Here is a 143075-nt window from a genome sequence, read left to right as displayed (position 1 = left end):
TTATAATGCTCACCTCCTCTGGGTCAGCCAAGGGCTTTTCCAGTTCCTCCATTTCATGTTTGTGGGAAATAGGTGCATTGGTTGCTGTTCTGAATCCTGCTCTTTTCCACTGAGGCAGCTCCACATGCGCTGCTCCAAACGCATATGCCGAATCGGTGTAGATGTTCACTCTCCTGTTCTTGGCTAGTCTCAAAGCTCGAGCTAAGGCTATCACTTCAGCTCTCTGGGCCGACTGCTTTCCCTCAATCCTTCCTGACTCTCTGACCTGATAATCTCCTTCTACTCTGCAAACCACCGCATACCCTGCTTTCAGTCCTCCTTCGTCTCGGTGGCAACATCCATCGGTGAACCAGTCCTCAGCTCCCGGTATGGGTTCGGCCTTCAGGTCCTCTCTAATCTTTTCCTCAATCTGTGCTCTTTTGGCCTGTGGTTGTCCTGTGGTTCCCCTACACCCATTAAATCTGCCATGTTAATTCCTTCATGTGTAAATGTCAAATTTGGGGCCTCTAAGACTTTGCTCAGTCTCTTTTGTGCCCTAGTGACATACAAAATGCTTGTGAATTCACGTATGCCACTATGCTATGTGTAGTGAGTATTTTTAGTGGGTGTTCTCTCACTACATGTGCTGTTCTTTGGATAATTCTAGCGACCCCTGCTGCATGTTGTGTGCATGTAGGGTGCTTTGCTTCTGTTGGATGTAGTTTTACACTTACATACATGAGCACATCTCTACCCCCCCCTTTTTTCTGAAACAACACTCCATTTACAACTGAGTTTGTTTCAGAAACATCCAAATAGAATGGCTCATCATAATTGGGTGTGGCTAAATCTGAGGCCCTTGACAAATCCTGTTTCACCCTAATAAATGCGGCTTCAGCTTCAGGCGTCCAAGGCAACTCAGCCTTAAAGTTTCGAACGCCAACTTGCTTCATTAGGCCCCTTAAAGGGGCAGTTTTACCTGCATAATCCGGAATGAACTGCCTGCTGTAACCTGTTAAACCAAGAAAAGAAAGCATTTCTCTCACAGTTCGCGGTTTTGGGTGTGTCAAAATTTGGTCTCTGTGTGTGTTCATCAAACCCACTAATTTGTGTGCGATTACCCGGCCCAAAAAGGTCATTTCAGGGCGAACTAACTGCAGCTTGTCTTTACTTACTTTAAAGCCGCATTCCGCCAACCTATTCAACACAACGAACGACGCCGCTGTACAATCCGCTGCTGACGGGGCTGCAATGAGAAGATCATCAACATATTGTATTAATGTATAATCATCAGGCAAATTACATGACGACAGGGCTTCTTTAAGCACCTTATTGAAAATACCTGGAGAAAGTGCAAAGCCTTGTGGCAACCGTGTGTATCTGAGTTGTTGGCCTCTGTATGTGAATGAAAAAAATATCTCTGAATGACTCATGCAGAGGAAGACAAAAGAATGCATTTGCCAGGTCAATACACGTGAACCACTTTTGGTCACATGTGATAGCTGATAAACCTTTGTACGGATTTGGTACCGGTGCAGTAGTAGAGAGTAATATTTCATTAATGGCTCTCAAGTCATGTGTCATGCTGTATTTTCCTGTTCCATGTTTCTCCACTGGTAGAATTGGTGTGTTCCACAGTGAGTGAGAGGGCTCTAACACCCCGGCCCTTAGCAGGCCTTCTATTGTTTCTGTAATTCCTTCCTCTGCTTCAGGTTTGTGTTTATACTGTGGTCTATTGATTGGTGTGTTTGATTTCAGCTGGAACACGACAGGAGGACACTTAGCTAGGCCAACATCCGTGGGCCCTTTTGACCATAGACTGTCAGGCAGATTCGACAGTCCAGCAACTGCGTGAGGATGATCTACACACTCCTCACCATGTGTTTTTGAAATTTCTTTATGTTCCAAAATCACTGTACCCTCACAGGCACAAGTTATGCGATAGGTTTTACAATTTGGAGCATAAGATAAGTTAGGAATTTGGGTTCTTTGCCACCCTGTGTCGTCCAGTGCTCGCCTGACCATTGGACCTAGATCACCTGCACCATGACCTTGGTGGACCGCCAATGTAATGTGAGGGGTTGAATTTTCTTCCACATTGTACCAAGGCAGTTGTTCATCAGTTAATTTCACAGCCGCGGCTACACCTTCTGGTCCAATGTAGATGTCATGTGTTTGCACATTCCACGTCTGACCCTCAAGATCAGATTGAAATAATTCACGATAAGTGTCGTCATTCTCATAAAACAGGGTAACGTGGTAAGGGTCGCGCGGAGGGGAGTAAACTGCCAAGCTCATTATCCAGGGTCTCCACAGCTGAAATTGCCTCAGAACATCCTCTTTCACTAGTCTCCCCCAGTAGATATCGGCTTTTGCTCTTTCACAGTCTTGAAGCAGATATTGAGTCTTTGAATTTGTTCCCAGGCACGGAAAATGCTGGCCCCCTGGCAGAGTCACAGATAATCCATCTGCTGAACATGTGATTGTGGCGCCCAACTTCACGAGCAGGTCCCTGCCCATGAGATTTACTGGCGCTTGCGATGACACCACATAGTTGTGTTTCAAAGTCTGCTTGCCCAGCTTTGTCAAAGCTGGGTCAGTCACTGGCAGAGTTGTTGGGATCCCGGAAATACACACCACGTTCGCTGTGTGGCAGGACAACTTTGCACTGTCTGGTGCTGCTCTCAAGGTTGAATATGTTGCTCCAGTGTCTACTAAGAAGGGCAATTCTGTCCCTTCTACAGTCATTGACAGCATGGGATCTGCCATCCCCATGCTGTTTGGTCCCTCCGGGTCCCTTCAGTACTGGTCCTCCCTCCAGTCAGCCACTGGATACTGCGCGGCTGGTGCTGCACTCGGGTTTGGGGCCTGATATGCTCCCCTATAGCCATCTCTTGCTCTCGGAGCTCCACGTGCCTGGGATTGGTCGTTTCGTCTTTGATAGTTCTGACGACGTTCTGGGCAATTTCTGTTCCAATGACCCTCTGCTCCACACCTCTAACAGACATTCCAAGGCACACCGCTGAGATTCCCCGTGTCACGAGCTCTTAGTACTCCCTCCGCTGAGCCACCACGCCCTCTGTACGATCCACCGGTTCCCCAATTCCCTTTGGGTTGGTTCTGCCTTGGTGCATTGGCGGGCCATCCGTCATTAGTGCAGGGACCCGGGCCACTGTCTGGCCATTCAGGCCCAGGACCAGGCTGGGTTGCAACTATCATCATTTTTTCTGTTTTTTCTTTTTCCTCTTTTTTCTTTTCGCAGGCTTTGTTTCTGGCCTCCGCCAACTGTAGTTTGAGTAGAGACGCTTGTGCCTCCTCCAACTCTTTTTTCTGCTTGTTCGCCCTGTCCTGCTCCAGCTGTAAACGATGCGAGACATGTCTTTCCCACTGCACCGAATCTGCTACGGCAAAATCTGGGTTTTTCTGTAGATCTTCCATGACCTGGTTTGGCAGCCCTGCCAGCACCGCTGAGCGAAACCACGCCCGATGCTCACCTTCTCTACCCGGATGGGTACCTGTTTCTAACAACCACTGATCTCTGGCTTTTTCTAAAAACTCTCTAGGTGTGTTTTGGGGGTCCCAAATTATTTTAGGTATGGCTCCTGTGTTAGGGGTTGGGTACTTTTCACGGACTGCGTCAGACAAAGCACATTGCACTTCATGATAAGGCAAATCATTTGCATAGCGAGTTGTGCGAGCTATGGCCTCTACATCTGCTAGCCCACCACCGAGCATACACCGCGCAGAAATGGCGCGAAAATCACCAATCGCAAGCTCCTCTCCTTCTGTTAGTCTGCCTAATTCACGCAACCACCTTGCAACTTATAATGAGCATTTTGTTAAGGTTCAAAATATTGGGGATGGAGACAAGAGAAAAAACCACAATAACAACACTGGTCCGGCCGGGTTGAGTCAAACGATGATTTTAATGAACACACGCGTGGGAGATGGACACTGATGCAGACAGCCTCAAAATCTCAAAATGGTGGAGCATTGCTCAAACTTTTATAGCCTCTGGTGCCTCCACCTTATCATACAAAGCCTAAACATTCACATGCTTTCTCTCACACAGCGCCTAAGCTACGACCTTGGCTCCCTGTTTATCTGCTCCTGCTGAAATGGGGCAGAAAACTCCAGCACACTCTGTTCTCTTCTACTCAGACAAATTAGATTTCTTATAACTCAGCAGTATAATGCATCATAAAACAATATCATTCATTCACAACAAGTCAGCAGTTTAATGTAATGCAAATCAGTTTAACTAATGTAATAGTTATCAGCTTCTTCTAATTCAGGAGAATAATGCAAACTAAAACTACATAATAATTCACAATCTTTAATTAGGGGTATAACATGGCATAAAATAATATTATAATCTAACAATTCCCCCTGATGAGGTCATTAGAATAATGACCTCACAAACACCCTTCAATTCAGTGTGGCCGGGTTCATCTCTTCTCACTCCTGAGGTCCTTTGTCCCCCTGAGGGGCGAACCATATGTGGGATGACCTCTGTGTTTGCGCAATTCAGATGCAAGAAAAACTATGATTCCAACAGTAGCAGGTCCAGATGACACTCTCCTTGTCTCCCACTGCTTTCAGCCTTTATTCTATTGCTGCAGCTACCAGTGTCGTCCAGTTGGGTGATCCTCTGCTCTTCATTCTTCAACCTTAGGGGTTAGACAACCCTTCAGTCGTGACACAGATCAGGGGATTATTCTGCCCCGATTTCAAACAACGATCTGTGTATTCTCCAGAAAAGGAACAGGAAGGTGTCCCCTTTTTGCCCAAAAGCCTCTCGAACTTCGTTGGTCTGGTGTTCCCGGATTTCCGCCAACCCCTTCATGGTTATTGCTGTGTTTATGGGATCCATCCTTTTGTGGTGACTAGCTGGAGCCCAAACGCCATGACCCTTGGACCCAGTTGATGTCTCGGCAGTCACTGTGTCTGACTCTGCTACGGAGGATCCTCGCATCTCTGTGACCTCGTCTGGTGTCTGTTCCTTTCTCTGTAAGAGACAGAAAACCAAAACACCCCTCTTCCTAACCCTAATAATCTAATGTTGTTATCTACTGACCTTCTAGTGATTCAGAATTGGTCTAAAACATTCAGAATGTCCCAGGGACTTATTCTAATCATATCTTATGTGTGTGTAAGCGTGTTTGCATTTAGCCCTCTGCACTCAGCCCTCTGCACTCAAAGTCAATACCTACAATATATCAGTCCGGACAATCACGCCGAACGAAGCTTCTGACCTTCAAAAGACCAAGTGCCAACTCATTATAAGCACATTTGCAAGGTGTGTCTGAAAATTATTGAAACCCCTCTTTTTAACAAAAGACAAAGAAATTAACAAATCTTCTAAGCGCTATTCAGTTCATTTCAATGAGTAATGATTAAACATGAAAGTGATAGTTTATGCTTTTTCACTGATTCTCTAAAAGGTCCGTCTTCTCGGACCGCTATTAGCTTAAGCTTTACCATTCCTAAGGTATTAAAGACACAAATGAAGTTATAAAATGTTCAAATAATCCTGGTTTGATGTTAAAGCTCAACTTTCCCCCCTTTTTTGACACATTCCAATGTGTCAAATCAACGGAGCTAGAACATTCAAAAAAAGTTAGGCAGCTACAAAGTTTCCCAGACTCTTAAGGTGATCTGCGTGTAACGTTCTGACTCAGGTATTTAATATTTTAATAAATGTCATTTAATTAACTGCCACTATTTAAACTAACCTTAAAGACATAATTGAAGAAAAGATCACAAAGAATAACATGATATCAGTGTTTTGTAAGCGCGTGCGGCCTTCTATGCTCGAAGCCTTTCCCCTCAATAGATCAGTCAGACATTCGCGCTGACTGTAGCTTTTAACCCTTATTAACTTGAGCACAACTCCACAATGAGCAACAAGTTGCAATATGTATAAAATGATCATGGTTACACCTGCAATGAAAAATTATATCATTATCCTAACACCTGTAAATAGAAGATTCATCAGAGGTTATAACAATCACAGGAACACAGATGTTAGTATAAGGTCAAAAGCTTCAATAAATGATCATCGATGCAATGTTTGTTGCATGATTCTCATACAATAATAATGCTGACATTGAAAATAACAGTATAACACCCCCTTTTGTCCCGTTTCACTTGACACCTAAACGTTTATAAATGCCTCTTTTATTCTTGATTTTATTTCCCCCTTTTCTCCCCTTACTGACCACAGCAGGGGGATCTTAGTTTTGAATCAGCCATGAATCCAGCTCACCTGATTCATCAGTGAGCTCCACCATCACTGGCGTCTGACAGGGTGGTGCTGCATACTCTTCCTTTAATGTCACTATTTTCAACCTGTTAATTAGAGTGTTTAAACCTGAAGTCGACTACGTCCACAACAAGTCAATACAGCTGTAAATGTGGCCAATTATCAATCTATTACCAATCAATAACAACAGATAACTTCTATTTTATGCATGCTTTTAATCAACCACTCACCCAGAGGATCTCCAATCCCAGGAAATTCCTTCTCCTCCTTTAATGAGTCTGTCCTTCCATGCCCTGGTAACTGGTCCATCCAGAGCCATATGATCTCAAATATACATACAACAAGCCAAACCACACCTTGGTCACACCAACCCTCCTCCGCCCCGAAGATGTCCAATGCCATCCTAGTATGGACTGTCAAAAGTGGCTTTAACGCTGACTGTCCTGACAATCCATTTTATAACGTTTCCTGGTCAGATTTGCCAATCTCTGCACCAGGGTTTTAAACGTTTCGCCATTTTCATTAGGTTTTATTTTTTATTTAGTTTCGACTCCAGATTTTCAATTTTTTGCCAGTTGTAATTAGTTTTTACCAATTCTTTGCTAGTTTAGTCTAGTTTTTATTTTCTGAAAATCCTTAGTTTCAGTTTAATTTTATTTGTGTTTTACAAAAATTAAGTGTAACAAAATCCCAGTTCCATCATATCAATCATGCTCTTCTGGTTATCCTTGGGTATTGAGACTATTAACTCTTGCCGCACCGAGTGGTCCTAATTTTGGTTGAAGTGAATTGATAACCTTTTGAAGGCGATTGTTTCACACCTTTATTTAGATGTCCCAGTCCTGTTATCTCGGGATACATCACGCTGCCTTATCTGGGGTTAGCTGTTTTCTTGGGATGCGAGTTAAGTGGGGGAGCTCTTCAAGGAGGGGGAGTGTGCTCCCCCTGATGAGGTCTTCTAGGTAAGCTAGGTTAACCTTCTTGTGTGAGCTTTTCAAGTGCACTTTAAGGTTTGTGGGATTTTTCGTGTCATAAATGTCCCTCATGACCCCCTGATGACCCAGTAATTCATTTTTTGCGCACTGTAGTACACATTTAGTTTTTGCTTGTAGCTCTCCTACTCTACTTGCCACTCCTCTAAGTCCTGATGTTTCTTAGAGAGGACAACAGTACCTTTAAAATTATGTCACATGTGTGGGGGTGTGGCCTTGCCAATTGTTTTTCCCACCTTTTCAAAATGGCTGGCGTGCCCACAAGCACATTTTATGGAAGAGAGAAAGGTAAGCTTGATATTTACATTTAAAATGTTTTGTTAAACTCAGATTCTTATTTTATTCAAAAAATAAACATCTAGTAAATAATTTCAGGGGTCTTTAAGAATTAGGGTCATTTACTTTCACAGGGAACATGACTAATTTATTAATGTGTGCTCTACACATTGGGACTTTATATTTATATTTATTTCACTTTTTCCTAATACACAACTTTTGACAAAGGCGGAGAGAATTCTTAACAGAATTATTAAGGGAGATTCAAACATAGATTTTTCAAAATATGAGAGGGTCAGGATCCACTAAAAGCCACACAAAGATTATCGAGATGCAGTGGCAGATGTAATAGAGAAAGACACAGGGCCACCTGAAATCTGTCGTCCTATCTGGTGCAAAACCAACATGTAGTAGAATCTGGAATTTTGATTTTGAGTTAAAAATAAAATATGGGTAAAATGCAGAAATCTTTTCCAGTAAAGTAAAAAATAAGAGTCGCAATTATAGTTGAATCCATAACACCTAATTGTTTCTACAAGATCACGTCGTTGCTGAGAGTTATCAGTGATCTCAATGTGTGAAAGGAACTCACAGTATCTGGAGTTTATAATAATAATAATAATAATAATGAGTTTAAGCTCCTCTTGGCTGAGAAACCTGGGACAAACATGTGAACAAGACCTGAATAGTACCAGTAATGAAGACTTCTCTCCAAAGATCAATAAAAGGAAGCCCCAATCTGATGAGAGTCTAGCAAAATATGGTTCACTCCACTTGCCTGAAATGGTTAACAGTCCAAGGCATTTCAGTTGTAGAATGATTGGGTGCAACAATGAAACAGATGTGAGATGAGGGAAGTGCCAAATGTTCCTTTGTGTCTCCAAATAAAATCAGTACTTCCTCAGATATCCTAAATAAATTGACTTTTGTGAAATAGAAAGTTCAGTGCCATCACTTATTCCTAAACCAATAGTTTACAGCTAGTGAAGTGTCAGTGACTTCTGGGTTGGTCCCTGATCTTCATCTTATGAGATTGTTATTTTAATAACACTTGATTTATTTAAAAGAAAAAAGAAAAAAAAGAAAAAAAAAAAAAAAACGAAAATATTTTCTCCCTGTTTTTTTCTTATTCTCTGGGTCTCAGGAGGACATTATGTCCCTCTCCACTACAAGACTCTTGTTATGTCTACAAAACAGTCATATTAAAATCATCCTCAATTCTATTCTGTCGCTGTCTCCCGACTTTTCCTGACCTGATTCTGCGCGTGGACAGAGCAGCAACACAGACGACTCGACTAACGTACTACCTTAATTTCACTATAGCAGGGCACGCACACATCAATGCAACCAAACACATTTTGCTATAAATCTAGTTAATTTTAGTCAGTTTTGTGAACATTCAGTACAGTTTTAGTTAGTATTCCTTTTTGTTTTGATTTTATTACCGTTAACGCAAATTTTTTCCACTTCTAGTTTTCGTTATTTCATTTGTTGTCTTTAATAATAATAATCTTCTCTGCACCCTTGAATAAACATACTTAATATGATCAACATTTTGCTGCTTGTTATTTCACCATCTTATTGAATCAAATACTTCATCCTTATGTGGTTTACGACATTATATTTATCTAAATCTCCACTTTGTCTCTAAATGTTTGAAGAATTTTTCGAGTTCGGGGTCAAATTTTGAGAATTTGACCATAAGTGAAAGTTATGGCGTTATCACCCCCTTTGGGGATTACCTTTTTCCCGTTTTGATGATATTCCTCCCCGTTCTTTATTTTTTGCAAGTACCCCTCTTCGGTGGCGAGAAACTGTTGGTGTGATCAAGCGGGTGCTGTAAAAACAAAAGCTCAGGACAGAACAGTCACCAGTCATGTACTTCATTCAAAATTAACAAATATCAAGCTTCATATTGATCCTCTGAGTGTAATGGTACATTTTAATTTGCACTTCTCAAAACTAAAAACAATATTTTCTTTATTTTACTCTTGTTCTTGTGCAGCACCACCCCTCAGCACATGCCCCTGTTATTTTATCTTACTTTTAAATTGTTGACTACTTCAAGAGAGCGCCCAAAAGACGGGGACCAGTGTTTATCATTACATATCTCCATTTCGAGTGTGGCTGTCTATCATTCCCCTCTTATTCATAGACCTCGGTGGAGGGTTTTTTGTTTGTTTGTTTTTTTCTAAAATTAATTGACTCTCTATAGTGACCCACTATGGTTAATAATAACATGCTCAGTCATGAGTGGGATCAAACCTTTTCTTCACTTTAGCATTTAACATTCCCAACAATATAATGTGATACATTAATTAAAACACAGCTACTAAAACACAATTTTCTTAATGCAAACATCAGTAACTCAAAATTAGCAACCAAGGGGTTCAGCCTGCAGTTCACACTCCTGTGAAACTACAGCTCTTTAGTCTCTGTCATTCTTCTGTTCTTGCAGACAAAACAAAGCAAAACAAAACATCCACCCTTCTTTTACAGGTTGGGTGAATTGTTGTGGACATTTAATAATCCTAAAGTCGGCACCGTTTTTGTCTCAGTACCAAGTCAGTTAAAACTTTTAGTCGTCAGTCCGTCACAGTCCAGTCACATGCATACATTCACACACATTCGTACCAGAAGTTGCTGATAATGGAGTCTCACGCGCAGCCTATTCGAGGCTCCATCACCAGCAAGATGACGTCATCATTTTAAAGGAAACAGCTCCTTGTTTGTTTTTCCTTCTTTGGACTGGATTGACTCGCTGCAATCCTTTTAGGCTTCAGGATCAGTGTCCCATATAAGTGAATTTTCTCCCAAGCTCATTATAATCATGGAGAAAAAATACTTTGCGACTGTTTTCAATAAGAATATTTTATAGCGCTTTAAAGTTCAATCTCTCAGGCCTGGATTAAAGAGCTGATTTGTTAAATCAGGAACTCACAAAATACCAAAATATCACCACCGGTGGATCACACCTCTCTGATGTTCTTATCTCAGTGCACTGTAACAAAAGCAAAAACAAACGTAAACAATAAAACACTCATATAATAACACATACTGGGGCCCATTGCAAACATGTCCAACGTTCAAACCATCTTTCTCTCTCTTAGAGAAAGAGAACAATCCAAACCTCACTGATAGAATCAACCTAGTGTCAAGCAAAACCCAAAGATCAACCAAAACTTCACACACTGTATTGTGTAGGCCTACAGGCACCGTAACTCCTTTTTTTTTTTTTTTTTTTTTTTCACTGACAAAGACATATTGGATTGACTTGATTCAATAGTGGACACTGGTTACACACAAATGTTTTGCTTTGGCAGAAACTTAAACAACTCAGTCAAATCAACACAACCTTTTCATATTCTCTCCGAAAGAAAACTCACATCATTCACTCATCATTTTCGCTCTGTACCACTGCTCCTTATCAGGCTGTGTGAAGCACAGTACACAATTCAGTGGAGGCCTTAAGCCATAAACAGACATCACGCACAGACATTGTTTTCACAACCAAACTACTTTAAACCTTGTCCCCTAAATCTACACAGATGCCCTCTGTGTGGCATGAAATGCATTTAACCAAATAACAATCAATGGCTTCTTATTGTTGTACCCGACTCCATATTCGGATGTTTGTGTGCAGCATTTGTTAGTAAAGCATTCTTCGTTGCATCAGCGTGTGTGTGTGTCACTCTTTATTGCACAAGCTTGTAGATGTGTGTGTGTGTGGATCACTTCTCAGTGAATTGAATTAGCATTTCCTCGTTTGTTGGGGTCCGATCCGCTTCTCCAGTCTGGTCTGGCAGGCTCTCTCTTGATGCTTCGGCTTCTGGCCTGTCTCCTCTCTCATGTGAACAAGAAGGCGAAGGCAAGCCTTCCTCTGCGGCTGATGTTATCTCTTTCCCTTCCCCACTCAGGGACTGACATTTAACTGTCATAGGCCCTTCATTATGAAACACCAGTGGTGCTCTGGTGTATTCAACATCAGCTACTCCTCCTACAACCGCTGCCGTCTGTCCATCTGGGCCCTGAACTTGTCCTCCTCTGAGGGTCATTACAGGCATGACATGTTGTCGTCCTACGGCATTAGATGTTAATGTGGCCCAAGGAAGAATCTCTGCTGTGTGATACTTGTTAGCATCTCCTGGTTTTGGAATCCAGTTCTTCATTTGGTCTTCCAGCTTCTTATTTTGCTCTTTCAGTTGTTTCAAAGCCTCCATTATGCTTTCCATATCTTCTGTTTCAGCTGTGTCATCCTCCTCCATCCAGGAAGATGCTCCGTTCCACAAGAACATCCACTTGCAACACTTTGCATGAGTTTGCTGTAGTTTCTTGATTTGTTGGTTAATTCTCCAGTTAATTGAACGTTTCTCTGCCTCGGTTTGCAGTTGTTCCAATTGCTGCTCACATCTCTCTCTTTCTATTTTGAGCACAAGACTTAGGGCTATTTTGTCATCCAGCCCTCTCTGTTGGGAAGCAATAAGCTTGCTTAGCTCAGCTTCCATTGCTTTGCATTCCTTCTCAGCTAATTTTGATGATCCAGGAAAAGCCAGGCGAATGGCTCTTTTTAGCTGTTCCAGCTGGTCCTTCAGAGGCTTATAGCCTCTGTGCCCAGTAGGTGTCATGCTCGGGCCGTCAGCCATTGTCCTAGAACACAGGCTTACCTCCCTTTTTGTGACGTTATACGGCTCCTCCCCTTGGGTCAGCCCGCAGCGTCTGCCTGTTAAGTTTCACAATTACTTTCACTCCTCCAAGGGTCACTGTCTCCTTGTGATCTGCTTGGTAAGACACACAGCCAACGCAGTGTGTCTAGACTTAACCAAGCCTCTTTCAATATTCGCTTTTAATGACTACTTTTTACTCTGTAACATAAATGTTATAAACTCATACACACTACATATTGACCTCGGGGCACAAAACAATAACACAGCTCGAATTCATTCACACAGCCTTAAATTTTTTCACAGAAAATTGCCCCAAAGCAATATCATGTTTGCTCACAAAGTGACAAATTCACCGTGTTCTACCGTAGCATAGGCAAAATGAGCCGCGTCTGTAGGCACCCAATTTGGATCATTTTCATTCTCAGTTATCTCCTTTAAGCCTCGAAATAGGAGAAGACAACGTTGCACATAGGCATTTAATTCATGCATCTCAATCTCAGACCACACTGTCATCTCATAAGGTGCATCACCTTCATGTGCAACAACGTGACACTCACAACTGACCCCCAGCAAACCCTCCATTTCAGTAATTTTTATACAACAAGTGACAGAATGCAGCGCTGCCATGTTTGCTTATATTTTATATAAATAGGAAATTATCTGTGTTAAATGGGACTGTTTAATGCATGGGACACAATATAATCATTTATTGTTGAAGGGACAAATGTCAAAGGGGTTCTAACAGGTCCACTTTATTGCGTGCTCATAAATTTTGTTATCTGGGTCACTCACTCAATATGCTTTATTGTTTGAAGTTATTAATTATGTCACGCTTATTAGTGGCTCATATTTATTTACGGCCTATGTTTGAACTTGACTACAAAGGCAGAGCATCATTTCATCCTTTCAGGGTGAAACACTCCACTTTCTCTGTGTCATGGCAGCTCAGAAAACTTCATGAACTTTACTTGCTCGAAATATAGCTTTAAATCAGTATAAAATGTTTAGGATTTAATTAAATTATTTTCAACTGACTTACAGCAACTTACTCTGATCTAGGAACGCTCTCTTATCCTCCTCAAAAACTGAAGTTACTCAGTCTTAAATGCTTTTTACATTACATAACTCAACTGTGATTAACTAATAACCTTCTAGTGATTCACACTTGGTTTAAAACATTCAAAAGCCTTCTAGGGACCTATTCTGATCATAACCTATGTGTGTGTAAGCTTGTTTGCATTTAACCCTCTGCACTCAAGGCATTTACTACACTTTATCAGTCCGGACAGTCACGCCGAATGAAGCTTCTGACCTTCAAAGGCCGAGTGCCAACTCATTATAAGCACATTTGCAAGGTGTGTCTGAAAATTATTTAAACCACTCTTTTTAAATCAAAAACTATTTACATTGTTATAACATCAAAACCAGCAGCATATTTACAAACTTTCAGCAATAAAAAGCCTTCTGCTTATAAGGCTCACACACACTCTGGGCAGGAAGTGAAAAGCTCCGTTCCCCTCCCTTGCAAATGCAGCTCATTTGCATGTTCACACCGTCTAAAAATAGCTCGCAGCGCAGCAGCTGCGCGTCACACAGAGTCTCACACAAAGCTCAGACAAAACTCTATTTTATATTACAAAGACGTCTTATATTTACAACCACTGACAGGCCTGACAGATTCAGCACCTAACAAATTTCGACAAATTTAAAATAACGGGTCTCACCGAAGAAAGTCTCACTTTTTTGTAATCAATCAAACAGTATCTGTTACTTCTGGGAACAGTTTCTGACCTAACTTCTAAAATCCCTAACTCAATTTAACAGTATCCAAACAAGCACATGACACCGTTTTAAACGATGAGGAGACTCGGTAACTCCTAGCTTATTTCAGGATGCCCTGTACCCCACAGATAAGCCAAACTGAACTAACCCTGTTCGCCGACAGGTCAAGACCGCGCGTCCACGGCCAGGAGGGGGCGTAACCCCCGGGCTATGTGCTTCTTAGCAGACTTCTGGGCTGCCGTCCTATAATAATTTTCACCTAACCGATTTTGACAAATTTTACCATAACGGGTCTCACCGAAGAAAGATAACTTTTTTACGACCAATTAAACAGTCTCTGTTACTTCTGGGAACAGTTTCTGACCTAATTTGTAAAACTATTAACCAGTCTCTGTTACTTCTGGGAACAGTTTCTGTCCTAATTTCCCTACCAAACTACCTGAGCCTTCAGCTCAATATCCAGGGACTCAAACCCAACATTATTACTTTCATATTTCTTCAACTTCATTAAATACTCTTAAACAACTTTAACTGCATAACACACGGTGATTCTCATCAAAATCAAAACAGACACTCACCAGCAACGTCAGTGAGTAGGCTTTTAATTTAATGCAGCCCAATTTGGCACAATTTGGGAATCAACTCAACAGGCAGTGCCTTACCTTTTAGATGCACCCGGGAAGCTCACTCACATCAGATCCCTGGTCCGTGCCTGTCCGCTCGACAACCTCAGACCGTCCACACCTCACACTTCCACCCCAATACCACAGGACGAGCCCCCAAAATGTTAAGGTTCAAAATATTGGGGATGGACACCAGAGGAAAAAACCCACAATAACAACACTGGTCCGGTCGGGTTGAGTCAAACGATGATTTAATGATCACACACGTGGGAGATGGACACTGTATGCAGACAGTCTCAGATCTCATCTCAAAAAACACATCACCATAGTTTTATGAAATCAGGGTATTAGAACGCCCCCTCATGCGTAGTGACAGGTGTAATACAATCAATGTTGACAATTTTATTTAACACAAAGAATAACATTGTCTCCTTCCCGAGGGCAGACGCTGACTGCCCCCGTCTCCTGGAACCGTCTGTACCCTGCTAAGACACAACATGGCAGCTACAAGGACTCTTTCATTTGTTAAGACCATCAGTGTGTATTGCTCTAAATCAAGTCTATAATATTAAATGAATATTGCTGGATCAGCTACTTCTACTTAAAACATATTAAAACATGACTAAGCACAAAATCACCAAGAATAACATCTTATAAGTGCTGTGTAAGCGCGTGCGGCCTTCCAAGCTCAAAGCCTTTGCCCTCCATAGATCAGTCAGACTCGCGCTGGCTGTAGCTTTTAACCTTTAATTACCTTGAGCACAACTCTAGAAAAAGCAACAAACTGCAATGTGTATGGAATGATCAGGGTTACATCTGCAATGGAAAATCATGTTATTATTCTGGTACCTGCAAGGAAAGATCAAACTAAAGTTATCACCATCACTGTAATGCAAAGAATAATGTAAGGTCAAAAACTTCAATTTATGCTTAATGCAAAGCTGGTTATATACTTCTAATGAACTAATAATGCCATATTAAAATATTAAATGATAATGAGAAAAACATCCCCTCCTTATTCTACATAAGTCACACTTGTGTTTGAATCCTGCAGCTTATCACACATTTGATTTCCATGTGTGACAACTGCAAGTGTCCAGAGTGAGGACAGACTGAGGGACCCACTGCTGCACATCATCTGATGATCCACCAGGACAAACTCAGCAGTGTGTGAGGAAGAGGAGGAGGAAGAGCCAGCAGCAGCTGACAGATGGAGAGAATAGACAGACCGTTCCCTGTTTGTGAAGGACTGCTAGAAAAGTTTAAAATAACTAATTGTCTGTCCTGAATCAGTCTTATTAGGTAATGTTCAAATAATTTTATCATTCCAGTGTTTTCAGTGTGGGAGAAAGTACTCAGGGCCTTCAAGTTACACACTATGAAAGGCAGCAACAAGTTTAATATTCAGAAACCTAAAGTATGTATCAGCAGCAGAATGGACCTAAAAATAAATGTTTGTTCCAGTTCTATGAAGCTTTGAGTATTTTGGATCAGTAGCACTGCTGTGTTTGTTGCATCATATTGCTGTAATTGTTTATATGCTTTATATATTCTGAGGTAAGTTGATCTATAGTGTTACATCATATTCTATAAGGATGTTATGTGTTTGTAGACTTTCTGCCCAGTTTGACCCATTTAGTAGAAGCCAGCCTGTTTAAGGCTCTGATATCTATTCTGTATGACTGAAAGCAGTTATGACATGGTCTGATTTTCTCACCCAATAAAGGAATATTTCATATATCAGTCTACTCTTCATTTTATCAGAAACAGTTATCACAGCTTGTACATTTTCTTTTTATAAATATATGTAAGCAATGAGCCAAATTTAGTAATGCCAGCATACTGAAGGAACAACATTTGTCTCTTATATATGATACACCTATATATGCACTGTCAAAGATACTTGTCTTTGAGTGAAGATTTAAGGTGATAAGACATATAAATAACTGCAACTTGAATCTGTACTGAAGCTCAGTATTTGACACAGAGTTCATGTTCACTGCTGTAATAGCTAATAATGATTAATATAATAACTATAATATTGGCCATATTATATTTACATTACCAAAGTGATATGACTTTAGTCTCATGAACAACATTAGCTAATTCTTATTTACTAACTAATCTTAAATGACTGTTCAGTACAGAAATGAAGCCCAAAAATCATGTTTTACTGTCCTGTGGTCTCAGCCTCAGATACTTATCAAATCACACAAAGCTCTTGTAGAAACAAACAAACAAATGAACATAATATGTTCTCCTTCATTTCTGTCAAACCAAGTTGTATGACACGTTTCCAGCGGTTAGTATCATGGTTGCTAGGCAACTTGGGAAGGGCGACGGAGACTAGACCGTCCCATACAGACAAACTTGCCGTTTATTTTGCAAATCGAGCTCAACACTGCCCCTAGCGTCCGTTGTGTTTTGGAATTTGCATGTGTTTTCGAGTTTGCAAGTGTTTTGGAATTTGTACGTGTTTTGGAATTTGCATGTGTTTTTTAGTTTGCATGTGTTTTGGATTTTGCAAGTGTTTTGGAATTTGTACGTGTTTTGGAATTTGCATGTGTTTTTTAGTTTGCAAGTGTTTTGGGTTTTGTACGTGTTTTGCAGTTTGTACGTGTTTTGGAATTTGCATGTGTTTTTTAGTTTGCAAGTGTTTTGGAGTTTGCACGTGTTTTGGAGTTTGCATGTGTTCTTTAGTTTGCAAGTGTTTTGGAATTTGCATGTGTTTTGGAGTTTGTACGTGTTTTGGAGTTTGTACGTGCTTTGTCTCTAGGGGCCACCGTATAGAACTTCTTCATTCACCCCACTCAAATTTTTTGACCCACGAGTCTTCCAGGAACCGTAACGTTGAGGCATTTCAACATCTTAATTAACTCAACAACCCTTAACCCCTCCCCTGTGTTAATTATGTGCCGGCATCCCCGAGCAGCTTGAAAGATGTTGTCATGGACATTTTTTTTATTAGTGACTCCTGAAGGTTAATTACACTCAGTGCCATCATTTTATTATTTTTTCCACCAAAGCCTCATCATGAATGTGGAATAGAGCAGATAAAAGTTTCATATCATACTGGCTTTCTTCTCTTTCCAGCCATTGAACATCATAACTAATGCAGCACATGCAGCATATGCGACCTGGGTTTTTCTTTGCAGGGTTTACTTCACTGGACGTATCACTACGTGTGCATGTAAAACGTGAAACAGCAGCCACAGAATCACTGCGTTCAAAACGATTTATGAGATAGTTTTCCCACTGTGCGTTGATAAACTGTGTTTCTTTGACGCATGGTGTATACTTACTTTTTTATTGTTTTTGGATACCATGAGAACAATCTCCGACTTCTAAAAACATTAATTCTCTGTATAAAAATGTTATGGTGCTGCCAGACGCCTTGTCTTTTAGCCTTGTCTTTCTGTCTCTCTCCACTCTCACTGTCTCTCCCCCTTTCCTTACCTGCAGAGTGATGAACTGTGTGGATGCAGGCTGGGATGTTTTCCTGTAAGACAAAAGGCCCTTCCCTCACCCGCCTGCCCACTCGCCACTAAATGCTAGTGGTTTCCAGTTTGTAATATTACTGACCAGCTCTATCTTCAATTGCAACAACAAAGACATGTGTCATTAAAATCAACATACCTTCCAGTTCTGAATGAACAGTTATTTGTAAAGCTAACCGGCTAATCTGTCATTGTCTTCTCTTTTTTGCTCTTGCTCTCTCCGCCTTTCCCTTCCTTTATCTCCAGGGTGTAGGGAATACCAGAATTCTACCCAGAACTCATGGACATCACCAACTGCCGTGTTTCTGGCCTTGTCACCTTCTGCCAGGCCACTTTCAGTCGCTGCTTCTTTGCGGGTCTTGCTGCCCTCAGTTTTGTCTTCAGTAACTAAAAGGTAGGTTAAACCATGTTGAGATCAGGTGGTTGCCACCTGATCATTGCCTTGAGAAACTCTTGGGTTGCTTTGGGTCGCTGTTGCAACATTTGGTTGAATCTGAGCCGCTTATAGCAGAGTACACTTCAGACTTCATCCTGTTACTTCTATCAGCAATTGTGTCATCAATAAACACTAGTGACCGAGTTCCACTGGCAGCCATATGTGTCCAATGAAGCCCAGTGAACAATGGGCTGGGAGGTCAGTTCCTTGATCATTAACATGCAAATTGTCATGACCACTGATCAACAATCACTAATCAAAGCTCATTGATTCAGTGGGCTAGTTCCCGTCATTGTGCAAATGTAAGGCATTTCTTGATAGTAGACCTTGACAATGATATATTTCCACGCATAGTTAAATCACATAATAATTGTTCAGTTTAAAATTTAAGGTGGTGCGCATAAGGCAATCCCCAAAAACAACAGCAGATGTGTGCGTGCGTGTGTGTGTGTGTGCGTGTGTGTGTGTGTGTGTGTGTGTGTGTGTGTGTGCGTGCGTGCATGTGTGTGTGTATGTGTGTGTGTGTGTGTGTTCATCAGTCTGACTTTCAGAGAATTTCAGATGAAGTACTTTAACAGATGCGGTATCAGAGTATATTTTAGGAAGCTTCCTGTACTTGTATTCATTTACCTTTCAAGTTCATACCATGCCATAGATAGAAACTCGTGCAGGGAACGGAGCTATCATTTTACATTTCAATGTCAAAATTAAGGAATGTTTTACCATAATGTGTTTTCAGCTAGAAACCTGCACACTGAGCATTAATGTCTGCAGCCTTTTTTTCTATGACCTGACATCATTTGACAAGAAGAAATGTAATCAATGAGCACTCAAATATCATAATATTTCTATTTACAGGTCTAGAATGATCAAAATGATCCCTCCAAGTAACTAAAATTATAATTATTCAATGTCAGATGTAGATGCTCTTTTCTACATAGTGCATTATGATTCCTTTCATCCTCTGAAACTGAATGTGAAATATTTTTCCTCATACAGCAGACATTTCCCCCAAAACCAAACTCTAATTACAAGTGAGAAATCCTTAGAAGCCCTTATAGATGAATGTCTGTATATAATAATCTTTTCATTATGATATCTGAGCAGGAGCTTACAGACAACACAGCAATATTTTTTTAATTTCCTCAGAGAGGCACGCAGACTGGGCCGGGACTCGCACGCCAGTGCTGCAGGTTATAATGTGTCTGGTACTTCTAATAACATTTGTCACAATGTAAACAGCTCATCCACACCTCCCTGCCTCTGCAGCTCTATAAATTGTTCACTTGTTGAGACGAGCACTGGCACTTTTCAGTATCTGCTGAAGATCACGACTCTTCCCTTAGATCAATGACTCTGTCATTTTTCTTCAGAGGTGTTGTCCTGCGACGCTGGATGTGATGATCACAACTGTATAGTGTTTATGTTTGGCTCAGCTTGTGAGCGCAGGACTCTGAGCAGCTCTGCTCCTCCTCCTCTAAATAGCTGATGTCTCTCTGTGTCTGCAAGCGGCTGCAGCTCGCCCGGGGTCTCATCTGAGGAGCGCAGACGAAGGTTGCAGCGATTTTTTTTCCTCAAAACAGCAAGTGAAATCCAGACGCAATGCAGGTAGGATGAGCATTTATCACTTTGACTGTTACTTTCTGTCATTGCTGAATATGATTTACCCAGAATACAGACGATTAATCACAATAACGCTCCTGCAGTGTCTTACCTGCCCTAGCGCACATGCTCTGACCTTCTGGTTATTTATCAGCGCTAAAAAGTCTCACAACTGAACATTTGAAAGAAAGAGGACTGGACCATATGATTTTGTGATATTTTAACGATACAGAGATCCATCAATGCTCCTTTTACAGTACTCCAAAATCAATATTCCAACTTATGGAGTAACTAATACCTTGGTATTATCTGAAAACCACACATGAAGTATTAAAGGTGAAATAAGCCCTTTGAAACTGTAACCGACCATAACTTATAACACATCTGCATTATAAGACTATGCAGATGTAAATTTTTTCTTCAGTTATAGATGTTTTATGTTTCCTCAAACATGTTGCAGCTGATTATATGTTATTTTTTTGCTCCTTATTGTTTATTTATTAATCATTTTTATATCTAGAGATTTGGAGTACTCTGGTGGAGCAAAACCCGAAGTAGTTCACCTAGAATTGTAAATTTACTAGAAAAGAGTACCTTTCATTATTTAAGTACATTCTAAATGAGATTTGTTTCCTTCCACCAACTGGCTATTTAAAACTTAGAAGCTTACTATCCTGCCCTCAAGGAGAATGCTAACAGGAATACTCCTTTGTTGTTCATGACTGAGCTCAAACACAGGGCAAAAACATATGCATGCAGCAGAACTGCAAGGCAGTCTTGAAGATACCAAAAACACGACACAACACTATGTGTGAGCTCATGCCTGCATGCAGGTGTGTGTGCATGCAAAAAGGTAACATATGTGACGCTCAGTGGGGGTCGGGTGCCCAGAGAGTTCACGACGAGGTAGATCGCACGGAGCATCTCTCTTTTAATAATGCAGCTCCCCGCATGTGAAGACCCAAAATAACCTCCTTTTGGATCTGCTAGAGCAGCATGTGAGTTCTTTACACATCATTTTGTCTAATTTTGTTTTATTTACCCTTTAAAGGTAAATAAATGTATAAATTCCAATGACATCTATTTGATTGTTGAATTTATTTTGATTCGGGTGAAGTAAAATCAGATTTCAGGTCAGAGGAGACCGTTTTAGACGCGCCTGAAGGCTATACGCTGCATTTATGTATGAGACTGCTAAATGTGTAGTCATGCATTTTTAAATGTGAGCGTGTGACTGGCACAGATGCATACAACATGCCTGTGTGTATGTAGGCTATGTGTGTATTCTACTATCACTCCTTATATTCTTAGTCATCCTTCACCTCACCACGGCTGTCCACTCTGATCTTTTATTGATGAAGTTTTAAGCAGTGTGAATTATTGAGCAACAGCATTGATGCTAAGATGATTTAGCATCCTTCCATATTCAAATAGGGGACAGAGGAACTCCCCAGACAGTTGTTTCCTACAACACTCTTAATACTTTCATCTAAATATCCTCTAAACAATAAGATCTAATGGCTGCATTATTCATGCAGTGTGCAGAGAGTTAAAAGGAAAGGAGAAGAAACTTCTAAACATCACGTGGTACAGTAGCACTGATAGGTTGGGAGATTGTGCCCAAAGACCTCATTCAGAATAAAAAGCAACAAAAGAGACAAAGCCAAAAAAAAGCACTACTCTTATATTGTTTCACAGTACATCATTTGTGCTGCTTAAAATCAGAGATGTGAATTACATTGCTGATACAGAAACACTGAATATGTGAGTCGTGATGATATAATGTGGTGGTAACATGAGAGCTTTTGTGCTATTGTTCCCAGAAGCGCTCCTGTCACCGGAGACCTTTTTCATTTCTTTCAGAAAGCACATTTCTAAATCCATCATGTGAAAAAAAGTTAAGGTCACTTCTAAAAACATAGAAATTGTCTGCAGTTTGCTGGCCTGAAGCATTCAGGTGTGTTAATGTCAGTGCATCAGCTATGACCTTGGAGAAGCAACTGTCACTGCTCATCAATCTGGGAAGACTTATGGGGCCATTAACACAGAATTCCAACTTTATACAGTGAAAAAGATTATTCACAAGTGAAAAACATTCAAGATGACAGGTCAGACTGTGCAATGCTCAAAGAAACTGCAAAAAAGAATCAAATCTGGACATGACGCCCAGATTCTACAGGACTTAGCATGTGAAAAGTTCATGAGAGTGCAGATAACAGAGTTATTATAATGTTATAATTTCTATATAATTGTTCTTTTTTTATTTCTTTTTGACTTTTTGTTTTCAGTTCAGTTCAGTTTTTATTGGTTTCTGTGTTACATTTTAATTATTATTGTATGGCGGGCACATGTCAGAGGTCAGATTTAGGAAAAATCAGTGCAGGTATTAGAATAAAAACACTTTTAAAGACATCTCAATAACCAAAATCTCAATAACCACGTCCATTAAAGCCTCATCAGGCAAGTTATAATAACATTTTGGTCAAATTAGCAGGTACTAAAAGTGAGGGCATTTCCACTCTATTTTTATTTTAGTTGGTTTTCCAAGTTCACAAAATAGTTTTTTTTTCAAAGTCTAGTTTTTATTTTAGTTAACCAAAAGTTTTTTTTTTCACATTTAGTTTTAGTTTTGCTTACTATATTAACCTTGACAGTTTGGAAAAGACTGAACAAGTCTTGCTTGTTTGAGAGGGTTCCCAGGAGAAGTTGAAAACAAATCCCCAGACTTCTGAAACAAGTGGCGATGTTTGGCCATAATGCACATCAGCACAAACACCTCGTACCAGCTATAAGCACGATGGTGGAGGGATGATGATTCAGGCTTGCTTTGCACCCACAAGAATTTCGGCGCCTTGCAGACATTGAGTGGACCATTAACTCCTTTGTATACCAAAGCATTGTAGAGTCAAATGAGGTAATCTGTCTGATAGCTAAAGCTTGGCCGAAAATGGGTCACACAACAGGACAGATAAATAAAGAAATACTTTTTAATAGTCTTTTTAATTGATGACTAAAATGACTAAATGATCATCAATTACAAATTAAATCAATGTCTAAATGTTGCTTTGACTCATTTCACAATATAAATATGGATGCAGCTTGTGATTTCTACACCATTATTCTATTAAACATCCACATCAGTTCTACTCCTCGTTAACACTGTTCACTCTCTGCAGCGCAGTTCTTTGCTTATGTGTGCCAAAGTCTGTTCAGCCACGTGCCAGTCCCAGCTTGTTATTTCTCTAGGTTACAGCTTCTATATTAACCATTGTAGACAACATCCTAGACATCGAGACAATACACTCCAAAAGAGAAGAGCTCTGAGTATATTGGTGAGGTTTTTTAGGCTCTGGTGAAGTGGATAAAATCATTAAACCTGCTTTAAGCAACACATTAACATTCATTTGTGTCCACTTGATAAATGTGGGTCAGATATTGATTTTTGTTTAAAATCTTTGGTGTTCATCTCCACGGGGAAAATCTGGTTTGTTAGCTGGTAAATGTTCAGCTATTTCTCACTGGCTAATTGCTGACTGTGTTTGTATGGATTTAGTCATTTTCAGCTGTTAATGGCATTGAAGAGAACTAAATCAGCCTTACTGAGCTAAACCATGCAACATCAAAAAAAAAAAAAGATCTGCAGAACTGTAATTTTATTAACAATGAGAAATACCTTCTCTAAAATCTAATTTGTGACTAAAATACCAAAATATTAAAGAATTAATTCAGTGTAAAGAGACACGCCACAGTTAGCAGTGACTCTGTTTTACAGCCTGAAATAATTACACCTGGTATATTTACATCCACTTACAGAGAGGGGCTTTTGTTTTATTCCCCTGATTTAAAGCGTGGCTAGTTCTTTAAAATCAGGTGTGTCTGCTTCTCTTTTCTCTCTCAGAGGACAGTTTCTTTCTGTCTTCAGGCAGATGAGAAGGCGGTCGATGGCGGTCTGCTGCCGGATGCCAATGGGAAAGAGCCAAACCCGGGCGGTCAGACGGAGGGCTCAAAGTGGCAGAGACCACGGCTCTCGCGTAAATCTCTGATGAAGTGCTGCCTTGTGAAGTGGATAATTGCCAGCACCACACAGCAGGGCCCAGGTAGAAGCACAAAGAAGGCTGCAGCACCACGCTGATACCCTCAGTGGAAATTGTTGATTGTCTGTGACAGCAGGGTGGAGGAAGAGAAACGCAGGATTAATATAGGAAGAGTGCATGTCCGCTGTCATGTATTACACAATACATTGATTTTAAACATATTCATATGTGCAGTATAGATTTACCTTATAAGTATTACATTCTTTATTATGTAAACCTTTTTTCAGCTAAAAACCAGTCAATGAGTGCAGTGTGGAGGCTTTCACTCTTGAGTTTTTATATTTTTACCCTCCTTTGTCATTCGTTCTCTCTCAAACACACACAGACAGACTGTTGCCATTCTTTGTCTGACTCCCTGAGAAGTGAAAAGTGGCACGTTTTTAAAAATGAATGCCACAGAGTCTTCCAGCATCTGCCCTCTTTTCTTGGTTTATGTAAATTATTGACATATACCTTCAGTGCAGACATTTTTTTTCCCAATCCATCCGAACAATTTCACATTCTGTCTTGATTTTCTTTCCATTTCTCACATTTCACTTGTTTTAGAAGAAATATAGAATGAGGTTAATGGAAATTGTCCTCTGCGGTTTCTAGAAACGACCCGCTCCTGTCATCCAGACTCATTTTCTGCTGACTTGTCTCTCTGCCAGCAGACAGATGGCAATATGTCTTGGACAGGAAGACAAGAGGGCAAATACTTTTTGGCAAACACAATATTTTGCACTTATAAGAGTACCATTATTGTGTAAATATTGTTTTTATCTATAATAATGCTTTCCATCTCATGTTTAACACCAGAAAGGGAATGTGTGTGCTAATCTTAACTCATCCAGTATATTTCTGGTAGCACTATTTTGCACCTAAAGCAGAGAACAGCAAAAATTAGAATTAGATTATTTTTAGCTTTTTGAACGGTTATACAGAGAAATTTAAAGGTTTGTTAAAGCTCCTCCACAGTCTCTGCACTTTATTACAACACTATCACCATCTACTGGCGTGTGGAGATTACAGCACCTGAATTTCACACACACCACTCTCTGTCTACAGTAGCTGATGGGCTGCACTGACATTCATACTGTGCGGTTGTACAGTGAATGGAAGAGTCTATGAAAGAGGAGATTCATCTGCATCAAATGAAATGCATTAAAATGAACTAAAAAACAGATGCGATGTAGGTCTGTACTACACAGCCAATTCACCACCCAGGGAATCTTTCTGTAATCTGGACTCACTTACCTTAAGACTGACGATCAGGATAAGCAGTAACAGGACACTGGTTATCAGCCTATTCCAGGGTTTTCCCTGCATGCTTACATGAAAGGAGTGTCCCTGGCAGCATCCAATGAATCACAGTTAAGGATAAGTGAACTGGCAGCAGTGTGGTTGATTTCACAAAAGATAATAGAACTGAGCACCGGGAAAACATTATACAGACTGAAAGCAATACAGCTACTGCTGACAAAGCAGCATGTGTGAGAGGAAAAGCAGTGTGCACACTTCAACAACACTTTTAGTATAAAGTGTGTCCACTTTAAACATTTTCCTGTAAGACTGGAACAGAGCTGCTATATTAATGAAACTGAGCCTATTTGAAGACCGGAAAGAAAGCTGGAAAAAATGCAAACTGTGAGTTAACAGACTTATCGATATCATTCTGTCATTAAGTATTTCATTAAATTAATGTTTAATTAATGTTTGCATTATCTATAATTTGTCTGTTTGTCATATTGTGTAAAGTTAGGACCCAAACACGGGAGGCAAGCTGACTTACAAAAGGGGAGACACTTTCTTTAGGTTGATGATAAAACAAATAGTGAAACATCAACAGAAGGAAAAAAACAAAAACAAAATCTAAATGGATACAAGGAAAGAGGACAAGTACAGAGGATAGCAGACCTCTTAACAAAGGACACAGGGAAGACTGGACTGTTTTTGCACATATTAAAGGGCTGATTAGACAAAAGTTGGAATGAGACATCAGTGCAGACATTCAGGAAGTAAAACCCACCTCACGAAGCTAACTATAGGAATAAAACAGGGAATGTACTGAAAACAATGAAACACAAATTAGCTTACTCAAGGGAAAACAATGAAGGCGAGACAGACAAAGGAACAACTAGGAAAGCCTTTGGGAACTAAACACATTAGAAAGAAACTCACAATAGAAACTGAAGGTATATAAAAACCAGTAATTACTATATATGATAATCAACTCTAAACAGGACTCAAAATCTCAACAGTAATTAAAGACTTAACTCTTTAAAGCCTAAACGATGAAATAACAGCCAGAAAAAATGTCAAAATAAATCAAAAATGATACACTTAAGGGTTCAATGTGTTAGGATAACATTGGAAATGAAAAGAAAACTCAAAATAAGAATTCAAAAAAACTCCAAAGCAACTAAAAACCTGGAGATTGTGACTTTGTTTGTCTTGTTGTTGTTGTTGTGCTATAGTGGGAGCACTTCAAATGCAACACTGACTTGGAAGGTCTTCCACTTTGATGATGCTCAGGGTAAAATCTATATGAAATCATAACTTGTCACATTTAGACAAGGCTCAGTTTAGTGGCTCCATGGTATAAAGCTTTACACACCTGCCCCAACATGTGAAAGATCCTCAGTTCAATTCTGGGAGGAAATACAAACGACAGCCAAGCTAGTGTACGCCTAGTAGTGGTGTAAATCCCTGATAAATGGGAGGATTGTGTCAGGAAGCGGATCTGTGCCAAATCAAACACGTAGATCCACTTGCAGAATAAGGGAGTAGCTGAAAGTTCCTTTAGAAAAGACTCTACAGCAAGCTCACTGTTCCTGCTCTTGGCCAGCTTGTACATCACACCCATCCAGAGGGGACAAATCTGTTAGTCTAAAATAAAAAATGCCCTCAATTATATCTTGGAAATCATTACTTTATAATACAGATATTCTGTATCTGTATAGAGTTTTCTTTCCTTGTTGCTGTATTTGATGTTAATAAAGAAAATGAAAACACAAGATCTGAAGAAACTCTTAAAATACAGTTAAAATAGTTCACGTTGTTGCTGTTGCTGGCCCTGTTTCTGCTTAATAACTAAATTGGGCAACTAGCAAATTTCATTATAACTCGATAAATAGTGAACGCATTTATTCTTTTTCCAAATCATAGCATCTCTAAAAGGATGAGGTAAGGACATCTTAAAATACCCTACTATGGAAATACAGAACTAACAATGATAGCTTTATAGTTCATGTTTTCTTTGGTGATTCATAGCAGCGGTCTCCAACCTTTTTTGCACCACAGACCGGTTTATGTCCCACAATATTTTCACAGACTGGCCTTTAAGGTGTCATGGATAAATACAACAAAATAAAACCAGTACCGGTACCAGAAAAAGAAGATTCATTCATAACACGCTAGAAAAGACCCAGGGAAACCGAGTTAACGCTAAAAACGATTTAAAAAAATTAACGTTAACAACCGATTAAAACCCTGAAAACCATCAGTTTCACACCCAAGCCCCAACTCTCACGGCCCAGTACCAAACGACTCACGGACCGGTACCGGCCCATGGCCCGGGGGTTGGGAACCGCTGATTCATAGAAGTGACCTCTCAAGTTTCAAAAGCAACACAACTGTAACCTGAATGGAAAGCCCAAATGTACCATTTGAATGCGTAGATATTAAGACCTGTGCCTTAAACCAGACCTCCATGCCTGCATCAAGGAAAAATGTCCTAGCTAGCTAATTTAATTGTTTGACAAGAAGTTTTGATTGATGGCTTAGACTCCAGGCTGTAATGTAGCTTTCAGTGTAGTCATTAAAGCCTGATGATGGGACTGATGGCTGCACTGTCGGCATCTCTGCGAGCTTAAGCCACCTCACTCTTGTCTGTATTTAATAGAAGAACAGGAATACATCAGCACTTAAGGTGCATTAAACAATGTAATGATGCATTATTTTTATGGAAGGTTCCCTCATGAGCTCATGCATCTTGCATGTTTTATATAATGGCTGAGTCCATCTCACAAAAAAGACAGGTTGCAAAAAATCCACATAAAAGAAATAACAAGTTCCTGCATTTTGTTAGCTGGGCAGTACATCTGCTCTACGTTACAGTTTACAGTGCTGACTAAAAGCCCAAGTTGAGCTCACAATGTAGTAAATTTCATTGTTAAATGACAGGAAACTACAATCACTGAGATTTTACAGGATTAAACGGTCATTTTACATCTGTACTCTACAATAACAGTTTCTTACTGTGAAAAACAGTAACAGTAACTATAACAGTGCTATAATGTATAAAATATACACTTTTTAGTATACTGCAGAGTATTTTAAAGTACTATTTTTTTGTCAATGTCCAGAAATTTGTATCTTCTCAAATGTCAGGGTGTCACAACCATGAGACTTTTATTATGAAATAAAAAATAATAACAGCAAGGATCACACAGACCCCAATTGGCAATCAGAATTAAAGTTTTAATGAGCTGTTGTGCTAAACATAGATATTATTTTTGATGATAATAATGTAAACAAAAAAAGATGCAAAACCTAGCTAATAGTTTAAGCAGGCAACCATATGCTTCAAAGCTAAATGCAACAGCGCAGGTTTGACTCTGACCTGAGGCCCTTTGATGGGCATGTTTACCCACTTTCCTAGTTACTCTTCACTGCAAAAAGCCAAAAAATTATGGAAAAAATACAGGTCATGCTGGTGACCAATATAGGAATCATCATGTGTGAACTCAATTTGGAATCAGAGTTTGAACTCATAAAAGTTTGCCTTCATAGACCATCTTCTTGAGCTGCTACAATAATAGAAATGACTGCTGTTAATATTTTCTACATCAGCATTTGCAGTATATGGCTGTATTTACAAAAAGTGGTGTATTGCTGTACAAAATATATTGTATTTTTACAGCAATTTGTTTCAGTGTAGACACATATTATGAAGTAGGTCTAAATTTACTAAAATAAATGAATACAATGTATTTGATTATGCCATATATAATGTCCTAATCAAATAAACAGAAGCCTTTTTTTCAGAAAATGAGCTGATAGACACCTTTTTACAAAAAACCCATACATTTTCATAATGCACAACGACATCAGGTCTCAGTCTAAATTACATCCTCCAAATGTACATTTGAGGAGCTCGGCAGCTCTACTATTGATATTTCTTGTATTTTTGGCAGGGAACTATCCCCGTTCATTAGGTCCATTTAAACTCTCTAACTTACATAAACCCTCCCTGACCATCGAAATGCATATCTGGCATACATCCTCTGCCTGCTCACAGACCAATATTGTTCCTCTGCACAATTGATTTGCTTTCCACCCCTCTTTCCTACTTACATTGAGTCCATTATGTTGTGCAGACTCATCAGTTGTGAACTATCCCAATGATCTTTACAATAGAGCATAATCATAAAAAACTCAAAAAGTATATATAAATACTGTTACATACATTATTTATAAAATATATATATCTGTGTTGTCAGTTTAGCTTTGCAGGATAGCAATAGTTCATTTCAGCTTTTGTTTTGTTTTTTGCAATGTCATAAAAGACAGTTTTTACAATCACAGTGGTCTAACTGCTTTTGAGATCAGAGTGAATTCATCTGTATTATTGAGTGCGTGCATCGCTGAGCAGTCCTGTAGACACAGGCAGCACCACACAGGACACAATAGTTTTCTTTATGAGTGCTGTTAATATCCCAAACATCAGAAGATGTGAATCAATGCTTGGTATATCATTTTGCATCTTTATCATGACCGGGCATATTTAGACATTGCAGATTGCCAATCAGAAACTATTAGCAGAGGAATCCCTTCAGTAACAGTGATCCACCCATCCGCCCACAACCTCAAACACACAGCTCAAGACAGTGTAAGTGGAGGTGGAGCCCTGAGTTGATGGGACAGTTGGAAAGATCCAGCAGGATGCGAAACGCTGCTGAGCCGCAGCAGAACTGAATCATCTGCAACTGGGGATAACTTTGGATAATTTGGGGGAACTCAGATTCAGTGAATTTTTTATCTACCTGCAGGAGCAAAAATGGACTTTGAACCCGTTTCTTTAATGAAGAAGGCTCTGCAGTCACTTTTATTTCTTTCCCCCATTCACTGGCCATTTGCATATGAAAACTAACAACTAGCGGAGCTTGCACCATAGCAAGTGTTATATGTCAGTTGTTATTTTAAAGGGTTTTTTTTTAAAGGGCTTTTGCAGAAGCTATATCTAATGAATTGCAACGATGGCTTTGGAGGGCATGGAAATAATTGCTATCATTGTTGTTATTGGACTATGTATTGTTGTCCTCAAACAGTTTGGGATTTGCGACCCTTTGTCACTGGAAGGTAAGACAGAGAAAGAGAGAAATTAAACATTGATCTTTGTAGGATAGCCTTTAATATCTCACAGGGTTTTCTTTATATACGTAATAGAAATGGAAAAGTTAACAATAGTCATGCACATGCAGTAAGTTGAATTTTCCTGTACTGACAGTTAATTAATCCCCTTGTAACTCTTTTCATGACAAAACTTATTGTGTTTATTGGGACAAATTCATGGACTTTTGAACAAAACTCGAAGTCCATCCATGAAAAAAGAGTAACTTTGAAAGACACCATGAGGCCTCTTCATGAACAAATTCTTACAGTGTTGTTTTTACAGCGACCCTGAACCTACCTTTTAATTTTCTGTATCGGTAAAAATTTTGGTCTATCTAAATATTTTTTAACAGTCATATCAATTTCTCCTTCCCTGTTTCTCAACCTCTTCAACTTGCTATATCTGTGGCATTCTCATGAAGATGGTGAGTACCTACAATGGTATTCCTCTGCACATTATTACATGTGACTGTAATTGCATTCCAGCTGTTCTTGGAAATTCTTGGTTTTTGGTAATCGCAGTATGTACATTTTTTGGTCCTTAAGGCTGACGAAGCAAGCTTTTTTTCTCACAGTTGGCATTTAAGCTTGTCAAACACAGGTGTAACTGCATTAAATGCCAGTGGCTGTCTAAAAATGTGCAACTCCTTTTGCTTTTGCAACCCTAAAAATGTGCTTTAAATCACCCTTGTCTAATATCTTTTCATTTAAGCGTCAGGATGCCAACAGCGACCTTGAAAATGCCCCAAAAAAAAGCATGGCAGCATGTACTTTCTGCCTGGTTATTCTTCATAAACAAAATTATGAAGAAGAAAAAGCTTTTTCTATCAAGATTATTTCTGTTACGCCTTTAGCAAAAAATATTCCTTCATGCAATGTTCATAAAAATGTAGCACTGCACCAAATAGCTCAACTAGAACTGGAAGAGCTCGCTGTGTTACTTTAGCATAATACTTCAATGCTACAAGTTTCTCTCTTTCTCTCAAAACAACTCCCACGTCTTTCTTTCTGTTTCATCTTCTTATTTTTTTACTTGTACGATGTTGAACATTCTTCTTACGCCGTTGCTTCCACCCATTTATTTGTCGTCCCTCTCCCTCTTAAACCTCTCCATGTTTGTGCTGTTTCTGTGAAGATGGTGAGCATTTTGAGTTATAGGATGTAAATGTAAATGTTTTGCCTCTATGATTTCCTTTTTCTGTCTTCCTAGTCTTACTGCTGTTTCTTCCCCCTTTCCTTCCACCCTCTCGTTTCCCCTTTTTGTCTCTTTTCGTGTGACAGACAGCAGTGACAGTGACCTTGAACTCTCCATGGTGCGTCACCAACCTGAGGGTCTCGAACAGCTCCAAGCCCAGACGCAGTTCACCAGGAAGGAGCTGCAGTCGCTTTACAGAGGCTTTAAGAATGTAAGAAAACACTCAGCATACTTAGAAGCAATTCATCAGTTTTACTCTTTATTATTTGGCAGTATTTTAGCACAAAGGAGCATCTTTCCCTAACCACGTGTTTTGCTATTATCCTTTATGTATTTGTGACATTGCGAGTTGCAGTTTGATTGATTAATTATAGAGTAATTACTTAATTATAAAATATAAGCACACTTCATTACACATAAACTCAATGTACTTTGTATAAAAAGAAGCATCAGTGACACCATTTAACTTAATTTCCTGTGGAGCACTCTCTAACCATTCCTTCTATTAAAATGAATATAAATGCTACAAAAAAATATTCAATACAATGAAAAGTACAAGAAAAGTTCATGTAAACATATATAGACAACCAGGTTTTTATGTCTAAACTGTGTGTAATTATTAATCATCAAATGTCAACAACATGGACTTCCAGAAAGTTTTGAATCCTGGCTTCAAGGATTGGACCACAAGAGCACTCGAAACTGGCACAAAAATGACCGTTACAATATAAACCGGCATCTTTTAAACAGAGATATGACAATCACTAATAAACCAAATAAAACCATAAAACTTCACAGACTGACTGAATACTGAATCTATTTTTAACACGTTATGGGACTACTGCGTCATTTTAAGAAGTTGTGATTTAAGAAGTTCTCCTGTGTTGCTCAGGCCACTTTTCAGGTAGCCTACTGTAAACATATGATTGGAATTATAGTGTTTTATGTGCGCATTTGGTACTTTAAAAATCCCAGGCTTACAGGAAATTACTTTTATATTCTATCTAGGGCCGCCACAAACGATTATTTTGATAGTCGACTAGTCACCGATTATTTTTGCGATTAGTCGACTAATCAGATCATCATCCATTGGACGTAAAACTACAGCTTATTGCACCAGCAGCATCTGCTCTTATATAACTATCATTAGCTTACAGCTTTAAGTGTTTAAGGTCTGTGCTAACTAAAAATAAAGACAAGATGATAGTTTATTAAATTTTAATGAAATTTGCAGATTGTTTCGGTGAAGTTTAATAAACTCCTTGCTATCTAAAATATAACAGGACACTGGAGTATATTCTGGAGCATCTCACACTTCTGATAATCAGTTGTCTGCTTGACGTTTATTCAGCTGTGTAAAAACTATAACTTTAATCTCAGACAAACTGATTTACTCAGGAACAAATAAAATACTAAAAAAAAAAGCCAAACAATAACATTTTAAGTTATCTAAGTGACTCATATATATTTAACCTGAGTAGCGAAAGACGGCGGTGGGTTTGAAAACGATTTGCGGGGAGTCCGGTGTTCTCACGGCGCTAGTGACCTTGCCCCCGGCTCGCTAACGAGCTAGTGGGTAACAGACGTCTCCGAAAACGTCGGAGCGCTTTTGAAAATATGTGGTGTCCTGATAAACTGAGCCGATATTTGAGGTTTACACAGCTACATTCTCGCCTGAAAATATGTTAAACGTTTATTTTGTGACCCAGAAAGAATAATAAGAGTAACATTAAAACTAACTAGCTGCCACCATTGTTGACAACTGCGCTGGGCCGCGCTATGAATTCTGGGACACAGCTGCTTCTTCTTCTTCTTCTTCTTCGGGGTTTAGCGGTAGCTGACATCCTTGTACATGCAATGCTGCCATCTTCTGTTTCAGTCCGTTATTACACTCTTAAATCCTACTACTTATTCCTGCGTCTTTTGTGATCTTACAAAGCTTCAAACGACGCGTCGACTATTAAATCAGTCGTCGACGATTTTGATAGTCGACGTAATCGTGACTAGTCGACAAATCGTGGCAGCCCTAATTCTATCTATTTGTTGCATCTTATTGGGTTGTCTAAGCAGAGAAGCTCAGACTTCCCTCGCCCAGGCTCTTCACGGGGGAAACCCAGCCCAGTAACATAATCTCTCCAGTGATTCCTGGGTGTGCGTAGGGTTTCCTCTCTGCAGGACAGCTATAAAGCAACTCACCTATGAGGAATGCAGGAAGCATCCTAGTCAGATACTACCATTTTTCCCCTTTTTTCAAACAAAAAAATGTGTAATCATGTAAAATAGTTTCTCTCCAAATGTACAATTGAACAAGAAGATTATTGAAAATGAGTGTGTGTGTGTGTGTGTGTGTGTGTAAACAATAAGTGTGCATGCAAGTGCCTAAGGGCAGAAATCTTTATTTTGATGGCAAATTTCTTTCTTTTTATGAGCCGCTGCATGTATTGCTCAAATCGTATTGGTCAACCACGGCATGCACGCATAAACTTGGGAGTGACTTAACACATATTTTTACCCACTGCAGGACGGGGTAATAGATATCGACAGTAAGTGGTTGTAATAGGAAGCAAAGCTCCATTAAAGAGGGGAAGGAGAAGACCACAAGCTGATGTAAACAAAGAAGCTTTAAACTTAGAAAAAAAAGAAGCCTGAAAATGTTTTAAGAGTCTTCAGAGGCATTAATGATACATAAAGAGTTGCGCAGAGAAATGTCCAGCATAAACAAATCTTTAATGATGATATCAAGAAGATGATTTTAACTAACCAAGCAGATTTGTTTTCACAGCAGACGTTCTGACTTGTCATAGCAGGATAAGTACAGTAGTATTAAGTACAAGAGTATTAGTTGATACCCGGTGCTGTATTCCACTTTGCTTTGGAATTCCAGGTAACACTAAACGAGCAGAGCAATCACCAAAGTTAATCGTTCGATCTGAGTTTTTTAGTTGTTTTTGCAGCTTTATTACATTTCGCACTAAAACCGGTTTCCACACTTTTTTTGCCAAATGAAATCAAAGTTTTTGCTTCATTCCTGTGTAGTTTATTGCACTCTCTTTTCCCAGCACAAGCAAGGTATTCTCCACACATGTATCAGTGTTACTACAATTGTTGCGTTGTTTTATGACAAATCAATTCTTTGAGTAAACGATGATCTTATAAGGTCTCAAATAAGATTTCCTTAAGTTTTTTCCTTAAGACAATGCAACAGGGGACACAAAGCCGATGAGGAATGACATCATCATCTTAGAGAAGCAAGGGCCATGTTGTCTGTGAAGGTTTTTCTGTTATCCAGGTCATCATAGTCTAAGGAGCTTGGAAAAAAAGCGTCTGGACTTCTTTAAGTTGCTTAAAGATGTTTCACCAAGAAACTTCTTCAGTTCTAGAAGTGAAGAAGTTTCTTCAGTTCTTTCCAAGCTCCTTAGACCAAGGACCGTTTTGAAGGAAGGAAGGTTCAGGGCTGAAGCAATCAGCATCATGGGCTCATCCGGTTAGAATAAGAAAAAGCAGCCATCTAATTCAGAATTATTCTCAGGGTTCTCCTTTTATTCTCAAATAAATAAGGCAAAGAAGGAAGGAAACAAAGACACACATGGACTGCCACAGCTGAAAGAAAACAGGGAAACAGATTTAAGTTACTCATTCCCTTAAACAATACATAAAAATAAAACCCAAATAGAACCTCACCTCAGCTGCCGCCCCGTGTGGAAGTGAAGAAAGAGTGAGCCAAAAGTGAATGCAGTCCTTATATAATGTGTGACATATAATGTGTGACAGGTGATTGCAATCGAGGACAAGCACCACACCCAATCAAAGGTGAGAGAACTAAACAAGGTGCATCTGGTGAAGTGAGTGGGTGTGCTGGGATGTGCCAAAGGGTGGGTCTCTTGTCAGGTTTCAGTTAACGGACTCAGGCGCAGACCGGGACTCCTTACAGGATTTACAGATTTTATTTACACAACGACACCAGGTGATGCTATTTACAAAGTGCTGGAGGGAGGGGAGGGGGGTCCAGGGTTCCGGGGTATGTGAGGGAAAAGACGGGAATCTGACGTCCTCCAAAGGCTCTCTCTCTTCACTCCCCACACTGGGGAAACACCATCCACTCACTCGTCCACGGGATGACAGGCAGGCAGGGAAAGGTCCGGGATAGATCTGTACACAGAGATTATAGTTAGAGGCGAACAGACGGAACGAACTCACAGAACCTTATTTACAATCTACTGAGCGACTGACGCTGATAACTCAACGATCCAGCGACGAGTGACACAGTGCTGCTGTCTTAAATCGGCCTTGTGATTATCCCGATCGGCAGCAGGTGCGTGGGCCAGGGGCGGGAGCCCATAATGAGCATCGCCCCGGCAGGAGAGAGAGAGAGAGAGAAAACATGTTGCCTAATACAGAATCAGCTGGTGAGGCACAGGGACCATGACATCTCTACAACAGCCGCCCCCATATTTTCTAGAGAGAAATATGTTGATATGGTCAGGATCGATCTTCGTCAGGAAGCGGGGGCAGGGGGATCAGACAGGAGACAGGGCGGATATAGGTTTTATCCTGTACTAAGACCTCCACAGTTCTGATGCGGTCATCTGGGCTTTTCAGCAGGCGTGTCACTCTTCCTACAGGCCAAAGGGCACGTGGAAGGTGTGAATCCGTGATCATTACGACAGAGTTCAATGTGAGATCTGGGTTCTCCTTCTGCCATTTGTGTCTTCTTTGGAGGGATGGTAGATAGTCTTTTATGAAGTGCCGCCAGAAGTGATCTGCCAATATTTGTGCATGTCGCCATCGTCGTCGACCTAGGAGGTCAGAATCAGAATAGGATACTAAGGGAAGTGACGAATCATGTCGGCCCATAATGAGAAAGTTTGGGGTTATGGGATCAATATCCGCAATGTCTGAGGATACATAGCCTAGGGGTTTTGAGTTCAGAATGCCTTCAATCTCAATTAGGACTGTTCTTAAGACCTCTTCAGTGACCATCTGTGCACCAATGGTTCTCTTCAGAGCATTCTTCACAGAACGTATCTCCCTCTCCCAGGCTCCACCGAAATGGGGTGCATGCGGGGGATTGAATTTGAAATGGATTCTTTTAGTCATCAGGACCGGCTGTAGAGTCGGAGCAAGGTTGTTAAAAGCTGCCCGTAGTTCCTTATCTCCTCCTTTGAAGTTAGTTCCTTGATCACATATAATTTCCAGGGGTGTTCCTCGTCGAGAAATGAATCGTTGGAGGGCCATGAGGAAGGAGTCTGTATCCATACTGTTTAGGAGGTCAAGATGTATACACCGAGTGGTGAGACATTTGAATATTATTCCCCACCTTTTCTCCGATCTGCGGCCTGTCTTGACCTTGTATGGTCCAAAGCAGTCTATTCCTGTGGAGTAGAAAGGTGGTTTGAATAACCTAAGACGAGCAGCAGGCAAGTCTGACATTTTTGGAATGATGGGCTGTGCTCTCCATTTCTGACATGCGACGCAGCTATACTGATGCCTGCGTACGGCTTCCCTTCCTCTGAGAATCCAGAATTTCCGACGTAGTTCAGCAAAAAGTCTTTCTGAACCAGCATGATGCAGTTTGTCATCATAATTTTGTATGATCAGTTTGGTCACTGGATGAGCAGGATCAAGTACTATTGGGTGAATGACATTCAATTCCAAGTCTGGGCTTTGCCGTAGTCGGCCTCCTACATGGATAAGTCCAGAATTCCTGCACAACACTGGTGACAAACACAATAGACGGCTGTCGGATGAGAGGGGTTTGTCTGACTGTAAACGGGCTAAATCTTCACCGAAACTGTCCAGTTGTGCCTGACGAAGGATTTCTTGTTCTGCTGTTTGATAATCAGCTGCAGAAGGAATGTTACCCTTTTGGTTGGAGAGTGAATGAGCCGTGAAATCCAATAGCTCTTGATACGTTCTGAAGCTGGGTGTGTATGTATGGGAGGGTATACTGACAATACCAAAAAAGTAGGATTTCTTTAATTCAGTCTGATCATCATCAGGATGGAGATCTGTAACTGTGGGCCAGTTATTTGGAGGTTCATGCAGAAACGAGGGACCCTCAGTCCACCTGTTTGGGCTAAGGAACTCTTTCAGGGATTTACCTCTCGTAACATCATCAGCAGGATTTGTGGCTGAATTGATGTATCTCCAGTCTTGACTGTTTGTGAGGTTTTGAATTTCTGAGACTCTGGCTCCTACGAATACCTTGAAACGGCAGGAATCTGACTGAAGCCAGTGAAGTACAGTTGTCGAGTCAGACCAAAGGGTGGTAGTCCTGACTGGTAAGGTGAGTTCTGTTTGTATGAGCTCACAGAGGCGTGCGCCTAGTAGGGCTGCGCATAGCTCCAGTCTGGGTATTGTTAAATGCCGTTTAGGAGCAACACGTGAGCGAGCTAACAAGAAACTCAGTTCTACATGGCCTTCAAGATCATCTGATCTCAAATATGCGACAGCACCATATGCTCGCTCTGAAGCGTCACAGAAGATATGAATGTCTCGAACTGTGGTAGAAACATCCATTTCCTTAGAAGTATAGCAACGTGGGATGGCAATTTGTGGGAGATAACAAAGTTCTTCTTCCCAGGACTTCCATGCCTCTAAGAGGTCGTGTGGAAGGGAAGGGTCGTCCCAATCTCTCTCTTTTCTCCATAGCTCTTGCACCAAGGTTTTGGCGCGTGTTGTGAATGGGAGTAAGTAGCCTAATGGGTCATACAGACGAGCAAGTACTGCATAGATACGACGCATTGTGGTGGGGTGTGAGGCTAGAGTTCTGTATTTATAGGCAAACAAATCAGTCTCACAATTCCACAATAATCCTAATGTGCGTTCATGTGGGCCAGATGGCTTGTCTTCAGTCAGGCAAAGTTCATTACTTGCCGTTCTTACCTCAGATGGTAGATGGCTAATCACAACAGGATTATTGCTGGCCCACTGGCGAAGGTCGAAGCCTCCTTCTGATAGATGGTTTCTTAATTTGTCTAGGAGTGTTCGAGCTAACTCTGCTGATGGAAAACTCTGCAAGCAGTTATCAACATAGAAACACTGCATTACTGAAGACTGCACATCTTTGTCAGATTGATATTCCTTCACATGTTTCTGCAGTGCATAGATTGCACAACAAGGGCTGCAGGTCGTACCAAAGGGGAGTACCTGCCACTCATACACTGAAGGGGGAGCTGCTTTGTTCATGTCACGCCACAGGAATCGGAGGAGTGGTTTATCAGGAGGCAGAAGACGGACTTGGTAAAACATGCCTTTGATGTCGCCACTTATTGCCACTGAATGTTGCCTAAAACGCAACAAAACACCGAGAAGTGTTGGGCCTAGGATTGGTCCTGGCAATAGGTACTTATTGAGACACTGACCTTGAAATGTGAAAGAGCAGTCAAAGACTATGCGATCTTTATTGTTGTGACTTGTCATATGATGAGGAATATACCAGGTTTCTTTGCTATTGTGCATCTCCTCCGGGCTAAGTTTGACTACATAGCCTGCTTGCTCCAATTTCAAAATCTGATCCTTGTAAGACATGGCTTTGTCAGGATCTTTAGCTAACCGAGCCTCAGTGTTGCGGAGTCTAGACATGACTACAGTTGGAGGGACATTCAAAGGAGGAAAGTTTGCCATCCGAAGAAGAGGAGTGGCGTAGCGATTAACACCATTGATCTCAACCCTTTTTGTGGCCTGTTCAAGGAGTTCCAGTGCCAGTTGATCTTGCTTTGATCGGATCACAGATTTCTCACTGTATTCAGGTAAAGTGTCTAGTTGCCATAGCTTCTCAACATGATAACGCAGTACATCTGCAGATGAACTGAGAGATGTGAACAAACACTGCACATGCTCTGTACTGCTCTGGGGCTGAAAATCTGTGATCGGACCTTGAAGTGTCCATCCTAATTGGGTTTTAACTCCTGCAGGAGACCCATATGGTCCCTGTCTCAATGGAGCAGTAGGCGTGATGAGGTGAGTATGATCTGAGCCTATGAGCAGGAGTGGCGCTGCTTTATTAATAATGGGTAATGGGATACCTTGAAGATGCTTGTATCTCCGTTGGAGAGATGATACAGGGTAGGTGTGGTCTGAAAGTGCTAGGTGACTTGCAGTGAAGGCATTATTAATTGTGTAGGTTTTCTCTGGGTGTGCGATGGGTGAGATTTTGAAACTTACGGAAGAACCATGAATAGTTTCAACTTCTTGACGGACCGTTCTAAGTGATAATCTCTCTGCTTCCCCAGTTAGGTTGAGATGCTGTGCAGCTGATGTCAGAAGAATGGTACGCTGGGAGCCATCGTCAAGTACTGCATATGTTTCAAGGGTTCTTTTGCCGTTTCGCAGGAGCACTTTCACAACCTTTAAAAGGACACTAGGACAGTCACTAGGTCTATCAAAGTACAGTGTCCTCACTACAGGATTAGTTTCAGTTTTAGATCTCTTATTTACATCACATAGGATCTGTAGATGTAGTCCCATACAGGTGGCACATGCTTTCCTCAGGTCACACTTTGCGGCCTGATGAGTCCTAGCACAACGCCAACACCGTTTGTTTGCTTTTATCCAGTTTATTTTCTCATCCTTTGTCTTCTGAATGAACTCGGGACACTTACTAATGTGGTGTTCAGGTGAGCGGCAATATGCACATGTTGCCTTAGTTATGATGGGTTGTGCTGCCTGTACAGGATCATCAGATGTATTTGCCCCATGTAATATTGTTGTAAGTGGAGAGGTGTACTTACGGGAAGGTCGTGGCTGGTTGAAGGATGAAACAGGACTGGCCTTCCTTGGTTGACACTTGCATTCCATTTGCAACCAGGATGAGAACAAAGGCAAAGTATACGTCATTTCTCCCTGTTCCCTGTAAACATGCCGTTTGAAGCGACTGAAATGCTCTGCAGGCAACTTCGCTAACAAGCGATCGACATGGGAGCCACAATCTAGTTCTGCACGTCCTTGTTCTCCCATAGTGCTAAGCAACCCAACTAAAGCCTGTACACGAAGAGCAAAATTATCAAGACTCTGACCATCACCTGCTCTGATAGGAGGCAGTTCCAGTATATTCTTTAGCTCTTTCAATGCCAGCTGTCTTGGTTGCCCATAATGCTCATCAAGGGCTTTGATGGCTTGAGTGTATGGGTCAGGAGCGTAGGAAAAGGCAAGAGCTAATCGTTTAGCTTGGTCTACTTTGAGGTGATCAAGAAGGACGTGATATTTGAAGTGCTCTGTCTCATGAGGATCAAGAAGGTTTGTAAGGGCCATCCGTAACATCCTGTATTGCATTTCGTCTTCTCTACTAAGGTCTGGAAACAAAGGACCTTCAAGCTTATATACATGTGTTCTCGTGCTAGAGGAGTGACCCGAGCTAGCAGTACCAGGTATCAAAGGTTTCTGGTCATATGAGGCATTGGATGTAGCTGGTTGCTGCTCTAGAGGAGGGCAATGCTTGTGGTCAGATATGCGAATGAGAGGTTGAACAGGGTCTTCAGCTAAAGGAACAGCAGGTTGAACACATGAGATCTGGTCGGGATCCTGCCGTGATAAGGCCAGGAAATCAAAGGGAGTCTCATCTTCTGTAGCAAGGACTGGTCTAGGCAAACCAGTTGAAGGGATAGCAGCATCTAGTATTGTTGAATTAGGTAAAGGAGGGCTGGCAGCTGTAACTAAGCCAGACTGACGGCTAATCTGCGGGGGCTGGAAGGGTGATTGACAGGTTACTGTATCAATCACTGGGAGCTGCTCATGTTGTTGATGTGTTTGAGGACTGGCTCGTAAACTGCATACAGAAGCTTTGATTCCATCAGATGAGACTGTGCGAATTGAAGATCTGGAGCTACGAGAATGGGAAGGAGATGATTGAACCATAAATTGCCTAATCTCCCTCATTGTCGTCAGGAGTTCCCTCATGACCTCATCTTGGTTGGTGGGTAAAGGAGCAGGGGATGTCTCTGGTTGTCTCTCTGACTCTCCGACAGGATCCTGCGGCCCATGTGTGTCTTTGTCACTATGCTGGCATTCAGTTTGGCTCTCTGTCTCACATGTAGCTCTTCTAGCTCCAGGATACAGAACGTCATACTGCTGCAGGTAGGCAGGAGGTCGACTATCACGACTGGATCTTCTCAAACCTTCAGTCAATGGCTGCTTTGAATCCATGACGCTAACACTGCTCCGGCTCGGAGGACCATGTTTTGAAGGAAGGAAGGTTCAGGGCTGAAGCAATCAGCATCATGGGCTCATCCGGTTAGAATAAGAAAAAGCAGCCATCTAATTCAGAATTATTCTCAGGGTTCTCCTTTTATTCTCAAATAAATAAGGCAAAGAAGGAAGGAAACAAAGACACACATGGACTGCCACAGCTGAAAGAAAACAGGGAAACAGATTTAAGTTACTCATTCCCTTAAACAATACATAAAAATAAAACCCAAATAGAACCTCACCTCAGCTGCCGCCCCGTGTGGAAGTGAAGAAAGAGTGAGCCAAAAGTGAATGCAGTCCTTATATAATGTGTGACATATAATGTGTGACAGGTGATTGCAATCGAGGACAAGCACCACACCCAATCAAAGGTGAGAGAACTAAACAAGGTGCATCTGGTGAAGTGAGTGGGTGTGCTGGGATGTGCCAAAGGGTGGGTCTCTACAACAACCGTGTTGCTGCCCATCAATCTGTGAAGGCTTGTATCACTAATTACAGTCAATTTGAAGTCGATTATTCAGCTGTAAGAACTATTTTCTATAAGTGGGAAGTATTCAAGACAAGTCCCAATCTTTCCAGGATTGGATGTCCCAGCAATTTCCTGATTCACTTTTAGTGTCTCACCTTTAATGTTGTTAATATTCTGTACTTCTTAACTGGTATACACTAAGTCCATATGTGTTAATGACTCCTAACTGTTCATTAGCAGAGTTAAACACTCTTTTCTTTCACTGACTTGTTTTTCTATTGTTTACCTTTCAATAGGAGTGTCCCAGTGGGCTAGTGGATGAAGAAACATTCAAGAGCATTTACTCACAGTTCTTCCCTCAAGGAGGTACATTATGCAACTTGATAATAAAAATTATAATAAGCATGATACTTGATACTGGATATTTTAAAGGTGCAGTTTATATTTGCTAGATGCTGTTTCTTTGTAAAGTTGCCATAGCAACATTAAGTAATTAAGTAAATTTTTCTCACTCCCTCTAGATTAATTTTTTTAAAAAGACCACAGTTGATTACAGTTAATATTCCGTGCTAAACATGCATTGCAATTAACAATGGTCATTTCTTGCTTTTCATTATTTTCTCTCAGATGCAACTACATATGCACATTTCTTGTTTAATGCTTTTGACATGGACAGAAATGGCTCCATCCGGTTTGAGGTGAGTACAGCAGGGGCTGCAATTTTAAAGGTTTTCATTTATAAAAAGCTTAAAAGAAATTAAACAATGGATTGCATTTACAGGACTTTGTTCTAGGTCTGTCTGTGTTACTTCGAGGCTCAGTTACGGAGAAACTTCGCTGGGCATTTAATCTATATGACATCAACAAGGATGGCTACATTACAAAAGAGGTACAATGATAAAAAATAAATAAATAAAATCCAAATCTGTTGCACTTTTATGATGTCTGTCTTTTTTCCTGCAGGAAATGATGGCTATCATGACCTCCATTTATGACATGATGGGCAGGTATACTTTACCCAGCGTACGAGACGATTCCCCAGGTGAACATGTGGAGAAGTTCTTCCAGGTACTTAATCCAGAAACCCCCACACTCCCACCGCCACTGCTCACAGGAGGATGGGGGATCCATGCTCTCATGTTGTTTACTTCAGTCAATTTTCACCCTAGAGAAGAAATCAGGCCTCATCAGCCCATTCAGAGATGCTGTTCTGCATACCTTGGTTGTAATAAGTAGTTATTTCAGTTGCTGTTTCCTTGTATCTAACCACTCTCTTCTGACCTCTGAAAGCAACAAGTCCTTTTTTCCCAGAGAACTGCTGCTCACTGGATAGTTTCACTTTTTTCAACCATTATCTGTAAACCCTAAAAATCAGTGTGTGGGCAAAATCCCAGTTTGATCAGCCGTTTTTAAAATTTGGCACCGACAAAGTTGCCATGCTCAAAGTCACTTAATTATATTGAGTTTGTGACATTTAACTGGCTGATCAGATCCTTGTGTTAGTGTGCAGTTTAACAGAGGACCTAATAAAGTATGCGGTGAATGTACATTAGTACATCCAGATATTGTATTGAAGCACTGAGTGCTCAAGTAGAGTAGAAAAGTACTATAAGAACCAGTCCATTTACCAATTACTACCCAGTGCCACATTTTATTTGTTACTGTGACAGGCTACAGGGGTGTACACTTTTTTTCAGTTACTCATTCATGAAAGAAATGAATGATAAATAAACTGAAAGAAAGAAAGAACCTGTTATTTTACCTCATGTTATCCACTTTGTTTCTTTAATATGGATCAGAAAATGGACCGTAACAGAGATGGAGTGGTGACAATAGATGAATTCATAGAAACCTGCCAAAAGGTAAATCCTTATGTAAATCTAAAGATTTTGCCACATGATGATTGGCCAAATTTATACACTATATTACTTGTATAACTATTGTTTCCATAACAGGATGAAAATATAATGGCTTCTATGCAGCTGTTTGAGAACGTCATCTAGTTTCTGCAGAGAAAGGTGGACCAATAATGCTGTATAGAGCTTCCCACTACAAACGTCTGTCCCTGAACAATTTCATTTATCCTAAAAAGGAAAAACTGGGTGTTTTGACACTTTCTACTGCTAACTGATGGACACTATTGAGTTTCCAGTCAAGCTGTTTCATGCAGAGAAATGTACAGGATTCACCAAAATCACCTGAGAAAACAATGTTTCTTTGCATGATATTTCAACTTTCATTTCTGCACATGAAACAACGTGCTGTGATTACCAGATGAGCATGAGTGTTCGCCTGACATTAGAGAGCATGTACTGCAAACCACCTCAAACACAAATGATTCATTTTATTGTATTTTTTTGCCACAAACGTGCAAATGAGAATTCTCTGTTACTATATTCAACTGTGCAGAAATGAAACCCAGACATTGTTGTGCTTACCAGAATCCAGTTGAAATAAATATTTGCTCTCACATACTGATACTCCTGCTGAATCCCTTCTTTTTATAAAAAAAAAAAAAATGCAACAGGCAAAAGAAATTCCACATGTGCATTTTATCAGTTTCCATATGTTTAACAGTCCTTATAGAAAATAGAGTATAGAGTAAGTGATTGTATCAAATTTGTTGCACTGAATCTGGCATTTTGTAATAGTAAAGCTCTTAAAATGCTATAAAACAAGTCATTCACAGTCTTAAGTCACTGTATAAGGTCAGACAAACAATACTGCAGTTGTGCAAGATGAAGCCTCGGGGGGCTTCTTTAAATTCCTGATCCAAACCAGTGCTTCATGGTCATGGTCCCAAGAGGGATTATTCCTGATCTTTTAGCCTTTGGCAGACAGTCATCTCTCATGCTCTACATCCTCAGAGTTCTCTTTATCCTCTCCATTACTGGTTTGTTCTTTGTTCCATGCAAAAATAGTTTTATTCTCTAAGTCTGACAATGAAATTTCATTTTCGAGTTCTGACATTAAATTATAATCTTAAAAAAATAATACTAAAAAAGAAAAATGCATACACAATCAGTCACTGGCTCGACTGCCCCCTTATTCTGCAGGCCATGCTTCCATCCAAAGGGCCGGTGTTCTGAGAAACCATCCTACTCTGACAAAACGTCCTACCCGTATTATAATTTGACGGTGACTTGCGACTAAACCTAACCATAACCATAACCTTAAGAAATATTCCGGATGGGTGAGAGAAAAAGAAGTTAATTTAGCATTGGTGTTGTGCGCATGCGCCATGTCTGTGCACAAACATTGGCTGAACATTAGAATCGCCATGAAAGACGATTGGAGTTACTGAAAAAAGTATTTTGCACAGTTCTTATATTACTTAATGAATTCTGACTTTTTAAATTTTACTTTTTTGGGGCAGAAGTCTGAATTTAATTTAGATTTCTTATTCCACATACAAACATTCAGATTTTATTCTCAAAATTCTCATTTCCAAATTCTGACTTTTCAACTCAGAAGGTATGACTTCTTAAATTGAAATCTGACTCTTTTCTTACTTTTTGTTTTTGTTGGTGTTTTTTTTATTTGTTTTTTTCTGATTTTAATTACAATATTAATTACAAACTTTTTCCTAGAATTTGACTACAATTTTATTTCTGAACATTTTTTTTCTCAGGATTCTGAAAAATGTTATAAGCCCAGAACATTTTTTAGTGGTTAGACACTTTATGTAGACATAAACATAAATAAATACTAAATGAAATGTTAGTTGAGACAGTAATGTTTTGATTTGTTTGCACTCATGTCCATTTGCTGAGTAATGAGAGAAACTCACACTGCATGTGTGAAAATCCACTGTCAGCAAAAACATTGAACCTGTTCTGTATTATTGATGTAGAACCAATAGCAAAGCAGGATTTTTTTTTTTTTTTTTTGTGGGTGGGTGGGCATGTGTGTTGGGGTGGGGGGGGGGAGGGGTCTTGGTGCTGACTGTGTTGGTTGGGTTGATAGTCTGTAAATGAAGATGAAAACCACCTCGCAGCCCTGCTGTGTTGTGGTTTGATAAACAACCGCTCCAGGATCACAGCCTCTTTAAGTAACTCCTAAGAAAGGTAAATAAATTCCATTTTGTTTCCTTAAAAAATTTATTTTTTATAGATAATGTACACATTTAATCAGTTTTATTTAACAACTTTCTAACTTTTTTTTTAAAAGGCCCCTTACCAAATATTTTGCAATAATGTACATGTGGTTACTGTTCCAAATACATCACTGATATGTTTTTTAACAATTGATATGATATGCACTGTTTATGAGAGATAAAAGAAGCAAATGCCTAGTGAATGGAAGAACAAATGTGCCACATAATGCCCAGCTAATCCTCGTGTTTACAGAGCATATCGGTCATTCTAGATGTCTGTTGTGTCAGGGTTAGGGAGCACGTAGCTTTTGTTACTGAGCCGCAGGAAATCAAAAGCTTTATCGCCAGCTGAACTGACTGCTGACAGACTTTCAAAAAACTCCTCTGCACGTGTCCTAAATGACAATTAATGAAGCGCAGTATCATTTTAATAACATTTTTTTCTTTCTAAAGTTCAACTCAACCTAATCTGTTTTTGCAGCTCTGCTCTGATGGCGGGCCAGCAAAAGCTTCCCTCACTGTGGGTTTGGATGCTGCTTATTGCAGCTTTGTGCCCAGGTGCACAGTATGCATACAGCAAGCGAGCAGGCAGCTTCAGAGGTCGCGGTACTGGTAACAAAGCGCCTCCCTCTCAGAATCGAGGCCTCTCCAAGCAGGGTGTAAAGTGGGCAGGTGCAGCAGCAGCGGGGATGCTGGGAGGCACAGGCACCGGGTACGGGCTGGGGTTCCTTGGAAAGCCAAAGCATGGGTCCGGAAATAACTATGGCCACAAAGCAGTCGCCTCTGAGCAAGATCGACAGATTTACTACCAGCAAGACCAAAGATGCTGCAACCAGTCTCTCTGGAGAGCCTTCGTTAAAGGCGCTGCCCCTGCTCCTGCGACTCACCTCTTTCTCAGGCTGGGACATGTGGTGCCTTTTCTTACAGCAGCTTGGATAAGAGACGTGTGATCCACCATCTAATTAATGAAAAAGCTGTCATTTATCAAAGTAAATTAAAGCTTTTTTGAACAAATGATCTCTACTGTGTCATTTTATTGGAATTAAATGTCATCATGTCATCCTCATGGAGGATTTTTCTGAGAGTTTGGTTAAAAAAATACACAAGTTGTGCACTTGTGCATTTTTCTAATAACCCCTCTCTTGATATCCCTTGAAGAGATACAGCAACATTTTAGACATGAAGATGTCACAGGCCACAGAAAAGATTTCATGATTTATTTTATTTAACACATGAACATCCAAGACAAACTATATTACACCGTGTTAGTCATAACATCTGAGGAGTATCACGAAATGTTTGCAATTCTGAGTCAAAAACAAGCGATGTCTCTAATGGTAACATGACCTCAATTACAAAGTTACAGAATATCCACAACTGAGGAGAAATAAGTGCACTTTACAGATATTCCACATCCTTGATTTAGGTGGAATTTCCCATCAAATTAAGTCGTTTTGCCAGAATCAACCAAAAAAGCAAAACAGGAACAGTCGAATATAAAAGCTTATTAACAGGAGAGAATAAAAGAAATTTGAAAGCCTGGTCACAAAGAACAACATCAGTATGGGAAGGAGAATTCCATCACTTTGAGATTTTCACACCTAACTTACACAGCATTTTTCCAGAATCCTTTACAAAACTCAGGCATGGAGAAAAAATAAAACAGGATCATAAAAAGTACGGTAAAAAGAAAAGTGAAATGATCACATGAAACACCCACAAAAATAAAAATAATAACAACACCTACTCTTGAAGAAAAAAAAGGAGAACAGATTTTAGTAGTCATAATCGCAGAGACTGTACCATGACAACCGGCGCAAGAAAATAAACAGTAGTATTTACATATCTGAGAAAAACTGTCCTATGAGACTGTTTCCCCACGCTACAATAACATGTAGGAGATTAGAGGAAGACGCACGGAAACGATGACCAACTTCAGGGCAGACGACTGGAAAATAAGTGGCTATGGAAAGTTAAAATGTGCCTGGGGATATGGATGTAAAACCAAGGCTTTTATGGGAATAAATGTTCTAATGACTCACACACATAATGGCAGAGTTCAACGGGATAAAGGAATGCAGTTTGAGTGCTACCACACCCATTTTAACTAAGGACAGTTTACATACTACAAGGAAATATAGATAAAAGACCGCATCCGTTCAACAGACTGCACAGATTAAAGCAACAAGTGCTATTTGTGCAACTTCACTGCTCATTTATGAACCCATCATGATTACTGTCTACTCTCTGTGAAAAGCTATTACATGCAATAACATAAGTAGCAATTATTAAATATGAACCAGGGCGATTCTTTCTACTTTTATTTTTATTTCTGTCTCTGCTGTTCAGCAAACCTCGATGGCTTAAAGTTCATGTGGGAAGTTTGGCTGAATTATTTACAAGGAATCCTTTATCACCATCAAGCAATCTGTAAAAACTATTAGTGACCAGGGTTTGCTTCAGTCTGTGCATGTGCTCTGTGGAGTGAGACTGAGTGGAATCCAAAACACACACATAAAACTTAAATCCTCCAAAGAGATTTCTCCTAACATTACCCCAGATAATAAACAGGGGTTAAAGTGAGCTGGATTTATTATTACTGATCAGTATTATCGCTGAATGCCTTTATTTTTCATGTGCCACAATCCTGCTGCCAGTTATTACATTCAAATATTTGCCCGGTAATAAGCCAAAAAAAAATGACATCCCACAGCCCACTTATAACCTGAAGTGAACTTTTTCCTTCTCATCCCTGTGATGTGTTCATGGTGTAAAGGTAAATAATCCTGGTTACTGTACTTCAGCATCTAGAACATAACAGAGGAAGAGTGAGCATCAAGGCAGCAAAGTTTTTTTCTAAGTGGCGGTAATTTCAAATGCAACTTCTCGAGGACATTAAAATATCACCAAATACACAAACTGTGTCTGTGCAGTCTGTCAATCAACAGAAAACATCTGACAAATGTGTCTGCCAGCCGAAGGGAGAGGGGAAAAGAAGCATTGACGTGCAACACTATCAGAGATGTAGAAAAAGATGTATGAAAGACAGGAAACCAAAGAAGAAGATTATTTTCAAGGGTAAGGATGGCAACACGCAAGGTTTGATAAGCTGAAAATGTAAAACTTCCAATATCCTCGTTCGTTTTAGAGCTCTTAAATGGATCTACACGTGATGTGTTGCCAAATTATCCCAAAATAAATGGAAGCATATTAATTTTGCATTCTTCAAAGGTTGCATGAAAATACCAGGCAAGTTAGTGCAGGCTGCACTGGTTATGTTTGCAGTACTGTGGTGAAGTTCACAGTGATTCACTCTGCTGGAGGGGTATGGAGCAGGCTGTTCATGGTCAATGTTAGATTAGATCAAGAGTAGCAAATATTATTACATTCACTAAGCTAATTCTATCTTTTATACAATGCATCAGCCATGCAGCTTTGGATAGACCTGCTTATAACTTGTTGAATTCAGCGTGGTTAAATCCACAAAAAAGCAGTGAATACTGAATACAGGAGAAGCAGCACAGCTCAGCTGATCACAGCCTGTATGCACAAATCTGGCCTGCAAGTCATCATGTGACTTATTTCTACGTAATTCTTGTCCCCATGCTGCACCAATACAAACAAATCTCTGAGTTACCCCACTTGCCAAATCCCACTTGTACCCCATAAGCCATAATGTGGACTATGAGCTTTCATTATTTTTTCATTCTTATCCAAACTATGAAAGAAACTGCCCTGATAGTCTTCCTAAGAAAAAACTGCTAAAGTAATTGTCCTGTCCTGTTTTCTTTCTTTAATCATGAATCTCTGCATTCAGTGTCCAACAATCTGGAGATAAAAAGTGCAAAATATGGATCCAAAATAAATTAATATAAAGTATAGTGAACATCTAAGACAGATCTAACTGTAACACTTGAAACTGAGTGCCACACTTGAAATAGACATTTTTAGTCAGTATGTACATGTCAATATTTTTATATAATAGATATTAAAAGACTGTACTCTCTGGAAGTATGCAGCTGTGGTTTGCAATGTGGAGCTACTATAATATAAGCAGGAAATGAATGTGTGCATATGATGGAGGCAGTAGAAAGCCATTTGAAGTGAAGTGGAAGGTGTTTTCTCACTGGAGCAGGAGCATGCTGGACAATAGCATCACGGAGGAAGTGAGAAGATGAATGAGCCCTTGGCTCAGAGGGCTAGAGCGACTTAGCTGATATTGTTGTTCAGTTTTACGTTCCTTCAGAAATTGCTCAGAGTACTTCATGTACTTCTCTACACACTGCCGCGACTTCACTTGCTCAATCAGGGCTGGGTATCCAATCTCCTCAATGCTGACGGTGTCGTCATCTGCGTCCTCAGCTGCACTCTTGGATGTGGAAGAGCCTTGATCCTTAAACATATCAGTCGAATTCATGCAGCGACTCATGAAGCTTTCGTAGGTCTCAGCACGTGGAGGAGGGCTGTAGACGTAATCACGGCCATAGTCTTTTTGATCTGTTGACTGGGTGCCATAACGACGCTGCATGTAATTATTGTAGTAGTACTCTTCTTCAGGGTTACGGAAAGTGAAATGTGGTCGGGGGAAGCGTCCTAATCCATATCCAACTGCCATTCCAGCCAAAGCACCGACGCCTGCAGCCACCATGGCTTTTTTGGCAAAACTTGGTGACTTGGGCGCATACCCCATGTTCTGCACAGAACGAGAAAAAGGTGACCCTGCCATCCCATAGCCATAGCCTCCTCCACCAAAGCGGGGACTCAGAATCTTATTATTTGGGTTCCAGTTGGAGTAGCCACCAACTGCTCCACCAGGGTAACCTCCTGGATAACCTCCTGGATTTGAACCAGGCACATTCCAACCTGGTCGTGTGTTTCCAGTTTGGACGGGGTAACCACCTGGATACTGGTAAGGATACCTTCCTGGGTTTTGTGGATAACCACCCGCTGCTGGGAAACCCCCACCTGGATGCTGATTAGGATAATTCTGGTTTGGATAACCTCCAGCAGGGTACTGATTAGGATAACCTCCGGGGTTGCTACCAGCTCTGCCTGGATATTGGTTGGGGTAGCCTCCGGCAGCTGGATTTTGATTTGGATAATTTCCTCGAGCTGGGTTTTGATTAGGATACCCTCCTGCTGGGTATCCACCTGCAGGGTTCTGGTTCGGATAACCTGCAGGATTGCCTCTGCCAGGGTACTGATTTGGGTTGCTACCGGCACCTGGATAACTTGGCTGGTTCTGTTTGGGATAAGGGTAACTTCCACCAGGAGGATAAGGATTGGTGTTTCGATTAGGACTCTGTGGCTGACGTGGGTAGTTTCCTGGTTGAGAGTTGGATGTCTTTGAATTGGTCCAACCCTTGTTGCTGCTGGATGAAGATTTTCCCCTGCTGCTGCTGCTGCCACCTCTTTTAGCACATGCCAGCTCAGTGGTCAAAAGCGACATGATAAGAAGAGACACAAGAACCATCTCACACAACCTCCCCATCATGGCCCTAAAAGGAAAAGTCATGGTTGTAAACACCCGTATATATATACATATATATATATATATATAATAAACAAACATCTCTTCATTTTAAGTGTGTTGTATAGGCATAAGATTAAAAAGAGTCAGCTGCACTTTTTTTCGATAACGATCAATAAGAAACAATGTATCATTCTGGCTACATCTATTTATATATTTATATAACGCGTATAGCTAGAACACCCTCATTGAATCCTTGTCCTATTTAAAATTTAGAAATGGTGTCAATCGCATTATTATCTTATCATTTGATGATAACAATAATAATGATAATGATAATAATAATTAATGAACAAATTTAGGGTTCATAAACGTGAGGCTGTTATCACTGCATCATCCTTCCCCTTCCATTAGAAAAACATAACGGAGCCATATTATAACGGATGTGTGTGTCGTCTTTTTATCTCGCCGAACCAATCAGCAAAGCGTTTTATAATAGCATCACAATTAAATGAAATGTGATGAAGGCTAATATCTTACCAGGAATTGGTGTTTTGTGTGTAAGCGTCGATAATTCGAGTGCGTTTGTTGTTCTCTCTCCGTCTTCTCTCCGCTCCCTAAAGGGACCAGGGTGGTTTCTTCCAAATGCGGTGCGCTCGTTTTTATCATACGAAGCACCGGATTAAATGTTCCAACGATGCGAAACAACAGCATGTATACTAAAACTATTTTTAACTGCAAAACTGGTATTCTTACTTAGAATACCAGTTTTTAGTGTAAAACTAATGGCGACCATATCAGAAAGTGTCCTATAAGGGAGGCTAAACAGTATTAATTATATATCCGCACCGTCCGTTACGACTGTCAGCTACGTCCCGTTATTCACGACAAGCGCACATATGTACCCTACATAGAATGTATTTCCGGTCAGGCCTCTTTACCAACAGCCTGATAACAGTTTCAGTGGCGAGCCTAGGGTTTTTTGGTGAAACCGAACAAAAATGACAAGACCTCCTCCAACCACAGTTCAATGCAATTAAATAATAAAATAAATAAATGATACTATCAATTTAAGTGGATTTTTTAGGCGTATTTATCTGAAATGACAAAAAAGGAACACTGCAAATGCAAAAATATTTACAGCTTCAGTGAACCATTAATCCCTTTTAAATTTTAAAAGGGATGCATTTGCTTTGGGAGTTTTGATGATAGAGGTTGACATGATGAGTAACAGCTGAAATAGATAACTTTGAGGGCATGATATCCCATACTTATGTGTTGTACCGAGTGGATCGACTGAAAGGGAACAGTAATTAAATAAAAGCTCAAGGGAAGATGGCAGAAAGAAGCAGTGGTAAGAAGAAAGAACTGGCAGGTGGGTCTATAAAATTCAAAGAAAATTGACATAATGAGGAAAACGGGACAAAAGGATTAAATTACCATATCCAAATTATGCTTTGGTCATACAGGATTAAACAGTACCATTATTTAAATTGGGATAACATACTACAGGGAATTTCGGCTGTTTTCAAGAAGAGACATAGAACAAATTTGAAAACTCATCAGCAACCCAAGTCCCTTTAGCTTGAGCCAACTTCAGCTTATACACACATATAAATATACATTTGTTTTGCGACATCATATAGCATAGAATAGAATAGAATTCAACTTTATTGTCATTGCACATGCACAGGTACAGGGCAACGAAATGCAGTTTGCATCCATCCAGAAGTGCTTTAGTGATATAGATATATTACAATATATATTAGCAATAATATAGATATGTGAGTATATTACAGAAATGGGTCTATTATGGCATGTTATAACGTACACGGTATGAAGTATGTTGTGAATATTCTATAACTATAAGTATGTACAGGCTGTAGTGAGTACAAGCTATGTACAGGATATGAACAGGATATAAATTTGAAAAACTATACAGAATATGAAATAAATAACTTTACAGAAATCTGAGATATACAGCTATACAGAAATGGGAACTATGCAAGTTGTATATATATATATATATACTCACCCAGCACGCCCCTGCGGGCGGTTTATCCTTCAAGCTCGGGTCCTCTACCAGAGGCCTGGGAGCTTGAGGGTCCTGCGCAGTATCTTAGCTGTTCCCAGGACTGCGCTCTTCTGGACAGAGATCTCCGATGTTATTCCCGGGATCTGCTGGAGCCACTCGCCTAGCTTGGGAGTCACCGCACCTAGTGCTCCGATTACCACGGGGACCACCGTTACCTTCACCCTCCACATCCTCTCGAGCTCTTCTCTGAGCCCTTGGTATTTCTCCAGCTTCTCGTGTTCCTTCTTCCTGATATTGCTGTCATTCGGAATGGTTAGCCACCACCATTTTGTCCGTCTGTATCTGGAAGTCCCACAGGATCTATATATATATATATATATATATATATATATATATATATATATATATATATATATATATATATATATATATATATATATATATATATATATATATATGTTGCATATCCGTCCATGCATGAAAGCATGAAAGCATCAAATGCTTATACCCATGTTTTTCTTATTTTTATCCATCTGCAGAATGCTATTTGTTTGTTTATTTATTTTTGGCCATATTTAAGGCAACCTTTTAATTATTGAGATTTTAAATGGTTAACACCTTGTGGTAAACCCTCTGTATTCACTCTTATAACATGACCTTATTATGGTTGACTTGAAAAATGCTTTCAAGTCTATCATACACAATGCACTCTTCACTTGGCTCAGTATTGTCAAGGGGATTTTCATTACCATAGAAAGGGTCCTGCAATTATCTCCCCCCCCCCCCCCCCCCCTCCCCCACTGTTGTTTCTTGTACAACTCAAGTCTTTTCATGCTGCTCAGGTTTCCAGTGCACCCCCTTTTTTATTTTTTTTATTTTATTTTTATTTTTATTTTTATTTTTATTCCTATTTATTCTATTTATCCCCTTCGTATATTTTATTTATATTGTCTCTGTATTTATATATATGTGTGTGTGTATAACTCTGTAACTTCTGTCGGTGCTGTGCTTTTTTGGAAATCGAATTTCCCAGAGGAACCCACCCGAGGGATTAATAAAGTTCTATCTTATCTTATCTTATCTTATCTTATCTTATCTTATCTTATCTTCCTGCAGAATATACCAGAAGGTTATTTTGACCAGTCATATTTCTGCATTCTTTCTGGTAATTTTGTTTTGAATTTTGCAGCCTGGGGATGTAAATGCCACATTTAGAATTAACTCCAGGCATTTATTCGGTTAATTAGCTAACAAAAACAAAAACAATGAAATAGCCCACACATGTTGGAGAAACTTCAGAGGCAATTGTCCAAGTACTCAATTACGTTATAAACAAGAGGGATACATATTAGAGAGCTTACCAAACCCTTCTTTTAATTTTCTTGTCTTTACATTAGCACTTTGTAACACTGCAGTAGCTTATAGTGAAATTTCACATGCATTAAAAGTATAATTTGCATTTCCTTTATCTAAAATACTAAAAAAAAAATTCAATTACTTAAAAATTATTTACAGTATATTTGTTGGCCGTTTCATTTTAAAATACTTGAAGGTACTCATTTCTTAAAAATATTTATCCTACACTTTATAATACTTCTAAATCCCTATAAAACCTCCAAATTTCCCCTTTTAGTTTTAGGTTATCATGTATAGACCCCAAATTTTAAAGAAAATTAGAACATGTTAAATGTTCTAGGGCTGCATTATTGGGTGCAACCTACGTTAAGCCCATATTTATTACATAAGTTAGCTAAAAACAACAAAAGATGAATTTGGACACCCCCACGGTGAACCTGGTGGGCGGGGCCACGTTACGGCACGCGACGTCACAGTTGTAAACACCCGTATGTACTCACATCTTTGTGTCCCGTGGAAACATGTCGGGGAGGAGAGAGCCCAGTGGAGGAACTGCTTCGTCTATCAAATGCTCACCTGAGACATAAAGCGAAAGCGACAGAGTCAGAAAGGAAACGGCGGCGTGTTTGTTCGAGTTTGGAGCAACTGCAGCCTTCCGCTGTCACAGAAGCGAGCCGGTCGGGATCGGATGAACGACTAAAGACAGACAGCCGGGGCTTGATCTGAAGACTTAGCCTCGCAGGCAGGTGGTCGAGCCGGTTAGAGAGAAAGAGCGAGAGAGGGGGGACAGCGTGTACGGTCTCGGATCAGAACGGGGTTTCTCCTTGCTAGGGGATGTTATCCGTACTGTCTTATGGCAGACTGGTAGCCAGGGCTGTCCTGGGCGGACTCTCTCAGACGGACGGTCGGGACTACAGTCTGATCACCGCCAGTTATGGTTTCGGTAAAGACTTTCGCAAGGGGATCCTGAAGAAAGGGATGTGCTACGGTGATGATGCTTGCTTCATTGCACGGCACAAGACGGCTGATGTCTTGGGTAAGGATTCAGGGCTCTGCAAATGGCTTGCATGAAAGTTAGACGCCCTCTGTGCTCGGGTGACCTTCAGTGAGTTTAGCCAGCACGTGTGCCGACCCGTCGGATCAAAACACACCAGCCCCCCTCCCCGCTCACACATAAAAAAAAAGACAGCACTTTAACCCGGATAAAACAAGACTCCAACCCGGATAGACGCTTAAAGCATATCTGTACGCACATAGCACCTGCACTCACGTCATTACTTTAATAAATGACATTTATTTTACTGTTAGGGGGTAGTTTTGAGGTGAAACGCTAAATGACCTTTCACCTACATGTGTCCCCACTGTGGGATACACTGCGATGACGTAGGCTGTTGCAATCACAACATTAGAAGACGTAAATCGGCCTTATTTAATTCGGACGTGGCAAAAAATAGAGCTCATTAAAACGTATCAGACTTAACACTACAATGTCTTGCAAAGGTCAGAATGGTTGAGCATGGAGGCAGCCATGTTGCTAATAGCATCATTAGCCTATTAGCTTAGCTAGCAGGCTAAGCTTGCTTTGTCCTCGCCACCTTGCTACTGCCAAAGACTTAAACTACCACGTGGTTGGTTAGACACACACACACACAAGGTGTATTTCATAGTTTACAAGGTCTGTTTAGTGTTAAACGTTTAGGTTGGTTAGAGAAATAAAATTGACATCTCCGAGGAACACATGGCAACACGTGTATACACGGCAAGGAGAAGTGGAATCTGTGAGACTTCAAGTCAGAGTGTTGAAAACGTCCCTTGCTTTAATTCAGGCTGATGGAAATCGTAGTGAAGGGCGTAGCTGACAGTGATGATCAAGCAGTGCAGAAGAAAATGCGTGGGGTTTTCCAGCATGTATAATATTTTCACTTTCTTTTTAAAGGTTACTTTCACCTCTGTGAGAAAGGGAAAATAATTCCAAAGTCACAGCCTTATAAACTATGGAAGCAATATTCCCAGTAGTCTGTGTGCTGTAGAAAGAAATACTTTCAAAAAACTAAGAGGAAACCCATAGATTCTCTGGAAGTCAAATACTATGAGCATGGGGTGGGGAGAAAAGTTATACATCATTATTAGATTATTCTCATTGTTATGTACATATTTCTTTTACAACTGTCTTCTGACAAAAAAAATACTGGTGCAGATATTCCCTTGCCGTCCTCTTTGGCCATTGAACTAAACAGAACTTAAGTAAAATCATCTGGTCTTGGAAAAAAATTGCTTTGCATCAGCTTTCAAATGAATGTGCAAATGAAGGCATTTATGAGGTGATTGATGTGAAGCCACAATGTGTAAATATATTTAAACTGAATTTAGAAGTCATTTGGACGCAAGTAACCTTACCGGTATACCACAAAAATTATATGCATTTTGGAACTGCGTGCTTACAAGTACAAACTTGAATGATTCATGTAGCACCTAAATTACAGGATATTAGATTACGTTTGTTTGTGTGTATAAGCTGAAGGTGTCTAGAGCTAAAGAGACTTTGGTTGCTGATGAGGTTTTAAAGTCAATTTGTATCTTTGCTGTTCTGACTCATGGTGTGCAGCTAGAATGAATCAAAAGTAAAATAAAACAGGAAGCTAGTAGATTATGAGGTATCAGTGTATAAATATGAATTACACACAAGATGTTAAAAGAGTATACAATTATTTCTGTTCCATAGCTGCAAGTAACACATTTTCCGGGGTAAAATTCTTACACTTCAGGTAAACTAGATAAATTAGGCACACATGAAGCAGTACATGAGAAGTTACAATGGAAAGATAATAAACCAATGTGTTCCTGTTTAGCAGGGATACAGACACCAGAGAGAAAAACAGTTCAGTAATCAATAAAGCATCAGCACCTAGAAAAGAAAGATCAGAAGAGCAGTGTGGCTGTGCAAATATAGACATGATGCATTGACCTTGGAAGGAAAAGAAAGTCATGTCTGCTGTAAAAAATAAAGATAACTTAATAAAAATTCAACAACTAAAATCAGCCAAACTGCTACCAGCAGATGTTTGGTATTTACACTTTTGAAATGCCTGATCAATCCTCTGTCACGAATCTGGTGTTAATAAGGTATTGTATGGTAGTGGTTCAGTAGTAAAACAAATGTTTTTAATTCCTTTTTTTCCCCATCAGGCGTAGCAGATGGCGTAGGTGGTTGGCGGGACTATGGTGTCGACCCATCTCAGTTCTCTGCAACCTTAATGAAGACCTGTGAGCGACTGGTGAAGGAGGGTCGCTTCACACCCAGTAATCCAGTGGGCATCCTGACGTCTGGCTACTACGAGCTCTTGCAGAACAAAGTTCCCTTGCTAGGTGAGTACATAGAGATGATCCACCTGGTTACAAACACAGCAAGTGGTGGAGCGAGCTCAGCCGTGCTGAGAGAAATAAATAACATAGCTGCAGTATGAGTCACACTGTGAGTATTGGCCCTGCTCACCGAGCACAGAACACAAGCTCTGTCCTGAGTTATACTATCTGTTTAATATGGAATCTCTTCTTCTACCTTGGCAATTACTAATATACAGCCTTTAAGTGTGTGATCAGTTCATCAAGAGGGAACCAAATTTTGCTTCAACGATTGTGTTAGTTGGCGAGGTATATATATTATGTGACTTTTGTTTGACACAAACCTTTGTCCCACCGAGTGATTTAAAACCAGAGAGGTAACTATCTTTGATCGGGCAGTGATTTCTTATGCTAACACTTGGCAGTTGAAATTCAGTGATCTTGTGACTCCCCACAATTTACCCTATTACGCAGGCCAAACACTTTGCCCCCTGCCAGAGCTTCAAAAGGTCATGAGTCTGTCTGTAACTGATACTACAGGAGGGTCAGTGAGATTTTAAAAGTAGGTTAACACCAAGCACGTGATCAAGGTTTCATATCTTGGCTCAGTGTCCCTGGCCAAGAGTTAGTGCAGACGCAGGTTAGCTGTCGTTAAATTTAGTTGGCATACTTTTATTTTGGAAAGTCATGGCAAGGTCAGCTCTTGACCTTCTCTGCTCAAGGTTACCTGAATTGTTGCTAGTAGCTGTCACTGGGAATGCAATCTTTTTGGTTGTTTTTTTTTTCGTCTGTATTATATTTCTTCCACTCTCCATGGATATATTAGATTCACAATGAGGACACTCACAAAGACTACTTTGTACTGGTTGGGCAACATAACTCTTTTCTTTTGCCCTGATCAAATTATCTGTTTGTATACATAACCTTAGTGTTGTTTTACTCCGCTTTATTTTCAGGAAGCAGCACGGCCTGCATCGTAGTTCTGGATCGGCAGAGTCACAGGCTACATACGTGTAACCTTGGCGACTCTGGCTTTTTAGTGGTACGTGGTGGAGAGGTGGTTCATCGCTCGGACGAGCAACAGCACTATTTCAATACACCCTTCCAGCTGTCCATCGCTCCTCCGGGAGCCGAGGGAGTTGTGCTCAGTGACAGGTCAGTTGCTCAGTGTTAGATATATCTTTGTAAATAAATAAAACTCTATATTAGATAGATGCTGGGCTGGTAGTTGTACAGCACTGTACATGTCCTGCTTACAGCAGGCTCGGATAAAATGGTAAAGGCATATCATTCCATTCTGAGCATCCCTACTTGCAGTCATTGGGTTTGCGTGCCACTTTGTAATGCAAAGCAGGATTTAAAATAGAAGTGCAGGTCATGATCTCTGTCATTTTGACTGCCAAGCTAATTTGTGGACAGCTTAATTAGCCCAACTTATCAAAAACATGACTCATCTCTCATGTGGGAAGCAAATATCATAGCATAAAGGCCTTTATGTTGTTGTTTGCCATGTAAACAGAACCTGCTTTTCACCTCACACACTAAAGTGTGTGCAGGCCTTCACAGGTTTGCTGGCCAAACCAATTTACATCTGTTATGACTGGCATCAACTAATAAAGCTTTTGTAACATGATCTGTTTTTATGTCTGAATTGCCAGATGATGTCAGTGATTACCTGGATTTGGCTAGAGTTGGTAGCAACAACAAAAAGTGTCCTTCTTTAGAAGTTTTCCTTAGTGCTTTCAGCTCTCTGCAGACATCAGGAATGTTACTTTCAAATTGCCCGTTCCTCCATGGACACAGGCTTTCAGTACTAGCAAGCCATGGCAATGGCAACTGATAAACAAGAGGGAAACTCTGTAATCCATTTGGAGCAGTCTAGATGTTTTGTTTGACTTTTCTCACTGGTTTGGCAGGTTTAATGGGTTAACGTTCCCATTAAAGTACATTTATAGACCTGTTTAAATGTCATCATAAATTAAGACCAAGCAGAAATATAAGGCTCCCAGGTGATAAAACCTCAGTCTGAGACTTGTGTATGGTGGTAGGAAGTGACAGGCCATGCCGGCATTCGGCACGGACGGAGAAGTAAACGGAGAAGTCAGGTTTTACGTCAGCTGTCACATTAAACGCTCACACTCCATCTTCAAAATTTAGCAGAGTGGCTTCTGACCTGCTTAATTCCACACTTAAAACTGTTGCCAGCAGCTCAGGTGCTTCGCGCTCTAGTTTCACTTCATGATCTTCCCTTGCTTCCTTGTTTCCTGTAGTCCCGAAGCGGCTGACAGCTCCTCTTTCGACGTGCAGCTTGGTGACATCATCTTAACCGCAACAGACGGTCTCTTTGACAACATGCCAGACTACATGATTCTTCAGGAGCTCAAAAAACTCAAGGTATCACTTCAACATGTCAGCTTATGCTTATATGTGTTGGAAACAAATTCAAATTTTAATGCTTTTTTTATTATTGCATCTCGTTTCAGACTACCAACTATGACAGCATCCTGCAGACTGCACAGAGCATTGCAAAGCAAGCTCATGATCTTGCCTACGACCCTAATTATATGTCCCCTTTTGCACAGTTTGCCTGTGACAATGGCCTGAATGTAAGAGGTAAGGTTACTGTTAGCTCCCTTTAAAAGCACCATACACATAACTGCAGTATAATGTTTTTACAGCACGCCCCTTTTCCTGATTAATATTAATAATAAGTTTTGGTTGTACAAATTTTGGAGATGGCACTATTATTTATCATGTTTTGAATAATTAATTAATAAACATTGAAATAAACATAATTTGTGTGTTATTAGATGCATAATGAGGAGCATACAAACATACATACTCCAAAGTACTTTTGATGTCCTTAATAAAACTGTACACTGTTAATATTAGTAGTTGGCCACAAAAGACACAAGTTAAGGATGTCTCGCTGGGGCTTTATACTTCAGCAGTAAATCTACACTGTAACTATGTCGTAACCGCAAACCCATCTGAAACTCTACATCGCAACCTGATGTGAATCTCCATAGAAACCTAACTACACACGGCACAAAACTGTTGCCGGTTCACTACAGTCGATAACTCCTGTGCATTTCCAGCTGCGTTTTTGAATTTGTCAGTGAGAGAATAACACTCATCACCTCAATCTAAGAAATAACAATCATAACATGAATTGAAATTCTCACAAATGTCAGCAAATCTTTGGAGGGAGATTGCTGAAACTATCTGAAGGGATGTATGTCATAGGTTCTACAAAGATTGCTCACAGAAGTCCAAATCAGGCCTTAAACCACTCAGACTTTTAAATGTGATTCTCCTTGTGTTGACTAAAAGTTGCTTTACACAATAAGATTTCAGCAGTTATACTTTATATTTGAAGCCACATTACATGACACGTTTGTAATAAGCTTGGTTAAAGCATTTTTTCAATCAGTTTATCTAGACCTATTGAGGCTCTGACGTCTGCAGTTCCTCCGCTGTGTCCTTGGCGTGGTCATGATAACACACATGAGACGAAACTCCTGCTGGCACAACCAGTTTTTCTTCTCTGTAGGAATCCCAAGCATTTAGTTTTTGCAAGTTTAACCTTGATGATGGCTGACCACCGCTTTACAGCTAATACGAAACAAATCACTACAATTATTGTTATATGCGGCTTTAACACTATTATGAAATAGAAAAGTCTTCTCCTATATATTCAGGAGGTCTTATAATTAAAAAGTACTTTGCATGAACTAGTTCTTACATTTCCTCACTTTATCTTTGTTTTCTTGTCCTGCAGGAGGGAAGCCAGATGACATCACGGTGCTGCTCTCTATCGTGGCTGAATACACAGACTAAAATGTGTGTGTGCGTGCGTGTGTTTGAGTGCGCGTCTGGGGCTGTTCCTTCTTCGCCGCCTGCCTGAGTCTTCCACCTGCGGCCCTCCCGAAATGCACTGCATCCTGTGGAGCTGACAGGGGAGGCCCGCCAACACCACGGCACACACTCCTTACAGCACGGCCCGTGTTAACATTTAGTTTTCTTCCGCTGGTTTTGTTTTGGTGCTTGAGCGGCTGAGGGAAGGCAGGCAGCTAGAACATTTTGTTTTTTTCTTTCATGTTGATCGTGATGCAGGAGGAGCAGAGAGAGAGAGAGACGGGCGGGAAGATGCCTTTCATTCTTCAACGTCTCATCCTGTAGCATCAAAATCTTTTTCAATGATGTGACAGCCCAGGACAGATGGACGGCCTGTAGGCTTTAAAATCTAAAATAAAAATGTGATTAAGGAGTAAGCCATGGGTTTGGATTCTTTAGAGCGTAGTAACAGATTTAGCAGGCGAAACCTGGCTATTGGTCTCTGTTGTTAATCTGTTCCATGTGGTAAATGTGTTTGAACAAAGCATGTAGACTAGACTGAGGAAGCTGCTGCTGGGATGTTGTTTGAGTATGAAATGTACGAGTTGGGATTAAGTGTCTTTTCTCAGATCAAAACTCTGTAATGAGAAACTGTAACACTTATTAAAGCTTTCACATGAAGGTTAATCAGGTTTTGTCGCTTGGCCGAGGGAACCGCATCTCCTGATGAGTTGTAAATATTTTTGTTTTTTGAGAAACTTGTTCTGGCCTTTCTGTTGTCTTTGAATTGGTTGTTAAAGCGAAGAGCTGTTTCGTTACTTTATGGAAGATCTACACATGCTCTCGTATACTTTCTTGTACAGATACTAATCTCCAGGTGATTTTCATCAATACCACACTTCCGTTTGAAAGTTGAAAGTCGCTTCCTGAGATTGATCTCTGAAGCAGTCGTGTTGCCGAAAGGCCGCTAAAACATATGACTGGTTTGTGTGGCATATTTGAGAAGCTGTTGTATGTAATGTTTATATTTGTTATAAAGCTCAAGTTAGCATCTGGGAATGCTTACAATTGCAGTGATAGGTCAGGAACAAATTCAAAGGAGAAAGATGTATTTTTTAAACCTTATTTTGTTTTAAAAGCTACAGACTGAAGCATATGCAGATGTGACAAACGTCCCGTGGATGACTAAAAGATCCAGGTATCTTAAAAAAAAGAAGAAGAAATGTGCATTGTGTGAGTCTGCTTCAAATGTTTTGTTTCTCTGTCCCTCATTTTCCTGTTTCATTTGTTTGCTGCTGCTTTTGTTAGTCACGTATGACTTGATTTGCATAAACGCTGTGACCGTGATTGCGACGAGTGCGTAAACGTGCGCTCTGGATTTCACCAAACTACACGAATCAAAGACACTGATGATACCGTTCTGCTTATGAGGGTCTAACACTTCACCTAAGTGTTGTGGATAAACTCTTTACAATTTAAAAGCATGTGCACCAAAGACACATTTTCTTTGTGTATCTCATTATGCTCTTTTTTTTTTTTCGACACAAACATCATACAGCAATACTCTAATTTTCTTGTTCTATGTGTGTGTGATGGCCAGAGGTCTGTGTGGAAATGTTCAGAATTACATTAAAGTGTATTTTCTATTCCTAAAGTTGTATCATATTCCTGGTTTTAAGTTATATGTAACTGGTTATCTGTAAGTAACTATAAAGACAGGTTTTTAAAAGAAAAACCAAAGAAGGGAAGCCATAGTTCACAATTAGGGCACTGCTCTGGAAGCACCACTGTAATGGTAACAGTCACTGTGGTGCTTATCTAACAAACACGGTAGAAGTTGTACTGTTGCTGCCATACTTGAATCCACTGATCCACCATGCATTTTATTACTAGAGAGCAGTTCATATGTGCAATTTGGCAGCAGTTTGTGCTACAATGATTGCATTTCACATCAAATTGGGCAGGTTTTTCTTCCTCATAAACATAATGGGGGTAATGATTTGCATATCTGTCCTGCTGTCATCGTTGTTTTTGTTTTTTATGTAGTTTCTATTTTAGTTCCCCCCCCCCCCAAAATGTAATTTCTCACTGTTTTAGGCTCTTCTTGTCTTTGAGGGGTTTGTGTAAGAAAAAAAAAGGGGGGGAAATGTCTGTTTCTCAAATATAGACCTATATTTGACAGAGAGACGTAAACCTTATGCAGGAGGGGGTGTGAACTTGCAGTATGAGGGTGAGCACAGTTTCAGCCTTAACCAATAGCTTGACCTGTAATCAAGAGGCCTTTCCTGTCATTGCAAGCTTGTGTCGTCCCTGCCGTGTTGCCCGGTGTTTGATGTAAATGAAATGTGGACATGTCTTTTTCTCTTATAAAGCCGTTCTCAAAGGTGCTTCTGCAGTCTGTATGGTATGATTGTCCTGTTCCCAGCAAGCGTATGAAAGATAAACTTATGTCTACAGTGAAACAATGCAGGTCTAATTTATGTAAATATGTTTTAAAATATGTACAATATTTAAATAAAGAACCTAGTATTTATACTAAACTTGTTTAGGTGTCTTCTTTATGCATATCATGTTTGAAGTAGTAACTTAACTCAAGGGATGAACAGGATAAGTCAATTACAATAACCTACCTATGTCCCCAAGAGGGACAAAAACAGAATTTCCCAGAGGAACCCACCTGAGGGATAAATAAAGTTTCATCTAATCTAATATAACTTAACCTGAAACCCAAATACCTGATCGGCCAGTCACGTGGCAGCAAGTTAATGGAAGTAGACATGGTCAAGACGTTCATACTGAGCACCAGAATGGGAAGGAGATTTGATTTACTTTAAATGTAGCATAAATACACATAAAATACAGTTCTGCAAAAAAAAAAGATACTGCATGTCAACAAGTGTATTATGTATGAGAACACATATGAATGTATAACACATTGTGCAGGGGGGTATTTTAGTGACACACTTTGGGCTCCTTAGTACCAACTGAGCGTCATTTGAATGCCACAGCTTATCTGTTTGTGACTTATAGGTGTCCTTTGTGTGTTTTTCTAGCCAGGTATGATTTTACTGCATTGGTGGTGTGATTGATCCACTATGGTACAGCCTGGTGGATAAAAATCTGATGGTTATTAATTCCATCGATTCTGACTGACTGAAATTCAGTCCCAAACCTATAGACAGTCACCTCCCACATACACACTGACAGTGACCTGTTGCTACAGATTCAGTCCAGTTCTTGTGTAATATGGCATACCTTCCCCTTTCTCTGTTTCTCTTCTTAAGAATTGGCTTCTTGACAGTCATCCTTCCACTGAGACCATTTCCGAAGAGGCTTCAGTGAACAGCAGATGGCTCAACTAAGGGCTCAGATGCATTTCTCAGGTCCTATGTCAGGTCTTTGCTGGATTTCTTTCCTGTTTTTTAAGGATATTAATTTCATCTTTCATCTTCATCTTTTACTATTCATCTGCTGTAGATAGTTTTTAGGCCTGACGCATCTTTGTTTTTGCCCCTATTGTTTAAGAACACTTTAAGCACCATGCCATGTTTTCAACTAATATCGCTTCAGGAATCACCTTGTCGATCCCAAAATACTGTTTTATGCCTGTCACACTGTGTTATTTCTTTCATTTTTCATAAATTCATCTCTAGAAATTGGAACAAATTACATTTTCCTAATAACAAAGTAGATAAGTATACAATTTAAAAAAATTTTTATATTGTCTTATCCTGTTCATCCCTTGAGTTAAATTCCTTTCTATGTGCAAACATAAAATACACACCTAACTCTTTTATTCTTGAAATATTCATAGGTTACAGTAAAGTGGTTTGACAAACAAACAAACGTTTTCACTCTGGAATTGAATCAAAAAGGAGCCGCTATCTTTGGAAGACTTTCAGAAAGCCCAGAGAACTATTGCTCAAGTCTGACTCCTTGAAAGCAAAATATGAAGAAATGAGGGATGACTCATGACTTTTGCAGAAGTGAATGATTAAAGATGTGAATGCAGGGCGTTTTTGCATGTCGGCTATTTTACTCCGTATTCTGCATCAACTAAGATTTTGCTGCTTCAGTGCAATGCAGTTATTACAATACAAGTTCTGTCTGAACTATTTGAAAGACAATGTCACCTCACTTGTAATTAAGATCAGATATAACGATTTAATGGAGCACTCTTATGCTGGTTGCAGAAAAATAACTTCCTGTGGTAATTGTCAGTGAAGTGAAATTGCTAACCGTACCTGCATGTGTGATTTCCAGCATTAGGTGGCAACAGGGAGTCACAAGATTCCATGGATGTTTTGTTTACTACGCTCTTCGGGGCAAGACAGCTTTTCTCTTCCTTGTAGCCAGCAGCTAACTCACATTCCTGCTGACAGCATAGAAACTAGGTGTGTGTCAGCTGACAGTTGTGTGATGCTAGCACAGTAACTTTGGGCGATTAGCAAACAGATACTTTGCTGCTAATTAAGCGGTCATCGAGGTGCGATTTAGAGTGTGAGTGGAGCGTTAATTATGTGGAGGAGAGGGGGATGTACATAAAAAAAAAAACTCAAGTGGCTGTTGTAGCGTTAGCGAGCTAGCAGCTATCTCAGTAGCAACCGTAGCTAGCAGGCGGCTCCCATGGACGGCATTAAAGTGGCAGCTTTTCTTCTGAAGACCCTGTAGGCGGCTTACGCTAAGATAAATGTTGGCTCAATGGCCAGAACGGAGCTGAGCAATGGACTTAATTTGCGAGACAACCCAGAGAAGCTGACAGAAAATGGAACGGGCTCCTCGCACGGATTAGACCCAGAGGTAAACGGCAATGTCGTCCCCGGAGAGACCCAGGTGGACAAGTACGGATTCACAGGAGGAGCCCAGCAATACGCTGGAGACTCGTAAGTGTCGTTTAACATAACTGATATTTTATTTAGCCCTCGAAATCAATGGAGTAATTCATAAAGGTTTCCTTGTCCCTTTTCTTCTTTGACTGAGATGGATAAACGCGAATAAAACTCAGTCTTCTCTGCGGCTCAGATGGCTTCTTTCCCCCACTGACGCTGTAATATTTATCAATAATGAGTTTGTTTATAGTCAAAAGAAGAAAAGTTAAGGTTGGATGGCTTCAAACTGTACACGGTAAACACATTGCTTTACAGTTTAACCCAACCCCACCTGGTTTAATGGTTCACTGCTTTTTATTGTTACTGTTGTTTGCCTCAAAGTGAACCAGAGTGCGCTGATGATCCCTTGACCTTATGACTTGTGCATCAGGGTGAAAGTTTTTTAGTAAAAAAAAGTGTATTTAATTATTCGTTGCAAAAGGATATTATACCATTGTAATCTTTTGAGATGCACCGTGATAAGACTGGATTTGGTTTCAGTGCATTGTTACATGCTCTTCAGCATCAGCACAGCTGCTGTATCATCTCTATTTCACACCACGGCGTAGAAACAGCAGAAATAAAGCCCGTATGTGCAATAGTGTACACTGCCCTGAGTTTGACGTCACTGTTTTGTAATGCATCACTGTCAGGAAAAAAATGGCCGCATTGTTAAAAAGGAGGGTTACGATTCAGTGGATTGGTCAGTTTGTTTCTGATGGAACTGGCTCTCCATTCATCCATCCCATCCATCCATCCATCCATCCATCCATCTTCATCCGCTTTGTCCGGGGCCGGGTCGCGGGGGCAGCAGCCTAAGCAAAGAGGCCCAGACCTCCCTCTCCCCAGCCACCTCCTCCAGCTTATCCGGGGGAATACCAAGGCGTTCCCAGGCCAGCCGAGAGATATAATCTCTCCAGCGTGTCCTGGGTCTGCCCCGGGGCCTCCTCCCGGTGGGACATGCCTGGAACACCTCACCCAGGAGGCGCCCAGGGGGCATCCTTGTCAGATGCCCGAACCACCTCAGCTGGCTCCTTTCGATGTGGAGCAGCAGCTGCTCTACTCTGAGCCCCTCCCGGATGGCCGAACTTCTCACCCTATCTCTAAGGGAGAGGCCAGCCACCCTTCGGAGGAAGCTCATTTCTGCCGCTTGTATCCGCGATCTCGTTCTTTCGGTCACTACCCACAGCTCGTGGCCATAGGTGAGGGTAGGGACGTAGATCGACCGGTAAATTGAGAGCTTCGCTTTTACACTCAGCTCCCTCTTCACCATTACTGCAGCTGCAGCCCCAATCCGTCTGTCGATCTCCGGCTCCCTTCTCCCATCACTCGCGAACAAGACCCCGAGATACTTGAACTCCTCCACTTGGGGCAGGAACTCATCCCCGACCCGGAGTGGGCACTCCACCCTTTTCCGGCTGAGAACCATGGCCTCAGATTTGGAGGTGCTGATCCTCATTCCCGCTGCTTCACACTCGGCTGCGAACCGTTCCAGTGCGAGCTGGAGGCCCTCACCCGATGAAGCCAACAGAACCACATCATCTGCAAAAATCAGAGATGAGATTCTGAGGCCACCAAAGCGAAAGCCCTCCGCCACTTGGCTGCGCCTAGAAATCCTGTCCATAAAAATTATGAACAGAACCGGAGACAAAGGGCAGCCCTGGCGGAGCCCATCACCCACCGGGAACGAGTCCGACTTATTGCCAGCAATGCGAACCAAGCTCTTGCAACGGTTGTATAGGGATCGAATGGCCCGTAGCAATGGGCCAGACACCCCATATTCCCGCAACACCTCCCACAGGACACCCCGAGGGACATGGTCGAATGCCTTCTCCAAGTCCACAAAACACATGTAGACTGGTTGGGCAAACTCCCATGCACCCTCAAGTATCCTGGAGAGGATAAAGAGCTGGTCCAGTGTTCCGCGACCAGGACGAAAACCGCATTGTTCCTCCTGTATCCGAGGTTCGACTAACGGACGAACTCTCCTTTCCAGCACCCTGGCATAGACTTTCCCAGGGAGGCTGAGGAATGTGATCCCCCTGTAGTTGGAACACACCCTCCGGTCCCCTTTCTTAAAGATGGGGACCACCACCCCGGTCTGCCAGTCCACAGGTACTGCCCCTGATCTCCACGCAACATTGCAGAGGCGTGTCAACCAGGACAGCCCTACAACGTCCAGAGCCTTCAGGAACTCGGGGCGGACCTCATCAACACCAGGGGCTCTGCCACCAAGGAGTTGTTTAACTGCCTCAGTGACCTTGCCCCCGGAAATTGGCGGGTCATTCCCCTCATCCCCAGACTCTGCTTCCTCCTCGGAAGACATGTCAGTGGGATTAAGGAGGTCCTCGAAGTATTCCTTCCACCGCCTGACAATTTTCTCAGTCGACGTCAGCAGCGCTCCACCAGCACTATACACAGTGCAGGTAGAGCACCGCTTTCCCCTCCTGAGACGTCTGACGGTTTGCCAGAATCTCTTCGAGGCAGTCCGAAAGTCTTTTTCCATGGCCTCTCCGAACTCATCCCACACCCGAGTTTTTGCTTCAGCCACTGCCCGAGCCGCATTCCGCTTGGCCTGTCAATACCTGTCGGCTGCCTCCGGAGTCCCACAGGCTAACCAAGCCCGATAGGACTCCTTCTTCAGCCTAGTGGCTCCCTTCACCTCTGGTGTCCACCATTTGGTTCGGGGATTACCACCACGGCAGGCACCAACCACCTTGCGGCCGCAGCTCAATGCAGCAGCTTCGGCAATGGAGACGCTGAACATGGTCCATTCGGACTCAATGTCCCCAGTCTCCCTCGGAATGCTGTTGAAGCTCTGCCGGAGGTGTGCGTTGAAGATCTCGCGGACTGGGGCCTCTGCTCTCCATTAGGGCTGCCACAAACGATTATTTTGATAGTCGACTAGTCACCGATTATTTTTGCGATTAGTCGACTAATCAGATCATCATCCATTGGACGTAAAACTACAGCTTATTGCACCAGCAGCATCTGCTCTTATATAACTATCATTAGCTTACAGCTTTAAGTGTTTAAGGTCTGTGCTAACTAAAAATAAAGACAAGATGATAGTTTATTAAATTTTAATGAAATTTGCAGATTGTTTCGGTGAAGTTTAATAAACTCCTTGCTATCTAAAATATAACAGGACACTGGAGTATATTCTGGAGCATCTCACACTTCTGATAATCAGCTGTCTGCTTGACGTTTATTCAGCTGTGTAAAAACTATAACTTTAATCTCAGACAAACTGATTTACTCAGGAACAAATAAAATACTAAAAAAAAAGCCAAACAACAACATTTTAAGTTATCTAAGTGACTCATATATATTTAACCTGAGTAGCGAAAGACGGCGGTGGGTTTGAAAACGATTTGCGGGGAGTCCGGTGTTCTCACGGCGCTAGTGAGCCTAGCCCCCGGCTCGCTAACGAGCTAGTGGGTAACAGATGTCTCCGAAAACGTCGGAGCGCTTTTGAAAATATGTGGTGTCCTGATAAACTGAGCAGATATTTGAGGTTTACACAGCTACATTCTCGCCTGAAAATATGTTAAACGTTTATTTTGTGACCCAGAAAGAATAATAAGAGTAACATTAAAACTAACTAGCTGCCGCCATTGTTGGAAACTGCGCTGGGCCGCGCTATGAATTCTGGGACAGAGCTGCTTCTTCTTCGGGGTTTAACGGTAGCTGACATCCTTGTACATGCAATGCTGCCATCTTCTGTTTCAGTCCGTTATTACACTCTTAAATCCTACTACTTATTCCTGCGTCTTTTGTGATCTTACAAAGCTTCAAACGACGCGTCGACTATTAAATCAGTCGTCGACGATTTTGATAGTCGATGTAATCGTGACTAGTCGACAAATCGTGGCAGCCCTACTCTCCATTCATCCCAAGCTATTTGTGTTAGTCTGTATTCTGTGTTCCTACTTTTCTTGCTCAACAGCTCTCTGGCACCAAAATGAGAGAGACCGGATTCCTTCTTTGTTGTATTTTTCTCACTGGCATTAATATTCAGTAACTTGGCACTGTCACTTCACAGGAAGACATTTCTTGGTTCAAAGTTTCCATGTTCTGTCTGCAGCTGGGTGGGTTCACTCTACTCTGGCTTCCTCCCAGAGTCAAGACATGCCTGTTAGGTTAATTGGCCATAGGTGTATCACACATTTCATCCCATTATGGCTCTGGGAAATGACCCTGAATTAGATAAGGGTCATTTCATGTGAACGGACCAAGTTCCTTCAGCCTAACCACCTTTCCATGGGGGAGCAGCGGGATCTTGGGTAATGATATCTATACTTCTTAGTAGAAGAACTCCCAGATTACTGTTGTTTTTCAATAAGTAAACTAACATATTGTGATGAAGATGGGTTTCTGTGGAGCCATTTTTAAACGGGTATACCTAGGGAGCTGCTTAAATTATGTCAATCACATTTTTTAGGCCAAATATCTGCTACTATGATTTAATGAATGTGGAATTTCAAAAATGTAGCTGAAGTTCAACATCAAATTCTTGCATTTGCTTGAAAATCTGATAGTACAGCCTGCACTAGTGTTTTAGAAACCCTGTAGACAGAACAGTTTTAAAGAGGGGGTTGAAATTTGTTACACAGATTCCCATATATGAGGTGTGCTCTATACCATCAATTTACCCAAATGACATGAATGGTATTAAAAATATTAAGGCTTGAAAATGGGGAAACAAATGTATTCTAGTGAACAATATTTGAGATATTCCAAAAGAAATGACATCAGACAGGAATTTCAATTGTGAATTGTTTGGTAATAACAAGTGGGAGTGGGAGAAAAGTTTCTTCCACTGCTAAATTTGCTCTCTATACCTTCACCATCCATCCCTGTGGAGCCAAAGGAGCCACATTTCCATCATCCACAGTTCAAAATCATTATATTTCTCTTATACTGGGACTTGGTGCAGCCCCTCAATTCAACCTCAAAAGAAGTCATGGTAGCTCCTCTCTTTTTAAGGACACACAGTTCTTTTAAGACAAGTTTCTTCTGATTGGTTGACCCTTGTAAACAGAAGGTAGGAATAGGAGGTAGCTTTTTTGTTTTTTTCCCTTTGTCACACTCACCTTTGTGTGGTCATCATACAGACCTAAGAGTAAAAAAAGGGTCTGAAAAAGTGTGTTTGGTGCAATATAAATCCTGACATTTTGGATCACAAGGATTGCTTGCACATATGCTGACCTTGTTAGCTGACATACAAATATCTACCTTTGTTACTGTACATGTTTGTGTATAATGCTGTAAGTCCCCTTTAATAAAGCCCTCCTCAAAAGCTAGCTTTCACTTCTGGGTCTGCACACCATCCTGGTTTGTCTATCTTCCTTGCTCTTAAAGCTAGTCTTGGACTTTGCCTTGAACATAGGCAAAGTTTGGCAGAAAGTTTGTTTGTTTGCTTTAATTAATTCATTTAATTTAATTTTCCTTATAAACCAAGTAATATGACTCATTTTTCAAATAAATGAAGAAAAACAGATTCAGCCAAGCAGGCTGACCTGTCAACAACAAAATGTTTAGTGTTTTTTACTGTTTTGAAGACACAATGCAGTCTGTCCTTATCTTGTTCTTTGGGGTTATTAGATAACATTGGTGTAAGTGGCATTGTTTGAGCTTGCTTTAATAACGGCACTGCAGTAAGTTGTAAAGTTAATCATATAAATAAATAGACCAGGTTTCTTTGGTTGTTTTTGTGTGTGTCAAATGTGACAGCTCAGGTCTTCAGCAGCTCTGCAGTGAGGTGAGAGATTAGTAAATGTTTTGAGTAGGAGGGTGTAGTAAGCTGAACAAAGGGAAAGTTCTCCCACAGCTTCCTGTTTTCCATCCACTTCTTTGCTGATTGCCAGTGTTTAACTGCTTAGCCTGAGGTTAGGTTTCCTACACGTACAAGGAAGAGATTCCTGCCCTCTATGATGACAGGATTACTGGACATGGCACAGAAGAGTGAAACCATTGTCAGTCAGGGCTGAGAATAATTTGTTTGCCTCTATCAGTTTAATTGTTTCCTCCTCCACAGTGCTGAAGAGGTCCCAACTGAGGTGTTGAGACAGCGGGAGGCAAAATGGTTGGAGATGCTCAACAGCTGGGACAAGTGGATGGCCAAAAGACACAAGAAGGTCCGCTTTATAAGCTGTAAATGACATCAGATGTATTAATTATGTCCAGTTGTTATATACAGCTTCTTCTTGAACTGTCCATGTGTTGTATAACAGGTGAAAGAGCGCTGTCAGAAGGGGATCCCTCCATCCCTGAGAGGCCGAGCTTGGCTCTACCTTTCTGGAGGCAAAGTGAAAAGGGAGCTAAACCAGGGCAAGTTCCAGGTCAGTCATAGGAAGTTGTTTAAAAAGTGGACTTTTTTTTTTTTAAATTCTCAAATAAATAAAACATAATATGACAATATTAGATGACGTATTACAAAAAGACAATTACACATTAAACATAGGAAGAGACAAACAGAAATATTACAAAAAGAAGGTGATGAGATGTGTCGCACGTACCAATCATGGTAGGCAGTCTTAGCATGTGTTCAGAGTATATGCTAGGTATGATGAGAAGAACATAAGCTCTGTAACATAAGAATGGAGATGGGTTTTTCCACTTTGGATCAATTTTTCTTTAAATTCACCCTGAATTGTTTTCCTAGAGTAATTATATAGTTATCTATTTGGGGAAAAAAGTGCACTCTTTTCAGGCCTGGGACAAGATATATGATGCAAAATCATTTGTAAAATAAGTTAGGGAGTCTGTCTTCCTGTATTTGACAGAAAAAGTTTCAGCTGTACATTTTTTACCATATTTGTGACAATTTTAGATGTGAAACTGTCGTTAATGATCGACTAAATAAATCCTTAAAGCAAGAATGCAGTTAAAGGAAGAGTTTTAGTTTTAGCTCTGGCTAAAATATCTTTGGGTGGAACTGTGCAGGAAGAGTCCTGATACGTACACATCACTGACAGCATGCCAGGATATTGTCTATTGTTTCAGTTTTAACAATAGCACGCCAGTAAACATCCAAACACGGTACACACTTAAAGTTTTAGTTACAATATTTTTATCTGTGCTGTTGCACTTTGCATCGAAAAGCATTGTTAAGATCAGCAACCAAAACTACACTGCTATAGTTTAGCAAAGACTAAATTGCAAACAGATGTTGCTATTTGGAATAGAAGGCTTGTAGCTATACTTAGAATGTTTTACAAAACAACATAATGTTAAAAATGCCAACCAAATTGTGTTATTTAGAAACTGGACGAGGAGCAAGGAGATCCCAAATGGGTTGATATCATTGAGCGGGACCTTCATCGACAGTTCCCTTTCCATGAAATGTTTGCAGCGAGAGGAGGTCACGGGTATGCGTTTCCATTCCTCGCTTCCAGAATCCTTTTATGTGTCCCACTTTTCGCCTAATGAGGCCAAACGTTGTTTCTAAACCAGCTGTTTTGATGTATAGGCAGCAGGACCTGTTTCGTGTGCTGAAGGCTTACACTCTGTATCGGCCTGATGAGGGTTACTGCCAGGCTCAGGCTCCCGTCGCTGCTGTACTTCTGATGCATATGCCAGCTGAGGTGAATATTTAATACTTTTTCTAATCTAAAATACTGGATGCCATCTGTTCTAATCGAAAATGTTAATTTCTAAGTTTGTTTTTCAAATGTATATTTTTCTATCAACGGCATCATCGTTTTACTTTATGTAAAAAGTACTTTTTTTATTACTTTAATTTGTGATTCCTCTAATTCTCTCTCCCTCTTTCTTTGGTCCTAGGATGCTTTCTGGGTTCTTGTTCAGATTTGTGAAAAATACCTTCCTGGATACTACAGTGCAGGGCTGGTATGTTGCTGTCAGTGTCATTGTTCCGCCTGTTATTCATCTACCTGTAATCTGTACACTCACCAGCCACTAAATATCTAATCACACGCTGTTCCTGTCACCTAAGAACAGGAAATTTCTTAGGTGGATATTTTCTTGGCATAATTTGTCCCTTAGACAAACTGGGCATGTTTAAATGCCACAGCATGTCAGAACATTGTTGCTGACCTTGTCTATGTCTGTGTACCCATGTTTGGTGGCCGCTTCCAGCAGAAGAAAGTGCCATGTCATAAAGCCCATGTCATCTTACACTGGGGTTTTTGTGTTATTTGAGTTCACTGTACTCAAATAGCTTCCACACTCAGCAGATCACAATCTAATAAGCACCCTTGGAATGTGGCTGTACCGGAGGTTCACATCATGGATGTGAAGCCGACAAACCTGTAGAAACTGTGCAGTGGTGTCATTTTAATATACACCAAAATCTCTGAAGAATGTTTCCACCACCTTTTTGATTTTGTGATGAAAAGATTTAATATGGGCTGAGACGAAAGGGGGCTAACCTGGTAATAACAAGGTGTCAGTGAAAGTTGTAACAAGTTAATACTAAATAAAGTGGTTGGTGAGTGTATATCTATGTACACAAAATGAACATGTGTTTTGTACCAACAAGTAAATAAATGAGTCATTTAAGGACTCCAAACACACCCCATAATGGGCAAAAATCATTTTGTTTTACAGTTTTGATATTTATGGATATTTTTCCCAGGAATTAAGGTGACTTTTACCCGTAGAAAAACAAATTCAGCTTCAAGATTTGAAGTCATTCAAAGTTTAGTTTGATATTTACAGCTTGTCTGTTGGCCTAATTTTCTAAAGCCAGAACTTCGCTTTTTCAGCTCGATGGTACGTGTGGCTGCTCTAGTGTTACAGCTCTTTAGGCCGTTGTCTCTGTCACTCATGCTGATATGCTAACAGCCTAATTACCTGAGGTGGTGACCAGGCTAGAAGGATAAGATAATCAGACAATCAGATTAAGCAAAGACAAAGCAGTCTGTTCTTTCTCTGCTGACTGTTTTTGCATGTTGTCTCCACAGGAGGCGATCCAGCTCGACGGGGAGATTCTGTACGCTCTGCTGCAGCAGGTTTCCTCTGTGGCCTACCGTCACTTAAAGAAGCAGAAGCTGGAGCCCACCCTGTGCATGACCGAGTGGTTCATGTGCATCTTCTCTCGCACTCTGCCGTGGGCCTCGGTGCTGCGCGTCTGGGACATGTTCCTGTGTGAAGGTGAAGTGCCCCACACTGATAGATTTTCTTCTTTTTTATAATTGCATTGCATTGAATTGCTACTCTTACAGAGATGATGGGATAGATACGATAGTGTATTCAAATGCTATTAAACAGAAGTGTTTTACTTTAAGCTCACAGATGGAAGATTTGTTTGATGTGGCTTGTGGTTGATTTTTGTTTGACTGAGTGGAGAGTTCACAGTGCAGTAGTGGAAAATGCCACACTTGAGTTTGGGGGCACACCTAAGAAGAACTTCCTGTCTTTGCATTGAGTTAGTTGGTGCAGACAAATAAGAGAAGTGTTGAGATAGACAGGATGAAGTATTAGTGGCCTGGCTGAAAGTTGTGTGCTTTTTGGTTTTTCATTTAAACGTATCCCTCCGTTGCTTAAGTTATCAGTCTCTAGACAGCAATTAAATGAATACAAAATGGTAGCATTTAACGGTCCGCCAATACCCATCATATGACCATCATCCTCCTCTTTGATTTTACTTTAATGTCAGGAATCAGTAACAGTTTAAGGTAGATAACTGTAACAAAACCAAGTAGAAAGTACAAAACCTGAAGAGCTGGGTCTGATGGTTCCAGAGAGGGAGGCGGTTTTTCAGCCATTGAAAGGTCGGTGGTTCGATTCAGGCTTCTTCCAGTCTGCACATCAGTGCTCTTGGGCAAGATGCTGAACCCCCAAACCTTCCTTTATTTTTGTGCGTGAATCTAAGTGGGTTGATAAAACTAGAAAAGCACTATATAAATACATTTACCATTTACATGCACAGGACACTTTGCTAGGAACTCTTTTTTTAATGACTGGCTGTCTTAAATTGTTGTTGCACAAAGTCAACAGGGTGCTGATAACATGATAGCATCACAGACTCATGCACATCCATGATGGCAACCTCCCGTTCTACAACATACCTAAGGTGCTCTTGAGCTCTGGTGACTGTGTTTTGAGCACAGTGAACTCATTGTCATGTCATCTCATGATTGAGATGATTCTAGCTTTGTGACGTTGTGGTTATAAAGGGTTGGTCAGTAATAATACTCAGGTAGAGAGTGGTATTTAAATGATGGTCAGTTGGCACAAAGGGGCACTCTGCTTTGTTGTGCCAAACACAACTTGTTTTCCAAGAGGAGCACTATGGACTCTGTAGGCTCCTCTTGTTAATCTTTTTATTTTGTTGTTTATCTTATTTATATTATTATCACCTGAAAGACAAAACAAAGGGAGGTACACAAAAAAAATTTTTTTGCTGTGTGTGAGGGAGAGCAAGAGAGTGAGAATCTGCAGCAGAAGTCAAGACTAACCAGATTAAGCAACATTTTTCAAATCTTTAGATGTCTACTTGTTGTGAAGCCTTATAAATTGTAGCCTCAGTTTCCTGTTCTTAGCTGACAGGAGCGGCTCCTGCTGTGGTTTTCTGCCACTCTGCTTTAAGGTTTATTGTGTTGTGCATTCAGAGATGCTTTTCTGCATACCTTGCATACCTGACCATTTTCTGTCAACCTTTGAGATGATTGTTCAGAAAAATCGCACCCATTTGTGAAATACTCACATCAGCCCATCTGCCACATTCAAAGTCACTGAAGTCACCTTTTCTTCTGAGTTTAACTTAAAGCATGTCATCTTAGCCATGTCTACAGGCCTAATTGCATTTATGTGCCGTGTAATTGGTTGTTTATGTGTTTGTGTTAATGAACAGTTTAACAGATGTGTCTAATGAAGTGGCTGGCAAGTGTATATGCGCTGATGGAGGGTTTCTCTGGTACTAATCGGGGTAAAACGGAGATAAAGAGTGATCAGTGAGCTGTGATCAGAATATCCAAGTAACAACCCACAGACTAAAAACATGAAGCCTCCCTGTTGTTTTATTTTGAAATAATACAAATGTGTCACCGCACTGAATCATTGTGTCACCCAACCCAACTCAAAGTACTTCTCATGGTTATTATGGAGAAATGAATTACTAATATAAAATGTGAAAGTTAGTTGATCTGGCCTCATGTTGTCTTGTGTGACGTGTATGTTCTCAGGAGTGAAGATCCTCTTCAAAGTGGGCCTGGTCCTCCTCAAATGCACGTTGGGATCCCAGCAGAAACTGAAGGACTGCCAAAGTCTCTATGAGACAATGGAGCTGCTCCGAGCAATAAATCCAGAGTACATGCAAGAAAGTTTCCTGGTGCATGAGGTACACCTACACAGACCATTAAGTCTTTGCAATCCATTTTCTTATTTTGACCCTGCAAACCCTTCTGAGACTTTAACTGCTGAGATTGTGAAAACACCAATAATGGAAATGCTTTAACTAAAAGCTCAGACATTAAATCACGTGTGGCTCACACTCCTGTATTTATGTGTGTTTCAGATTATCGAGTTAACGATATCCGAGACAAAGATTGAGAAGGAGCACAATGCTCAGCTCCGGCGCTGGAAGGAGAGTCACGGAGATCTGCACTGTAAATCCCCTCCCAGGATGCACGGGGCTAAAGCCATCATGACCTCTGAGCCACACAGCAAACAACACCTGAAACAAAGACCTGCCATCACCGTGGAGTCTCCCTTGGCACCCAAGACGGATGTGAATGAAGAAAATGCAGCCACAAGAAGTAGAAAGACTAAGGATGAAGATGAGATGAAGACAGCATTCCCTTCACAGGAGCTGATTAATCCTTACGCTCCTTCCTCTGACCCCTCACCTCTCTTCGAACATATAACCCTAAAAGGGTCCAAAGAGAGTCTGAGCAGTGTAGAGCAAGACACCTACCTGTAGCAGGAGAAGATTTATCACAGTTTACAAACAGCAGTAAGTCCATACAGGCCTAACCAAGCAGTGACATGACGACACCTTTCAGTGTGTCTGGGGCAAAAATAAAACTGAGATGTTTGTGAATTTTTACATAAGTTTGTAAAACTGAACGCCAGCTAAGCAGCTAGGCTAAGCAGCTGCTGAAGTCATTTCACTCACACAGGTTGCTATGCTTTTTAACTACATCCTATAGCCACATTTGTAAAGTGGAACTCAGAGGTGTCATTTCCAGGGACCAGCAGCAGATGACGACAATGTGTGACGCCGATAAATTAGGTTTTATTCCTGCAGGCAGGCGTTTGAACTTGGGGCTATTTTGCCCATCTCCATTGGGCTTTAACAACAAAAAAAGATGAACCTCATAATCACTCATGTAAACACATAAATGTCTAGTCCTGATTCCCCCAAGTTTAATTCAAACTCTAAAAGATAAACAATGAAGAAGAAAAAAGAATTAGTGAGTGCATGATCAAATTCGCCTGCTTTCACCTCTAATGCCACCAGTATGCTTGAGCCACTACTGGAGTTCTGTGAGTGTAATCACAATGCAACGTTAAAGTACTAAATAATTAGAAATAGCCCACTGGAGAATAGTCACATGTGGCAAAAGATTTTAATGACACCCGTCGGTAATGTTGACAGGGTCACTAATGCTTATTACGCTGTGCGCCTTCTTGAAAAGAGAAGAACGTATTCTTTATATATAAAGTATATGTTCTCTTATTTATCACAGAGTTGGGAAGTTCCATAAGTAGAAAACTATAAAGCTCCAATAGGTTTTGTTGCTCCATACATTTGCATACAGAATTGCTTCAGAGCAGCTCTCTTGATGGTAAAGGCTGCTGATCTCTCCCTTTGGAGAAAAAAAGCTTGTAGCTAACTGTTAACACCTCCTGCTAGTTACCTCTTAAAAGCAGCACTCTGATTATCTCCCATCTTTTAAAACATTGAGTCTTAATTATTGAGTTTTTTGCCAGGAGCTCTTTGCTTTTTTCCCCAGACTTCCTTTTTGCCTACAGTCACTACGTTGCCATCGGATAGATTTGTATCGTTAGTCTCAGTTATTCGCACTAAATCGCAGACGCACAGTTTTTACGCGTGCACTCTGCAGAGTCTGTAGTGCTGCCTCAGTGAGTCAGTCTCTGCTGTCACTGAACACTAGAGGGCGTCCTGAGATTATCTCTCAGCCTCCGTCAGTGAGCAGCAGCCTTTGTCTTACAGGGGAAAAAGGAGAGGAAAAAACCGACGCAAGCTGTTTGACACTCAAATGAAGGACGATAGTTCAGGGACATTTTGTGCCACTAAGCCAAAGATTTGTAAAGTTTATTTTTTAAGATGTATTCGTGGAAGTAATTCAGTTGTGTCTGACAGTATTGTCAGTTTGGGAGTGCGTGGAGTTTTTATTTATGTTGTAAATGAAACAGTATAAGCTGTTTTTGTACAATTACACTTTAAAGGTTTCATCTGCTTTAAATTTGTATAATTATTACAATAAAAGAAAAGGAGCGCACTAGAGGGTTGTTCTCTGCGGCTAAAGCCGATGGAGCTGTAAACCTTTGACGGTGACGTGTAAATACTTGTATAAAACCGAGATGCTGCAAGTGAAGAAAAATTCGAAATGAACTGGAAAAACAGGCAACGTTTAACATTACCAGCAAAAGATGTGGCTTTATTTGGAGTTACCACCATACCTTTGGAGATTATTTTCAGTCGATGATTTCTATGATGGAAAATGGTTGTGGGTATGTGTTGACTTTTAAACACTCAAATGTTGTAAAGCATATGCTACGGGTTCATTTTAAAAAATTTGTTCTGAGGCACTGTTTACTTGTGATGCCCTGTGGAGCTTTTTAAAGTCACATTGGAGATTTTAAAACTTTGATTTTTGTGGGGTTTTTTGTTTTTGTTTTGTTTTTTAACCAATACTTCAACGGTTTCTGCAAAAAGCTGTCCTGAAGAGTTAATTTTGGTCCAGGGAAGGAATTTGAATAAGTTAACCGGTCGTTTTAAAGAGTAAGAACGTTTAGTTTGCTTTCCATCCACTGGAAAATGCACACTCCACTAAGTTGATAAGATGCTGCTTATTATTAATCGTTGCAACAGTTATATTTTGAAACAACAGAGCATTTATTTTGATAGGGGCATGTAGATTTCTGATATTTTGCCTCATTTGATTTAAAATGTGTATTTTTTTTCCACCAAATTCCATTTAAATCAATAAAACTTGAACAGGTATTTCCTGGGTTTTTTGTTTTATGATAACTTTCTCTTACATCTGCATTTACTGTCAAACACAAGGGGATAAAGTGCCACACAGACGGGACCAAAGTTACGAGCAGTATTTGAATGCCTCCTGTGTTATCGTTCAACGCCCTCACACCCACCCGTCCGCCCGCCCGCCCTCACCCACGCAGCAGCACACTTCCTTGGACACCTGTTTCTCCGGCTCTTTCAGCTCTTGGAGGAATTTGCATGTCAAATAGGGCGAATTCCCACACCACCATCCAAAGTGCCTCACACAGCCATTTGCCTTTGGTCTCTGAATGGAGTCTTCTGCGTGCACACAGGCCTTCTTTTTCTTCTTCTCATTCCCTCAGTAAGATTCAGCTGCAGTCCAAGAACATGACAGCCAAGAATCTCTCCTGCTACATTTTAATTTACTAAACTGGTGAGAAGCCAAAACTGCATTAAAAAGTAAAAGATGGTTGTATGGTCTCAGTTTTTCTTATTTTCTGTCATTTGATAGTACACTTCTTGAATTAGAGGAGATACTAGGATTTAATTTGGCACGCCCAGCTTCCTCATGTCACATTCTGCACAGGAAGCCTTCACAGTGGCTTCTTTTATTTATGTGAAGGATTTTGTGCGTGTTTTTGTCAAGGGGATGCCTGTCATTAGAGCATTTTTGTGTATGTCTCCGCTAGCTGTAACAATGCAGGCTGAACTGCCTATTTCCAATCCAGCGACACCCTTCACCTCAATCTAACCCCACCCTGCCCCCCAGCCGTCCACCTGTGGACCTTCTCCCTCTGCTAGTGCTCAGTGACACTGGTTAGACCTGATCGTAGACCAGAGAGGGTGTAATGGGAGACTTTGTGTTTATGGCTAATCTGCAGAGGAGGAGATGTGACCCAGACGTGATCCCATAACCACGCTCTGTAAAGTGCAGATGAGAATTTTGAGCTTTAGCAGTGTAATCGCCTGTTGCTGGGCCTCGGTTGCATGCAAGGACATCACTATACTTTGTTTAGCTTTTAAAATGTTTCACCCCTACTCCTGAGTGCTTTAAAAGTAGAGTGACCTGAACAAGTCTTTTAATAACAGTGAAATCATCTTCAGAAAATAAGTGCTCTAAATTGGAAATGCTATTTCTCCCAGTGGTGAAGCTTTTTGCAGGCTAATAGCGGTGTGTGTGCGCACACTGAGAAGAAAAGATGATCCGGGAAAGTGAAACAATCATGTATTTTGTTACACTGGAAGCAACAACAATCACCTTCTATCCACAGTGTTCTTGCACAGTTTTCTTGGCTACTGCATTTTGCACCATGCCCCTGCTAAAGGTCCCCAGTGTATATGAAGCACAATGTCCTGGTTTAAATAGTGCCCATAATTCAGACGTGTTCAATTTAATTTCTATCACAACATTTAATTTAAGTCAACCCATGAAGATACCCAACCCAATACAGAGAGCATAGATGCTGATGAGCTGGACACCAGAAATTGTTCTGATATTTTGAAACTTAATCTCGCCAACATTTGCAACTTTATAAATACAGGGCCAGCGCTTTCTTATGCACTTTTATGTTATGTGGCTCATTTTATATGTTAAAATATGTACAAAAACCAGTATAACAACATTTCTTCAAAAGGGAGCATCCCAGAGGTGGATAAGGATGAAATCCACAATATTTACTCACAGTCATTTAACCATTTTCCTTTCAGCAGATTCACATCAACAGCATGCACATACAATATGTGTATGTAAGCAGATATCTCTCATGTGATGTCTGTTTATACACTGTAGCTGTTTATGGGGGGGTGAGCAGAGTGAGGTGGATGATCTCACGATGCCATATGTGTGAAGCGTCTGGGAGATTATAGTCTGCCTTCGTGAGCTCTAAAGCTCTTGTAAAGCTTTTTGGTAACAAGGACTGAGGGTCTGAAGCTTTATCCCCACCTGCCACCCCCCATCCCTGCCCAATGGGCAAATTAGAAGGGGTGACTTTAAAAAAACAAACAAAAATGAAATGCAGCCTTAAGTAAACTGAACATTTGTGGAACGTTCTGAAAAAAACCTGCTTTACAGTGGCTAACTATGATAGAGCAATTGCTTAAATGAAATTCCTGCAACAGAGAAAGCTTGCAGGATTTAAAACACTCAGCAGAGTCTGCTGGTGTGGCCTTCAAAGCACAACTGTTACCGTCAAGTCTTGAACTTTGAGCACCAACAGGAGTTTCTGAGAGGCCTGCTGTACTTATAAGGGGGTCAGTAGCTTACTGATATGTGCAGGAACCCATCTTAAATTTCACAGAAGGCGAGTGTCCCAAAGCCAGCACCAAAGTGATAACAGAAAGTCACTCTTTGGACTAACTGTAGAAACGACATCGCATCTTGGCTTAAAAAAAAGAAAAAAAGTTAAGTGTGTTACAGCTGTCAATACCCAATGAGATAAAACAGAGTGTGATGTGTTCAAGCTGTTGGAAGGATGGTTTACCAAAGTGAAAATACCAGGATGTGGGGGGAAATATGTAGTTTCTGCAAGTCGATGATTCATAAGTCAATGGACTCGTGTGCTCTTGAAGTCAGACAAATTATTATTTGTTTAATTATTCCTGATTACATTTGGGATGAGGTTATGATATCACTACACTGAAATATGTGAGATCCCTGCAACAGTTTGCAAAGTTGCGCACACACACACACACACACATACACACACACACACACACACACACACACAACTGAGTATCATCAGCATAGCAATGACAATAAACACAGCCCAGCTGGTTGATAAAAATCCCTGAAGGGAACATGTGAGGACAAGATACAACAAGAGTGTATCTCTGAGAACTGTGCATAGTGGGCATTTTAGCAGGTAGGTCATCTCATCTGGACTCTTATCCAGGCAGATACTGGTTATCTGCCGCTCGATGTTCTCTCGCCTCTCCAGCTCCATGATGACTGGCACCACCCACTCCACAAGGTCCTGGTAGAATTCCTCAGCAGGGTAGTGGTATTATTATTTATCTTCATCTCTCAGGGCAAACTCTTCTGGGGCTTTCACCTCGCCGTACGTCATCTCCTCACACACGCTTGCGTCAATCTCATTAAGAGCCTTCCACTGCTCTTGTGGGTCCATTATGATTTGCTGATATGATTTTTCTGAAGTCTGCATTTGCGTGCAAAACCAAATTATTGCTGGACAGTGCCAGACAAAACAGCTGCTCTTGTAAAACTAATCCAACCCAGTACTCCTTTAGGAAGGCTGACTTTTTATGGGAGAAACATGCATTTAGGAAATTATCCATCTTAGTTGTCTGAGACCTTGTGGACATTCCAGTTGGTAACCCCTCTGTATTTGGGGGGCTTTGATGAGAAGTTTCAAGTAGCAGAGCAGCACGTGTGGGACAGGAAGAGGAGTGGAAGGTGTCAGGGGGGCAGACAGATGCTCATTGAATGGACAGTGAACAGGAAGTGTGTGTGTTCCCTTTATCACTCTCCCTCAGGATAACAGTAGTTGGGAATGTAACTCTGATGATCTCAGCTCCATCAGCTTTTTCTGACACTCTGTGATTTGTAATAGGAAATGATAGCACACACCTGTTTGGTTTAAGCCCGGGGTTCCCCCCAGTCTCTTTTATAGAAAAGTTACAACTAAGCAAGCAATCACCGAAAGAATGATTTCCTCTCTTTGTAGCCTGTACTGCAGAGCATGAAGTGCAGGATAGCAAAGCCTTGAGGTTCTAGGACCACAGATTCTCTTCATACAAAAGATCCAAGAAGATGCAAAGAAATCGCTGCCCTTTATAGACTAAATATAATTAAAATTTATTGGGTCATGTCAAGTTTTATACATTAACAGAAAAAAAGACGTCATACAGTGAAATGATAATATTCTTTGGTTACTGCAGCTCTGTGCACCAGCATTGACAGTTAATTTGCCAATTTTCCACCAGATTTCAGTATGTTTGAAGTTGGCTAGGCTCTTGGTTACACAATAAACAGCCTCTACTCCTATCAGGTTTTCTGTTTTAGTAACCTCCATGTGACCTCTGACCTGCTGAACCTCCCACTCTGTTTCAAGTTGTTTTCGTTTCATCGCAGTCACAATCTCCTGATTAGCCTTTGTGTTTCAATTTGCACGTTTTCTTTTTGGGATGTCACTCAAACACTAGCGCCGTGCAGTACTTGTATCAATCTGATACCAAGTGAATACAAGGCCAGTATTGCCAATACCTATACTGACACTTTTAGGCAGCTTATGCAGGAGAGAGCAGTGTGCCATGATTTATGACATGAATCATCATCAACTTGCAAATTCTGGACACATTTTAATGACGACTAAATCACTGTGATGTAAACTTTCTGCAATAATCAATATCTATCCCACCACACTAGTGTCTTTCCAATACCAAGGTTGGTATCGATATCATAGATATTTGGCTCTACCCACCTACCTATATCAAACACTGTATGACAATATACAGTGGGGCAAAAAAGTATTTAGTCAGCCACCAATTGTGCAAGTTCCCCCACTTAAAATGATGACAGAGGTCAGTAATTTGCACCAGAGGTACACTTCAACTGTGAGAGACAGAATGTGAAAAAAAATCCATGAATCCACATGGTAGGATTTGTAAAGAATTTATTCATAAATCAGGGTGGAAAATAAGTATTTGGTCACCTCAAACAAGGAAAATCTCTGGCTCTCACAGACCTGTAACGTCTTCTGTAAGAAGCTTTTCTGTCCCCCACTCGTTACCTATATGAATGGCACCTGTTTGAACTCATCATCTGTATAAAAGACACCTGTCCACAGCCTCAAACAGTCAGACTCCAAACTCTGCCATGGCCAAGACCAAAGAGCTTTCGAAGGACACCAGGAAAAGTATTGTAGACCTGCACCAGACTGGGAAGAGTGAATCTACAATAGGCAAGCAGCTTGGTGTGAAAAAATCAACTGTGGGAGCAATCATCAGAAAATGGAAGACATACAAGACCACTGATAATCTCCCTCGATCTGGGGCTCCACGCAAGATCTCATCCCGTGGGGTCAAAATGATCATGAGAACGGTGAGCAAAGATCCCAGAACCACACGGGGGGACCTGGTGAATGACCTGCAGAGAGCTGGGACCAAAGTAACAAAGGTCACCATCAGTAACACACTACAACGGCAGGGAATCAAATCCCGCAGTGCCAGACGTGTTCCGCTGCTGAAGCCAGTGCATGTCCAGGCCCGTCTGAAGTTTGCCAGAGAGCACATGGATGATACAACAGAGGATTGGGAGAATGTCATGTGGTCAGATGAAACCAAAGTAGAACTTTTTGGTATAAACTCAACTCGTCGTGTTTGGAGGAAGAAGAATACTGAGTTGCATCCCAAGAACACCATACCTACTGTGAAGCATGGGGGTGGAAACATCATGCTATGGGGCTGTTTTTCTGCCAAGGGGACAGGACGACTGATCCGTGTTAAGGACAGAATGAATGGGGCCATGTATCGTGAGATTTTGAGCCAAAACCTCCTTCCATCAGTGAGAACTTTGAAGATGAAACGAGGCTGGGTCTTCCAACATGACAATGATCCAAAACACACCGCCCGGGCAACAAAGGAGTGGCTCCGTAAGAAGCATTTGAAAGTCCTGGAGTGGCCTAGCCAGTCTCCAGACCTCAACCCCATAGAAAATCTGTGGCGGGAGTTGAAAGTCCGTGTTGCTCGGCGACAGCCCCAAAACATCACTGCTCTCGAGAAGATCTGCATGGAGGAATGGGCCAAAATACCAGCTACTGTGTGTGCAAACCTGGTAAAGACCTATAGTAAACGTTTGACCTCTGTTATTGCCAACAAAGGTTATGTTACAAAGTATTGAGTTGTATTTTTGTTATTGACCAAATACTTATTTTCCACCCTGATTTACGAATAAATTCTTTACAAATCCTACCATGTGTCATGGTCCTGGGTCGGTGACCCAGCGCTTTTAGTTATCATTTTCTAGTTTATGATGATGATTATTATTGTTTGAGTTCTGTGTGTTATATTTGGTCTGCCTTTGAGTCTGTCTCTGTCTATGGTGTCACCCCATCTGTTTGTGAATCTGTCTGTTTAGTTCAATGTCTTGCCTGGTTCCATGTGTCTGAGTTTCCTGTTTTATTGTGAAGGTTTGTGTCATATGTGAGTGTGCTCAGTTACGTTTCCCCTGTCTCGTCAGCTGTGATTTCTCCCAGGTGTGTTCCCCTTCTGTCTCTCATCCCTTGATTACTGCCGTCTGTGTATTTAAGCCCTGTGTTTCTCTGTGTCAGTGTCGCGTCGTACCCTCAACTAGCTGTGTGTTCTGCTTCTATGTTCCTAGTGTTTGGTCTCCTGCTCCAGTTTAGTGTTTCTTTCCAGTGTTTCAGTCCTTGGTTCCGCTGTTCTGACTTTTGGTTTTCTTTTGGTGAGTTTAGTTGTACGAGGTTTTTCCCAGCAATAAAGCTGCGCCTTAAGTTTCACTTCCGTGTCTGAGTTCTGCATTTTGGGTCCACCACTCCTGCTTGCCTGCCACACAGCGATTCATGACACCATGTGAATTCATGGATTTTTTTTTTTTTCACATTCTGTTTCTCACAGTTGAAGTGTACCTCTGGTGCAAATTACTGACCTCTGTCATCATTTTAGGTGGGGGAACTTGCACAATCGGTGGCTGACTAAATACTTTTTTGCCCCACTGTACATTTAAGCTGATGGAAGCCTGCAGGCTGGACTGCTCAGCATGTTTATTACATTCATTGCAACTGAAGCTGTCAGAGGATGATTATACTTTATCTATTTGCATATTTAAAACATAGAGGAATGCATCATAACTTAAAAATGCCTACAGCTCTAATTCACTGTGGTTAAACCATTCCAATTTTAACATATGATTATTATAATTAGCTAAAGTCATCCAGCGCTGCTTGTAATCTATAACGGGTGCTAACATGCAACAACTACTCATTTTTTTTGTTTTGTTTTTTGTAAATCAAAAGCCAGTGACAATGAAAATGTCGTAGCTCATGAGTGAAGTTTCAGCAGCTAATTTTGTATTATGTAGGAGATGTTCTGCTGATTTATGGTGTAAAATATCCTATAACAAGACCCATCCCATGTGAAGAGTTTTTGGCACTGTTCGTGTGGCGTGTTTATCTCTTCACCGGGGGATGTTTGTTGACTCCGCTCTGCTGCGTTGATGATGTTTTCCACTAATCTGTATTGATCTAAAGCCACTTCCTGCCATTGTTTTTTCACATCCCCACTGTCTCCTCTCTTCCTGTCCATCTAGTCCTCTTTTCCCCCGGCAAGGAAACCGGGGGCTTGAAGAGGATACACAAAGAAGGGGATGGGGGGGGGTAGTGCCGTAGGCGAGTGTTTAAGCATTACTGATGTTTTAGGGCCATTAATCTGTTTACAGGCACGTGAGGGGGACAAAAAGAACAATAAGAAAAAATTCCAAGGGCTGTGATTCAAAAAATTAAGATGAAGCTGTGTTAATTATATGAAGGTCAAACCTTGGGATATGTTAGTTGTGGCGTGCATGTGTCTGTGTGTGAGGGACAGAGTCTGCTCTGACCCTGATAACGTAGCCACTGGTGAGCAGAAGCACTTGCCAGCATTTGATAACACCAACAGAAACATCAGCCGGATCCTTACATCAACAAAGACATGCAGAAGTGTAAAAAATATTGAGGTTAGTGAGTTAGGCCTGCCTTCAGAATAACTCAGAGATACAGAGAATCAAAGTTCCTATCAGAAATGTATATCATTCGATTTATTATAGTGGATCTTGTTTTACTGGGTTTCCTGGGTTACAGCTGGGTTTGTGACCCTAAACTGGATAAGCAGTTATAATATTTTTAAATGACTGCATGAATAGATGGATCTTATTTTCAGACACAAAGCAGTATTCTGGCTCAGCTTCAGTGCAGTATACTTGTTGTAGCTGTACTTGTACACAGTTTTTATATGCAATTAGCACCCTCCCAGAAAGTAACACAGCAGTACAAGCTTCTACAAAAACAGCATGCTAATACAAAGCTAAGAACCCAGCAGTCACACTTGTGGGATTGTACCCTCCATTTCTATTTGTACCTTCTTTTGTAGTAGTACAGTAGCTACAGTGGCTACAGGATTTTCCGTGAAGTGTTCTTTGTGTTGTTTTAAAACTTTAAAGCAGCTTTGAGTTAATGCTTAGAAACCAAATAATAGGTGTTCTATGTGTCCTCATTGGCGCAGAGATTGTGGCCAGTATGAGCGACTGTAGCCCAACATTTATACTCTTAATTATGTGATGTGTTTTCTGTTGGACAATGGTTGCATTTTCACCCATTTTCAGTCCAGTCCTTGTACTTAACCAGTTTCAGAGGATTTCTTGTTTCTTTTTCAATTTAAGTTCACTACTTTCTGCACTCGCAGGCTGTCACAAAAGCACATCATCAAGAGTTTTGCACAGTACTGTACAAAAGGAAGCTAATAAGTAATGTAATGCTTTATGTAACACACTTTTCTAAAATGACAAGTAATATGTAAGACATCGCCTAAAAAAGTAGCAACCCCAAGCAGTTACCATCTTTATTTTCAATATAGTGTAACAAATGTCTGTGCACATATATATATGTTATTATTTTTATATAAATGTGGAGAGATTTAAGTCACTTACAATATGTATAGTTTCAAAAATAAACTTCAGGCTTCTGTAGCTTCAAATGTGGTGCAGATCGTCTGTCAGTGTTTCAGAAACAGAAATAATTAGAAATATCAGGTGGATAATTATGCAACTGTAGTACGTCCAAGTAGGGTCTGAAATCTACAAACAGCTGTCTGCACATGTTCCCCACTATGTAGCAAACACTAGTGGATGAGTGAGCGAACAAGTGGACAATTTGACCACAGCGTAAGAAGAGGATACATCATCAACCAGTAGTTAGCTAAGGAGCATTGATTTTACATTTTCATTTTATGTGTATAAAAGTGTCAGACAGCTAAATGCTGTGGTTATCATTTCTCTCACAATGTTTTGGGGCCACAGTAATCTGTAGAAATTCATGCTACACAAGTAAGTGCATTGTGCACATAGGATACAGTGGTGGGGAACTAATGGGAGCGACCTTCAAATACTGAAATTCTCAATAAAAGTCAAAAATAAACTAATAACAGGCACTAAGAGAGACTATATTCTTTTCTTAATATTTGCTTTGTGTGTGTATACGTGTGTCCACTCAAGAGAGAGAGAGAGAGAGAGAGAGCAAGGGATGTACGTGTTAACACACAGCAGCAAGTGACCTCATTTTATAATTTTGAACTAATGGCAAAAGCACATGTCCATCAAGACCTCTGGTTTGAGGTTACAATAGCTTATTGTATTGCATCCAGTGCAGTCATGGGTGTTATTTTATGAACATGCAGGATTTTGTGTGTGTCTGTGTGTGTGTGTGTGTGTGTGTGTGTGTGTGTGTGTGTGTGTGTGTGTGTGTGTGTGTGTGTCCATTTCTCAACCTTGAAACTAAACCAGAGGCTTGTGTTTCAAAAACTCTGTGAAGTTTGGACAGCCATAAAAAATCTATAAAAATGTTCATGTTACATGTGAGGGATAAAAGACTCAAACACTTACTAAACCCTTGAGGTGCATTTGGAATAGTTCACACAGTTGTTAGGCTACCTAGTGCTCTTGCAGACAACATTGGTCTTCCAACGAGAAGACGAAGAAGAAGAAAAAGAAGGCAAAGGAATGCAGACGATAAAGTTTTCCTGCCTGCTGGATGATCCCTGCAGGAAGAAGGATGTGTTACTGTGGGTTTTACTGCAAGGAACCACTGGTCCTATCTCTATTGTTCCCAAACGGTTTGGATCGTCAAATCGGCATGCATCCTCTCCCTCAACACATAACATTCACATGCATAACTGCCAGTTAATGACACAGCTACAGATTCAGTTGCCACTAAGTCTGCTATCAGTAAATCCACTATGTTTTTCTTTTTCTGCACGCCCAACACAAGTGGAAGACGGGTTCTTTAAATTATCTGACATGTCTAACATTGCCTATGTCCAGAAGGCAAGCCCATTAGCTATTTTTTTATTCACTGAGACCACAATGGTAGCGCCAAAATGAATAATCTTGGGTGATGTTGATAAGAAACAACTTTGAGAATTTTTAAGTATTTTTAAGATTGGTGAGACAAAGACTTTTTGTTCACAGTGACAAGAGGTATCTTTACAGGAGTAAAGGTGAGGCTTTCAAACTTAAGAACAGATGTGTGCTATACAATCATTCTACCCTGGAAAAAGGAACATTACAAGAAATTAATAAACTGTAAAATTACCATTCACAATTTCCATTGACATTCGTGCCAATGATGATTGCATGAAAACTTCTGTACATTGCACCTCCTAGATGAACTACAGCCTTGTATACAACAAGTATAGCTGTATGTACACTTGTTGTATACATACAGCTTGCACCTGCCGCTAACTAATATCAGTTACTTCATCTTTCATCACTCCTGTATTGTTACTATTTGAGCACTGCATATTCAATAACTGCAGTTGTAATCTGTAATTCCTATCTACGTGATCCCTTAAAAACTTTCAGAAGGAGTCCAGTCCCCCATGTCCTCACCCATCCCCCCCATATTAGTAACAAACCCCTGAGCAGGCTAAATCCCGCAGCGTGCATAATACAGCTCCAGTCTGCAGCTTCAAATGGCTGCAACACTCAAACCAATACTGAGTAATAAACATACGTCACGTTCACATCTTCTAAACAGAGTCAACTCTATTAAATAAATAAATAAATAAATAAATAGTCTGAGCAAAGCAGGTTTGCTCTCCAAGGCTGTGACCTGAAGACGACACAGTCGCATCTCATACTGCTGTGACTTTGTAAACAAGGGCGGTACGAGTTACTGTACATCTCTCACTATTATATGCTGTATCTGTTTCCTACCATCACCAAACAAACAAACCTCCTTATAGGTCATTATCCTGCAGCAGACAGGAAATGAAAACATACTGATACAGCGCTCTGTGGCTGTAAACAAGCCGCTGTTGCCATGCAACAGTGCTTCTATAAATCATGAATTAGCTCATCACATTTTGTTTATTATCAAAACTCAACTCAGCTTAAGAGACGAGGAGTCGCTCTCTGTAAATATTCTATTTTCACGAATGATCCGGAGTCCAAGCCTGAGTTATTTATAAAAACAAAAATATTCAGGATTTTCCTGTCTTGTCCTCGGATTTGTATTTGATAAATATTTCTGTCTTGGCTCAGAAGACAGCAACACTTTGGAAAGCAGGAAGATTTCTATCAACAGACTGTCCTGGCCAGATGACCTACAAACAGAAAACACTAACAAGTCTGCAGTGGGTTGACCTGTTGTTGAGCTTAGCTGCTGTTCTTCTTGATATCTGAATGACACGCAGTGCAGTGGGGTCATCAGGTCAAAAGTGCACAAAGAAAAAAATTATCTGACCTCTTGCACGTATGCTGCAAGGAAACAAGAAAGTGCAGTATTAGTATTTACACTGCTCGGTTGCTGCGGCATGGCTATTTCCTGATCCTTTGTGACCTTTGTTCTCGAAGTACTATACGCCATTTATTTATTATGGCTGTGAAAGTGAAACACAACTGAAACAGTGCTAAATGTGAGGAGGACAAAGAGAAAATAAGGAAATCTATGTATTCAGTACTCATAGCTTTTGTGCCATCCTGCTGTTAACTGTTAACTGCTGCTCTTTTTAAAAACAAAAAAACAAAAAACAAAAATATAACAATAACTTAAAGTAGAGCTATCCAAAACTCAAGTGAAACATCCCAAATAAAAGAGTATGATCGTTTTACTCTGTATCATCTGCAAGAGAAAAGCTACAGGTGAAAACTTTTTTCCCCACCCACAGTCTGGCAGGGCAACTGGGCACCAGCTGCCACAAGTCTATGCAAGGTAATCACTTCTTAAAAGATGAGCTCAACGCTGGTTCAGCCAAACAAATGTAAAGCTGTAAAGCTCAGTAGTCTCTGCGGAAATATTTATGCATAAACTTCCACCCTGTTGGTAACAACTTGGTGTCAATCACCCCAGCGTCTCTGCTTAAAAGACCAGAATGACACCCAAATGGTCTCGCTCTCCAGGAGCAACTCAAGTGTTAGCTTTAATGAGTTTCTCATAATTAAAAGTGGATATCAGGCTGTAATTGAATTGCTAATATCACCTGTGCTGATCAGTATCTCCTCGAGGGTTATTTTACCATCGGCAACATCATAACTTTTCCACACGAGTCTGACTCAGAGTTCGTCAGAACACAAATAAAACCTTTGCGGAGACAGTTGCCTTGGTAAAGTGGGGGAGGGCGGGGGTGCTGGTGTGCATGTGGTCTGACAACTTAACACACATCAAACAACTGTCAGACCCCCACCAGCTCTCACACACACCTAAACAGAGAGAACACACACCTCATGCTCCTCTAGCGCTATAAGTATCACTGAAAGAGGTCCATAAACACGCAAACACACGAGGCTGCGATAAAAGATCAGAGAGGCGTTCTGCAGCCCTGCAGACACACTTCCACTGTAGCGTGTGTTTATGTCTTTGTGACGGATGACAGCTGAGCGAAGGGCTGGGATTAAGAGTGAAATGCCTTAAAGTGCTTGAAGAAAAGGCAAAACACAAGGAGCATCTTTGTGCATTCATGGCATGTGGTTTACAGCACTAGGCCACACATGAGAGTGGACTACAACAACAAACAGTATGACACACACAGGTGGCCAATTAAAGAGGAAAAACAAGAGCTGAACATTGTGGAAACAGGCTCTGGTCTGATTAAGTGAAGCAGTCGATGGTCTGCAAGGAGTTACCAGCTCAGTTTCCAGCCTTCAAGAATAAAAATAGAAGGAAAAAATACTTATTTTGTGGTCTCAAGAAATGCATCACACAAGATTCACAGATTCTGTCTTGATTTGTTTTAAAGGAGACTTTTTGTTAATTTTCTTCTTCCCAAAACTCCTCTACAAAACATAACAAGGGTTTTATTTTTGGGAAAAGTGAGTGGGTGGCAGGCTGATTATCAAGGTCTGGTGTTTTATTCAACTATATGTTCACATTTCTGTCAACACACAGCTAAAAACAGACTTCAGTCCCACCAGAGTACGAGAAGGAAGCTTGCTTTGATTCACTTTGCTTTGCTGTTTTCCTGTTCTGCCCAATGAACTCAGAGCTGGATGGACAATCAAGGCTCACAATGTGGAGGCAACACAAATGCAGTCACATCAATGTGATTACCGAGTACCGCAGGCTAACAACACATCACAATAATTGGCAACAACAAGCAGCTCTGTGACAGTAAATGATGTTGGTGAAAGGACAGGAGATGGGAATATATCCTCATCTTCATAATCAGAGGGAGAGGGGGATGACTAAGGAGGGGACAGGAAAAACATGGTAGAGTGGTGGAGGAAGGGATCAGTGGAGGAAGATTGTTGAGTGATACAGTAGTTGTGTCTAAAGGTCTGTGCCCTGGCGCCACTGCTGCCACTGTGCTGAGAGACGGAGCCGGCTGAAGACTGAGATGTTCCACCTGGACCAACAAAACAGCAAAGAAGAGATGAAGGCTTTAATTTGCTTTTAGAGCCCCCCCCCCCCCCCCCCTTTGTTTCCCTTTCAGTGGTTAGAAATGTGTGATTTTGCACTTTAAGACAGCAGCAAGCTTCTGTGTCAGCTTGTTACATCTCTCTGTTCGCGCAAAGCTCTTTGGAAGTTTGTTTTCTTGCATAAATCTGCAACATAGGCACTCACATATGCAGCAATTTTCTGGCTGCATTTCTACTGAAACCCAAAGACAGAGCAGCAGCTGAAGTAACCATGAAATCACAGAGAATACTGTGAATATATATAAAGACTTTCAAATGAGAGCTTTTTTATCGTTCTTAATGTAAAGTTGGCAAAAAGTTTCATTTAAAAATGTCATTTGACTGCTTCCCCATATAAACGTGTCCCACTTTGTCCCACACAAACACTGTTTGTCCCACATTGGGATGTGGTCACCCTATAAAAATATATATCCAAGTTTCTAAAATTTAGGATTGGAAGACGTTCAGACATGAAACTGTAGGTAAACCCAGGTGTTACTAATGGTGTTGATTAAAGCTCTGCACCTAACAGGACTTTGATTAATGTCATTAGCAGCACCTGTAACACCTACGGTGGCTACTGTGTCTTTTGTGTCACACTGGTTGTAAGTTTTGCTGCTTACAGAGGCACTTTTTAGCATTTATTTTTAAAATAGATGATTATTATTACCATTGTGTTTATGTTTTTCATATATAAATATAGATCTCCAACAAAATAAAAATTCATCTCAAACAAATTGCAGAATGTATCTTTAGTTTGTCTTCAAAGCTAATATTTGTAATGGAAATCTTTGCCTGTTTTAATGGTTTTTGTGTCCTTTAATTCAACAGACCAAAACCAATTTGTGGCTCCACATGTCTGAACATGTACTGGCAAGATAAAAACAAAACAAAACAAAAAAATCCAGGTTAAAAAACCTTCATTTTCTTATTCGGGTTTCGGGTAATCAGGATCGTCCACTACCAGAACGACTCTATTGATATGAAAATTGGCCACTTTAAGGAACTTGCTGTGCCCAGGCGTAACTCTGAGCTGCTGTCCAAACATGTCTGTTTCTTTAATGAACTTTCATCAATAATCTGTATCTGTTATATTTGTAAGTTAGATTTTAGGATTATTTTTTTAGTTTTTACAAACTAAATATGGGAAATTAAATGGTTTTTTTTTTTTTTTTAGAAAAAAAAGACGCACAAAAAACACAAACAGCTAATGTTACAAGTTTTTTTGTTTGTCTTTGTTTTTCGTTGCTCATAGTTACTTCATTTTTAATTCCTGTATAGAATTTTCTAAGACATTTTTTGCACTTTTAAACTACAGGGGGAGTCAAATTTGTAGTTTTCTGGTGGTTTTGTTTGCAGCTTCTCTGAGAGTCTGTACAGTTTACGTTTGCCTCCAGAATTTTGTTCATGTTGCAAATATTTTGTGCATAAAAGTCAGAAATTGCTTGTAAATATATTAAAACTTTGACAGGCTTTAATGAAGTTACTTCACAGTGCATTATCTAGTGTGGCAGTCAGTGGAAAGAAGGGGGTGTATGCAGAGGAGGAGGGCAGTGGGAGGGTGCGAGTTGGGTGGGGGTATATAAATGGAAGCAGAATTCACATACAGCAACAGACTTGAGAGTGCTGTCAGCTGCTGTGAACCAAGTCTCTTTTTTTTTTCACCCCGCTCTCAAATTTTTTTTAACATAAGGATAAGAAAAGAGGAAAGGGTGAATATGGAGACAACTGTGGGCTACGAGTACTACGAGGACTACGAGGAGCCAGACAACTCCTCAATGTGTGACTACTCAGAGTGGACGCCATCGTACTCTGTCATCCCAGTACTCTACATGCTCATTTTCATCCTCGGCCTCTCTGGAAATGGAGTGGTCATCTTCACCGTGTGGAGATCACAAGGCAAACGGCGAGCTGCCGACGTCTACATCGGAAATCTGGCCCTGGCCGACCTCACCTTTGTAGTCTCGCTACCTCTCTGGGCTGTTTACACAGCCATGGGTTACCACTGGCCCTTCGGAGTGGCTCTGTGCAAGATAAGCAGCTACGTGGTGCTGCTCAACATGTACGCCAGCGTCTTCTGCCTCACCTGCATGAGCTTTGATCGCTACCTAGCCATCGTCCACTCCTTATCCAGCAACCAGCTGCGCAGCCGGGCTCAGATGCAAGGCTCCCTGATAGCCATCTGGCTGTTGTCTGTTATACTGGCCGCTCCGACTCTCGTCTTCCGCACCACCAAGTACGATGCAGAAACCAACCGCACATCCTGTGCCATGGACTTCAGTTTGGTGACACAGAAACAGGAGAACCTGTGGATTGCCGGCCTCAGCATCTCCTCCTCTGCTCTGGGCTTTCTTCTACCTTTCATGGCAATGATGGTGTGCTACGGCTTCATCGGCTGCACGATCAACCGCCACTTCAACACCCTGCGCAAAGAAGACCAGCGCAAGAGACGCCTGCTGAAGATCATCACCACACTGGTAGTGGTGTTTGCTGCCTGCTGGATGCCCTTCCACATCCTGAAGAGCGCTGACGCACTCTCCTACCTGGACTTGTTTCCCGCCACTTGTGATTTCCTGCGTTTCCTCCTGCTGGCTCATCCCTACGCCACCTGCCTCGCTTATGTCAACAGCTGCCTCAACCCCTTCCTTTACGCCTTCTTTGACCTGCGCTTCAGATCCCAGTGCTTGTGCCTACTTAATCTGAAGAAGTTCCTGCATGCGAGCCCGGCCAGCTCCCTGTCCTTGCAGAAGACAGAGATTCAGTCTCTACCCACAAAGGTGTGACTATGGATTAACACCCAGAGGCACGCTGGGGTCAAAATGAACACTGCAGAACAATGTAGGTGAATCAAAAGTTTCCAGTACTGAGTGCTTGTTTATGGTTCAGCAGCAGCCAGTTTCGGGGTGTAACCTTTGCTTTTCACTCTGGACTATTGACTGAAGACTTATGGTTTTGGTGTCTGACAAAACCCTTTTTTTTTTTTCAGCAGGCACTGAAACTGAGCTACATAAGGAAACATAAGAGAGACTCATTTAAAAATAAGGGGAATGTACTTTTATTAAGACTGATATACTCATCAGTTCGTCTTCTCCTGTGGACTTTCTGCAAAAGTACTGAGCTATGAAGTCTGAAATCATGTCCTCAAGTCATGGGAAACTATTAGGTTGATTATGATCATGCAATTTCCCTCTCTCATTACTGTTTTTTATTAATAAACTCTTGAGGTGGAGGTGTGACATATTAGAAACTGTGCTCTTGAGATCTGTCTTGACTGATCAGTATCTGCACCACAGCCAGCAGGACTACGTCTGTGTGTGTGTGAGAAGGGTGTAAGTTAGTCAGTAAGAGGTGTTTGAGTCTGATAAGAGTAGCGTAAGAGGTGTGTGTGTGTGTGGGTGGGTTGGGGGGGTGGACAGACCAGACAGACAGATGGCAGCTGACAAATGTTTTCTAGCTGCGGAAAGCCCCAATTAAAAGGTGACTGTATCGACAGCCTCTGATGTTTCTGCCTTTGAATATGAATGAATTTGTTCCCTGGTAACAACATGAAACCCATTTTTCTGAATATACACTATTTTTTGAATTCATGTCTATGATTTGTAATTAAAAGCCGGTGTTTTGAAGAGGAAAAAAACCCAGTCTCTCTCGATCTCTCTCACTTTGTTATACCCTGCTGTGATATCTTGTGGAATGTATTTTCTCCAATCCAGTGAATACGCGTCTTCCTGTTTGGTGAGTTGCTCAGAGGAGGCAGCCTTCCCTCCTATTGTGTTTCGGGGGGCCGAAATCAAAGCGTACAGTATGTCTGGAGGAAATGCACGTTGGACTTCTGTTTCCCTCTTCAGGCGTGTTTGTTTCTTCTCTTACAGTTCCCCCCAAATTAATCAGTGAGCACAAACGGGATCAACCACACAGAATTCGGCTTTGTCCCAGACAGAGTCGTAAGTGTTAATTACCAAAACTTCACTTGTAATCCGCGCTGCTGTGTATCCCAAATGCATCTGAATTATTTTGGTAGATATCAATATTAATGTGATAGCACACTGAGCTTTAATTCAGATAACCAATTCGGACTCTAATGAGCTTTTTACAGGATAAATTCAGTGACAGCGGGGAGACTTGGGGATTGGATTAATCCTGGGTTACTAATTTGCAGTGGACTTGCCGTCTCTTTGTAAAACCTTAGATGAAGCAGAGCTTTGTCTAAATCAGTTAAGACTGAACACCACATTTAAAGGTGACACTGTTGGAAATTATAGTAAAAACTGGGAGCAGGATTTCCTTTAGCCTTGAGCTCTTACTTCAAAATATACCTACTATACTCTTCTATATAGCACAGAAACCCATACAGTACAGCACAGTACAACCTTTGTAGTGATATTTCTCTCATATATAACTGCATGAACCCCAAACTCAGTTTCTTGCCTTTTTAAAAATCTTTACTATGGTAATATAGCAGCTTTGTTGCAGCAAAACCTTTGGAGAGGAACTGAGACAGATCTTAATTGCTATATTAGTTGCAGATGCATTCACACCAGTCAATATCTAAACATTAAATAATAAAATACAGCTACAAAACCACTAAATTAATGATTTTAACTTAAACATTTACATTCCCATGAGTTTTGGCACTCATCACAAGTAAAATACCATATTACACTGTAAAAATTCTCAGGTCACAAACATGTGACTGTTTTTTTTTTTTGGCTAAATGTGACCAAATTGAATTTCTTGTAGGAGGAAAACTTCAGCTTTGAATTCAGTTTGGGAAAGTCGAAAAAGTCTTTGTTATGAAAAAGAAGGAACTTAAACAGCTGCAGCCACACTCGCTCTGCCTTCTCAGTCACAGTCTCAGTTCTCTTTAATCTCTTCTGAGCCACGACACACACACACACACACACACACACACACACACACACACACACACACACACACACACACAGACATGCAAGAAAAATCTTTATCCGAATTTAGTCTAGAGGACATAAACATCTTGAACTTTTTGTCAATTTTCAGTTTTCACATTTTCAAACTGGGACAAACATTCAGGTGCAAATTAAATAAGGACAAACTATGTACTCGAGCCAGTGCAGCTAAATGTTTCTAAGTGAAACGGCGTACAATTTCAAAATCCCATGCAATGGCTATTTCTTTTTTTTTTTTTTAACAAGATGGCCAGTCACATTATCCTCCACAGCATCAGAGTGAAACATAATCTGCTCAGATTATTTTCATGGGTTTCCAGGATTTATGAAGCTCACATGTTCATGTTACAGATTTGCTAAACTACACCAAAGAAAAGAGAATTACTCCCTTTGATTGGGTGACTGACATGACTATTCAGGACTTACACCAATGTTTTCATTCTCCTGTAATTACAATGAGTGTGAGTTAAGCATGTCTAGACTGGAAGCAGGCTTGCCGCAGGGAATCCCGAGAGCAGAAACAGCCTTCAGTTCCCACTCAAATGAATCATATACAACTAGGACAGTATGTTCTAGGATAAACACAAACATGGAGTTATTTGGGGGGTTTTAAAGAGAAAACCTGACAATTAGCACGGCTTTCTGTTGGTAACTTCTGCAGCTGAAAGGTGCAGTCAAGCCTGCGCAAAGATGGACAGTAGCTGTCCTATCTGGGAAAAAAACAATCAAAGCTGTGGTGTATAAAATAAATTACCACTAATTATGTATGTCCATAACCATACATGCCTATGTGCTACCAAGAAGATGAAAACCAGCCAATGAGTCATTCAGCGGTTTTAATGAGAAGAATTTCTTTGCCCTTAAGTCCTGAAAGCAGTCTGAATTTAGTTTAGTTTCACTTCAGACTATATCATCAGACAAATCATCAGACATGTAATGACCTAAATATTTAATTGGAGTACACACTTTAAGAGAGAATTCAGGAATGGCTCAATTCTGGTCCTCCTTACTTTTGTCAATAAAAATATTCCTCTTCTTGCCATTATAATGAATATCAAACTCTAGACCACATTCATAGCATGCCCTCAATAATTGTTGAAGGCCAGCACTATACGGTATTACCAACTACACAACCTGTTACACAGTCATCTAACAGCTTTCACAAATCACCCATATAAACATTAAACAAGAGAGTAGGCAGAATACTCCCCTGTCTAAGCCCGTTCCTCACATAAAAGGGGGCAGACACACAGTAACCCCATTTTATGTGCATGGACTGATGGGCATACCAGAAGGACAGAATTCTTACCAAAGATTTAGGAACCCCTCTGTTGTATAACTTATAAAATTGCTTTCCATGACTTTTATTACGCACACCCCGCTTTGCAGTTATTATTTGTAAAAATGTTTGGAATCATGTATGATTTTCGTTCCACTTCTCACGTGTACACCGCTTTGTGTTGGTCTTTCACATGGAATTCCAATAAAATTGATTCACGTTTGTGGCTGTAATGTGACAAAATGTGGAAAAGTTCAAGGAGGCCGAATACTTTTGCAAGCCACTGTATGTGTAGCTATTATCAGGCAAAAATACTTTCCTAGAGAGAATCAAGCCAGTATCCAAGCAGCACTGCAGTAAATGATTTGCAAATTAAGATCTATCATCAGACATCTGCATTCAATGGATACACAAGTGGAGTCAATGTCCTGAATGAAAGACATTCAGGACATAGGACAGTCTATTAGGACACCTAACCTCATTCTGGGGACACTCATAGGGCACATATACATTAAGAATAGTAAACTTTCTATCTCGGCCAATAATCTCAATTCCTATAGCCCAATCAAATTTCACCAGCTGATCATACATCTTGTATGGCATAGAGATACCCCCACGAACCACCCTGGAGCTCAGATCAGCGGTAGATTCACCAACGCCATGAAAGTCTTTGTGCAAACAATTCGTTTTTTCCAGATCTTGCTTAGATAGAAACGTTTCCTGGGCACACAATCTATTACAGGACGCTAAGAGTTTATCCATGAAAAGAGACAATATTAATACTCATTTATCTCACCGTGTCATGTGCACCCCACTGAAAGCTGCCGCCCTGTGCTGCTTCAGAATCAGTGTTTGACTCAGTGCGCTGCCGCTGCACCCCAATCCTCCCTGTGGCAGTGACTCCGCTGCCTCTGCTCTTCTTAGGCCTACGAGCCTCAAAATAGCGGCGGACATAAATACATATCCTTTACGTCATCACATTCAGCAGTAACATGAAATGATGCTAATCATTTGTGGGTTGTGTCAATTTTCCGACATGTCACGGACTTACCTAGCTTCTCAGTCAGATAGGAGCGCAGAGTTTCAGCGTCGAGATCGGGGGAAAGCCATATTGCAAACACACAGTTTGGTTTTAACCACAACGATCTTGTCATAACTGGGGTCATGCAGTGACAATCATGTTGTTGCACGTTTTTTTAACGGATATTACGGTACGAAATATTAGCAATTCATACATTTAGAATTCTTTCACTACACATTGAAAATAAAAATAAAAATTACAAATTCTGTAAGAGTTGACAATATATTTCTGAAGCATTGTCTTCTCACTATCCTGTACATTTCTATTCAACCTGACCTTATCCCCAACTAAAAGAAAATTGCAGTACTGCATTTCTGATATTGTGTATTTTTAAAATGTTATTACAGGAAACTGTTAGAGGCGACACAAATATTTCACTGGATTCTTACTCTAGATCACCCTCACTCTTCCTCTTCCGGCTCACAGCTCTCTGAACTGTAAGGTTTCACAGAAAATTATACATAGAGAGATAGACAGATACTGTACTGATCCTGTCACATAATGAAGTTATTATACACTTTTACAGAGAGAACCATAGAAAGGTTTCTCTAAGTGTTCTTCGTGGTTGAATCAGTTAGAGGGAGAAGGAGCTCTGCTGCTTCACAAAGGTGGATTGGAGCAGGTGTGACGGGTTGTCCATGATGGAGAGCAGTTTGTTCAGTGACCTCTGACCCTCACTCACTCAGACGCCTCCAAATTCTCACCAGTGCTTCTTCTAACCTTGCAGATTAATTTGTTCTTCTTTTTGGCATCCCTGGCACTGATGCTGCTCCTGCTTACTTTAGAGCTTGTGCACAGCATCACTGCTGGTCCTCCAGTCTAATCTGTCATTCAGGTGAACTCTGATTTCCACCCACAGTACCTTACTTCAGTTGGGATCAGTGGATGGAGGGAATCAGTACTGCATCAGTACAAATTGTTCGACCCTATAAACCTGAAATCTGTGTGGAACAGCTGATCTGTACGGTGTGCAGAAGAAGACAAAACATTATTTACCGTCCCAGTTACTATGTTACTGCTCCTTGTGGATGAGTGTGTGCATCACTTAGTTTTAATAGCACACTGCAACACTCAGGCATCAGTCTAACACAGTAACACTTTTACTTGTTACAACTTCAGCAGAAAGAAGTTGCTCATCGTATGCACTGCTGAGAAAAAGAAGCTCATTTTATTCATTTCTGCTGTTTTATGAAAACAGTGTTATTGAGGAACAATAAGTGGGGTTCGCTCTAAACACTCCACGTAAAGACTCAGTCAAGCGTTTTATGACAGAGCCAAAGTTTTAGCACTGCGCAACAGCTTTGAGCCACCCATGCAAAGTGCTGATTACACACTCGTTCTGATATCATCTCCCCACTTCTAAAAATACACTCTCCTAGCAGCAGCTATCACAACCACATTAGGCATGAACACAGGATTTTGTGTGCATCTTTAAATATTCTTCCCCTGAAAGTGGAAGTTAAAGACTGTTAAAAACTGTTAAAAACTGTCAGTCACAAAACAGACGCTGTTCCTCTTTATCAACTTAAGTAGCGTTTTTAATGTTGAAAGAAGGCTTGCAGCTGCTGACGTTAGTAGATCTGGTCCTAAATGTCCCTCCTCCTTTAAAATGCCAGCCTTTGTTATGATTATATTTTTTAAAGGCTGCTTTTGTTTATAAGACCTCCATACAACTATACTGTCAACACGTTTTGGCAGGTTTTGTAGTCCATGTTCTGCATATTTTAGTTTCAACATGGAAAGCATCCGGCTTCATGTTGTTAAGGAGAGACTAGAGTATGGCTGTTCCAATTCTTAGCACACGGCTCTTCTCTTTTCCTAAGTCCTTAGCAATTCTCCTACTCACTTTTCCTTTTCTTTACAATGGCATTTTCATTGAGGTTAAGGAAATGAGGTTAGGAATAAGAGGTAGGCGGTACTTTTGGTACTTGGTCAAGACAACCAAGCATCAAAATGGGGACTAAAGATGATTTCAGTACTTTGAATGAGGCATAGTTCTTGGTGTCAGATAGGCTGGTCTGAGTATTTCAGAAACTGCTGATGTACTGGGAATTTCCCCACACAGCTATTTCTAGGGTTTACTGAAAATGGTCCAAAAAAAAGAGAAATTATCCAATAAACGGCAATTCTCTGATTGAAAATACTTGGGTGAGGTCAGACATCAGAGGAGAGCTACAATGCGGATAGGAAGTCAACAGTAACTCAAATAACTGTACATTATAACCAAGGTATGCAGAAGAGCATCTCTAAACACACAGCATCTCAAACTATGAAGTACAAGACCACACCGGGTGTCACTCCTGTCACCTAAGAACAGGAAAGTGAGGTTACAGTTTGCAGTGTGTCACCAAAAGTGGACAACAAAAGGTTAGAAAAATGTTGCCTGGCCTCATGAACCTCAATTTGTGCTACAATATTCGAATGATAAGCAAAATTTTGCATAAATAAAATTAAAGCATGGATCCATCGTGTCTTGCACCCATCTTGGGATGTCTGCTTCCAGCTGGGTAACATTCCATGTTACAAAGTTCTAATAATCTCAAATTAGCTTCTTGAACATGACGATGATTTTACTCTACTCAAATGGCCTCCACAGTCACCGGATCTCAATCCAAATGAGAACCTTTGGAATGATATTGAACTGGAGATTCCCATCATGGATCTGCAGCGGACAAATTTGCAGGAACTGTGCGATCCTGTCATGTCAGTGTTGACCAAAATCTATCAGGGTATGTTTCCATCACCTTGTTGAATCTGTGCCATGAAGAATTAAATCAGTTTTGTTACTAAAAAGGGCTCCAAGCTGTTATTAGCAAGGTGTATCTTATATAGTGTCCGCGTGTACAATTTATAATTATTATAAACACTTTTTTTTCACAATAGTTCAAATATTCACTTCACGGTTTTTTCTTTCTTCCTTACCATCATTGACCTTAGAGGCGACCTCTAAATGCAGAGAAAACACAACCCTGTGAAAATATCCAACCCCGGTCCATCAGCACACTGGGTCAGCTCTTTATCAACTAAATGCAAATTGCTTCCTTAATGGAAAAGTAAGAAGATTTTCAACCGATTCATATGACAAACAGCTATTGTGTTGCTTTAAAAATCAGACAGTCTGTGTGCTACAAACACGTGTCCAAGTGTCATAAATCAGAACCCAATAATTCAGGTCAAGCAGAAAATAGTCAAAGGAAGTGTGCACACATTTCTCCTTGAGCCTAACAATAGCATCTTAGCAGCCCAGCCACTAAACCGGACCTTGAGCCTGGTCTTGCCATAGTGTGGTAGGATGAGATGCTGACCCCTGGAGAGTCTTGGAAGACCCTCAGCTTCCTGCCACCCGGTATTCCAGATCTCCTCCCTGTACTGTCCCGAGAGATTAACAGACCCCATGGACAGGATAGGAGTCAGCAGGCCTAGCAGGAAGAGTAAAGGGAGGGTAGGCAAGGTAGGAGTTCCTGCACTGGGATATCCTGTCATTCAGAAGCATCTCTCTGCATTCAGTGCCCTGTGCAAGACCTGAAAGCTCCACCTGAGGCCTGCCTGCTTTACACACTCTCCTGCAGTTTATTTTTAAGGAAGCAGACACATAATGTGAAAAGTTACTTTCTCTGATAGCATGTGTGACAATAAAGCAGTACTACATTGAAGGCAACATAGTTTACAATAGAGTAAGCTGCAGATGTGAGACTTGAAGTGGCAAATCTGACGTGTCCCTCTTCTCTGTCTCTCCTGAGATGGCATTTCAAAAGCATTCACACAAGACAGCTATCGCTAGTGGAGACACGTCTTTTCCGAAAGAGCGGAAGTGCCCAAGCTTTGGGAGACTCCGGATCTTGGGTTATGTGAGTCTCAGAGGAGATCATCCTCTTCAACGAGCACAAAGTGTCCCTTCATTCTCTCCTCTATCCTCTCCATTGTGCATCCTTCCCTCTCTCGGGCCTAAATGGAGGCACTGTCGCCCACAGTGCAGCACTGAGCCAGTTCAGAGGCTCAGCTGCACTGACTTGAGCATTACAAGCGCTACAGGTAACGGTTGATGAGCATCAAATCGAAAAAGAACTTACATCAGAGCAACATCCAGAGAGGCTATGTGCTGCAGCTTTAATTTGTTTCATTAATGAGGTGAAGATCACAAACCTTTAATACTCCCAACAAATTCATTTGTAGAGCGAAAACAAAATCAGAGTTTCCAGCTGTCGCATGTTGTTGTAGCCACACACTGGAGCGACTCTTTCCCAACAATCCACTACCACACACAGTATGTTTGTGCTTCTGTGTGTTCTGACTCATTTTACATGTTGTGTGGACATAAATCTGTTTATACAAACAGGTTTTTGTTTACGCAGTCACACTGACGCGACCCTGCTTCCTTTTGGAGACAGAAAAAGCCAGTCGATTATTGTAAATCATTCGATTTTAGGTTGAAGACTTGGTTTAAGGTTAAGCTAAGGCTTAAAATAAGTTAAGGGCTGATTCTGGGGTGCAGACATGTCTTAAGGCTAAAATAAATACTCTACTTTGAGTAATATTGAGTGAACATTGTGATTTTTGTGTGTTTTTAACAGAAGATTCCACACAGCACTTTTACATTGAACCACCTTCTTTCATATCCAGTTGTTGAGCTTAAATTTAAGGTGAGCACAGTGAAACTTTCTCCTTTCAGATGAATTGCTGGGTTAAATTCTGCACATGCATCATTTTGCCCGGCAAGGCTTAAACATCTGAGGTCAAAGGTCAAAGCTCCAGCGACACTTATAGTATAAAGAACAGTTTTGTTACTTCTTTATACTCTTTATACTACAAGTGTTACTGGAGCTTCAACCTCTTCAGACCTTGTTTGTCTCCATGCAGTTTGGATATGGTAAATGGTAAATGGTAAATGGCCTGTATTTATATAGCGCTTTACTAGTCCCTAAGGACCCCAAAGCGCTTTACATATCCAGTCATCCACCCATTCACGCACACATTCACACACTGGTGATGGCAAGCTACATTGTAGCCACAGCCACCCTGGGGCGCACTGACAGAGGCGATAGTAGGTGAAGTTTGCCAGAAGTCTCTGTTCTGTCTTTAAAAAGGCACTTCTGACTTAACTATGCAGCAACTTAGTAATACGTTTCAAAGTGTGATGACCCCTTAGGCACTGGGTGTCTCTGGGTTGTTGTTCTGCAGGGGCTCACTGAGGAGCCCACACCAGATTTTGGCTCGGACCAGCTTGGCTACAACGTGATTTCTCGGATATCCTTTGCTCTCTGCACACTCCCACACTTCCATGCGTGCTTTACTCTAATGACCTACTGACAAACATGTTCTCTTTATTTAATTATGTTTTGTAAATAAATGATCATTTCCTGTGTTACTAGTTTCCCTCATTTCATCACACTCTATGAGTCAAGCTGTGATTCTGTGATAAGCGATTGATATGAGCATAAAGGGCCTCTGCATCTAGTCTGTGGACAAGCATCAAATTGCATCAACCCCTGATGTTCTTAGTGTTTAATTGATCTGCTGCTACTTCTGTTTTAATTTAAATTGTTAGTGTGATGGCGGCTTCATTAGCAAAAAGTCAATTTTGATTTGTGTCTTCATAAATTTGGCTGAGATAACCTGAATCAGAGACGTTATGAGAGAGGAAAATGAAGATATGGCCCTGAGTTTAAATCTGCTGCAGAAAGTATAATTTGGGGGGTGGGGGGTATAACATCAAAATAACTACAAAAATAAGTGCCCACAGGCATTTCCCATTGTCTGCCAGTTGCAGATGCTTTCTTTTGGAAAGATTGCAACTAAGATTTGATAAAAACAACTTAAGATGTTACACTGAATGAAATAAGGGTGATAAAGACGATTGTTCCACATATATTTGGGGTTTTTTTTGCATTGGTTCTTCAGTTCGCTGCCTGTGAGGTCATTTTATGCAAGAGCAGACATGAAGTTGGCCTGTGAGGCTGCTATTAGTGACTTATAATTCTTTCATTTTTGGAAAAGGAAGGAATGTTAGTGCTATAGGTTGACAGTTTTGTTTCTTATGAACTTCATTTCATGAGTTGTGCAAACTTACAACTGTACATTTTGAGGAAGATTTCTTCTGCTTAGCTCAATTCACTTTGAAATCTGTGTACTTAAGGCAAACTAGAAAAGATTATTGACGTCAGCCAAACTGTGAGTGATTTCTTTTTACAGTGTAGTCTCTCAGTAAAATGACTTCCCTGTGATCCTGTCTGCAGCTGACAAACTGAAGTGGTGCTTCTGAATAAAGAATCTTCATTCATGCTTCAGGCCCTGCTCTACAGCGAGATACAGTCGGGCAGCTTTCAGGCAGCTGGAACAGTTGTTTCTCTGTTCAAGGTTTAGTCATAGTTATGGACATAAAATCAAACTTCAAAACAACGTGCAAAGTCATGTGGCAAAGCTTTTATCAGGGCACAGTGGAGTTTGAGCGCTGTACCTCCGGACAGGTGCCATGATGAAAGCAGGCTGAGGCACAGAAACCCAAAGAGAAGGGGGATGAATACTGAGTGGCGCCTTAGTTCATCTTGATATAACCTGCAACGTGGTTCCTGAAAGTGACTCCTGAGATTTGTTTTTCGCATTTTTAAAAGGCAGTAATTGGGGTGACCTCCTTATGTGTCACGTGAGACTGTCTGGTTCCTATTCAACACAAGTGCAAAGAGGATTGTGGCAGACAGACTAGCAGATAATGGAAAAGGAGAGAAATGTATGAAGGCCAATGCATGACAATGCTCATTATTTGCCTTGTGAAGAAGCTGGAAACATTGCACTGAAATACAATACAATATATCTGTCTTCACATGATGAGGGGCAGACCCGTAACCTGCTTAGTTTATTTATTTTTATCTGCATGTTACACTACGTTACCTTAATCCCAGACAAACATATTCTCGATCCGACCTTCTTAGCAGCAATGCAAGTTATAATAAATATAATTTAAAAATAATCCCATTAAATGGCAGGCATTCACTTTCATAGTTAATGCTGCCATCTTGTGGTAACACAGGACATTATCTGTCCCCGGAACCTGTGTCTGTGCTCTTGCTAACTACGGACCTATTAAAAAGACGGACCGAATCCTGTTAGCGAAAGCTAAGCATTAGCTTCGCCTTTGTTTGTGTGTAGTAATGGTGTCCCGCAAACAGACGCGGGTGTGGAAGTACGTGAACGACGGCAGTTTGATGAAACTGAAATCATACCTACGGAAACACACGGATCTGGACGTGAACTTTTCCCAGGGTAAGAGGCAGAGGAGCCCGCTGCACCTGGCCTGCTGTCAGGGGGACGATGCTGTTCTGCGGCTTCTGCTGAAACACGGAGCCGATGTTCTCCAGAGGGACCGCAAAGGGGACACGGCACTACACGTCGCGGCCAATAGAGCTCTTAAACACGGAAAAACGGGTGAGGAGGACCTGGAGAATTAACATTAATAATTAAATAAATAGCTTTATCCGCTGCTAATTGTTAACTTTGTGTTTTTTGGGGGGCTCTTTCAGCGTTTGATGACCTGGTGGTGCCTCTGAGAAAGCGCTGCCCTGAAGCCCTAAACGTCCAAAACAGAGCCGGAGTCACACCGCAAGACCTGCTGAACTGGATGAAACATCCAGAGGTAAAAGTGAGCTGAAACTATGACTGAAACTTGTCTATCACTGCGTCTTTGAATCTATTAACTGAAACCGGAATAACCAAATCCCATCAAACTAAACATGGGACACAGAGGTGGGACAGCAAAGATATGAAGCATGTAACATGCAAGGAGGACAGGTGGTGAAAGTGGATGAGTTTAAATATCTGTGTTTAAACATCCAAAGCCTGACAGAGTGGAGGATGTGAAGGCTTTTACTGAGAGTAACCAGTGTCGACATGAAACATCATAGGGACAGCTCAGGTTGAGCTATTTGGAGACAAAGTTAGAGAAGCATGGCTGAGATGTTTTGGACATGTTCAGAGGAGAGATGGTGGATACACTGGACTAAAGATGTTGAGTATGGAGCTGCCATGCAGGAGGAAAAGAAGATCACAGAGGAGGTGTTGTCATGGAATTTGTTTGAGTCATGGGATTATAAATAGCTCAAAGCTACATGGTTCATAACATTACCCTAAGATTAGATTTGAGGAAATGCAGGGTGAGTGTGTGAGGGTTTCTGGCTCAGCACAGCCAGACCTCATTACTGATGAATTGGTGATGAGTTGGAATAAACTGAGCTCAGCTCTGCTGTGTTGGATTACCCATGTCACATTGATTTCCTGCGTCTTCAGTAATATTTACACTTTTCCCCTGACATTTATCGCAGGCTGAAGAAAACATGAGCCATCCACGTGAAGCAGACCCTGAGAAGGAATTCCTGGAGAAGCTGTTTGACGAATGCGAGGATGAATTTTATGAAACCTTTGGAGTATATGATGGTAAATCCTAAACATCACAGATGAATCTGAGTTTAACTCTCTCTCTCTGCTTGATAACACTGCTGTATTTGTTTCACAGCTGATGACTTTCTTCCCGTTGATGATGACGAGGAAGACTTTGGGGACTGGGCTGATCGCATCCGGAAGGAATACTATGATAAAAAACACACCCAGGCCCAGAGACTCGCGGCCTCATCTTCTGGGTGGAAAAGAAGCAAGAGTAAACGAGAGATGGAGGAAGAAGAGCGAAGCCGCAAGGAGCTGCACAAAAGGCTGCAGAAGGAGCACGAAGAATATCTGGCTCGTGCAGCTCGCAAAGAGGAGGAGACTCAGCGTGGCAAGAAGCGGCAGTACGATGAGAGGTGCGCGGCGACCTTTCAGGGTGGCGCCTCGGCAGGCAGCACGAAGCTGAGCTTCGGTGACATCCCCTGGCCGGCTCCGAGAGGTACGGTCCAGGAGATGATCGAGGTCATGCTGCATGGTGTGGACCGAAAGGACGTACCGGCGTTTCGCAAAGCGCTTCGAAAGCAGCAAGCGCTGTGGCACCCCGATAAATTCGCGCAGCGATGTGAAGCTCGATTGGAGGAGAAGGACAAACAGAAGATCCTGGATACAGTCACCGCTCTGTCACAGGAGCTCAACAGACTGGCTCAAAGTTTGAAGACTTGAAAATCACACCATGAACGTTATATGTGCTCTTCTTGAAATCCTGTATGTGTGAAAAGAACCACTGTCACCTATTTGTGTAGTACTAACACTACCAAACAGAGGACGCAAGCACCAGCTTTTATCTTGCAGGTGAATGAGCTCTGCTGAAAACAAGCAAAACTGCTGTGAGCTCATATCTGCATTTACAAACATTCAGAAGAGCCATTTATTCATATTGACTGATGCAACAATCCTATATGGAAAATGGAGCTCTAAAAAAAATACAGTAATTGTAAATTGTATGTGTATCTAAAGACTAAGTTACCAGTTTTCAGTTTTCCATACAACATAACTCCAGGACTCAGGAGACACCTGTCCATAAGACTCTGAGGAGATCAAAAGATGCACAGTCATGACATGTTGGTTGGTTTGTTTTTCTGCCCATTTGATCAAAGAATAAACTTAATATATTGTTTTACTGTACAATAGAGTGCCTTAGTAGACACACATGGACACACTCGGCCACGTAATGTTTAGCACGTTTTCCTGGATCTTGTTTATTGTCTTTCTGCCTCCCCCACTGATGAGAACATGTCATATGGGTCATCAGAGCCAAGCAGCTTGTCTTTTCTTTTCCATAAATCTGACCTAGGGTCTGATTTCACAAATACTCTTCTGGAAGAATGGTCAAAAGTTCCTATAAACACACTCCTAAACCTTGTTGAAAGCCTTCCAAGAGAGCTGAAGCTGTTATAGCTGCAGAGGATGGACCGACACAATCTACTTTACAAAACACTCCACACCTTGTTACGACACCACCGCGTTCTCTGTTTTGTAAGCAGTGGCTCCGCTCAACCGGATGAACTGTGTTATGACAGCTTTTGTATTGTATTATATCTGTATTATAGTGGTTATTTGTGAACGTCCCTGGTTTGTCACTAACAGGAGACACAAATCCAACCTTAGCTGCTCCCAGTTACAAGCTTAGCGCCCGGATCCATCCGCTATGGTGATCTTTTGGGTTTAAGGGAGCAGCCAAAACCACCTTTCTTCTCACTATCTGACAGCTATCTGTCAAATTACTGGAAACGGCTTGTCTCGCCATCTATGAGGATTTCTGAGATTTTGAGTGCGATGCTGAAAGTTCTAATGGATGAATCTCTGACCTCTGGTTTATAAAGTGGTTGTATGAGAATGTGCAAAAACAAAGACATGTAAATGTAATATGTGAGTCCCTGCTTGCAAGATGATAACTCCATGATTTCTTACTTCTTATAAAACATCACACAGGTGACATTAGTGTTGAGTCACGTTGTGCGTGTCTCATCGATTATGTGCTGCAGCAGGTGATTGGCTGCATTCAAATCCTCTGGAAAAAGTTATCAAAACTAAAACTCTATTTTTAAAAACGTTCAAATCACCGCCCGAAAACAGCCCAAAGAAAGACTTTCACATACAAAGAAAAGCATATGGTCGGTCGGTTTTCAGCGGTGGAACCGAATAAGAAGATGCGCTGGTTGCCAGGTTTGTGAGCTAACCCCCTTTTTTAAAAAAAAAAAAAAACAGTTGCCATTCAAGAGACAAAAGAATGAAGGGGTTTGTTTATATATATATATATATATATATATATATATATATATATATATAATCGTTAATTGTGATGGGGGTGTTCACAATCACCACAGATAAAATGACCGAGTAATATTCCTTCATATTTCACATTCATACAAATCAGACACAGAGCATGATTTCCCCACTGTTAGTTTACAGTCACTATACAGCAAATAATTAGCTTAATTAATTTGCTTATTCGTTTTAATACATCAGGACATTACATATATTCAAAACGATCAATAAATATTATATATAGTAATTATTTTTCTGTTTCCTTCTGCTACGTGTATGCTGTGTCACTCCTTCCTGGTTTAAGCAAAAGAGAAGAGGAGGAGACTTTTTTTTTTAATTTAAAGCTTATTTTCATGATTATGTATTTTTGATATTAGGTTTTTTTTTTTTAATCATACCTGTGCCTGGTAAACTACTGCAGTGGGTATGTAGCGAGGTCACCCGGCTGCTACTGAGCTCCGAGGTAGCTTTTTTTTTAAAGATAAACTGAGAAAGACGGGTTATTTCAGAGGATGCGACCGTACCTGGCAACCCGGGGGACGCAATCTGTGTCAATTGCCGGGCGACGTAGCGCGAATAAAGGCCGTAGCCTATTTCTGACTGTGGCTTATTTTTAACCGGCGAGGCCGCCTTTAGCCCCGTTTGTCTGCGTGACGGGTTGATAATTTATCCTCTAGCTTGCCTGTTGCTCGTTTCCATTTGTGTTGTGTCGTTTTTCGGGTTTTTTCTTCGTCTTTCTGTGTTTTTGCGCTGTGATGATGACAGGTGTCAGAGGTAAAGATTCCTCAGGATGACGCCTTTCTCCGCGATCGCTCCGCGTAAAAGGTGCATCGGGGAGCTTTCTTCCTTTGTTTTGCTGCTCTTTATTCAGTAGATACCCGGCGACCCTCCCGCTGAAAAACAAACCGGCGCAGTATGAGGACAGTCCCACCCCCCCTCTTGTCGTAATTATTCGTAATTATTAATATGGATGCATTAATTAATCCCGGGGGCGAGGTAATTGGCTGAGGGGCTCATTTCGCTGATTTGTTGCGATGTCGTGTTTTCGCTTGTAGTGAACGGCTCGTTGTCCGCGTTCAGTAGGCTACCGTGGGGGGCAGGGGGGAGATTACGAGGCAGCGGAGGAGGATCTGTCTGTGTGGCAGATAAAGATGGTGTTCAGGAGTGAGGAGATGTGCTTGGCGCAATTGTTTCTGCAGTCCGGCTCTGAATATGACTGCATTAGTGAGCTCGGAGAGCTGGGGCTGGTCGAGTTCCGAGATGTAAGTAGACAAAACACTTCACTGCGTGAATGGAAGATGTGTGTCACCAGTTTAAAGAGTATTTGCATTTTGTCAACCGATTTAATTGATTATGCATGCATATTTAAGGGAGGGGAGCAAGACGGGGCATCTATCTAGATGATATACAGTGTCTATACCTGGCCAGCAAGAGGAGGATAGAGTTTTAATAATATAAAAAAACCACATCACTTTGTTGAACCTAACCATGATGTTATTATGCATCATGCAGTAATCTGCATCCGTCTGACTTGTGATGCTCCTCTTGTTTCAGCTCAACCCGAGTGTCAGCTCATTCCAGCGGCGCTTCGTCAGCGAAATCAAGAGATGCGAGGAGATGGAGAGGATTCTGGGTAAGAACGGAGAGCACCTGGGATGCGTGCTCCAAACCCTGAGCACGCACCTGTACAGTTAATTTAGCAAGAAAGTCGTGGTTGACTGTGCTTTGTAAAAAGTTTGCCCTCAGAGATTTAGGCTTCACCGCTTCCTCTGATGGCTAAGTAGTAATTAATATGAAAAACAAACAATCAGCAAATCTGTGTGCACAGGCTACCTCCTGAGGGAGATCCAGAAGGCTAAAATAGCCATTCCACAGGAGGATGAGAGTCCACTTGCTCCACCCCCAAGACAGGTCCTGGAGATCATGGTGAGTATATGCCAATATATTGGGAAGTGGGGGTAATGCAGGATTTACATTCATTTTAATACCCTACTCAGTGATTTTCCAGAACTTGACCCTCTAGTGCATTTAGACATTTGTTTTTTTAATCAGAGGCTTTGATTGGGTTGTAACTTTCTGCCTCTAAACGCTACATTGTGATGTTTTGTTGTGAACAGTGGCTAACAGAGCTGCAGAAAACTTGAGGTGATGATGAAAATAGCTCAGGTGACGGTGAGGAGCCAGAATTCCTCTTGTTTTTTGATTGAAAACTATTATTAATTAATTACACTGGAATACCTGTTGTATATAAAGGAAACTGTATAGGTATGACAAGCACATATAGAGTCATGGACAAACAGTATTCCTGTATCTTCTTACTATAATATCTATTCTCTAACTCCTCGTAGATGCCCTAATCAACCTGGATGAGACTTGCTATATAAACTAGCTAGAGTAACGGGATTATCAAGCTCTAAATAGCATTTAGAACAAATTATAAATGATAAAACAAACAGTGATGTTACCTGTACGTTGTTGTTTGTAAATACATTTTTCTAAACAATTTTTAGTTTAGTGATTGCAATGTGTGACACTAAAAGTATCTGGAAGTAATTACTTTCTCTCATACGATGAAAACTGAGCTTGTAAAAAAAGAAAAATAATTAATACATGTACTTATTGTTCATTTTTTTCTATCTTACTGTATGCATTGATATGATGAAGATAAAATTAACACACATGCCTATGGGGTTTTTTTTGTATGTGATCCAGAGCTTCAGGCCTGGCATGAACTACTCATAGGATTATCACAAATGACCCCATTGGCCCATTTTAGCCTCATGAGAGGGTTAAAGAAATAAAACATTCATATCTCTGTTTAAAAGATCCTACTGTAGTAAAGCAATTTGTTTTTTCTCGTCGCTTATCAATTGCTGGATAAACGATTTGTTCATCTCATCATGATGTAGATATATTTCAGACATATTTAAGCTAGTCTATAAAGTTTGTCTGCACCGCACGAGTTTGTCTCAGCGATCCCACCAATAGAAGTGAATAGAATTCACTTCTTGAACTTAACTGCAGCTGATGACAAACGTGTTTTCATTTATTTTCAGCCTGTAGCCCATTATGACATCGTTTGTTGTTGGGTTTTGTGTTATACATAACTCAAGTGAAGGTTGCGTCTGCATACACGGCGGCGAAATGGTAGAAAATTGGTCCCAATATTCCAGTTTAGGCTCTCCATTTACCAAAACCAGTTAAAAATTTATTTCTTGTTTTTAATAGTCTCAGTGGTTTAAACTTTTGAAACCCTACAATCCTGCCAGAGCACAGAGGTGTACGAGCCAGCTCCTCTTAGAGCCAGGCTTTGAAAGCAGAGGCGATCGAGTCTTTTCAGTGTTGGCACAACCTGCCTTTTTGCAGTGAGCTGCCCAGTTTCTCAGTCATTTTAAAACGCTTTTGAAAACCTACTTTTCTCATTTTCCTTTCGGGTCCAGTCGAGCAGAGTACCCTTTCTTTTATTATGCAAATGCAGTCTTAGAAATAAACTTTGACTTGAATCTGCTGGTTCACCAACTTAACTGAACAGGTTTTTCAGCTGATGAACTGAGACCTAAAGGTTCACTCACCCAAAAAGCAAATATTCTCCACATAGATAAACTAGAAACTAGGTAGCATTGGCTTTGTGGTGCACAACGTGACAAAATTGATCATAATATTTTTTAAAAAGCAGCAATGTGCCATTTCACAAATCATGACCCGGTTACTTGGAAATCCACAAGGGTTGTGAGCAGTTTCATGTGAGAACTGCTTCTTTTGCTACTAAAATGCTGTCAAGGCTTGCAGCCTTTAATCGAATCCTCCTGCCTCAGCAGCAGACCGAGCCTGCTGTTGATTGTTGCAGTTGGGAGCGAATCACAGCTGACCCATATCTGATTGTCTAAAATGACAGACAGTCAAATATGGGTCACTCTTTCACGGCGTCACAAGCACAAGCCTCTCATCGCTGCTGCACGCATGCTTCCTGCACACTGGCGTGGTTGCCTGAATGAAATAAAATACTGTGAGTAGATTTATTCATTTATTTTTTATTGATTTTTGGCGTGTTCCTTGTCATGTTCAGGAGCAGCTTCAAAGGCTGGAGATGGAGCTGAGCGAGGTGGCGAAGAACAAAGAGAAGCTTCAGAGGAACCTCCTCGAGCTCACCGAATACACGCACATGCTGAAGATCACGCGGACCTTCATCCACAGCCGCTCCAGAGTGAGTGCGTTTCCGTCTCTTTGATCTTTTCTCGCATCAGTTTCTTGCTCCTTGCTCCTTCGGCGAGGCGCCTACCCTCGCCTCCCCGGCAGCATCTTGTTTTCTTGTCGCTGACATGTTTTATTTCCCTCAGTGACAGAGCTGGAACTAATGCTGACTTTAATTAATAACACGGTCACAGTGCAGCTGTTACCAGCGCCACCTGACTCACCCGGGCTGTGAGACAGTCAGCTGTGAGAGTAAACATTACAGTCCAGCGTGTGAACATTACATCAGCTTTGTGTGCTAGAAGTGTGCGAGGAGCACTCGATGGAAGCCGTCATAAATGAAACATGTTCCTTTTTATAATTAGCATGAGGCTCTTGGTAACCAGTATGAAGAGTTCCCCACCATGGAGACAGACTCGGTCACAGGATCCACTGGCATGCAGAGGCTCGGCGCCAAGCTCGGGTGAGCTCCGTATTATTTATGTATTCACAGCCACTCGACCAGATGTCGTAAAGTTCCTCCACGGACATTTTTAAAAAGAAAAACAAAAGCAAAACCTTACCTGATCTGTCCTGGGTGTAGGTTTGTTTCGGGTCTGATCCAGCGGGTGAAGGTGGAGGCCTTTGAGCGGATGTTGTGGAGAGTGTGTAAGGGTTACACCATCCTCAGCTATGCAGAAGTGGACGAAAACCTGGCCGATCTTGACACTGTAAGTCGTTTGAATGTCGTCTTAATGTTGTGAGGAAATCTAATAATTACACTGCAGGTAAGAATTAGCTGACGTGTTCTGTTAGCGTGAGCTCAGCACTTTAGTGTCAACGGGTCTGAACTGTGCTGTTTCAGGGTGAGATAAGCAAAAGTGTGGTGTTTCTCATCTCGTTCTGGGGAGACCAAATTGGACAGAAAGTGCAAAAAATCTGCGATTGGTAAGAATTAGCCAGCTTTACCCTTTAATAGTCACTATATTCTCCATCATTATCAGCCTGGACATCTGCCTTTGTTTCCCTCAGTTACCACTGCCACCTTTATCCACACCCTGAGAATGATGAGGAGCGAGCCGATGTGTTGGACAGCTTAAGGACGCGCATCCAAGACCTTAACAATGTAGGACTGAAGCCCTTTTTAATCATCGCAAGTTCAGAGCTGGCTTGTAGTTAACTGCTGTTTCCTGCAGGTGCTTCATCGCACTGAAGACTACTTGAGGCAGGTTCTGCAGAAGGCCTCAGAATCTGTCTATACCTGGGTGGTGCAGGTGAAAAAGATGAAAGCCATCTATCACATCCTCAACCTCTGCAGCTTCGATGTCACCAACAAGTGTCTGATTGCCGAGGTGTGGTGTCCCGTCAGTGACCTCGCAAACCTGAGGGGGGCGCTAGAAGAAGGCTCAGTGAGTACAACGTTCTGAGTTTAAACGCTGAATATTTATTTTAATGCTCCCCAAATTGTAAGATTTTACAATTTTATCCTTAGTCTGGCATTTAAATTAATAAGTTAGAATTGTTTGAATCACACTAATGTTTTCCCCGAGGACTCTGCGTACTGTACTGTAAAACAAAATGTTTCTTGTTTTTTTCTCTTGGCATTATTATCTGCAGCATTTGTTTTTCCAGGTTTTTGCTTCAGTAGGCACTTTTTTCTCTTCTTGTACCATTCCTCCTGCTTTATTCAGCTTATTTGGTTGCTTTAATATAAAATCTCTCACCTAGAAAAGAACAAATGTTCCTGTGATTACCTGACTATAATAATGAAGTTAAGGGCCAGAAAGGTTTAGAATATCACAGGTCTATAAAATGCCCCTGTTGATGTTGTACGTCTTTTATCATCAGAGAAAAGGTGACGCCACCGTACCGTCTTTTGTAAATCGCATCCCGAGCACTGACACTCCGCCCACCCTCTTAAGATCCAACAAGTTTACTGCTGGTTTTCAGAGCATTGTGGAGGCCTATGGGGTGGGGGACTATCGCGAGGTAAGCCCAGGTAAGAAGAAGTAGTCATACTGTGTTTTTGTGAATAGCAGCAAAAGCATCTCTTTGTTTTCTTTCGAAAGGAGCTCAGAATAAATAAGCTGATCATGTTTCCATCATCAACAGCTCCCTACACCATCATCACATTCCCGTTTCTGTTTGCTGTGATGTTTGGTGACCTCGGCCACGGGATGGTGATGAGCCTCTTCGCCTTGTGGATGGTGCTGATGGAAAAAAAGCAGAAGAAGAAACGCTCCAGTAATGAGGTGGGAATGACCTGTTATGATCATCTATAATGCAGAGCTGGAGTATCGTAAATCAGCTTAGGCTTATCATTTTCATTGCTCTCAGATATGGGCTACGTTTTTCAGCGGTCGCTACATCATCCTGATGATGGGGCTTTTTTCCATCTACACCGGCCTCATTTACAACGACTGTTTCTCCAAGTCTCTTAATATATTTGGCTCTGGCTGGAGCGTCAAGGCTATGTTCACTCATAGTCAGTGGACGTGAGTTATCAGTGCAAACGCACACTTAAACATATCAGTGCACGAAGTCCTTTTACTTGTTTCTAATTTATTTTCGTCTTTTTACTCTGTAGAAACAAAACGCTCCAAACAAATGCTTTGCTCACATTAGACCCTAATGTCAGTGGTGTTTTTAATGGACCGTACCCATTTGGCATCGATCCTGTGAGTAACTGCACTTAGGCATCATACTCAAAATACAACCTCCTTCTGTCATTTTCACTGAAATGCTTTTTAATACACCATCAGATATGGAACCTGGCAGTGAACCGTCTGTCCTTCCTCAACTCTTACAAGATGAAGATGTCAGTTGTCATCGGAGTCATTCACATGAGCTTCGGTGTGGTTCTGAGTGTCTTCAACCATTTGTAAGTGACTCAGAAAATTGTTTTTACTTCATATATCTCCCTCTTTGGCTCTCGCATCTTTCCCCTCTCCCTCCCTTATCTTGCCTGCTGCTGCTTCTATGTGTTTGTCTAGTCTCGTCTAACTCTAACCCTCAAAGAGTTTCTCAGTCTTGTTCTCTAAAACCTAAAGAATTATGGATTTGATCAACTGGTCCCGTAATGGAATTGACACCCTGCTGGGCTTGGGAGAGCCCGATTGTCCTGCGGAGACGTTTGCTGCCGGATACTCGATGGTCGGTTGCGTCGTGTGTCTGGTGACACTCCCGATGGAGGACAATAAACGACACCTACCAATTTGGAACCATGATTGCAGAGTTCGGGCTAATTGGAGCTGGCTTGGACCTGGCTTATCGAAGAACAAGAAGCGTCTACAGCTGTTCAAAATCCCATAAGGCTGGCCGACATGATAGACGATTGGGCTGTGAGTACTCAGACTGTTTTGAACGCAATATGGATAAGATCTTGGAGAAGAACAAGGGGAATTGAGAGAACTGGTGACCAGTGATGGACACTAGACCAACTGTAAAAATTGGATGCAGTTGTTCGCACGAAACCCAAACATTCACCATCTTCACTCATGCGGCCCCCCTGGTGCCAGCTGAAGTCCTGCCAAGGTTGAAGCTGACTGGAACAACAAATTCTTCCCATGATAACAGGATTGTTGTCAGAACTCTTTGTACCTCCTTCAAGGCCACCTGAGTCCACTGGAGACTGTTGACTGACGCTTAACCGGGCGTGGTGACACTTTCTCTCAGCTGAACACAGGATACACACACACACACAGACACACATGTACACGCACGAAACACATACACTGATACGCCCTCACTATCACCCTCCCTACCCCGAATCCAGCGCCTCCTCCCATGCTTACCTCCCATCCAATGTGGACACCGGATCAGCTGGAGGCGCAATCGAAGATTGCAGCGGTCCCAGATCAGCTGTACACACTGGAACACTTTCCCATGTTGCTTGTCTGTGTTTATTGTGCTATGGTGTGTTGATATCTGTGCATTCCTGTATTATCCTTTTGTGTTACACATTTCAATGTTTTTTTTCCCCCTAGCCTGACCTGTCTCCCCAATGTGATGTTTGTGTATTGTATGTACGGTTGGCAAGGTCTGTCATCTCGGTTGTGGGCAACTGCAACTGAAAAATAAAGGCTATCTCATCATCATCATCATCATCATCATCTGCTACCAGGCTATGTTGACAAAGAAGTAATGAAGTTTGGTGATCACAGTTCTGCTGGAAGATGATGGCTAGGAATCATACCTGGAATTCTTTTCTTTCAGTGCCTCCTGGGATGTGAATCTGAGTAGATTCACATCCCAGGAGGCACTGAAAGAAAAGAATTCCAGTGACGATCTTTGAGATTTAAAGTGGTGGCAACTCAGAAACCAAAGAATATTACTAAGCTGTAGAATACAATAAAAAGCTGCAGTATTGCCGTTTTGCATTACATCAGCACACGTGTGCAGGCAGTGACACACACATAGCATTCCTGCTATGGTCTTATTACTCACAAACTACTTTATTTTTTTGTTTACATTAAGTCATAACACTTTTTCTTTTATCCCTGTACACTTTTTCTCCCTTCAGGCACTTCCGACAGAAGTTCAACGTCTACCTGCTGTTTCTTCCTGAGCTGCTCTTCCTGCTGTGTCTCTTTGGCTATTTGGTTTTCATGATTTTATACAAGTGGTTGATGTTTGATGCACGTTACTCCAGCCAGGCGCCCAGCATCCTCATCCACTTCATCAACATGTTTGTCATGCAGGGGAAGGATATCGCTCGTCTATACCCAGGGCAGGTATGTGTCCTGGTAATAATAATCTGTCGATCGGCTTCTATTCGGGTGGATACTCATTATAGCATGAGTTTAAGCATGCCGCCTTGCTTCCACAGATTGGCCTGCAAATCTTCCTACTTGTCATAGCGATGCTGTCAGTTCCTGTGCTGCTGTTCGGAAAACCTCTCTACTTGTATTGGCTCTACCGTGGAGGCAAAGGGCTGCGCAGACGCAGAGTGAGTCTAGTCCAAAATACCGCAGTCTGTTATTTTGGATCTTTATTCAGTACCTAAAAATAGTATTTGTTACCACACCTCAGGGTTATGAGAGGGTGAGGCGCGTAAGCGAGGATGACGGCTCCACAGCACCATCCTATGATGATGATGATGATGAAGAGGAGGGACTTGATGAAGTGACCAACAGAGAAGCTCTTCCCAAAGAGGTCAGAGAAAAATGATCTTTTACATTAAGGAATCTGTCAGTTTAAGTGTGATTCAGTGTGTCTTCATTTTTCTATCCACCTTGCTAATTGTACCTGTGGTATTCAGCATTAGACAAGACAAAGTAGGGCAGCAGAACAGGGCCATCAGTGGAGCTAATTCAGTACCAGCATTACAGCATACGTTAATAAATCCTAACCTTTTTTAACAGTAGGAATTAGGCTTAATATTTTATACATAATCTGAACTGTTTTGCAGTTTGACTTTGCAGATGTGCTGCTGCACCAGGTCATTCACACCATAGAGTACTGCCTGGGCTGCATTTCCAACACTGCGTCCTACCTGCGTCTCTGGGCACTCAGCCTGGCTCATGCCCGTAAGTGCATTCAGGTCAAGCCGTCTTCCCACGAGCTGCCTGTGCCTCTTTCTTTCTGCTTACTATGCAATTCTCGACATTTGGTACGCCTTCATTTTTGTAAATCTCGTTTGTTGTGCGCTGTTTCTGTCGGCTTCAGAGCTGTCGGAGGTGCTGTGGGACATGGTAATGCGCCTGGGTTTCAGGATCACCACAAAAGTCGGTGTAGTGCTTTTGGTCCCTGTGTTCGGCCTCTTCGCCACGCTTACGGTGTCTATCCTGCTCGTCATGGAAGGCTTATCAGCGTTCCTCCACGCTCTCCGACTTCACTGGTGAGGCTGTGTGCTCCTCTTTATTGCACTGGCTAATCTGTATGTGAGTTTTCTTCATACAGACAGATAAACTATATAAACAAAAGTGGACCATACTTCTTAACCTTTGAATTTAGATGTTTTTTGTCGCACTGCCACAGGTGTATAAATTCATGTCCCATGATCATGCAGTCTGTTTTTGCAAACGTGTGAAAGAATGGGTCGTTCTACAGAGCTCGCTGAATTTCACGATCAACTGAAAGATGTGTTACTTCACAGTGGAACGGTGGAACCACCGACACTCTCTGACTCAGTAACTGCAGAGTTCCAAACTTCGTCTGATATTAACATCAGCACAAAAACTGTGCACTGGGAGCTTCATGGCATGCGCAACTGAGCAGCTCCTGTAGGTGTAATGTGTAGGTTGGCCCCTACTTATGTTGATGAACCTAGCATGAGCAACACCACAAACCAAAGCATTGATGGGATATTTATACATAATATAGCTACATTTCAGTGCCAGTCCCTAGAGCTGCAGTGTCAAACATAAGGCCCTGGGGCCAGAATTGGCCTGAAAGACTCCAACCTCACTCAAAGCGATGTTTTAAAAATTTTGACCCTTCACATTTTCCAAAACCTCTCAGTGAGCCTGACAAAGTCTTCCCCTATGTCCATTTATGCTACACCAAAGTAATGAAGTATAGATAAACAATTTAATTACCAATAAGCTACCAGAACTTTTTTTTATAACTTAACACATTTATTTCTAATTTATATCCCAAAGAGTTCTGCTGACAGATGTCTTTCATTTACTACATGAACATTTGTTATCATGTAGAAAAAACAGTGATAGACTGTAAAAATTGCACTTTTTTTTCATATATCAAGATATCTGAGCAATCCAATATGTAGTTAAACTTCCTCACACTGACAGAAAGGGGAGTTTCATTGGTCTGACCCACTTAAGATCAATGTGGTCTGCAATGTTAAATGAGATTGGCACTCCTGCCCTAAAGCCTAGGCGTTTAAAATACTTAAATATTAACACAATTAGCAAAAACAGTACAAGCTTAAAGTCATAAATCAACAGAAAAGGCTGTTTTCCCAAATGAGTTTAAATATCTCGTATAAGAGCGCAGAGGTAGTGGTACTGTTTGTTTGTGTTCTTGAGCTAAAAACTCATATAAGCCTGATTATGTAAGGAAGTAAAAAATTGTATTTATGTAGCACCTATCAAGACAAATATCACAAAGTGCTTCACAGCAAAAAATGATGAACAACAAAAACGTACAAAAATAAAAAGTTACCAGGCAAGTTTTAAAAGACGCATTTTTATCTGCATTTTTAAAGAAAGTACAGAGTCCACAGATTTCAGATTAGAGAAAGTTCCAGTCTGTGGGCCTCTGTGGCAAAAGCTCAGTAACTGTAGCTTCGTGATGAGTTTATGATCAACAATCTTTTGAAATAATGATTGTCTAACATTTTTAATCTCCTTTTCATTTGTGAATCATTATAAGAGGCTTGGTTGATGTAGCTTTTGGTTTTGAACAAGAGCTGAAACATTAACTTACACGTGAAGATGTCAGGAAACTTTTTCCGGCATGAAATAACCTCTAAGAAGTCTTAATGCAGGGACTTTTTTTAATTGTTGTTGTTGTTGTTTTTTGTTTTGTTTTGTTGAGTCATTGAGCCTTAAAGAAGAGGCAAACTTACAGTTTCCTTAATGTTGAGTGTAAGACTGAGTTTACTATGATGCTGTAGACTGTAACTGTCATCCTTTCATTTTTGGTCCCAAATACAAACTAAAAACACAATTTAAAATAAGTACAAGCCATAAACTAAACAGCAAAAAGCCAAAAATCAGCTGTGAATCGAGATAGTTCTGGAGTCAAAAGGCTCACAGGAGGAAAATCCAGTGAAAATAATAAGGAAGACAGGGCTGAGTGTACACAGAGGATTAATTTGGGATGGTAAACAAGAGAAATGAGACACAAATGAAAGCAATTACACACAGCTGAAGACAGTTAGGGCAGATAATCATGAAGCAGGAAGTTAAACTAGTGCAAGAGCTGAAAGAAAGCTTCAGACAGGAAATAAACAAAAGAAAACATTGGAGACAAGACTAGCCCTAAACGTAATAACATAGAGCATACAAACAAGACAGGGAGACAGTGGGAAGACTACAAATATAATAATATCAAACCAGTAATCAATGCTATGACTGCTAGAAACACATGTGAATGTATTCACCTGTTTACCCATGAAAACATGCAAATATTATTTTCTTCAGTTCTTTTATTTTCATGTAGCTAAACTGGAAGCTCACGTGTCTTCACTATTAAAGCAGCAGATAAGTTGAATGATATAATCATGCCTGTTATTTAGCTATAAAGTAAAAGCATCAGTTATGATAATACTGAGTTGAAAATCAAGTGTGCCTTCATCGTTAATTAGTCCACCTTTGTTAAAGTGATCTCTCTCACTTTTCTGTTTGATCTCAGGGTGGAGTTTCAGAACAAATTCTACCACGGGACCGGTGTCAAGTTTGTGCCCTTCGACTTCTCCCTGCTGCCCTCCGTTTTTGAGCAAGACGGCTTGCTTTGAAACCTCTGAATTACCGGATATGACTGGAAACAGACTTTACAGTTCGGAAGGTTACTGGAAGTTGGAACAATTCGCACTGTGATAAACAAACCTTCAAGACAATTGATTTAAAAGTCATTCTTGTAGCAGTGTTTTTCACCACGACAGTTTTTAAATGTTATCGGCTGTGCTGACTGCCTTACTACTGCACCCAGCAGACGTCTGAGTATACAGAGGCTCGCGGTCCTTGTTCTGCTATTTGGGTTTTGTAGGTGAAACATTGCTCAGCACTACTCATCGCACCAGTTGGGTTTGATTTAAATATTTCATTTACACTGTGCTGTGTAAACTGGTTTTTGCATTACTTACAACATGGTATTTAAACAGTTAATACAGTGCAACGTAAAGTTTCAGATGTTACAGCAGCGTCTAAAAACCATATCAAGCATCCTGATGTAGTGCCATAGAGATTTTTTTTTTGTTGTTGTTGTTTTTTTATGACGATATCTAATAATGGGTTTGTTTGTTTTTTAAATTTCTTCTCCTTGTGATGAAAGAAATACTTTTAGGCAGTAAATTTAAAGACAAATTAAACCATTGCAACCCTTTTTTGTGAGGCTGTCACAACGCACTTTGCAGAAATGATTGTACAAATTGAAAGTTTTCACAGATAACTGCGATGATGCCAAATGAAAATAATCAACTTTGCTGTTTGCTTATTTACTTATTAATGCATTTATTTAAATGTAACCTCCCCTATAATCTATAGAAGAAGAAAAAACACTGAAATACTACAGAAAAAAAAGACAAAAAGTCTTAGGTCTTTCTTTCTTTGATGATACCGCTTATTGCATTTGTTAATGATAATTAATCATGGTATTTATTTAAATTATCGTCTGTACAATAATAGTTGAATATTTTACCATTTTGACGTGTTAAATAAAGGTTCCAAGAAATGCAAGCAAAAATAAAAATGTTTGTTGTGATTTCACTGGCTCTGTGATGCACACATTTTACTGGAATTTTTTAAAATGTCAGTTTAATTACACTAAAAACCTGCTTCAGGTCATTTTTAGTCAAAATCTGAAGTGATTAATAAGCTTATGAAAAATAAAGCTATAAATCAAAATAATTAATTAATGTTTAATGAAATATTTTGCATATATGCAAATATGTGCATCTATTTGTGTATAATATGTCACTTTGGTGGTATATTATAGTAATACTAATAATACAAACAAAGGACTAGCTTTAAACATACACTCACCTTTTCAACAGACAATAATCTAACCAATCAAATTTCAGCAAACTATTCCATTTAGGGGTGTAGACCACACTGCATTTGCATTTATTTTTTTGGGTTGTGGGATTTTGTCAAACAACCATCTCCAGGGTATACAGGACTGAAAAACAGAAAACACCCATTCTCTGAATGAAAATGCCTTTTTTAATGTCAGAGGAGAATGTCCAGACTGCTTCAGACTAACAGGAAAACACTTGTAACCACTTATTACAGTCAGGGTATGCACAAGAGCACTTTTGGATGTACAGCATATTGAACCTTGAAGCAGATGGACGACAGCAGAAGACCACACTGGATGCGACTTCAGATAAAAACTGCATCAAAACTGAGCAACAAATCTGCAGCAACATGTCAACATGGATCGAAATCTGTGTGGGATGTTTCCAGCAACGTGTTGAATCTATTCTGTGAAGAATTAAGGTAGTTCTAATGCTGCTGAGTATGTATTTAATTAGAAGGCAAATGCAAAAAATTAATACCTTCATCTTAAAAATAATTTTCATGCATTTATCATTTTAGTAGAATTTACTTAGTATTTAAATAAGAGGGTCTGTTATTCTGTAAGCGTTGCGGGAGCAAGAGCACCCACTTATTGTTCTAAGACAGAATAAGAGTCCAAAAATCCAGAAGTTTAATCAAAAACAGGCAGTGGTTACATACAGGGAATCAGACACCATCAACAAACAATCCAAATGAGGAGCAAGCAACATGTAAATGCTATGAAACATCCAGAAGCACAGAAGGAATATAAAGAACACTGGACTACAAAAAGCAGACGATGATCTGCGAATAAAGGAAGTCTAAGATTATATTCAATATAGGTGGCATGAAAGTAGACAGGACAAATCACAAAGAAGGCAACATAAGACAGAAAGTGACAACAGAAGAAAACAAAAACTGCTACTTGACATACTCAATATAAAATAAGAGGACTGCATATAAGCTTGAATATCTGTTAAAGCAGTCCCACCCCATTTAATAAACTCTGGAAACGCCCCTGACAGGCACGTAAAGAAGCAACGGTGTCCTCTTTCGGCGTCACGCTCGCAGTGCACCTGAGGGCCCATAGAGGAAGTAATCTTTTAACTCTGAATTATAAAACTTCTGCCTCCGGAGTGTGTTTCAGCTCACAACCCCGACAACAATTTCTAAATTAAGACTTCTGTAAATGTGATTCGGTGGTTTTGCAATGATTTTCTGCAGCGATGTAGAAATATGCCATATGCCACACGCGCACGCGCGCACACACAAACCCGCATCCTTATGCTACAACCCTGCGAGAAGGACGTCATCACTCCCCCCCTCCCCTTCCTTCACATCCTCTGCCTCTGTCCCTGCACGCAGTCAAAGTGCAACCTCTGAGTAGTTTCGTGCAATAATATGCTCTGTTGTTCCGCCCTGGCTCCTGAAACAGCCGACATTTTCAAAGTGTCTCCGGGTGGAGGGGCACACTGCCTCATCACCACACAGCTGCAAGCAGGCAGTAGCTTAAGCGAAGGGTACAGTGTTGCAGTGCAATAATCTGGCTCACTCGCAGCTAGCTTATCGGTACAGCTGTTGACTGGCAGCAAGTCCACTGAAACTGCACCGACTCTCCTCCGTCCATCCCGCCGGAGCACCGGCCGACAGGGGCAAATGAACGAGCTGGTGAAGAGTTTACCCTCCCCGACTCTGCCCGGGCTGCACCTCCCGTCCGTGGATACCCACAAAGGCTGGCTCTTTAAATGGACCAACTACCTGAAGGGCTACCAGAGGCGGTGGTTCGTGCTCAGTAACGGCCTGCTGTCCTACTACAGGTGACGGTGATTTACTCAGTTAATAATATCAGAAATAATAATGGAAGCTGTTAGCAGCATGTCAGAAATTAGTTTTATTTAAAAGGAAATTAAACTTTTTTGCATACCTTATCTGGAGGAAGAGGTTTAGTAACAGCAGCCTAAATAAATAAATAAATGAAAATCACATGAGTCATAACTACAATGAGATGACCCGTGAACGATGTTAAAAACTATATAAGTTTAAACATGGTGTCTAATAGCACTTATTACGTCTATCTATCTATAAATAGATAGATGCTGCCTGTCTCTAAGAATAACTTTATTGATCCCAACAGGAAATTCATATTTCTTGAAATATCATATCATAAAAGTCTTCTATAGTATTATATTCTATAATAGAGTGCTAGATATATTAATTATTACATTATTATATATAATAAGGTAATAAATATCTATCTAGTGAACAGCAATCTAGTCTTTCTAGAGGGACTGGCCCTAGCATAATACAACTAATAATATATAACATAGTATTCATATAATTTTATATGTAGTCTCTATGTAGATAGATAGGCAGACAGACAGAGAGGATAGATAGATAGATAGATAGATAGATAGATAGATAGATAGATAGATAGATAGATAGACGAACGGGCGGACGAATGGACAGAAATTTAGCCTTGTAAGTCATGCAAGGCAAAGCTGTCATTGTTAACCTACAGTACATATTGTCCAGAGTTGTCTCCTGAGGGAAACTTAAACTTGTTTGGTATGACACTTATTGCGACTCTTTTAAAACTGAAATAAGTCAAAAATGGAGCTGCTCCATTTTGTAAATGGGGCACATCAGCATGGAGCTGAGCAGAGAGGCTGGTGTATTCTTGCCTTTTTTTTTTTTTGTTCTGCTGTTACACGCTGCTGTTATTCCCCTCAGGACTCAGGCAGAGATGGCACACACTTGTCGGGGAACAATTCCCCTGGCGACGGCGCACATCGAGGTGGGCGACACCTGCCACTTGGTGTTAACCAGCGGAGGCCGGAGTTACCACCTGAAGGCCACCTCCGAGGGAGAGTGCCAGAAATGGGTGTCAGCACTGCAACAGGCCAAAGCCAACGCCACTCTCCTCATGCATCACTCAGGTGAGACAGGCATTTTATACTCTTTGTGATTCGTGTTTTTGGACAGTAAATTTTAGTGTAGTGTTAGTGTTACTGTTCTGTCATGTACCTTTATTTTATGGGTTTCTTTTGTTGTTGTTTTGGGGTTTGGGTTTTTTGGGGGAGATTTAAACAAAAACACCCACACCAGAATTTGCACTTTAAAGGAACAGCATGGTTCAGCCGAGAAGCTCTGAAGCAGTCAAACTAATTTTAGCTGTAACATGAATGCAGGCTGACACAACCAAGACCCATTTTCCTAAATGCATATTAGATTTCTACACATTCTCTGTGCTGACTTTATAGTTATGTAAACAGAAGGACACAAGGTGGCAGTGTTATTCAGTATGTCCTTATGAGAACAGTCCGTTGGGGGCAAGGGGTGTGATTAAAGGTAAAAAGAGGAAGCTGTATTTAATCTTGTCATATTAAATTACACCTCACCTTCAGCTATGATCATTCTAATACTCCCTTTTTTTTTTACCTTCAGACAAATAGAGCATCTTTCTGTCTTACACAAATGCAGAATCACACATGCAGCTACCGCCACCTACCCTCCCCACCACGCTGTCTCCTTTCTCCCTCCCCGTCTCCTTCACTATGACGACAGTGAGTGCTGAATGAAATGACCTTCCTGTAGACTCCTCCTCCCCTTTCTGAAAGCAGGAGGGGTAAGAGAAAAAAAAAAGAGAGAGCAGGAGGGTGTGAGCATTTTCATTGAAAATATTTTTCCACTATACACTCTGTGGACAATAGGAAGACACGAGGGCAGCCTTTTTCAGTGACTGTGTCACCTTGTAAGTAGCCTGCTCATTATATTACCAGTGGCAGGATTAGAAGTGAGACAGTCGCCGTGCATTTGCTTGCATGCTTTTTTTGCATCCATGTATGCATTAGTAATCATAGCTTTATGTTTATGGAGTTCAGTAAGTTGGGCAGTCCCTTTAATTTACTGCACATGCACAGCAGAGCCGTCGTCAACCGTCTCTGTGTACGTTGCCTAGTTCGATTTGATGTCTGCAACACCCAAAAATGTTGTGTAAAATGTTCGAACTCGGATGTGTGAGATGTACATGAAATACTGGTTCAAATATAGAGCTTAGCCCATTTACACTGTTTTATGCATTTTAAGACTTCCAGAAATGGTCTTAAAGTGCTGCTGCTCCATGTTTTTGGGTAATTATTTTCATCATAGGTTTATGTTCCATATATTATGTGTCGTTCACACAGCTGTGGCTGATGTGCTTGTGTGCATGTGTAAGAAGAGACAGTGCCTTGTGTTTTTTGGTGTGATGTGATTATAGATTATCATCGAGTGAGCTTTTTCATCTGGGCTCATTAGCGGGACAAATTAATTGGCTAAAAGTCGATTCGAACAGCATCTGTCTGTCTTATAATAGCTATTACTAAAATCTTTAGGCTCCTCTGAAATATGTATAAATAGGTGTGTTGTGAAAAAATAATGTTTCCCGCTGGTGTTGAAGACAAGATGAAAGCGTGAGGATGAATCCAAACAGCCTGTCCTGGAGCCGGCTTTCAGCACACACAGTCAGACTTTAAATGGTTTTTCCATGCTGAGGAAGCTTACAGTGCATCCCCTGATTTTTAACTCTCTCCTCCCACACTGTGTCCATATTGATGCTCCCGCTATCACCTGTGGGTGTTTTCTTTTTTTTTTTTTTTAAATGATTCAACGATGAGTCACCAATTGAACTCTCCAAAGTCCTGTGTGGAAAATAACCAGTCAGTGCACAGACTAGACCAGTATCCCTCTGCCCTACATGTATACTGTTATTCTATGTCCGAGCACTTCCATATAAAAACATCGGATGGCAGATGGCCTCAGATCGCAGATTCATAGCGTCTTAACACCTTGAGCTCCACCAGCAGAGTGCGATTATTCTCTCTCTATATATATGTGGGTCATGAAACCATTACAGATGCCTGAAGGATTTTTCACCCTCTCATTTTTAATCTTCTCCTCCAGAGACGTTCTTAATCCACTTTGCCCTGATTGTTTTCATTTCTTTGCCCCTTTAGATTGAAGTAGTTTATGTCCCGTACATAGGCAAGGCTTTCTTTCAAGCACAGCAGGACCTAGAAAAGTTTCATTGCATAGGATGGAAGCAGTTACATGAACTTAAAGCTGGGTTGTTTGTTTTGGCATTTATTGCTCGCTATAGATATGGGTCTGTTTTTATACTGCATAAGAAGTTTTAATAGAGCACAGAATTGTGAGCAGGTGCATCATTCAATCTTCAAAGTGCTTATGCAAAGAAAATGAATATATATATATATGGGGCGGTTTTATCCTTCAAGCTTGGGTCCTCTACCAGAGGCCTGGGAGCTTGAGGGTCCTGTGCAGTATCTTAGCTGTTCCCAGGACTGCGCTCTTCTGGACAGAGATCTCCGATGTTGTTCCCGGGATCTGCTGGAGCCACTCGCCTAGCTTGGGAGTCACCGCACCTAGTGCTCCGATTACCACGGGGACCACCGTTACCTTCACCCTCCACATCCTCTCGAGCTCTTCTCTGAGCCCTTGGTATTTCTCCAGCTTCTCGTGTTCCTTCTTCCTGATATTGCTGTCATTCGGAACCGCTACATCGATCACTACGGCCGTCTTCTTCTGTTTGTCTACCACCACTATGTCCGGTTGGTTAGCCACCACCATTTTGTGCGTCTGTATCCACCACCCTTGGGGGCATCTCCCACTTTGACCTCGGGACTTCCAGGTTATACTCAGTACAGATGTTCCTGTACACTATGCCGGCCACTTGGTTATGGCGTTCCATGTATGCCTTGCCTGCTAGCATCTTGCACCCTGCTGTTATGTGCTGGATTGTCTCTGGGGCATCTTTACACAGCCTGCACCTGGGGTCTTGCCTGGTGTGATAGACCCCAGCCTCTATGGATCTTGTACTCAGAGCTTGTTCTTGTGCTGCCATGATTAGTGCCTCTGTGCTGTCTTTCAGTCCAGCTTTGTCCAGCCACTGGTAGGATTTCTGGATATCAGCCACCTCCTCTATCTGCCGGTGGTACATACCGTGCAGGGCCCTGTCCTTCCATGATGGTTCCTCGTCTCCCTCCTCTTTCTTGGGTTTCTGCTGTCTGAGGTATTCACTGAGCACTCGGTCAGTTGGGGCCATCTTCCCAATGTATTCTTGGATGTTCCTTGTCTCATCCTGGGACGAGACAATGATATATATATATATATATATATATATATATATATATATATATATATATATATACCTACAACCACGATTACCGACACTAACAAGCTGATCTACAATACGGCAACAGTGATCAGTGAGATGCTTGGCTACAAGTTGAACAGCGACAAGGGGCAGTACCCTCCATGGAGAAGGAGGCTAGAGGGCAAGATCAAAGTAGCACGGAGGGAGGTTAGCCAACTAACGGAGTTGCAGAAAGGTGCGACAAATAAGGTGCCTAAGAAATACAGCAAGCTGTCCATACCTGAGGCCTTGGAAACTGCCAAGCAAAGACTCACAGCCTTGGCCAGCCGCTTGAGGAGGTACACCAGAGAGATAGAAGGCAGGAGAATAAACCAGCTGTTCTCCACAGAACCAGCAAAGGTGTACTCTCAGTGGCAAGGGAACAATAAGAGAACAGCACCACCAAGGCTGGAGACGGAGCAATACTGGAAGAGCATATGGGAGAAGGATGCAACCCATAACGGCAATGCTCAGTGGCTAGAGGATCTGAGGGCTGACCACAGCGACCTCCCTGAACAGGGTCCAGTAACCATCACAGTGGCAGATATCCAAGAAAGGGTCTCCAGTATGAAGAGTTGGACAGCACCAGGGCCCGACATGGTTCACGCCTACTGGCTGAAGAAGCTGACTGCACTCCACGAGCGTCTGGCAGCACAAATGAACCAGCTGCTAGTTAACGAGAGACACCCGGAATGGCTAACTGAAGGCCGGACGGTCCTGATCCCCAAGGACCCCAAGAAGGGACCGGTCCCCTCCAACTACCGACCAATAACCTGCCTCAGTACTACATGGAAGCTCCTGTCAGGCATCATATCGGCTAAGATGAACAGGCACATGGGTCAATACATGAGCGGGACACAGAAAGGAATTGGCAAGAATACCAGAGGCGCAAAACACCAGCTACTGGTAGACAGAACAATCAGCCGAGACTGCAAGACCAGACTGACCAACCTGTGCACTGCCTGGATTGATTACAAGAAGGCCTATGACTCAATGCCCCACAGCTGGATACTGGAATGCCTAGAATTGTACAAGATCAATGGGACCCTAAGAGCCTTCATCAGGAACTCAATGGGGATGTGGCGTACAACACTAGAGGCCAACTCCAAGCCCATAGCACAAGTCACCATCAAGTGCGGGATCTACCAAGGAGATGCTCTGTCCCCACTGCTGTTCTGAATAGGCCTGAACCCCCTCAGTGAGATCATTAACAAGACTGGCTACGGATACCGACTACAGAACGGAGCAGTTGTCAGCCACCTCCTGTACATGGATGACATCAAGCTGTATGCCAAGAGTGAACGAGACATCGATTCACTGATCCACACTACCAGGCTATACAGCAATGACATTGGAATGTCGTTCGGACTGGAGAAGTGTAGTCGGATGGTAACAAAGAGAGGGAAGGTAGTCAGAACTGAGGGGATTGAACTACCAGAAGGCAACATTGCAGACATAGAGGACAGTTACAAGTACTTGGGGATCCCACAGGCGAATGGGAACCATGAAGAGGCCGCTAGAAAAGCTGCAACCACCAAGTACCTGCAGAGGGTCAGGCAAGTCCTGAGGAGTCAGCTGAATGGTAAGAACAAGATCCGGGCCATCAACACGTACGCCCTGCCCGTGATCAGGTACCCTGCTGGGGTAATAGGCTGGCCAAAGGAGGAGATAGAAGCCACTGACATAAAGACAAGAAAGCTCCTTACCATGCATGGAGGGTTTCACCCCAAATCCAGCACCCTGAGGCTGTACGCTAAGCGGAAGGAAGGGGGCCGGGGACTGGTGAGTGTCGGCACCACAGTCCAGGATGAGACAACGAACATCCAAGAATACATTAGGAAGATGGCCCCAACTGACCGAGTGCTCAGTGAATACCTCAGGCAGCAGAAACCCAAGAAAGAGGAGGGAGACGAGGAACCATCATGGAAGGACAGGCCCCTGCACGGTATGTACCACCGGCAGATAGAGGAGGTGGCTGATATCCAGAAATCCTACCAGTGGCTGGACAAAGCTGGACTGAAAGACAGCACAGAGGCACTAATCATGGCAGCACAAGAACAAGCTCTGAGCACAAGATCCATAGAGGCTGGGGTCTATCACACCAGGCAAGACCCCAGGTGCAGGCTGTGTAAAGATGCCCCAGAGACAATCCAGCACATAACAGCAGGGTGCAAGATGCTAGCAGGCAAGGCATACATGGAACGCCATAACCAAGTGGCCGGCATAGTGTACAGGAACATCTGTGCCGAGTATAACCTGGAAGTCCCGAGGTCAAAATGGGAGATGCCCCCAAGGGTGGTGGAGAATGACCGAGCTAAGATCCTGTGGGACTTCCAGATACAGACGGACAAAATGGTGGTGGCTAACCAACCGGACATAGTGGTGGTAGACAAACAGAAGAAGATGGCCGTAGTGATCGATGTAGCGGTTCCGAATGACAGCAATATCAGGAAGAAGGAACACGAGAAGCTGGAGAAATACCAAGGGCTCAGAGAAGAGCTCGAGAGGATGTGGAGGGTGAAGGTAACGGTGGTCCCCGTGGTAATCGGAGCACTAGGTGCGGTGACTCCCAAGCTAGGCGAGTGGCTCCAGCAGATCCCAGGAATAACATCGGAGATCTCTGTCCAGAAGAGCGCAGTCCTGGGAACAGCTAAGATACTGCGCAGGACCCTCAAGCTCCCAGGCCTCTGGTAGAGGACCCGAGCTTGAAGGATAAACCGCCCGCAGGGGCGTGCTGGGTGTTTTTATATATATATATATATATATATATATATATATATATATATATATATATATATATGTGTGTGTGTGTGTGTGTGTGTGTGTGTGTGTGTGTGTGTGTGTGTGTGTGTGTACATAAATAAGCAAAGTGAGGTACAAAAAACTGTTACGCCTAACTTTCCATAAGTGAAAATGGGACTGTAAATGAGATACTTTCAGGTAAAAGCATTGTCATAAATCTCTCCATGATGCTTTGTAATCAGCCCAGTCTCTTTACACTCCTCCATTAAAGCTTCAGACTGATGGTTTGGCTCACTCCAGCAAACGGGTACAGAGAGAGATAGTGAGGGGGAGACAGAGGAGAAAAGGGTAGTGCGTCATCTTTTTTTTTTCTCCTTCTTCCTCTAAAAATAGCCTTGCCTCCTGATTGCACAGACCTACGTTTCCAGGGCAACAGTGTTCATTCACAGCTTTCCAGTGTTGTAGAGAGGAAGATTTGTGGTGGATCAGGGTGTGAAGTGTTAATATCTTCTTCTAGCCAGTCCCCATTAATGCTCTCTCAGCTTGTCTCGATCTAAATTTTAAATGCATTTCTCAATCTGCCATTACATCCCAGTGCGCTGTTTACTACACCATCACAAACACCCACTCTGTTTACATGTAATAACCTCTAATGATGCTATTTTAGTAAATGAATAAAATTCTGTCCTGGCTCTATTTTTTTTTTTTTTTTGTGCATGTGTGTTTGAAGATGACTCGGGGGATGAAGTCCCAGTACCTCAGGAGGATCGTACTCTAACCCAAGGGGTGCTTAAGACTCTGGCCAGCAAGCTAGATGACCTGAGCACCTGTAATGAGCTGATAGGAAAGCATGGTGCTGCCCTCCAGCGCTCCCTCAGTGAACTCGAGGACCTGCGTGGATCCACTGACAGCACAGACAAAGTGAAAGCCGTTAATGAGCGAGCCACCCTCTTTCGCATCACCTCCAATGCTATGATCAATGTGAGCCATTCAGTTCTCCCCCAGTATGTAGCCACTCTAATGGGAGGCTAGCAGAAATGCTTTTTTTTAACAAAGGGGGAATAGAGCTTGAGGGTGCCGCCCGCATTCTTTGATGTGTTTTGTGTTCACACCTCAGGCTTGTCGTGACTTTGTGGACGTGGCAGAATCTCACAGTCGGAGGTGGCAAAAGGCCCTGCAGCATGAGAGAGAACAGCGTCACCATCTGGAGGAGACCATCGAACAGTTAGCCAAACAGCATAACAGCTTAGAAAGAGCCTGGAGGGAGAATCCCACCTCATATACAGGTGAGACTCTGTCTGTCTCCCAGACATCCTGTGTCACCGAAGAGCAAATGGGCCTCTTCAACGGGTGGTGCACAGACAGGTTACTTGAGTTAGACTTTAACCTTTTTTTAAGTATATTTATCTACAATCTGCATAAGAAACTACAGTAAACAAATAAACTATTATTTTAGTGATTTTTGTTTTTTCTGATGTAGTTTGTTATGTTTTACTGTTTTTGTGATCAATGTTAGTCTTTGGGAGCACATTTTTTCTGTTTGGTATAACTAATGCTAACAGGTTAATGGTTACAACCTGAGCTTTGCGCACAAAAGTAACAAAGCGGCCAATGTTGATGTTGAAGTGTAGCTTCAGTGTTTGTTAATCGTCCCTGGGCTTGTGCGTATGTGTCTCTGAGCATGGAAGGCCTTTTTGCAGTGCACAGAGTGTGAACACAGAACACCTACAATCATTAACTGCTGTAAATAACATTTATAAAGGTAAATAAGACCTTTATATGTTAGTTATGTGAAATGCCTCATGTCAATTAAAAGCAACCTGCAAAGCAAACATTACGAAGCTACTAATAGTTAAACAACTTCTTCATACCGCTTTGAGGCAAGTATTAATGAAAGTTCTATTACCTGAAGCAAACATACAAGTCTTTTTAGTCTCCATTATTTGCTACTTCCTGTGTGGATGTAGAGGATGTGCAGGACTCTCAGCTGACCTGTCCTGTGCTTGCTGCCGTAGGCGTGGAGCGATCCCAGGAGGGAGATGCGAGCGACGAGAATGACGAGGCAGAGTTCTTCGATGCCATGGAGGACTCACCTGCGTTCATAACTGTGACTGCTACTGGTAACATAGAGCACAAGTGAGAGGCATCATCTCTACACAGTTACTGTATGTCTAACCCGCTGAGCTATTTTTGTGAATGTTTTTAATATTTGTTTTTTTCACTTAGGCGCTCAGGAAGTAATCAGAGTATGATGAGTGGAGGCGTGCCCAATGACTGGACTCACAATGAGAATGTACGTCACAAGAATACGGATATTAATGAAAAACACTTTACCGAGTAGCCCTATTCATCTTAGCTTGTCCTTTTCTCTACAGGACACCTCAGGCGCAAACCACATGCAGCTACGAAGAACAAGGCGCAGCCGTATTCCTGACAAACCAAATTACTCCCTTAACCTGTGGAGCATCATGAAAAATTGCATTGGGAAAGATCTATCGAAGATACCCATGCCTGTAAATAGTGGACAAATCTGCATTCTCCACTAATGAGCTCTAGTCAAAGCTTAATGTGGCGGGAACTTAATTAGATGTGTATGAAATGTGCAATTGCAGGTAAACTTCAACGAGCCGCTGTCGATGCTCCAGCGTCTGACTGAGGATCTGGAGTACAGTGAGCTTCTGGACCGGGCCGCTCGCTGCGACTCGTCCCTGGAGCAGATGTGCCTGGTGGCTGCCTTTTCTGTCTCTTCCTACTCCACCACAGTCCATCGCACAGCCAAGCCTTTCAACCCTCTGCAGGGGGAGACTTATGAGCTGGATCGGCTGGATGAGTATGGTTATCGCTCCATCTGTGAGCAGGCAAGGAATCACTTAATTACTGCGTTTATGCGTCTTTGATCACATTTTATAAACAATGGAGAGGAGAGCAAACACCCAACATATTGTGCTTATATTGGCTCTACTGACACCAGCTGATACAATTCACTTTCAGGTTAGTCATCACCCACCAGCTGCTGCCCACCATGTGACGTCACAGCGAGGATGGACCCTGTGGCAGCATATCACTATAGACAGCAAATTTCGTGGGAAATATATTTCAGTGGTGCCGTTAGGTAAGAAGCAGTCAGTGTTCACGATGACAGTCACTTTATATGAGCACAAATGCTACTACATCTGAGATCTGATTTATAAATACACTGAAATGTCTGTGTGATGTTTTGTATGCATTTTTTTTTACCATAGGAAACATTCACCTGCAGTTCCACTCGAGTGGAAACCACTATGTGTGGAGCAAAGTGACTTCCACAGTGCACAATATTATTGTAGGGAAGCTCTGGATTGATCAGGTGTGTTCCTCTTGGACAGCAGTTCGCAAAGCTTTCTGAAGGTCCTTTACATTTTTTCTTTATGTATTAGATTCTTTGTCATTCATTTGTGGACTAGTCTTTGTAGCTTATCATGTTCAGAGGAATATTTTTTATGCTTGTTTGTTTATTCCGTTAAAATGGGCCTATGAATTACTCCAGGATAAAAAAACAACCTGAATGAAGGGATTTAAATTGCATCTCTATGTACTCCATTTCTTTTTGCTAAATCTCTTTAGTCAAATATATTAAAAAATATATAGATAACACAGTTCGACAGGCAGAAAATAATAATTTTGGACCAACAGTGACAATATTAGCTGAAACTTGGCATATCCTTAAAAAAATCTGGGGAAACTGAACAAGTGGTAAGCCTAAACAGGATCCACAGCAACTGATTTGAAAGTAATTTCCTTAAGAAATAAGGAAAGCATCCAGCAAACAAAAGCAAAATTTCTTCTTTCTTTTTTTTCCAAGCATAAAGGAAAGTAATTTTAGTCACTGTACACTTTTAAGTCACATCTGTTTTTTTTCTTGTTGGCAGTCTGGGGACATTGACATTGTAAACACCACAACCAAGGACACCTGTCGTCTTAAATTCTCCCCCTACAGCTACTTTTCCAGGGAAGTCCCACGCAAAGTAAGTTTCTGATGAACTAATAGACAACTACAACATTAACTCAGTCTTACATTTGCCGAATGTCTACTGCTACACAAGCCCTTTAGAGAGAATCTGTAATGCTGTTTTAACAGATACAACTTTCTCCTAATATTGACTAATATTGAATATTGAAAAAAATGGATAACCTACTTAAAACAAGGATTACCAACCTTACAGCTGGAGAAATAAGAAAAAGGAGGGCACAAAGTGTCAAACTAACAGAACAAGAACCTCTCTTTGAGGGCTATGATGTGTTGAAGCACTAAAGATCATAAAGGCAGCAAAATTCAGGAGGGGTGGCAAAAAATGTGTGATAAATTAAATACATTTAAAGCACATTTTAAGTACGTTGAACCAAACAACAGCTAAAAAAAAGATGAAAGAAATATCAAAAGTAAAAGATTGCAATATTTCTATTAATATTCTCAGCAAGAGCCAACAGCCAGAGAGCTGGGAAGAGATTAAAGTAAAATATAGTCTTACAGTCGGCCTGTAGGCCTTTTCTTCTAACCCAAGAGGTTACATAGAGCCAAAACACATGGCTGAAAACTCCATCTAGCAGCATATCTCCCTTTGGAACGCCAAATTGCCTTTCACGGTTCTTTTTCCATGAGTTCTTTTTCTATTTCTGCCAGCCTTAAAACCAGTAACACGCAGCAGCGAAAATCCCCCTTAATGGAGAAAAGCAGCAGTGTTCAGCAGCAACAGCTCTACTAATTTCCAGTGCTGATTTGTGTCTTCACTTTATGTTGTGGAAATTACATCTCAGTAGACTGAGCTGTCAGGTTTAACCAGAGCTGATGCATCAGAGGGAAACGACTGCTTGCACAAAGAGAGAAACCAGCTTCATCCTTGTTATGACAACTTCTTTCTATTCCTAAAAAAAATTCCTGAATCACTCCCGAAAGAAAATATCTTCAACTGTCACTCTAGGCTGTCTACCCTTCGGTAGGGTGTTGATATCCCCAGACACCCCGAACCATCACAAATATGAAAAACACAGTCATACACAAAACAGATGATTAAACATATTTAATTAAAACACTTAAGTGAATAAGGTTATATAACCTGCTTATCAGTATTCTCTCACACGGCATAATAGAACATAGAACAAGTAACTAACACGAATAGGAAAACAGGATCATTAAAAGAAGAAGAAATAAAAGAGGATCAGCTGGGTCAGACTCGGGCAGACCCCATCTGAAAAGCTGGCTGTCCACCTGTTTTTCACATGATTTCGGAGCTCATCTAAGGTACTGGCAGGATGTAAGGGCATGGGTAAAATAAATTCTTATCACAGGCAATGATATTAATTAGGTATATTTTATAAATCCCAGTAATGCTGTTTCTGTGGTATGCAACCACGCTCTCATTCTCATATGGCTTCCCAGTCGCATGTCATTAGCTAGTGCACATGCAGTTTCATAGTCGGACATTTTCAAACAGCAAAAACTGAAACTAAAATGGATTTTAAAAAAAGAAAGTAAATAAAAACCTAAAGACCCCGATGAGGGCTGATCTCTTCTTGTGTGCTATGTTCTTTGTTATTTTTAGGTGACAGGAGTGGTAGAGGACCGAGAGGGCACAGCTCATTACATCCTGTCCGGAACCTGGGATGACAAAATCGAAAGTGCCAAGATAGTGGATAGCAGCCAAGGATGCGGAGGCTCCGAAGGGAAACAAAAGACGGTTTATCAGACTCTTCCGCCCAAACTGCTGTGGAAGAAATATCCCCTTCCGTATGTAATACATTTTGTGCTCTATCTTAATGATTGAGTGTGTCGGTGTGCTATTTCTCCTTCTCGGTCTGCATCTTTTGTCACACTGAGTTCTCTAATCCGTCCTCCAGAGAAAATGCAGAGAACATGCACTTTTTCTCCTCTCTGGCACTGACCTTAAATGAGCCAGAAGAGGGCGTCGCACCCACTGACAGTCGCTTGCGGCCAGACCAGCGGCTGATGGAGGCTGGTCTGTGGGATGAAGCCAACAGTCAGAAGCAACGTCTAGAGGAACGACAGAGACTGGAGAGGAAAAGAAGGGCGCAAGCTAACCAGGCCCTGGAGGAGGGTGAGTGCAAGGAAATGAACAAGAACAGTGATGACAAAGACTTTTCTGGCTTTTGCATCATTTGTGCCAACCTTCAGCACATATCGAGCAGCTGTTCAGAGCTTTATTTTGCAGTGAGCTCATAGCAATAACAGATTTTTCCTTATTTAGAAACAAAGAGCACAGATGAAAGCTCTGTTGTTATAAAATGAGTGACTATTGATCTTTAGCTTTGGTCAACAGCTGACAAAACCTGACAAAAACTTGCAGTAATTGGCAAATTTTACAATATTTAGAGTCTATGAAGAAAGAACTTTGCAATATCCTGAAAATGAGCACATATGTTCTGTCTTTAGGGCAAGATATTGAGGGTTACCAGCCACTGTGGTTTGAGAAGAGGACAGACGAGACAGGCGATAACATTTTTATCTACAAAGGCGGCTACTGGGAGGCCAAAGAAAGACAAGACTGGAGCCAGTGTCCTCAGATCTTTTAGGACAACATGCCTCTTGCTCCACAGCATCAGCCAGGCTGAGCATTTCCTCGTGGTTTAAGGATACTCTGAAGGATGGAGAGTTGTGTGTATGAGTTTGGATGTACATGTGTGAGTGAGTGAGACAGCTAATCTCTCCAGGGATTTTCAAGCACAAAAACATCTGGTTCCTAATTTACTTGCTCTTCCTCTGTTATATCTGCATTTCAAAAAAATGCATGGCCTCAGTATAAGAGAGTTAAGAGCTGCGAATAATATGTACACTAAAGGGAGTTTAGTGTACACGTGATCAGGTGTGTGGGGATAATTCTAGGCTGAAGACCGATGTCTTATTTTCTTCAAAACTGGCACAACTTGCTGAGATCTCCCAGTGATGCTGGGTTTCAAAAGAAATTTAGCAGGACAAAGCCTTCTTCTGTGCTAGAAGACTTCAAGACCAATCCCTATGATTTCTTGGTGTTCTTTATTAATCTGTTTCTCAAAACTGCACAAACTGCAGTTTGAAAGGATTAACAGTTATTGT

General features: G+C 41.3%; 9 protein-coding genes across 13 annotated transcripts; 8 read left to right on the top strand and 1 right to left on the bottom strand.

Moving 5' to 3' along the window:
• Nucleotides 1-24038: 24038 nt before the first annotated feature.
• On the top strand, nt 24039-44601 carry LOC146628934 (calsenilin-like). Of its 3 annotated transcripts, none has more exons than XM_085358206.1 (9): nt 24039-24213; nt 31008-31010; nt 31867-31991; nt 42731-42800; nt 43062-43132; nt 43216-43323; nt 43398-43502; nt 44234-44296; nt 44390-44601. In XM_085358206.1, exons 1-9 carry the CDS (start codon nt 24159-24161, stop codon nt 44435-44437), a joined length of 648 nt encoding a protein of 215 aa, XP_085214332.1. In that variant the 5' UTR covers nt 24039-24158; the 3' UTR covers nt 44438-44601. The 3 variants fall into 3 exon arrangements, with proteins under 3 accessions (XP_085214332.1, XP_085214333.1, XP_085214331.1); XM_085358207.1 differs by lacking the exon at nt 31008-31010 and adding an exon at nt 28094-28103 and having other exon boundaries at nt 31865-31991; XM_085358205.1 differs by lacking the exon at nt 31008-31010.
• Nucleotides 44602-47021: 2420 nt separating this feature from the next.
• Nucleotides 47022-47480, top strand: sprn2 (shadow of prion protein 2). Its single transcript, XM_085357088.1, has one exon. The coding sequence runs from the start codon at nt 47022-47024 to the stop codon at nt 47478-47480; it is 459 nt and encodes a 152-aa protein (XP_085213214.1).
• A 314-nt stretch (nt 47481-47794) lies between these two features.
• Nucleotides 47795-53018, bottom strand: LOC146628932 (uncharacterized). Its single transcript, XM_085358204.1, has 2 exons — nt 52541-53018; nt 47795-52028 (listed from the first exon to the last, which is right to left on the bottom strand). Exon 2 carries the CDS (start codon nt 52022-52024, stop codon nt 50654-50656), a length of 1371 nt encoding a protein of 456 aa, XP_085214330.1. The 5' UTR covers nt 52025-52028; nt 52541-53018; the 3' UTR covers nt 47795-50653.
• A 2863-nt stretch (nt 53019-55881) lies between these two features.
• LOC146628931 (protein phosphatase PTC7 homolog) lies at nt 55882-65085 on the top strand. The gene is made up of 6 exons (XM_085359754.1): nt 55882-56427; nt 58578-58757; nt 59690-59888; nt 61004-61127; nt 61217-61346; nt 62515-65085. The coding sequence occupies exons 1-6, from the start codon at nt 56226-56228 to the stop codon at nt 62571-62573; spliced, it is 894 nt and encodes a 297-aa protein (XP_085215880.1). The 5' UTR covers nt 55882-56225; the 3' UTR covers nt 62574-65085.
• Nucleotides 65086-66955: 1870 nt separating this feature from the next.
• LOC146628930 (TBC1 domain family member 10A-like) lies at nt 66956-81500 on the top strand. Its single transcript, XM_085358202.1, has 9 exons — nt 66956-67453; nt 73479-73578; nt 73675-73782; nt 74705-74811; nt 74913-75027; nt 75227-75292; nt 76369-76558; nt 78592-78746; nt 78924-81500. The coding sequence occupies exons 1-9, from the start codon at nt 67272-67274 to the stop codon at nt 79326-79328; spliced, it is 1428 nt and encodes a 475-aa protein (XP_085214328.1). The 5' UTR covers nt 66956-67271; the 3' UTR covers nt 79329-81500.
• A 15384-nt stretch (nt 81501-96884) lies between these two features.
• LOC146628929 (apelin receptor B-like) lies at nt 96885-98261 on the top strand. Its single transcript, XM_085358201.1, has one exon. It carries the CDS (start codon nt 96939-96941, stop codon nt 98001-98003), a length of 1065 nt encoding a protein of 354 aa, XP_085214327.1. The 5' UTR covers nt 96885-96938; the 3' UTR covers nt 98004-98261.
• An 11377-nt stretch (nt 98262-109638) lies between these two features.
• Nucleotides 109639-111897, top strand: nfkbil1 (nuclear factor of kappa light polypeptide gene enhancer in B-cells inhibitor-like 1). The gene is made up of 4 exons (XM_085358200.1): nt 109639-109924; nt 110020-110132; nt 110818-110929; nt 111009-111897. The coding sequence occupies exons 1-4, from the start codon at nt 109651-109653 to the stop codon at nt 111596-111598; spliced, it is 1089 nt and encodes a 362-aa protein (XP_085214326.1). The 5' UTR covers nt 109639-109650; the 3' UTR covers nt 111599-111897.
• Nucleotides 111898-113834: 1937 nt separating this feature from the next.
• On the top strand, nt 113835-126613 carry atp6v0a2a (ATPase H+ transporting V0 subunit a2a). Its single transcript, XM_085358199.1, has 20 exons — nt 113835-114465; nt 114758-114836; nt 115032-115129; nt 117270-117407; nt 117760-117857; nt 117978-118104; nt 118239-118321; nt 118406-118499; nt 118570-118782; nt 119222-119372; nt 119486-119625; nt 119711-119868; nt 119961-120051; nt 120136-120254; nt 121896-122106; nt 122202-122321; nt 122405-122527; nt 122784-122901; nt 123041-123212; nt 125693-126613. The coding sequence occupies exons 1-20, from the start codon at nt 114355-114357 to the stop codon at nt 125793-125795; spliced, it is 2547 nt and encodes an 848-aa protein (XP_085214325.1). The 5' UTR covers nt 113835-114354; the 3' UTR covers nt 125796-126613.
• Nucleotides 126614-128712: 2099 nt separating this feature from the next.
• Nucleotides 128713-142555, top strand: osbp2a (oxysterol binding protein 2a). 3 transcript variants are annotated; one of them, XM_085358197.1, is made up of 14 exons: nt 128713-128873; nt 129787-129992; nt 136719-136969; nt 137106-137274; nt 138004-138124; nt 138215-138281; nt 138364-138501; nt 138601-138846; nt 138980-139100; nt 139231-139334; nt 139897-139992; nt 141568-141752; nt 141863-142080; nt 142416-142555. In XM_085358197.1, exons 1-14 carry the CDS (start codon nt 128713-128715, stop codon nt 142553-142555), a joined length of 2223 nt encoding a protein of 740 aa, XP_085214323.1. The 3 variants fall into 3 exon arrangements, with proteins under 3 accessions (XP_085214323.1, XP_085214322.1, XP_085214324.1); XM_085358196.1 differs by having other exon boundaries at nt 137956-138124; XM_085358198.1 differs by lacking the exon at nt 128713-128873 and having other exon boundaries at nt 137106-137304; nt 138215-138277; nt 138342-138501; nt 141863-142107; nt 142422-142555.
• The last annotated feature ends 520 nt before the right edge of the window (nt 142556-143075 follow it).

The sequence above is a fragment of the Diplotaxodon limnothrissa genome, linkage group LG7, assembly GCF_057381915.1.
Source record: "Diplotaxodon limnothrissa isolate DT_005_m linkage group LG7, D_limnothrissa_male_GT1.1, whole genome shotgun sequence".
Taxonomy (NCBI): domain Eukaryota; kingdom Metazoa; phylum Chordata; class Actinopteri; order Cichliformes; family Cichlidae; genus Diplotaxodon; species Diplotaxodon limnothrissa.
The sequence above is the reverse complement of the archived record's forward strand: the minus strand, read 5'-3'. Positions and strand labels throughout refer to the sequence as shown.

Excerpts from the sequence above, each read along its gene's own strand:
- osbp2a (XM_085358196.1), top strand. The coding sequence starts at position 128,713 with ATGAACGAGCTGGTGAAGAGTTTACCCTCCCCGACTCTGCCCGGGCTG. Across the intron at positions 138,125-138,214 it reads ACTGGTAACATAGAGCACAA|GCGCTCAGGAAGTAATCAGA; the intron begins GTGAGAGGCATC and ends TTTTTCACTTAG. Across the intron at positions 138,502-138,600 it reads TATCGAAGATACCCATGCCT|GTAAACTTCAACGAGCCGCT; the intron begins GTAAATAGTGGA and ends GTGCAATTGCAG.
- nfkbil1 (XM_085358200.1), top strand. The coding sequence starts at position 109,651 with ATGGTGTCCCGCAAACAGACGCGGGTGTGGAAGTACGTGAACGACGGC. Across the intron at positions 109,925-110,019 it reads TCTTAAACACGGAAAAACGG|CGTTTGATGACCTGGTGGTG; the intron begins GTGAGGAGGACC and ends GGGCTCTTTCAG. Across the intron at positions 110,930-111,008 it reads AACCTTTGGAGTATATGATG|CTGATGACTTTCTTCCCGTT; the intron begins GTAAATCCTAAA and ends TTTGTTTCACAG.
- sprn2 (XM_085357088.1), top strand. The coding sequence starts at position 47,022 with ATGGCGGGCCAGCAAAAGCTTCCCTCACTGTGGGTTTGGATGCTGCTT.
- atp6v0a2a (XM_085358199.1), top strand. The coding sequence starts at position 114,355 with ATGGTGTTCAGGAGTGAGGAGATGTGCTTGGCGCAATTGTTTCTGCAG. Across the intron at positions 118,500-118,569 it reads GCATCCAAGACCTTAACAAT|GTGCTTCATCGCACTGAAGA; the intron begins GTAGGACTGAAG and ends TGTTTCCTGCAG. Across the intron at positions 122,528-122,783 it reads GAGAAGCTCTTCCCAAAGAG|TTTGACTTTGCAGATGTGCT; the intron begins GTCAGAGAAAAA and ends ACTGTTTTGCAG.
- LOC146628934 (XM_085358207.1), top strand. The coding sequence starts at position 24,159 with ATGAAGTGCTGCCTTGTGAAGTGGATAATTGCCAGCACCACACAGCAG. Across the intron at positions 43,324-43,397 it reads ATGGCTACATTACAAAAGAG|GAAATGATGGCTATCATGAC; the intron begins GTACAATGATAA and ends TTTTTCCTGCAG. Across the intron at positions 43,503-44,233 it reads ATGTGGAGAAGTTCTTCCAG|AAAATGGACCGTAACAGAGA; the intron begins GTACTTAATCCA and ends AATATGGATCAG.
- LOC146628929 (XM_085358201.1), top strand. The coding sequence starts at position 96,939 with ATGGAGACAACTGTGGGCTACGAGTACTACGAGGACTACGAGGAGCCA.
- LOC146628932 (XM_085358204.1), bottom strand. The coding sequence starts at position 52,024 with ATGATGGGGAGGTTGTGTGAGATGGTTCTTGTGTCTCTTCTTATCATG.
- LOC146628931 (XM_085359754.1), top strand. The coding sequence starts at position 56,226 with ATGTTATCCGTACTGTCTTATGGCAGACTGGTAGCCAGGGCTGTCCTG. Across the intron at positions 58,758-59,689 it reads GAACAAAGTTCCCTTGCTAG|GAAGCAGCACGGCCTGCATC; the intron begins GTGAGTACATAG and ends CTTTATTTTCAG. Across the intron at positions 61,347-62,514 it reads CAATGGCCTGAATGTAAGAG|GAGGGAAGCCAGATGACATC; the intron begins GTAAGGTTACTG and ends CTTGTCCTGCAG.
- LOC146628930 (XM_085358202.1), top strand. The coding sequence starts at position 67,272 with ATGGCCAGAACGGAGCTGAGCAATGGACTTAATTTGCGAGACAACCCA. Across the intron at positions 73,783-74,704 it reads TAAACCAGGGCAAGTTCCAG|AAACTGGACGAGGAGCAAGG; the intron begins GTCAGTCATAGG and ends TGTGTTATTTAG. Across the intron at positions 75,028-75,226 it reads TGATGCATATGCCAGCTGAG|GATGCTTTCTGGGTTCTTGT; the intron begins GTGAATATTTAA and ends CTTTGGTCCTAG.